This window comes from Maylandia zebra, linkage group LG12 (assembly GCF_041146795.1).
Source record: "Maylandia zebra isolate NMK-2024a linkage group LG12, Mzebra_GT3a, whole genome shotgun sequence".
Lineage (NCBI taxonomy): Eukaryota > Metazoa > Chordata > Actinopteri > Cichliformes > Cichlidae > Maylandia > Maylandia zebra.
The window spans coordinates 31,540,769-31,670,197 of record NC_135178.1 but is presented as its reverse complement, the minus strand read 5'-3'; the positions used below and the strand labels follow the sequence as shown (position 1 = coordinate 31,670,197).

Below are 129,429 nucleotides of genomic sequence, written 5' to 3'. Positions count from 1 at the left end.
AAGTAACAAACAGCCATTATGATCATTTAACTGTGGTCATAGTTCACCATTTCATCTTAACATGGTTATATAGTTAAGTAATAAATACTAAATACTATAGGCGGCAGGTAGTCCTCATGCAGCAGTCGCCCCCAGCTGATGTCAGAGTAGGAGATATTCACCCCTATGCTACAAACTGCAAATTAATCCCACATGAGTGAAGCCGCTGGCTGGCTGCTATGTCCATTTTGATTGATAATGGTTAAAAATGTTCTTCTTTTACTGTTACTTTTTGTGGATGACAAGGTTTAAAACTACTTAAAAAGACACACACAAAAAAAGTTACTCCGCCAGAGTGCCTATTTTGGGTCACTTTGCCGGTCCCAAGTCCGGATAAAGGAGGAGGGTTGGAATTACTGAAAACAATAATAAGAAAAGAGAAAGAAAATTTTAATTTGTAGTTCTAAAAATATTCTATATATTCTAAATGCTTTTAGTGTGTGTGTTTTTTTTTAATCACTTTGTCTCTTCCACGATGTTATGTCTCTCTCCTACAGCTACAGCTACTGATACAATTACATATGCAGGACAAATTATGCAAATTAGGTGAGGACGTCATTTAGCGACTTCTAGCGACTTTTAGGATAGCCAACAGTGATTTTCCTTACTGAGGAGTTGGCAACACTGAAAAAAGTTAGCATTCATTCTCCAGCTTCACTGTTTATGTTATGCTAACATAGCTGTGTTGCTAGCGATCACAAAGCACATCATTAAATACCAAGGTAGCCCAACTTCAGTAACCCTACAGACGTCACTGCTGTTTAGTTTCCTGTCTTCATTTATGTTGGAAGTGATAGCAAAGCTGTACATTTAAATTTTTTCACAAATCTCTCTTTCAGAACATGGTATATCATGTTTAGGTAGAAACTAGTGAGCTAACTTTTTGCTAACTTCTAACTCCGTTAAATTTAATACATTCTGTTTTCATGGATGCTTGGATGTTAAACTTCATTGTTACACCTGTTAAAGCAGCAACATTGATCATTTTATTAAAGATGAAAGAATTAGACAGTTTTTAACTCTCAGTGATGCTGCAGTGTTCGTTTGACTTTGGGACCTGAAGCGGAAAGAGTTTTGGACCCGGATTCCTCTGCGAGGCTCCTGACTATGGTAGCCATAATGCTCAAAACAATCCATCGAGCAGTGCGGCTTTGTAGCTTACCAAAGTTGCACTAAAACATTTTTTGACAGATTTTTGAGTGCCGTGTACCACATAAAATCAGTTCAAAGAGTGCATTTCTTAGTTTACACAGCTCGGTCAAAATTTTAAGCCACTTGAGTTTTCAGAAGGGAATCCAGAGCTCGGTTAGGCAACGAAACACAATACTGCCTATGGTATTCAGATGAGATGAGAAACTAACAGGCTAGATCTGAACCGAGGACAATGTGATTGCTGTAAGATAGGCAGCAGGAAGTGTCTGCAGTGTACGACAGGAGATAAGGTGAGGAGAGCGATCTCACCAGAGGCAAGTGTTTTGCTCTGCACTCAGCTGAAAGTGAATGGCTGATCTGTGCATCCACATGCATACACCTTGTTTAAAACCCCTGGTTCTTTTCCTTCAAAGGCTTTGCAAACTCAAAAGCCACAAAGGAGCCTTCTGAAGGAATATCTCCTGGTGTTTCAATGGGACAGCCGTGCGCCTAAAAATTTCTCTTAACTTGCAGATCCACATGCAGCCTCCTGCTTCACAGATGTTTAATTAAAAGCGGATCCCACTTTTTCCACTGAGATTTCTCATCTGAGTGGGAGAAATGTTGTAAACATAGCAGATATTTGATATTTGTTTTTATTGGCTTATTTGACGTAAATGCATTGTGTCTTCTTCTTCTGTTTTTGCATACCCACACGTTTAGGGGTAAGAAAATGCAGCTGTAACATATGGGATATGACGAATGTGCAGTTTGAAACAAGCTTCCTGTATAAGCACTTTACTAGAAAGATCACACCTTTCCATTTCAGCTAGGTTATGGTGACCCAATTGCTAAGTTTTCTACAGACCATGTTGACTGGTTCACAAATTCTGTAGCTAATTAACAAGACAAACCTAATATGCACCAGTGGGAGACTAGGCTAATCTAAGTTGTGTGAATCATTTAAAAAAGAAATTGCAATGAGAAGAAGCACGTGTATTTGACAGGTGCAATGCACCCCATCAAACCAAAAATCATTTGAAGGAATACGTGTGACAAGAGGTCCTTCACAGGGCAGTTGATAAGGGGATTACTTGACTGGTGCTTTTTGGCAAGCCAATACCCCATTCTTAGAAGTCAGAGGGATTTGAAGATACACATACAACCATGTGTGCACAAACACACAAAAACACTGTGTCTAAATGCTCGAGCTTTTCCCTCATATTGCTGAGGAGAGCACAGATCCCATCAGAAATCTCCCGGCAGGGCCTATATCAAAAGCTTAGTCTGCTGCAGCAAGGATCACACCTCTGGGAATTCTCCCCACAAACACGTAGCTGAGAACAAAGGCAGTTATTGTCAAAGTGTGTTCTGATTTAACTTATAATTACATTCAATGAGGAAAAGCAAGGCAATCTAGGCTGTGTGAGATATCACATCCAAAGATTCAATGAACCGATTTGCCATAAAAGCTGAAGATAAAATGAAACAAGGAGCAGAAAACTGAGACAATCAATGAGGAAGGTGATGCAAGCTTCCCACATATTTAAAAAGCAGAGGGAAAAAATATTATTACAGTATTCGTATCGTGCTACAAACTTCTGTTGCTCATGTTTAATATAAAATGCTGGTGCAAGTTCAGATAAAACAGAACATTACTGCTGTGCTTCATAATTCGTGGGTACTTTTGTGTAAAATACTGACTTCAGGAATTTCATTTCTTGAGCTGTTGTGTTTCAACTTTTTACATTGCCTCAGAAAAATTCTACAGCTCTTTGTCCATTCATACATCCTTGTAACTACTTATTCAGTTCAGGGTCGCAGACGGGCTCTGACATGCAAAATGCACCGATAACAACAAAAAAAGAAAATTTTAGAAAGAAAATAACAAAACCAAAAACACAACAATTATACAGAAAACTTCAATGCAATCAGTGGAACCTAAGTCGGTGGTGACAGGCACAAATCTTTTCTCAGTCTTTGCATGTCTTTGCATGAATTTTAAACAGAGTTTGAAAGGATGAAAGATGAGATTGGAATCATAAAGTACCTTTTTAACAAAGGACATTTGAAATTAGAATTTCATACACCACAGAGTGTGAAAACTTATTATCAGTGTTTAACCCACCAACAGGGTCTCTGCAATTGGTATTACAAGTCTCTCACTTGACCCAAGCTTGAATACAGAAACTAGCCATTTTATACTATGTACAATAAAAAAAACTCTCATGTTATTAACAGTGTGTTTAAAAAATAGACCATCTTAGCCTCACAATTAGCATTATACCTGACTGATGTATACACATCACATTATATGACATAATAAGTGCAGCATATCCACCTTCCTTTGTTAGTTTAAAGCCAGGAGAGTTAACAGTTTTGCTGATATACTCTATGACAAAGAGTATTAGTATTGTTTTTATTTTAGCTATGTGTGGTCTCTTGATGGAGACAAACATTGGCAAACATACAGAGCATTGGATAACACTGGCAGGCAGAACAGGTATCATCAGTGCTGATTCACTGCAGTGTGCTTTTGGCGTTTGAACGGACTTTTTCATGATATATGTTGAAAGGTGATTTACATTGTATGAATGCCCTTATGATTCTGATCTCATTGATTTCCTCCTCCCTCCCATTTAGCAGTACATAGGGAAAGGACTTACTGTGTACTACAGAAAAAAGAAATTATATCTACTTGTCACCAATGACGGTTTCCATCCACTCAAAATAAATAACATTCTTCGTACATTTAAATGAGTATTCTGAAAGGGTAATGTGTGTGTGCAAGTAAGCAATATGAAAGTTATAACATAATGATTATATAATTAATTTACACTTGACACCTACTTTATTGCATACACCTTGCTTGTTTGGGTTAGACCCATTTTTGGCACAGGCTCAATACGTTTCTGGAAATATTTCCGCATAGATTTGGATCCATATTGACATGATAGCATCGATGATGTGAATCTCCCTTTTCACCACATCCCAAAGGTGCTCTGGTAGATTGAGATCTGCTGCCTGTGGGGCCATTTGACTACAGAGAACTTAATGTCAGATTCACCAGCTTGAAACCAGTTTGAGATGATTTTGAGCTTTGTGACGTGGCGTGTTACCCTGCTGAAAGCAGCCATTACAAGACGGATACCCCGTGGTCACAAATGGATAGACATGGGCAACAACAATACAGTTGGCTATGGCTTTTAAATGATGCTCAATTGCTACTAAGTGGCCCAAAATGTTCAAAGTGGCCATTCTCTCACACTATTACATCACTAGTAGTAGCCTGAACTACTGATACTAGGCAGGATGGATCCATGTTTTCATGTTGTTTATGCCAAATTCTGACCCTTCCACCAAATGTCGCAGTGGACTAATCAGATTAGGCAACATTTTTCCAATCTGCACTTGTCCAGCTTTGGTGAGCTCATGCAAACTGTATCCTCGGTTTCCTGTTCTTAACTGACATAACAAATCTGCTTGAAGGTTCAATAGGCGAAGTATTCAGAGACATCTGTATATCTTCTTCCATCGCTGATTAGATATTTGCATGAACAAGCAGTTGTGCAGATGTACCTAATGAAGTGGCCAGTAAGTGTGGACAGTCCCGATCCAAATATTCAAAGAGAACATTTTATAGAGCAGCATGTTTTAAGTAAGCTATAGCTTAGAGACTCTCTTTTATGACACAGAGACTCCAGTTATTAAAAGAATGAGGCAAACAACAGAAAACACACTAAATTGAGAGTGGGAAGAAAGCCTAATGGTGGTAGATTATAATGGTATTACTACTTTGTGAGACACAAGTAGGATACACGCAGCAGGCTTGAGGTGTCTGCGGGATGATGGGACTGACACTCAGCGGATGAGTCACACACAAGCTAAGCAGAGGGGTGAGGATCATAAAGACTTCTGCTCAGCTGTGAGCAGAAAAGAGCGTTGCTCCATTGAGTCATCCTCTACTGGTTTTGACCTTTGTCACTCAGACCTTTATCTGCTGACTGTTTACATCCATAGCTGAAGGTCTATATTGAATCCTTGGGTGTTTATACTCCTTCGTTGCAAGCCAAAGATGATGTAATGAGGGATTTTTCCAGTAGGTTTTAGTCAAAAGTGCTGCAATGGCTCACTACCTTTGCAGTTTAATGGGATTATGACAACATTGTGATATATTAATCTTGTTGTGATATTTATGCTAAGCTAATACGGAGATGAATTACGCTCTGACTACAACCAGTATTAGTCACAATTTTAGAGGCTTTTGATATTCTTTTTTTTTTTTTTTTTTTTTTTATTAATATTTTTGGATGGACAGAAACATTAATAAATAAATATACAACTGCAATAATCATACTGTCAGTTCTCTGTCCGTTTCTAAACAAACAAACAAACTAAGACAAGCAAACAAACAACACACTAACAAAAAAAAAAAAAAAAAAAAAAAAAAAAAAAAAAAAAAAAAAAAATTACATAAATAAATAAATAAATAAAATAAATAAAACCCAGGAGAAACAAAATAATACACCGCCTCCTGGAAAACATCAGCAAAAACAAAAACGAATAAGGGTAAAACCCCCTGGTGCAAAAAAAAAAAAAAAAAAAAAAAAAAAAAAAGACAACAACCAAAATACCAATGACACATGAAATATCCCTCTAAGAGACCATTTATCATAATGTCTAAGAGACATTGTCAATGTACCGCAAAAAGGGACCCCAGACCTGCTCAAAGATATCTTCTCTTCCCTTCATTCTATACATAACCCGTTCATATGATGCCATCCTAGACATTTGTTCGGTCCATTCCTTGAAAGAACAGGGGCTGGATGACTTCCAATGCCTAAGAATTACCCTGCAACCAGTTATAAAAGCCAGACGCATCCACAATCTCTGTTTTTTTGAGAGAATGTTATCGTCAGGTAGTAGGCCCAGGACGCATATAGCTGAAGATTTAGAAAGATTAAGTTTAAAAATATCATTCACCAAGTTGATGATCCCATCCCACAAATAATCATTTTTCCGACATGTATACAACATATGAACTAGAGTCCCGACTTCCTGCTGACATTTCCAACAAATGTCCTTATCTGCGAGCTTCAACCTTCCTTATCTGCGAGCTTCAACCTGAGGCTTTTGATATTCTAAAATCAAGTGAAACACTTGCCTGGAGTACAAAATAAGCATCGTCTATCATTTGACTTTAGATCAGCAAAAGTATTACTTTTTAGTACGCATCTCATTATTACTGCAACAGAATTTAAAGAATATTTTGAAATTTTGGGACGTACACATCTGCTTTCTTGCTAAGAGTTTGACAAGAAGATTTATATCACTCTTATGTGGATCCTTTAAGTATTAAACTATAGCCAGGAGCTAGTTAACTTTGCTTGCATAAATTTGGGGGAGAAAAGAGACACATTGCCTTCGGTTGCTTTGGAATCGAATCAAAGTAACAGTCTATGTGCTGTCACTGTGCAAGTACATATCCAGAACATATCATCTAGTTAAACTGTACACTGGTATTTCTGACGATTAAAACACTGAGAGACAAAGTAAAAGGCGATGGCGAGCTAATTTTATTTCTTTGGGACAAAACCAGGATAGCTATTCTTCTTTTACCCCTATATGCAAATCCAGAGATATGAAAAAAGAGACATGGGTCTTAAAATTTTGAATGTGAGAGAATTTCACAAAAACAAAAAAGGTAGAATTCACAAGTCTGAATTTAAAAAAATATATATAAAAAACTGTGTCCGATGTGACTGGTGATTCTAGATTAGATAACTGAACAATGCTTAAAAAATTGCTTTAAAAAATTGAGCAGACAAATAACTGGGAGATGCCAAGTTTGCACTACTTTTTTCTTGAAAACCTTTAGTTAAGCTGACCAGCTACAGGCTGGAACTTCATATTTAGTGACCACACATAACAGCGGTATCTTCCCATGTCATCGAAATCTTGAAATCAAAAAAGCTTATTTTGCCAGATGTACAACCATTACAGTAACTAAGGGGAATTCTATGTCCTGGGTCATGTAGACCTCAATATAACTGTTGGATTAAACCAGTGCAGCATAACTAGTAAACACTCCATCAGCAGCAGCACATTATGTAGTGCGCCTGAAGCTGACCTAACTCATTCCAGAAGCTGCACAGTGGTCACATGTACCTAGGTCCTTTGCCAAGCCATCCCATCCAAGTCAATTTCACAGCTCGCCTGTAGTGAGTTTTTTCCCTTCTTTCTTCTCTTTCAAACTCAATTTCAGCAACTTCTGGGAGACAGCAGTGGCCTCACTGTTAGTCGATCACATTTTCTCATTAATTTAAAGGCACCGTAGTTGCTGTTTAATTCATTGTCTATCCATGTGCATTAAGGAAACTGCTTCGCCATAGTTTAAAAAACCCAAACAGCCTCAGACGTATGACACTGTTGTTCCAGACTTGATAAACCACCAGTCAGGATGTGTTACAGTAGGATGTTCCGGAGGACTGTCACACACAGAAAAAAAAAAAAAAAAAAAGAGTAAAACTATTCATACACATACAGTTTAGTGTGTGATCCTAGTATATACAAATGATATTTTTTACAGGATATGTGAGCTAATGGCTCTCTCAGATGAAGTGCCTCACCACATATGTCAGAGTAGTTACACCTCTATCAGTATCTTTCTACATGTGATTTGAACTCCAATTTGTAATTACAAAATTATGAGGATTTTTCTCTATTACATTAAAAAAAAATGAAAAATGAAAGCATGTGTATGTGAAGGTGCATGAATTTGCATTCTGATGCATGCACCAGTACGCTGCTGGCACAGGTGTGCAGGGGCTATTTACATTCATTTTATGAGCTATAAATGACAGAGCAGGAATCTTAGATTCATCAAATAATCGTCATTCAGTGGGGGTCATCCTGATTATCATAGCATTAAAGCGACATATGAAACAACCATTAATAATTCATAAGGTTGTCCGCCTCAATTAAGGGCTTCCTTCTGGTCTTATATCTGGCTTGTACACCAAGTATTGGTTTTCTTTATGATTGTTAAGGTGTTATGTCTCCACCTAAAGGTACTCCGAGGAACTGTGTGGGGATCGTTCATCTATGTGTGAGCCCCACATGACAAAAAGCTGAACTGATAGGCAGGATAATCATATAAACACTCAGAGCAGCATTTTAATCAGAGCCAATTATAGATCTCTGTCATATTTAATGACACATTAGGTACAAGTTGATACAATTAGCCTTGTGAAATTAGTGGAATTCAAGGGAGATATTGTACTCATCCAATTACAGATATACATCTATAGTTTTTCATTGGGAAAAAAAGCAATTATTACCATTAATGCAACTGTAGATAATGCATTACAAGTAAAGTTTTATTATTCAGCTTTAAAAATACCATTACATGCTCCCAAGATAAATGTACAATAGATTAAAATGTTCTGTATAGAATTGCACAAAGTGTCAAAAATGTTTCATAAAGTGGTTTAAATAGTGAGAAAACTACAGGAATTCTGAAAGTTTTTCCTTTACTTTCTCTTCAATGTTTGCATAGTATTTCATTTGGACAAGTATTGCTTTTGCGGCCTGTAGCTCTCCTGAAAAAGAAAGAAAGAGGGTGAAAAAGGAGGTTTAATCAATGACTCACTCAGTGACTTAAAGGGAAGCTTCAACTAGATTACAAAACACACAAAGAAGAATGAGTGGGAGGAATAGACACTGTTTCAAAGCAGCATCTGAATATTATTACCTTTACGAAGAGCAGCATCTATATGCGCTGTCAAGTCTGCCAGTTTTCCTGCAGGTAAGGAAAAGGCAAGTTCTATATCTGCACGTGTTTACAACATACCCCACACGTGGTGCTGTTTATTCACAGTGAAGAGATCTACTTAGAAACTGTACAGATTCTATACACATAGGCAAGTCTGTCACGTACTGACTTTACTGGGAGGCAATTATGACTGTTTCTGTAATGTAATGGGTCATTTGTTATGTAAAATTGGGGGCAAATTAAAAACTACTGTAGTCAGTGAAACTGTTCCCATTGGACAAGCACATTTCCTAATATCCTATGATTTGTCCTCTTCAGAGACAAGGTTAAATTTTAATCATCCTTAAGCTCAATAAAAACTCATCAAAATCTGCAAGTTCTGCCACATGCAGCATGATGTGAGCTATACTGAATTGAATCTGAAGGCACACAATTGTATCTGCTCCATCAACCAGCAACTGGCTCTGTTTGAAAAATCCAAAACAATTGTATAGGGACATTGTCTTTAAGGACTAATAGATAGCGGCGTGTGGAGACTGCTGTCTGCCATGTATAAAGCCCCTTGCAGTAGCAAACAGACATACATTATGCTGAGCGTTTTGCACTACAATTGACATTTAAAAATGTTTTTCTTGTGACACCTTCAGCGTGAGCAGTTTTGAATCACAATGAGAAATTCAAAGCTGCTCACACTGCATTTCCTGGGACACGAGTACATTCTTCCATAATCCAGTTTTTTTTTTTTTATCCTGTTCATTTTTAGTATTTATTCTGCATTAATGATTCTGAGTAATTACTGTGTATTCAGTGTTTAATGACCTTTTCATTTACTATATTTCATTGTTCATGTCATTCTCACCTTGGATTCAATCTGCCTACATATGCACTCCACCAGTGCTGGTCTGTTTGGTTGCTGTGAAAATGGGTAAATCCCTTGCTTCTCTGTTGTATTTCTGACAAGAGTAGCTCCTTGAGGAGTGTTAGATGTAGTGCTACACTGCACTTGAGGTTACTATGGTAACCACAGGTGTTTCCAGATAGACCAGAGCTGAAATCTAAGGGATTGCAACCTTGACCCTTAAAATCAAGCATGTGTGCAGTTCAGCCATTAAGTGATTCTCATCTCACACTTTAATAACTGACGATTTAGACTGAGGTAGATACATCTGACATGCAGAAAAATGTACATTACACATCCACTTTTGCTACATTAGGCAAACGACTTGCTAGAAATCTACTTAAGTAAAGTTAAAATAACAACTTGTTTACCTTTTATATCTCGGCCAATCATAATGGCCTCTTCTGGAGCCTGTGCTTCATCGAGGGCCTCATTAATCTCCATCAGCTTCATTAGAAAATTTGAATCAGCTCCAGAGTCTGTGCCCTCTTCTATATTCATTCCCTCTAGTTCCAGCTGAAACATATGATGGGAATCTGTCAAAGGTTGCTCCTTTAGATGTAAGACACCAGTCTTGACTGCCAAATGGTGACGAACGTGATCACACAGACAGACCTTGTAATTACGAATTTTGCTACAAGTTAAATCAGAGATTTGAAACTCACCATATAAAGACCACGACTCAAAGGCTTAAGCAGAGTGCCGTATGCTTTGTTAACGAGAGCAGACTGGCTTTCTGAATACTCCTGTTCTTTCTGCAAAAGAGGGATGTGTTGTGTTAGGATTATTTCTAAGCATAGCAAGTTCAATCCAAAATCATTTATTAAAAAGGAAAAGCAAGGCTGTATTATAATGTTTTGTTTTTATTTGTATTGCTATGGATTTGAAAGAATGAACCTTTACAATATTCACAGAAAATGTGAGTGATTTTACACTTTGCAATCGCAATCTATAGCATTGTCAAAAACCTTTATGATACTGATAATTATCTGTATGACATGCATCAACTCTTGCAGTCAAGCAGTTTGGGACCCTTCAGGAGATGCAGGTGTGAGTTTGACATGACAAATGTGCGGAAACAAGATGTGAGGTTTGGGTGGGAGCGGGGGTGAGAGCTCCGAAATGGTTGGCAGATCTGAGAACATTTTGCAGCTATCAGGTCTGTCGGCTCTGGTGAAAATCAATAGTCGGAAGCTCTGACCCATGGGCCCATCGTGTGAGGCTGTTTCTCTAATAACAACCAATGCAGTAGGTGGCTGCCTCATATAAGTAATGACTTTTCTATATATGATGCAAACCCCTGAGGGTGGAAGATGTCTAATTAAGAAAAAAATGGCCAGAGGTGGTGATAAATAAAACAGATTCAGTACAATATTGGACAGGTTGTGTATAAAGAAACAATTTAGGCTACCTCTCCCCTCTCACATTCTGCTGAATATGAGTTTAGCTTTCATATCATATCATGACAACATTCTGCCTTTCGCTTTTCCACCTGAGTGTACAGAATAAATTACACCCAAAGCAATACATCTCCTCTCCATCTTGCATTCATAATGTTTATTCTCGTAAACTGCCATGCATTTTTCTTAATGATCTACAAGGGGGGAAATGGAAAATGGGGAGTTTTAACACTATTTACCACATTGTAAAATAACATCTAACACATTAAAACTGATGCACTGGGACAAGCCTTATTTCCTTATGTGAAATTGTTAGGCAAGTGATCACCCTTACAGTCTCACCGTAAATGAGCTGTGGGCTCAATAAGATTTGGCAGGAACCTCAAACCTGACACAAAATTCTTTTTTGAACTAAAGGAAGTGACAATTTACAAATGCAAAGATTAAGAAAACATCAGACTTCTTTCCTAAATTAAACTTCTTTCCTTTTATTGTCTATTTCATGGAAAAAAGATCTCTAGTGGTTTAGTATTTACCTCACAAAGTTATGGAACTCTTAAATGTCCATTGTACAGGATTTATTGTAAGAAAAGAACATTCAGTATTAAATTAGTGTTTGCACACTGGTGTATGCTCAGCTAAAAATATGATGCAACCCCCCCCCCAATAAAAAAAAACAAACAAACAGTAAGGTGAGGGGTAGTCATATTGTTGCAAACTACACCCTCTGTGCTCGATGACACTAATATGGGTGTTCTACCTTCTGCAGTTACATAACCTACCATTTATTTTGCCTGTGGAACTTCTCTGCCCAGCCACTATGCGATTTTACCTGTACATTTGTCATTGTCAGACTCAATTTGGCTGAGTTTGTCAAAACATCAAGCATGAGAAGGCACTGGTTTGTATATTTGCTGAGTCTGGGATATTTACATAACTTAATTACATCAGAAATTTGCTACCTGTTAAATATCCTTTAAATATATGCAACTTAATTACTTAATTACAGCTAAATATTCTGAAATTTAGAAAACAAAAATATAGAAACTAAATGAAAGCTAATTGGATTTTAAAGCAAAAAATGTAAACAAATGAACAACCAAAGCTATATAATTATATAACCTTAAAGTTAGCTGCATTCTGTGTGCTCGTCTAAAGGGAACAGAATCCCAGCCTTAGTCCTACATACTGCTCCTTATTAATTTTTGATGAACAAAAAAAAAAAAAAAGTATGTCACAGAGTGACATAATGCAAAATAATGCAAGTGATAGGTTTTTCCAAGATATCCTCTCCCCTTGGTACATATCTTTATCTTTCAAACTCTAAATTTGCCATCTCTCAGCACAAGCTGAAATACCCCTGATGACATCACAGCAAAATTGTGTCATTTTTCTTCAACTTGTCAAAACTCTTCCAGAGCAATAGACAATATCATCCTATTTGTAGCTGGGGGGGAAACCAAACAAAACAAAAATACTGCCGTGCTACTGTACACCACTGCAGTGGATTTTAGATTAAACAAAGGCACAAAAAAATTTGGAAAACTGATGATATAACTTTAAATATGAGAATGATTTTTAATACGTGGACAAAAATTCTCTTCTGATGACTGCCTGAAGTCCAGAAAACATGGACATCACCAAATGCCGTTTCTCCCATTGAGACCCTCTGCTAGTCTTAACTACTCACTTCCTGCTTGTTTGTATGTCTCTCCTTTCCGTTTTATCTTCATTTACTGAAAAGCATGCTCTTCTATGTTGAGATCAGGTGACTCACTTGGCCATTGAAGATTATCCCATTCTTTTGCCTTGAGAAGTTCTTGGGTTGCGTTTGCAGTATGCTTATCTGTAATGTGCTGTCTGATTTGCTGTATTTGGGTGAACGTGAGAAGAAACTGCACTTGAGAATAGATCCTGCTACTTCTGGTAGCGGTCGCTTGATCAGTAAACACTTGTGGGGCATATTATGTCCCTCCCATAACACTGCATCTACCATGATTGGCAGATGATGAGCCATCTCTCTTCCTATTATGACTTCCTTGTTCTTGAGTGTAACCAGTGTTTTGTTGGTGTTGTCTTGTTGTAAACCATCTACTAGAGTTGCCTTATAATGGTCCATCAAGGCTTTTGGTGTTATTCAGCTGGCCAGTGCTTTCCTAATTTTTCCTTTTCTTTTTTCAGTATTATGGTGACCCTATTTACTCGCAGCAATCTGACATCATATTAAGAACTTCAGTGAAAATCCACTAGATATTAGTTCAAAACTTTGAATGAATGTCAGATATTATATCTACATAAAGTTTCATAAAATACACAAGGAATCAACCTCAGCCTCACCACGACTGTGATTGTCAATCAACTGTCCAATTAGGAGGATCTGAAAATGCCAAAGCAGGTAATACAATACTTTGTATTAAACCCATTGAATCAAAGTTAAAAGTTTGCATTTCAGTGTAATTTTGACAGTTTTAAACATCTTAAATCTACCTTGGTGGTGTACAGAGGCCAAATTAAAAAGACGGTGACATGGACCTTCCTTAGTGTAATTAGAGTTTACATAATGGGTCAATATACACAAACACAATCAGGACTGTCTTGACAATGAAGTAATTGTTTCAGTGATCTTATTAAGCCAAACCGTCCAAATTTGACTAATAAAGAAAATAATCCGCATATAAAACATCTTAATAGTCACAACATCTTACCCCCTATTTTCACTCTATTATTTTCAGGGGAACAATCTCAGCTACTTACTTTCCCTAATCTATCCAAATAGACTCCTGAGTCACAATTTAGCAGCTTGTGATGAAACCTCTTATCCTGGTAGGAGTTACAAAGTGTCCATTCATAAGGCAAGATGAGTAATTGAATGAAAACTTTCTAAACCAAAGTTAACTTTTGCTTTCTTAACCTGTATAAATATTTAATATACCTCTGTTTTTCTCATTTTGGATTTTGCAGTTATAATATAAAATGTTTTGGAACGCAGGTCCTAGTAGGCACTTTTACATTTCACAGCAGGAAAAGCACTAGTTTAATTATCAGCATAAATAACATAAAGTCATGTTGGCTTACTGGAGTTGCCTCCTGGTTTTCATAGCTGAAATAAGCAGCCAAGAATCCCTTCAGCTACACTGATGCAATTCAACATGTAAAGCTGTTTATATTACTAGATTTGTCCATTTTTCCCAATTTTATACCCCTTTTTTCTTTTCCCTGAGAAACAAATGCTTGTTCGTCTACACATCTACAATTCCTTAAACTTGCTTCCTATGAATTGAGCTTGCTTGGTAGCTTAAAACAGACCAAGTTCCCTAACCAGGCCCTACATTTGTCAGTGTCTTTTAACAAGCCCATCTTTCTTACTTTGCCCAGAGTTACTCCCATGGCCAAGTCACAATGAATTATCACGACAAAACAAAAATGCACACACAAGTGGACAAATGGGGAGAAGGGGTCAGACCCAATTTCCTGTGTCACAGGGCGACTAATAGAAAGGAAAGTGTTCTCTGACTCACAGACCATCTCACTCAGCAGATCTCTTTCCCCCTTACATTGCCCCTGCCTACCACAGATTTCTGGCTGAAGTTGTCTGGATGAAGAGACCGCTGGAGCTGCAAGTATGTTTTCTGCAGCTTTTGTGTGTCCAGTGTGAATGTGTAGTCACTGAAAAAGGTAACACGTGATAAAATGAATGGACTGGATTCATTTGGAAAACTTTTAAAGATGGTGGCATATGTTAAGGTAAACAAGAAACTCACCAATCCATGATCTTGAAGTAGGATGTCCCTTCTACTGGGGGCTGCACTGCTTTGCATGACACGCAGAAAAATGCAGGTCTTTTGTCAAGAAGATGCTTACAATTCCAACAGTTCAATTTAATTTGACTTGTGCAGCAATTCCTGGGTGAAGCGGATTGATTAGTGAAGTAAAACAGCTCTCTCCCCTTTCTGAGTGCTCTGAAGTTCATGTTGCTGTGCCATGTGCCCTTCCTGTGGAGGCTGGTAGACATACAGTAAGCTGTACATGTAACAGCTTTAGAAACAAGCACTCGGTTGGTGGTTAGCCAGCTTGAGTGCAGTACAGCCCGGGATGAGCCAACAATCCTCAAAGAGTTGACAGACAACATTTCTGGAATTAAAATGCACTACTCGCTGTCGTGCACTCAATAAATACACGAAATGTTCGCTGCCAAAACACATCTCTTCCCGGAAAAACAAAGGAAGAAGAGCGTTCTTCTTCTACGTTTTGTAATGCTGCCACACTGCCGCCGCTCGGTGGGTTTCGAGTTCTCGATGGAAAACCAACAGCTAGCTGGCAACAGCAAACGCAATTTGTAAGGAACTATTGATAAAGTATCCTTAGTTTTGGACACAGCACACCAATTGAAGTAAGCTGAGCACCTCACAAAATTTGCAGTGTTTGTAAGTAGTGTACTAGTGTCGTTTTAGGTGCGGCTTTTGCCGAGGATGTAACGATAACAAGAACCCCTGGTCTGCATGTAGCTAGCTTAGCTCACTAGCTGAACAGTATAGCTTAGTTTGCGAACATGTCTTAACAACAAAATGCCTTTATTCGTGGTCGGTATTGACAAATAAGCTGGTTGTTGTCAGATTCTAGTTCACGCCCTTAAAAACAGCCTTTCATGTTATTTAAGGGCACATGTAAAGAAAAAAAGCACCCGGGTTTAACTTTATGTTGAGTAGCTTGCTCAGCTAGCTAGATGACAAAGGCATCCCATGTTATGGTTATGAGCGGTGACAAAAACAAATTCAAACTAGCTTATTTTTATTATTATTATAATAAATAATCACTCGTTTAAGAAGCATCAGCTTAAAACATCACTTAATGCACGCTTGCGTAACTTTAATTGCCTTTTTCAGAAAGTCTAGAAGACTGCATTTTCATACCAAGTGGGTTGTTGTTTTTTTCTCTTTCAGATTCAACTGCGTTCTGATAAAACAGGCAATGCTTCATGAAGAGTTCTGGATACTCAGTGAGTGGCTAGTCCGCCAGGGACATCATCAGGCACTGGAGCACAGATAACACCTCCAAACTTGTGAGTTTATTGACTAAGAGTACTTTTTGCTGCTTCATCATCCATCCATACAGGCGGTCGCAATACAACAGCTGCTAGCTGTGTGACGAAAAAAAAATTCTCTGAACACTGGCCAGTCTAAATATGCTTATTTGGCCAAGAATCAGACTAGGCGTCTCGACTGTTTGTCATTACAGTTTCCTACCAAAGTACAAGCTCTGTGATGAATGCCAGGTCTTGATTCTTGTGTGTGTGTGTGTGTGTGTGTGTGTGTGTGTGTGTGTGTGTTTATGTTTATGGGAGGTTGCAAAAGCTGACGGTAGAGTATTCCAGAGAGACACTTGTTGGAGACAGCAGCTTCTATAAGGTAAACAGGATCTCTTCCTGAAGGTCGAGGGAGGTACTTCTCAAGGCCCCCACAGACAATACTCTGGGTATTATTAACGGAAACCACTAAGAATAGAGAGCAGGGGAGCAAGGTGGCTCCTCTGGCGGTCACGTTGTTTGGGTTAAACAAGCCAAAACGGAACATCTTCTTAAGAAGAGTGACTTCTCGAGCTTTCATGCTGGGTGTGGCAATTTAGAGGGCTTTATCTGGCTCTGATGTACAGCAGAGGAAAGGGAGATTAGTTGTGGATTGCTCTTGGCTGTTTATGTATGGAGGACTTGTGCTTTACAATTAGAATCTGTAAGTAAAACACATTTTCATACCTAATAGGACATTGTTAACCTATCATTTTATATAAGCTATGTATTATGTGCCTTTTTTTTATTTTGGATTTTTTAAGGCAGTGCATGACTTTGGCTGGTCCAGCAATATCCCCCAGATAATGCATTACCTACCTACTAAAGGAAAGAGTCTCTGTATGTTTGTGTCTGTTCTTCACTTTTCTTAAACATTCATCATAAGGAAGGTGATATATCCTAGTATTGGGACAAAAATTTCCTGCAATGCATTTTTGTTCTAATTGCAAATACATACATAGATACATACATACATACATACATACATACATACATGTATTTACTCAGACATACATGTCTGAGTAATCATGTCTGGTATGTCATTACTTGTGTTTCATAAGTTTGTCAGTTATATTTGGATGATGAATTGATTTTGTGTTAATCAGCTGACTTCACTTTGTGTGATCTAAAATTTTTGAGGAGATATTACTTTTTATTGGAGTTTGACTAATTTATTCATGTTTCTTCTTTCTGAAGGACAAATTGTATCAGACAGCATATTGGAATCGGATCAGATTTTTTTGAATCACCAAATATTGGTATTAGTATTAGTACAACCAATACAAAACTAATAGCAAAGAAATTAGATTAGATTAGATTAGATAGAACTTTATTAATCCCTCGGGTGGGTTCCTCTGGGAAATTCGATTTCCAAAAAAGCACAGCACCGACAGAAGTTACAGAATATTATATATATATATATATATATATATATAAATACAGAGACAATATAAATAAAATATACGAAGGGGATAAATAGAATAAATAGGAATAAAAAATAAAAAATACAAGTGAATTGCACATTTCAAGTATTGAGGTCTATTGCACTGTTGACTATTTACAAAAGTATTGCACAAAAGGTATTGCACAGTGAGGTGAAGAGGCACTACAGCTTAGTTGTTCCCCCCTCCTTTGTCCTCCTGTTTCCCCTCCCTCTCCCCTCCAGAGAGGAGTTAAACAGTCTGATGGCGTGTGGGACAAAGATGGGACAAAATCAGAACGATGTTAAACGATGATTCAAAGGGTTTAATAAAAAAAGTGTTGGATTACCTGTTTTGGCATTTTCATATGCTCACAAGTTACTAGTAATTAGCAGTCGGGTTTATAACGCTATAGCCTCCAAAGTAGCATTGCTTTGGCTACAGCATTTTTCTCTTTGGATCCTCCTTGGGCTGGTTTAATTATCTTTACTGTCACCTTTGTGTTAATACCTACATGCTAAAAGAAACATCTTGAGTGTGCCCTTGATAGAGTATGGGTTTGTGTCATTTTGTGGGACTGTAGCATAAGGTTTATGTTGTTAACTCATGGTAATGTGACAGCGTACATTATGTCATACCACCTTGTTAATAATGCAAAAGTTATATAATGAGCAGTGTAAGGAATTCCTTTCTTCAGTGAGTAAATATGTAACAAAATGAATTCATTTTTAATTTTGATGACTGTGTCCTCAGCAGCTTAGTAAGGCTGTCTGCGTGTATCTTCCATCCAGTGTGAAATTGTCTCACATGCTGGATTATAGAGCTGGGCTATAGAACGATAACGATATGTATTGCGAAATAACCTTTTCTCGATAGAAAAGGTTAGTTTACTAAACAATAGTTTACTATTGCGATAGGCCTCATCTCTCTTGTCCTCTTAAAAAGAACAGCCAATTCAAATTAAGTAGCGCAGAGCCAAACCAATCACAGCCGCAGCGTCACGTCACGTGACTTGTTACGTACAGCACAAGTGCCAAGCCGCACATGTGTATTGGTTTGGGAAGCAGCCAGCCACCGTGCCGCCCGAGTGTGCCAACTACAGAAAAATCAACCGAGAGCGTGACCGAAGGTTACCGAAGAGAAAACAGATGATGGTTCCAATGCTGGAGAGATTGTCGAACGGAAGTGCCATAGAAGTTCCGTAGTGTGGAGGTATTTCGGCTATTTCAAATCTGACAAAAAACAGAGTAGCGCGCACTGTAAATTGTGCCAAAAGCAAGTCTGGAAATACAATAAACCGGTGCATGCTCAATCTCTGACTGGAAGCGCTAATTCGTCATTCGGCTTTTGTCAGACTAAAGTAACTGTTAAAACTGTTTGAAAAGTGAAGCTATACAACAAGGAGAGATTGAGAATTTCCTTTTAGTTCTCAGTTTATTTGATATTGACAAAAGTTAGTCAATTTTGTCTGATCTTCTGTAAAACAAACTAGGATTTATTTTTAGAATTAATATTTTGTTTCTAAGTGGAATTGACAATTTAGTAGTCTGTTTTGTTTGTTCTATTTTGAAACGCTTTAGTGGCTGCCTTTTGTGTAGTTTGCAATATTTGCCTTTATTTATCTGAAAGTCTCATGTTCCTTAAGTACATCTACCCTGTTGAACTTATTATGGGAAATAAATATTTAAATCAAAACAAGCTGCTGATTATTTCACATTTTACTTGTGAGCAACGGCACATTTAAATCTTACAAATATAGTTATTTGGCTTATATCGTGATATATATCGTTATCGCCTGAAATGAAAAAAACATATCGTGATTTGAAAAAATCTTATATTGCCCAGCTCTACTGGATTATGAGCAACTCCACTATCTGCTATATCACCACAGTTGTGATGTAAATGAATGAGTAATGAAAGTCGAGTTTCTGTTTAATTATTTAGCAATGGTTATTACATGTGTATGTGCTTTGTTCAGTGAATGTATTCATGGCCACCCCACCATAAGAACAATTTAAATCTGTGGGTAACTGTTCAAAATTCACTTTTTGAGGTTGTCTACACATTTGAATGATAAATGAACTGGTACTTATATAGTGCTTTTCTACTCAATTTGAACACTCAGATTCAAATGTTTCTGAACTTGAGTGCCAAAATCTTTTAATATGCATTGAAAACCCTGCCTCATTAATTGGCTCCATTACTTGTATAGGCCGAAAACCCCATGTTAAACAGATGGATGAATCTCATGTTGTCTCATCACTGTATTATTGTAGGGTCTTTATCTTACAATGTAAAGTGCCTTGAGGTGGCTGTTGTTGTGCCTGTTTTAGTTTTGGTATTCAGATTTTGTGTTATTATCAGCATCAGAATAGAGAAGTGGAATTTATGTGTTATTACTGCTGATGAACAGTAATAATACAACCTCTAACGATTAACAAGTGTGAAATTACTGCCTACCTAACTTAGTCATTTATCACGTTTACACCCTGCATACATATTGAAGGCAGCTGTTTCTTTGCCTGTATGGGGTTTTTTTTTCTTAACATAGGCAGCCCATTAACACTTCACCTTAATCTTGTAGGAGTAATTTAAAACACAGATAAATTTACTTTATATTTTATTGATTGACATTTAACCCTAACATTTGAAATGACTTGTGTGGTATGAAAGTCCTTTCAAAGCAAGATTAATTGAGCCTGCTTAACAATAGGAAAATCAATAACATAAAGTTAAGTAAAGTTAAACACCAAAGTCTTTGTCACAATCGCTATTCATTACTCCTGACAGCCTTCAAATTAACCATGGTCAGTGTTCTGATGTGTGCCCTTGTTAGTTAGAATTATAGCATTGATTTCTCTGCTAGGTTTTGTGTCGTCGTTTAGGCAAAGGTTGCTTAAGCATTACAGGGAAGGAGCGTTTAATTTGTAAACAGACATTTCTGTATTGTTCTGATGTTTGACAGGGGTCTTTAATTCAATACATCACTGTCTACATTCTCTATGTTCCCACAGATAAACCATGATCCCCATCACCGAGCTGCGGTACTTTGTGGACACACAGCCAGCATACCGCATCCTGAAACCTTGGTGGGATGTCTTCACCGACTATATCTCCATTGTCATGCTCATGATTTCTGTTTTTGGGGGAACACTGCAGGTCACCCAGGACAAGATGATCTGCTTGCCCTGCAAATGGGTGGTCAATGAAACCTGCAAGAGGAACTTCAATTCAAGCATCACATCATCAGTGCCCAAAGGGATCCAGTATGATTTGGACCGCCACCAGTACAATTATGTTGACGCTGTCTGCTATGAAAATACATTGCACTGGTTTGCCAAGTATTTCCCCTACCTAGTATTACTCCACACCCTTATTTTTCTAGCTTGCAGCAACTTTTGGTTCAAGTTTCCACGGACTAGCTCCAAACTAGAACACTTTGTATCTATCTTGCTAAAATGCTTCGATTCTCCATGGACAACAAGGGCACTATCAGAGACAGTGGTTGAAGAAAGTGACCCAAAACCAATGAAAATGAATGGCTCGATGGACCACAAAGAATCTGTAATAAGTGAGGATGTTGAAGCAAGTGTTCCTATGCTTCAAAGGACAAAATCACGCTTTGAGCAGGGCATTGTAGATAGAACGGAAACAGGAGTTTTGGACAAGAAGGAGGGTGAACAGGCAAAAGCTCTGTTTGAAAAAGTGAAGAAGTTCCGCATACACGTGGAAGAAGGAGACATTGTGTACAGACTGTACATACGCCAGACTATTATCAAAGTCATCAAGTTTATTTTGATAATCTGCTACACAGGGTATTATGTGCATGATATTCAATTTAGTGTTGACTGTTCTGTAAATATAGAGAGCCTGACTGGTTACAGCGTGTACCGTTGTGCTCACCCACTCGCTACACTTTTTAAAATCTTAGCATGTTTCTACATTAGTTTAGTGGTGGTGTATGGTTTGATCTGCATGTACACGCTTTGCTGGATGCTTCGGCGCTCCCTAAAGAAGTACTCCTTTGAGTCAATCCGGGAAGAGAGCAGCTACAGTGACATACCTGATGTGAAGAATGACTTTGCATTCATGTTGCACATGATCGATCAGTATGATCCTCTGTACTCAAAACGCTTTGCCGTGTTCCTCTCAGAAGTAAGCGAAAATAAGCTGAGGCAACTCAACCTCAACAACGAGTGGACACTGGACAAACTCAGGCAGAGGATAACTAAGAATTCTCAGGAGAAGTTGGAGTTGCACCTTTTCATGCTTAGTGGCATTCCAGATACAGTGTTCGATCTGATGGAGTTGGAGGTTCTTAAACTGGAGCTAATCCCAGATGTGACCATTCCCCCAATCATTGCTCAGCTGGTTAACCTGCGAGAGATGTGGCTTTATCACACCCCAGCCAAAATAGAAGCTCCAGCTTTGGCTTTTTTGCGTGAAAATTTAAAGTCTCTGCATATCAAGTTCACCGACATCAAAGAAATCCCCTTATGGATCTACAGTTTGAAGAATCTCAGTGAGCTTCATCTGACAGGGAATCTCAGTGCTGAGAACAACCCTTACATCGTCATTGATGGGCTCCGTGAGCTCAAGAGACTCAAAGTGCTTCGGCTGAAGAGCAATCTCACCAAGCTACCTCAAGTGGTCACTGATGTGGGCATGCACCTCCAGAAGTTGTCCATCAATAATGAAGGAACCAAGCTCATGGTGCTCAATAGTCTAAAAAAGATGGTAAATCTGACAGAACTAGAGCTTATTCGCTGTGATCTTGAACGCATACCACACTCAATCTTCAGTTTACACAACTTGCAAGAGATTGACCTGAAGGATAACAACCTGAAAACCATTGAGGAGATCATCAGCTTCCAGCATCTTCATCGGTTGGTCTGCCTTAAGCTCTGGTACAACCAGATTGCCTACATTCCTATTCAGATTGGCACCCTGAACAACCTGGAGAAGCTGTACCTGAACAGAAACAAGATTGAGAAGATCCCCAGTCAGCTGTTCTATTGCCGCAAGCTGCGCATCTTGGATTTGAGCCATAACAACCTAACCTATATCCCAACAGATATTGGCTTCCTCCAAAATCTTCAATACCTGGCAGTGACAGCCAATAGGGTAAGTGATGTAATAAGCATAGTTTCCAACCATTTTAATATTATCCTAATTATAGATTGGAGTTTATCCATAATGCTTTATTTGTATTGTTTATTTGCTGATAAAACAATAAATGAACTTACAAGTCATAATTTCTTTCCTTTTTTTTCCCAATGCAAAATTCCTTGTTCTTTAAAATACAGATTGAGAACCTGCCTAATGAACTGTTCCAGTGCAAGAAGCTTCGCACTTTGAACTTGGGAAACAATTGCCTGCAGTCTCTACCATCACGATTTGGAGAGTTGACTGCATTGACACAACTAGAGCTTAGAGGAAATCGCCTAGAGTGTCTGCCGGTGGAACTTGGAGAGTGCCGACAGCTGAAGAGAACTGGTCTTGTGGTGGAAGAGGACTTGTTCAACACACTGCCCACAGAGGTCAAGGAGCAGTTGTGGAAAGCGGACAAAGAACAAGTTTAAAAAACAGGTTTGCTTCTGCAAGTACAGATACTGATCTACTGGCTCTGGACCTACAAGTTGGTCCCAGAGGCTTGCCATAACAGGCAGTATTCCTGCTGCATTGTGCCGTTTCTAAGTTTGGGCATCAAGAACCAGTGCCAGGTAGAACCAAAATCCTGGCAGTTTCTGGCTGTCTTCTTAGTCTATTTGATTTATTAATTCCTTCACAAAAAACTTCTCAGGCCTTTACATTATAATTCAGTAATGATGCTTTTTTTTTTAGCAATAATATAGTTTGAATCTTGTGTTTACATTTTTATGCCTCTCGATTATGGTATAGAAGACAGTGTATGCCACTGATCAATACTAAAAAAATAAGGTTTAATACATTAAAATATTTTGTCAGGTGTTCCGGTTTGAAGGCACAATGAGATGGCAAAATTACTTCCAAGACATCTTTATTTCTGTATATAGACGATAATCACTTGTTTTGAGTTACAAAGACACTATTAAGAGTGATATGATAGTATGACTTAACAAAACAGTAATAACTATAGATGAGTGGAATATGATTATACTGAGAGCCTTGTACCTAAAGGTGGTTTACAAAGTGGGAAGAAGAAGGCCATTGAGGACACTGTTAGTATTGTAGCGCTAAAGGGCTTTTTGTTGGTTGGTTGGCTGATCATCTTTTGATACTAGAATGGACAATTTGGCAGAATGTAGGGTTCGGTTCCCTCTTTCTATGGAAAGATGTGTGTTTGACCTAGTGCTAAAGGAAAAGCAATTATTCTGCTGCATATCACTTATTGCACTAGCATTAAAATGGCATTAGTGAAGCTTATCAGAATACCCTAACCTTACTGCTAGTATATCTTTAATGGAAAATAACATTTTCGCAAAAAAAGTATATGATATGTTTGCAATAACTTGCACATAACAAAATAAAATGCGGGGGAATGCTTAAAGATTTTGAATGAGATGAGTCGTGTCTGCCTCACAGGAATTCAGATTAAGTTTATACAGAATGACAGTGGTGAAATTCAAATGGAGCCTGAAAGTATTTGTAATATGTCTGTCAAACGTAGAGGCTTAAATGAGATTGGGGCTTCGTTTTTTTGTAACAGATGTAAAAAGAATCACTGGTGATAAGCAATGATAGCTCAATAGCTACAAATAAGAAAGACCAGACATGTCATCATGTCTTTAAATGTATTTTTTAAGCACCTAGCCTCATGTTCATTTTAGTTTGTTACTATACTCAAATTCTGTTACTTTATTATTACTGGACTGCATTAGTGTGCAATGTTCAGTGAAGAAGCTGCTCACCTATGTGTGAGAAAACACACATCCTAAATGTTAAATGTTGGAAATGTTACATATTACTCACTGAGGTGAGGATAAAAGTCTCTTTTACTGTTTTCTGCTGATATTAAAAAGCTAGTAGTAAAGAAATTTGAAATTTTACTGCTACAGAATCAACCTGCATTCCAATTAAATGAAAAGAAAATGAAGTAAATCTTACAAGTTGATCAGATTAGTTGCCTTATTTTCTCCTCTCGTTGTCATGCATTGATTGTTATATTTCTGTTGTCTGGTCAGATGAAAATTGTTAGTTTTTCAAAGTGCACCATAATAATAAGCCCCAGATAGTGATGGAGCTTTTGTTGTTATAGTTTCCTTAATTTAAGCTGTCCGGTAAAACTTCTACAAGGCTGTACCTAGCTGTTGAGTTTAGATTTTGGTTACTGAAGATGCACAAAGTGTAGTTTATTATTAATGTTTTATTATTATTTATTTATTTGATTTGATTTTTTTTTTTTTTTTTTTTTTTAAAAGCTCATCTGTCCAAAAGACCATTGAGCTTATGCCAGGCATCCATAGTGCATTGTTCATTCAAAAGACAGTATTAGTCACAATATAATCAAGCTTGCACACACAATAACCCAATGAATCATCATCTAAATTATGCTCAAGATCAAGGTCATTTGTTGTTTTATGGGCAATAACCTCTGAGTTGTGATGGATCGGGTGTCAGATAAGCTACTTTGTCATTGACGTTCTGGGTTTTGGGGAAGGGTTTTATTTGTTTGTTTTTATACCCGTCTTTGTTTTAGTACCAGATGTAAGAAAAAGAAAAGATATGTTTTTTTGTTTTGTTTTTTAAATCAATAATCAGACTTAATTGGAAGTAACCAGTGCATTCTTTTTCTCAAAATATGAACTTTATTTCTCACAGTTAAAAGCATATTTAACCTTCACTAGTTTTTAATTAAGAAAGAGAGATTTTTTAGGTAAAGGTTTACTTGTTTTTGCTCAATTGAGAGTGACTATTCTGTATTTTTGTTTTGACACAGTGACCAAGACAAAGCTAAAAATTTGGAATTTGTTATTGATCCACAGTTCTGATGCAGCACAACACACAACAGGAATTCTCGTATTTACCCCAAGAAAAATACAATTCCTGTTCTAATAAAGATTGACTGAAGCAATATACATAATAGAAAACATTTCAGCTATGCGCATCTATAACCGTGACATGTTTGACTATGCTATGTTGTGCAGTATTACATTTATTTAAGCTGTATTGTTAGTAACGATATACCGTAGATTTCTAATGTGCATTTGTATTCATTTTGTCACATTGGTTTTACTAAAGACATGGTGAGATTTTCACATTAAGTAGATTAGAGATCGTTGTGCTTAAAGGATGCTTTTGCACTATAGCACTTCTCTCAGAACTTACTTTTAGGTGTTGCAAACAATAGTGTACAAGTTATTGTATGCACATAGAAAAACCTGTTTTGGGCATTTTCCAGTGTGGGAAGGTTTACCTGAATGACTGCCAGCCACGAGATTAAATTTAAGTTTACGCTTTTACATAGAAATATTAAAAAGGAAAAAAAGAGATGAATTTTGGTCTTTAGTGGAGCATTTTGAATGACACCCACAAACACATTAGCAATACACCTATTTAGTAAGACAATCGACTATTCCATTTAAAAGAGACATCATGTCATCACCTCTGAGTGATTTGTTGCAATCAGTACTGTAAATAAGTGGTCAGTGCATAGTGTAGTAACATTATATAAACATGTTTTTGTCTTAGTCACTGTTAATCTTTCTTTTTTCATTTTTATTATTAGACTAATTTTATTATTTTAATTTTGATATCTGTTAGGATTATTGTAGAACTAAATTTCTCAGGAAAGCAGCCAGTACTCACTTTTTTTTTTTAGTTGATTGCCTATTATTATTATTATTATTATTATTACGGTATTATTTTTTTATTATTATTTCTTTTAATAATTTAAACGGTTGTGATAACATTTTTATATCAAATTTCTATACATTATTTTTTAGTTTTGTGTATTTAATATTAACTGCTGAATTGAAACTAAGTGTATCTGTATTTTCAAGGAGAAACCACTTTATTTGACCTTTCTTGTGTTTTTGTCAAACATCTCATGTCTGAATTGTCTTTATTGTGAGCAATAGATAAAGCCCAAGTAGTTTGTCTGATTAATGGGACTTCTTTACCCTTTGGTTTCTGTTTTCTATTTTTAATTTGTCTTTTTTCCTCTTAAAATGTTTAATTTGGGTACAAAATAATTTTGCATCTTTCTCTGTTTCTCTCAGACGTGTTATCTTGACACACTTGGTTTTGTGCAGTTTTGTTTTGTTTTTTGCCAAAGGAACATCATCAATGCATCAGTACTGACGTTGAGTGTGTTTGAACATGTTTCTCTTCATTTCTTGTACACCACTGACTCCAGTAAAATAAAAAAATGAAGTAAGCCACATTTGTCTTGGTGTGTGTTGGGCTTTTTGCACAAGAAGGGTTAAACAATTACATAAAGGTTTAGCTTGATGTGCAAGTGTGCAGATACAGATACTGACCAGTGTGCAAATGTGTAAACCACCACACTATGGAACCCCTGGCACTGGTTGATATATACCAGTATAACATCTCTCATACTGTAGGTGTTCAACTGGCTGCAAAGACCCATATCATGCTACAGTCACACATGTTCAAACAGAGGTTGGAGATAGTGGCATGACCAAACCTACAAATTGAAATTTCCTTGTCACAATGACTAGGCTATCCTATTTGTACTCTAGTGTGACTGAGCCATTAGTGACTGACCCATTATGCCCTCATGGGCAAAGCTATTGTCATGCAGGAAGATACCACTCCCACCTTTACAAAAATCCTTCATCATAGGATAAAAGAGATCACTCATTAACAATTTTTTACAAGGGCCATTTCCAGAAACTGGACAACCACGCCCAAACCATGTCAGCAAAATGTCCCTCCTCTCACTGTTAGTGCCAGTGACTCTTTTTTTTTTTTTTTTTCTTTAATTTTTCAATTGTCTGCGCCTCTCGTTTTGTTTGTGAAAATTCCTTGCGGAACCATTCACCGCTGGATACCCATCCCCACACGGACATGTTTCTTCGACACACTTAATCACAGACGCAACATTTGAAATGGTGAGTTTCATTGTCGCATTTACAGTCGCTATTTGTCAAATTGAGGTTGTTTCCTAATATTACGTTATAACGGTTCTAAACAGGCTACGAGTCACTTAAAGCATTGTGTAATAATGTAGTTCTTTGCGATAGCAGGCTAAGCTAGTCAAGTAGTGGAAGTTGAAGTTCGGGAGAATTTCCTTGTCTTCGTGATGTTTTTGATGTTCTTGTCTATTTTGCAGGCTGTTACACTTCACACAGATCTAGGAGACATTAAAATTGAATTGTTCTGTGAGCGCACACCGAGGGCATGTGAGGTAAATGTATTTCTCACCCTAACTCTCCCTAGCAATCAAGCCTTTTATTTTAAAACTCTTACATTTTATGGACCTTTACGTGAAAAAGTAAGACGATCCAGCACTCGATTTATTTTCTTCCACTAATTCAGGGTCGTAGGTGGGATGGCGTTTATCCTAACCCACTTGGATCTTGTGTTGTTGTAGTACGAAAGTACGCTAAAATGCAATTTGGGGGCTTTCTGTATGAAGTTTGCATGTTGGTCCTGTGTGTGTGCATGGGTCTATCGGATTCCTCCCACAGTCCAAAGGCGTGCCAGTTCTGAATTGAATGCAGGTGTAAATGATGATGATGATTATTGATAAATCAAATCAAATGAATGATTGGACTGATGTAGGACATTTCTAAGAGGTTACTGACCCGATTTCAGACTTTATTCAGATTTGTGTGCACCTGATGTGTCGGAATTACTTTCCAGCATGGCACAAGACTACAAAGAGCATTAAAAACTCAATTTAAAAACTCAGTTCTAAGATATACTGTCTGTAATGAAGATGGAAGAGGGGTGATGTGGTCACCTCTGGCAGATAAAGTTCTTTACAATCTAGACTCAGAAATGATCGTATTCTGTCAGGTAAATAAAGATAGTCAATTCTTAAGGGCGATGAAGGTGTTTAAGATTGCATTTTTTTTTTTTTAATGTAATAATAACATTTGTAAGTGTAATTTAAAAACATGACAAATACAAGAATTTGCATTTAATTTTGCTGGTGTTTTTTTGCAGAACTTTCTTGCTTTGTGTGCCAGCGGCTTCTACAATGGTTGCGTCTTCCACCGAAATATAAAGGGCTTCATGGTTCAGACTGGAGATCCTACAGGTACAGATGTTATTGTTGTTTTTGAAGTGGCAAAAAAATATATAAAATGAACTTCCTGTTCATTGCATCTTTGTTTTCTTATTAAAACCTCCAGGTACAGGTAAAGGAGGAACAAGCATGTGGGGGCGTAAATTTGAGGATGAGTTCAGTGAACACTTAAAAGTGAGTAAATCCTATAGCTAGTTGGTTTAAGCTGGTTTTACCCAAGTGTCATTCTGTGGGAATGTTTTTCGTTCTTCTGATTTCAGCATAATGTAAGAGGAGTGGTCTCCATGGCAAACAATGGTCCCAACACGAATGGCTCCCAGTTTTTCTTCACTTATGCCAAACAGCCTCACCTGGACATGAAGTACACAGTGTTTGGAAAGTAAGCATCTTATGCAAGCCAACAAAACAGGTTTATGATTGTGTGACCACCTACTGGCTTTGTTACCTCAGGTAAAATTGAAACATTTGCTGACTGCTTACCCTCTAAAATTTAGGATCATAGACGGCTTGGAAACACTGGATGAGCTGGAGAAGCTGCCTGTGAATGAAAAGACGTTCCGGCCACTGACTGAAACTCGGATAAAGGATGTCACCATTCATGCTAATCCTTTTGCTGGATAGCAGATTTTCACTTTCATATGATACAATGCTTGTTGCCTTGCTAAAGTCGAAATACTTTTCAAATGGTAGAACTGGAGAGTGCACTCACATGCCCAGACAGTGGGCAGAGTGCTGACTTCAAAGCTACAAAGTGTTAAATTGTCTTAACTTTTATATGGTGTAGTTCCTCATTTTGCAACTTCATGTAAAAAGTATATATAAATCAGGGGGATGTCTTGTTTCCTTTAGACAATAAAGTTTGTAAACAAAAAATAAAATATGGATGTAACCACCATGATGTCACCCATTGGTTAGTGAAGTCTCATTCTGAAGTGTTTCAAAGTTGTTTTTTGAAGCTGACTGTCACAAGATGGAGGTGGATCTAAACAGGAGACCAGAGGAGGCCACACACTTCTTACTGACACATGAATGATATGTTGTTAACCAGTGAAAATAGCGTGGAAATTTCTTAGTTTCTGGTTGTAAAAATTACTATATTTTACAAACTGATTATGATTTACTTAGTTAACCTGAAACTAGCAGTTGAACCCAAAGTTATCAGGAAAGTGTTTGCCATAACAAAGGAGCTGAGGATTGTTTCCCCATAGACTTCTTTGTAAACGCAAGTCTTTTTGGAACTTTACGAGTCGCCTCCTGCTGGTCGTTAAAAAGATATACAGGTTGAAGTTCGTTTCACCTTTCAGACGAAGATGTATCCGTATTTTACACTGTCTGTGCTTTAAATCAGTTTTGAAATTATTTTTGTCCTTAACAGGTTCCTTTCCATTTATTCAAGTACTCTAAAGGGGAATGTAATAAATTGCCAATGTTGCGTGTTTAAAAAAAAAAAACAAAAAAACTTTTATAATAAAAACATTTTTGATTTTAGCATGTTTTCACAATATGTTTTACATGCAGCATCTTTTCCGTGAGAGTCCGCTTAACATCTTGTAGTCCTAAGAACTAGTTTGAACTACAAATGACTTATTGCGTCACATTGCGTCATCAGTAGTGGACAACTGTCACGCGGACCCTGGTAGAAATCATGGCTACAGGTGATGCGTTTAAAGTAAGTTTATTGCCTTGCGTGGGTTTACAGTCCTTCATGGTTGCTCATTTATGAGTTTGGTCATGTATTTATTATTATTCATTTATTTTATCCAGGCGAAAACTCATTGAGAGTTACATTTAACTTCCAAGAGGGACCTGGCTAATAAGGGCAACAAAAATGAACGAAATCCGGGCTTATTTCTGCAAGTTAAGATACCTTGGAGAAAGACTTGGAAGTGTTTTTGCTGTGCATTGTAGGTGTCATCTCTGAAGGGGAAAGTGGCCCTGATAACAGGCGCCAGCTCGGGAATTGGAGCCGGTACGAGCGTCCTGTTCGCTAAACTCGGAGCTCTGCTGGCTCTGAACGGCCGCGATGTGGAAAACCTCAACAAAGTAGCCAAAGAATGCACAGACTGTGGAGCCGACGAGGTACATAACGTAGTATGCTTCATATATATATGCACACACTTCCATAATGTAGTTGAATAAACACAAGTTGGATGCTGTAATAAAAATATTATACTTTTATACATTTTCTAGCGGTTGGTACAACCTCCTGTGACCTCCTGGTGGTCAATTTAATGACCAACAGCAGGTCAATTTAATGAGCAGAACTAAGTTATTAAACAATTTTAGTGTTTGTAACTACATCAGAATTACAAAAACAAGCATAGAGATGCATATACCTACTTACTGTATACTTTGTAAGTTACACCTTACTAGTAGCTTTTTTGCCTTCACAACTGCCTTAAATCTTCACGGCATAGATGCAAGAACATACAGGAAACATTTTGGAGATTTTGGTCCATATTGACTTGATAGTGTCAGACAGCTGCTGCAGGTTGGTCTCCTGCATGTCTATTTTACAAATCTCCCATTTCACCACAATGCCAGAGCTCATCTGTTGGACTCTGGTCATTTTGGAGGGCATTTGAACAAAGTGCAAAGTCATTTTCATGTTCAAAGTGTGTCAAGAAAACACTATTACACCTTCAGCAGCAGCCTGAACCTTTGATGCTATGCAGGATGGATCTGTGCTTTCATGTTGTTTACGCCAAATTCTGAGCCTACCATCCAAAGCAGCAGGAATGGCACCTGCTGTGGTACCCTGTGTGGTCTTCTGCTGTGGTAGTCCATCTATTTCAAGGTTTAATGTGTTGCATTTAGTAATACTCTAAATACTCAGAGACTGACTAATTAGATATTTGCATTGTAACTAACAAAGTGACTGGTGAGTGTAAAGAAGCAGTTTTTAAGGCTGGTGCCACTATTGTTATTACTTGACCATTATTTGTGCCATTAACAAAACAGTTTGTTCTGTATTTACTGTTACTTTAGTGTTGAAGGCATACATTTTTGTCAACTTTATAACTAATTTAAAAACCAGTTCTTAATGAAAGGTTGTGTGTGCATGCAGCCTCTACTCGTTCCTGGAGACCTGACTGATGAGGAGATTGTAAAAAGCACGGTGGAGAAAACTATCGCTCACTTCGGCCGGCTGGATGTGCTGGTCAACAGTGCTGGCATACTGGCAATGGGCAGCATCGAGACAACAGACCTGGCTCAGTATGACAAGGTCATGAACGTTAATGTGAGGTAGGAGACCTGGCTTTATGTAGGAGATGTATTGGTGTCAGTTTCACAAAGCCATATAGTTGTTGATTATCAGAATCAGAATCAGAATACTTTATTGATCCCTGGGGGAAATTATTTTTTGTTACAGTGCTCCATTTTAAACCAACATTAAGACAAGACAGACAATACACTAACTAAGAATAGTACAATATATACATATATATACATACATACATACATAAGTCACTCATAAATAATAGTTGGAAAAGAAACATGTGTAGCTGTAGCAGCAAACAGTGTGTTAAGTGGATGCGTTGTACAGGGAGATGGCCACAGGCAGGAATGATTTCCTGTGTCGCTCAGTGGTGCTTTTCGGTAATCTCAGTCTCTCACTGAACGTGCTCCTGTGACTGACCAGCATGTCATGGAGTGGGTGGGATTAAAGAAGAGGTTAAATATAAAACTGGGAAAGAGAAATCATTTATTACATGGCACTCTTCATATATTAAGAATATCTTTATAATAATGATACTTGTCAACCTGTGAGGGTATTTTTTAAGATGCTGCATTTGAATACAACTGAATATGATATTTATTTTATTTAAATATTCTAAACTGTACGTGACGTTTAACAGTTAATATTTTATTATTTTGTGAGCAGTTTAGCAGTGCTTTCTCTTTAACGTGTGCATGCGTGCTTGAAAAGTAGAATTAAGCATGTTTAACCATTTTTCCACACCATGGACACAATGAAGCTGCATGTATGAAAATGTGAGGCTGCTAAAATATAAAATGTTAAACAATTGATAAGAACACGGTATCCTTTTGAAGTCGATTTTTTTACATACTTAGGATGGCCAATCCTTCTAATGTAGGATCCATTTAGTCCTACATTAATTCTATTGTGCTGTAAAAACAGGTTGGAATTCACAAGCAGAAAGTGAATTCTGTGCAAATACAGATTTAACACTGCCATTATCGACAGGAACATTATCTCAGTAGAACCATTCATCAGCTGTCTAGACTGGATGTAGCCTGATTAATGTAGGCCTTGGTGAGATACTGCTTTTACTACAATGGTGAAGCCAATCACAGATGTCAGGATGTTAACTGACCAAGCACTGGTTATTATACTGAGTCATAACTGCATATTTAATGTTCAAAGACTTTTAAAAGTAATTTTAGTTCATATATTACAGATCTATATACCACCTGACCCAACTTTGTGTACCGCACCTGATCAAGACCAAAGGCTCCATCGTCAATGTATCCAGTGTGAACGGACAGAGATCAGTGGGTACTCTGCATGTAGACGCAATATTTAAACAGCACCATCCATATGAAATATCTTTATGAACTTATGTGTTATAAAGCATCTTCAAAGAAGTGTAATTTTTCTCTCTGTAGTTCCCTGGTGTGTTGGCCTATTGCATGTCCAAGGCTGCTATTGATCAGTTTACACGTTGCATAGCACTTGGTGAGCTCTTTATTACCTTCATGTGGACAGCAATATAAAAGTTTGCATTGGCATATAAGAATGGCCCATCATATAACTACTTTTTTAAATTTCAGAGCTGGCATCAAAGCAGGTTAGAGTGAACTCTGTCTGGTAAGTGCAATAAACGTGTTATCGTTGCACAGGTTCAGATTTATGATCACATTCATTTCTCATTCTTCTTTTAATAAGAAGTTTTTCAAACGTGCAGTGCGGCCCTTCACATTTTCAGATTTTCAGCGGATAGTGCTGATAAAAGTGAAAATAGTGAAAATAGCACAAGCAAAGTGGGCATCATATGCCTCCTGCCTGCTCTAACGATGCAGCACCCTGGTTTAAACCAAACAAAGAATTTGACATCTCAAGCAACTCCCGTGGGCGGCTGTGGCTCAGGTGGCACAGCAAGTCATTTCCCAATTGCAACGGTCAGTGGATCAATCTCTGACTCATCCAGCCTCGTGCCGAAGTGTTCTTAGGCACCCCTGATGCATCCATCGGAGTGCGAGTGTGCGCGCCACTGTTACAAAGTGCTTAGAAAGCACTGTGTGATTTTGTGTGTGATTGGGTGGATGGAACTTGCAGTAGAAAGTGCTTTGAGTGCTCAACTGAATAGAAAGGTGTTGTATAAGTATCAGTCCATTTACCTGCTGCTGTGTGCTACAAAGAAGGGGCAACTTCAAACTCCTGAACTGGTTCTCCAAACTTTTTCAAGAGTCCATGTGTGAAAACTGCTTTCAATTCTGTGCTGTTTGACTGTCCAAAACTCTGATGGGGAGAAAAAATTCATTTCTGATTTTATTTGTTCAGTCCTGGTGTGATCATCACCGATGTCCACAAGAGAGCGGGACTAAATGACGAACAGTATACCCAGGTAATATTTACTGTATTCAGCTGAATAAATATGTATAGAATCTCAGTCATGCAACTCAAGTCATCTCAAATGTGAGGATCTATTTCTTTAACTTTTTTTAGCAACAGAACCAAAAGTGTAGCATTATTTTCTTATTGTTTTATGTTTTTACCACCAGTTTCTTGATAAGTGTAAGCAGACCCATGCCCTCGGTCGACCAGGCGAGGTGGAAGAAGTGGCCCACAGCATTGCTTTCCTGGCATCTGATGCTGCCAGCTTCATTACTGGAGTCAACCTGCCAATTGATGGCGGCCGTCATGCCATGTGCCCGAGATAAGACCGTGTATGTACAGCATCCTGTACAAACATGGTCTTAACTGGTCTTATCAACACCCATACAGCACTCTGCTAATATAACACTTTTAAACCTGGAGTCTGTCTGTGTTTTTGAATTGCGTAAGACTGCAGTATCATTGCCCCTAATGGCATTAAAATTTAAATGATGATGAAAGCTGCTAGAGAAAAAAGACATCACAGACACCATTTACCTTCATCTGTACAATGGTAGTAGTGGCTGGCACGACATCAAATTTCCAGGTGTGAAATGAACAAAAGGAAAGTAAAGTGTCACAAACAGGCAGTTTAAATGCATTTATTTTGTTGCGTTTGAAAATTTTCCTTTGAAGAAAAACTCGGAAAGCTACTTATCAACAAAGCTTTCAGACTTTTTATCGAATTACCTATCGAGGCGTTAGACTTAAACGTCTGTGCAGACCAAAACAATGTTAGCTTGTGTACCATGGTAGTTAAGAGTTGTATAGTGTAAAAACAAAAAAAATATCCTCTGAGTCGTTATCATTATTGCATATTTCAGTAAGAACCTTTAAACCTCCGAATGACAAAAAAATAAAATACAATCCTAAAACGGTGCCTAGTTTGAAGATTTTAAATAATCTTTAAATAGAATCCACTGATAATAAATGTTGCATAGCTATACATTTACATTTTGACAAACTTAAATTATTTTGTCAGAATCATACAAAGAATATTGAAAACGGTAATACCTTGAAAATATAATTTAAGAAATTTGGCCTGTATGTATACGTAACAGTCTTCCCTTTAAAAGCACAGACCTAGCTTTGCTGACAAGAGTTTATCATACGCGTGTCGACTGCGGCAGCACCAGGTGTCACCTCTGTGTCATCCCAGATCATATCAGGCAACGACTTGTTTTGCTGCGGGATGGGAGGAACAGAACGAGGTAGCATCTTGACACTTTTTTTTTCAGTTCACACGAGAAATCTTTGCTCCACCTTGACATTTAAGGCACCCCACAGCAGTTATTTGTGTGAAGATATCCGCATAAATGTGGTGTCTCGTAGCACTGGACAGTTAATAGAGGCTCAAAAAGACTTACCTGGAGACTGTGTGTGTGTGCTTGAAGCACACTATACCTGAATGAGTGATATGACATTGATACGGTGTATCCTTAAAGGCTGTGTAACAATAACTATTGCACTTTATCTTACAATATACAGTACATATACATGTTTAAATAATACTTAAACGTTGAAAGAAGGAGTAACTGAATTTGAACTGTTCTGTATTTCCATACAAGTCAGACCGTGAAGAAACTATGATACACCGTGGTCTGAGAGATGACAGAAATGAGACGTTCATAATACTTCCTTCCAAAAGGGGCATCCAGGTCTTGTGTCACACAAACAAGTCTCTAACAAAAGGAGCTTATTGTGTTGCATATGCTGATTAGTGCCAGAAGTCTTATCTCTGCGATTCCAACGGGCCTTCTTTATCTGGCGCCCCTCCTGTTTCTGCAGTCCAAGCATATTTTGGGGAGAAAAAAAATGGGAGGTTGGTTTTTTTGTGTTTTTTTTTTTTTTGCAAATCACTGAAGTGCTGTTCTCCCTAATCCAAAATCTTCCATGAAGTCACTGCTTTTAGGAGCGTGCCACAGTCATTTATAAGAAGCACACAGGTCCAACCTCTAGGTGATAGTGTGCCCCGGGCTCTGCAGTTGGGAGGTTGTGCACATCCACTATGGGGAGTAAGTTTGGATCCTGGCTCTGGAAGATAAAATCCGTCTGATGCCAGCGCCCATCCTTGATCTGAAAGCCAGATTTGCATAGTGTTATGGGATATAATCACAAAATTGCATGAAAGAATCAGTTCTCCGTCGCCTGGCGTCATTTCTATATTGACACAATTTTATCAGCTCATTTTCAGATATCCATCACTGTCTTCAAAACCAGTGCAAAAAGAGGTAAATGGAATTTAACTGGGCCCCTCACTGAAAAAGCAGTCTATTCTCGATAATCCTCAGACGTCACTGGGAATAATTTTAATTGGAATGACTTTCTACCAAAGAAATGCTCCTTCCAGAAACTACTGACAAAGAGTTTTGTGGATTATCCAAAGTAACCGGGACAGGATTTATGGAAAGAAGGCTAATGCTGCATTCCTTTTTTTGAGCACATCAAACCAAACTGCATTAACCCACAAAATATTAGGTTGAATATTGAAGAATGGAGCTGGGGTGAGAAGGTGATTAGCTTTGTGAAGCATGAAGGCTTAAAGAAAAAAACTAAACAAAAAACTTGGTTAACCAGTATCTCTGTATAACTGATGAAACAGCCAACTGGCTGTTAAAACATTAAGTTATGTTTTTAGAGGAACTTGTCATAAAGTCTTTAAAGCACGTGATGCTCTATAACAGCGGTCCCCAACCTCCGGCCCACGGACCGGTACCGGTCTGTGAGTCATTTGGAACCGGACCGCAAGAGTTGAGGCTCGGGTGTGAAATTTATGGTTTTCAACGTTATTTTTTTTAGTATTTTTATCATTAACTCGGTTTCCCTGGGTCTTTTCCTGTCTTATGAATGAATCTTCTTTTTTTGGTACCGGTGCTGGTTTTATTTTGTTGTATTTATCCGCGACACCTTAAAGGCCGGTCCGTGACAATATTGTCGGACATAAACCGGTCCGTGGTGCAAAAAAGGTTGGGGACCGCTGCCCTAAAAGGAAAAAAAAAACATTTTTTGCTTTGTACAACAAACCCCAACATACATTAATAATACAATTAAGACCAAAGTACTGAGTATTGCATTGACTTCAGTGCCATAACGGTAACGACGCATACCCAGCAGTCATCTCTGGGTATGAGCGGCTGCAGGAGGTCTCCTGCTCCAATCCTCTCCCCTGTCCAGGCCTTGAAGCTTACAGCTGTGGATGAACGTTGCAGCGAAGGCCCTGCTGCCCACACAGACATGTTGAGGCAGTGAATGATGATGTGCTGCACAGCCTCAGTGCTCAAAAGGTGGATGAAGTTCATCTGGATGCGACCGACCCCGGTGTCCAACTATAAAGTAAGTAGATTTTTCTCAATGCATTTAAATGTGAAAAGGTCAAGTTCAGAATCTGGACGACGTGGTGTTATGACAAACTAATTTGCTGTATACTGAGTGTATTGGCTTCATCTTACATCATTTACTCTTTTTGACCATGATTTTTGAAGTAAATGTACTATAGTACGTTCAGAAAAGCAGTTAAACTAAGATAAATGATAGCAACCCCTAACAATTGTTAATTTACAATTAAAAATAACCAGTTGTTAGTCTTTCTAATGGACAGACTTGAGCACAATCTGTTTGGATGTTGATAACAGACTGCAGCTCTGCTATGAATCTGAATGAGGTACATCTGGATCACAGATTGTACCTTAATTATGACTATCTAACCCTGTTATTATATTCACAGTTTACCAAGGAAATAGATCAGTCCATATTTGTGTTATTGTGTGCCATTCGGTGTTTTGTTGCAATATCTTCAAGCTGAAATGACAAAAGAATCAGTGGATAAAGGGTATTTTCAGAGTCTGAGGATTTACTTGCCAACTCAGTGTGTGTTTGATGATGACTTGGCCAAGTCTGAAGACCAAATGTGATGCCTTAAGATTCACTACGACTGTGATCTTTCCAAATAGTCCTAGAGTTTATTGTGCAGAGCCAGAAATTGAACAGCTGTGCTCCTTTATTTATTGCACGAGTGTCATTATGCACACACATGGCCCATCTTAAACCCCAAGCCTCTCTACTTTTTCAGAAATCTTTCTGAAGCCAACACGAGGAAAACATTTTCCACAAGGACACAAGTGGATTTGATATTTACCCACCGTCTGCATAGTATTCAAAGCAATCTTGTCTGTATCTAAGTGACATGTATTTACATTTTACAGGATATTGTATCTAGCTGAGGCAAATGGATACAAATAGATAACCTAACCTTGGAAACTGTGAGAGGCTTCAGGCAAGTTTGTCCTCCACCAGTGAAGTTGCAAGTCACCTCAATCATGTCAGCTACGCATCCGAGGTTTGGATCAATCCAGTAAGTGCCTTTCAACATGAAGGAAGGATGGGAGAACAACCCTTAACTACATAAACAGAGACCATATGTGCGCAGAAATGATGGTCCTGTTTAAATATTTCCTCACCGTCATACATCTTCTGCTCACAGTTGTAGAGATCTCTGCAGATTCGGGCAGGATTGTCGCGGGTTCCCAGCGGGTTCTTAAGACTCTGGATCAGAGTGCTGAGATGCTGCAGCATCTTAAATATCTCATTGCCCTGGTCTAACATGGGCAGGTCCATGCTCGGATAATTCTAATTTGCACATAAATAAATCACTTGAGGTTTTGAAATTTGTCTTTAAGTACATGAAACTTCATTTCATTGTTAACTGTTGGTTTATTTGTAGCTATTCTTGAAAACTGTGATAGTCATGACTATATTCTGTACTGCTGCAGTGACCCAATTAACTTTAGCTGCATAGTTTCCATCAATACAAACCTCTTGTCTCAGTGCAGCATGAGAATCAATAATGACTTGAAAAGCAGCACCGAGGGCTTCATTTCTCTGCCAGAAAAAAAAAAGTAGCAAGGCATGAAGGTAACTTGCATTATGTGATTAATCCCAGAAAAATCCAGTTTAACAAAACAGGTGAAACACACTTACAAGTGAAAGGGCAGAACTGGGACGCCCCTAGAAAACAACAGAAAAAAACCTGTTATATTACAACTTATTTTGTCTTATCTGCATTTATGTAACAACAGCCGTTTAGTGCATTTGTGTTCATGAAACAGTTCTGTAAATCCTGATCTACCCTGTCGGTGGTGGTGTTTAATTTTCTCCCAACGTGCAGATAAGACACAATCATGAATGCAGAGGAAATGAGGCATGAAAAAGCAGGAAATAAAGCGTATCAAATGCAGAAAAGAAAAGCTGCTAGCCAAAAGCTATTTGTATTAGATCACAGTGGGGGGAAAAGCAGGTGTAACTAGTTAGATTATCCTGTAAATAGCACCGTATGTTTATAGTTTAAAGTGTACATGTACAAATGACTTTTTACTCTTCAAATTATTTTCCAGCAGACTTAAAGGGAATCCCACGTTTTCCTACTTTTTACTCTCAGCGTGTCTCAGTCTGTTCTCCCACTAAATCATCCTGTCTTTGCCAGAGATCAATTAATTTATTTATATTTTCTGGAAAATACAAGTCATCCATTTCAACTAAACATAATTTTCCCTGGCATTTCCCCCCACACGCATGAAACATCAAAATCAACCCCAGATTGTCTGAAACAGAAATCTGCCTTAGAAAAAGAAGAACTCACGGTTGGTCCAGGTGGTCCACGAGGACCAGGAGATCCCTAAAAAGTTCCATTCACACATTAGGCTTCAAAATATTTATAACTTGGCTTTTATAAAAAGTGATTAAGGTCATTTATTTCTTTTCATGCTTTAAAAAAGTAATGTAAAAGCTACAGATATGATTAATTACTCACTCTAGGTCCCTGCGTCCCCTGTTAGAGAGATGAAAGCAATACAATCAATATAAGTGCAGAGACGACTTTATATTATCTTGTACAGTGTAATGGCATCTTAGTGCTACCAATTCAACAGACAGTCTTTATCTACTGTATTTTGAATTGCCCTCTTGCTTCTTTGCAAGCCTACACTCAGAAATCTTATTTCCACACAGCAAATCCTATTTCCACACAGCAAACCCATACATGAATGTTGTTGGCGTTTTAAGAGTGAGGTTGCGAATTATCCCTGTGTATGAGCACTCAACAAACCTCTTAAAAAGCTTGAGAGGAGCAAGCAGCCAACATTTATCACCCTGACAGGATTTCCACAGCAGCTAAGTGTCACTGTGAGTGTAACAACAAACAGTGGAACACAATAGGAAATGAAAAGTCCTGAGGGCAAAGGAGGCTGAGCGGTGTGCTGTCTCCATACTAAGTATCCTATTCTGTGCTCACAGTAAAGACAGAAAAGGATTCATCAAAACAGCGCCACGCACCGTCTCCCCTCGACTTCCTTTGTCACCCTGGGGTCCCTGATGGAGAGAAACAAGACAAAGGATCACTCCATCATTGCCAAAAAACCAGGGAGAAGTCACATAAAGCTTGGCACATGGGATGACATACGAGGTACATACAGGATGACCGCTGGGGCCAATGATGCCAACGGGGCCCAAAGCACCCTCCATACCCTGGAAAGCAGAATCATGTAAGTGACTGAGGACGGATGATGTAGCATCTGATGAAGCGGTACTTAATTTTCATGCCAAGTGTGCAGTTTGTGAGAGTTCAGTGCACAGAAATTGGCTGAAATACTGCACCAAGTTGCCAAACTACCGTTAATCTTCATCTTACCATCAAACCACGTGGTCCTTTTGGTCCCTGTATTCCTGCTGGGCCAGTGTCTCCTGGAGGTCCCTAGAAACAAGCCCAAGAAAAAAAAGACAATAGTATTTGTATTTCTTTGTCTAAACCAAACATGTTATTTAAAGTAGTGAGAACACATCCAAAGCTGTGTGCTACATGTGGGAAACTGGATGATGGGAAACCCTGATTCTCATGATATTGTCTGATGTTGATATGTTTAAACAGCTATATGCCAGTTTTAAACTGTCCTCCATCACCATTAAAGCTGCTGAAGAAATGTCTCTAGCTGCAATTCATTAAGAAGCAGGTCTAAGATTGTGTCTGTGTCAAAGCCCCATGTGCATTAAATTTATACATCTACTATTATAATAGTCATTTTATAATATTAATACAGTAAAATAATGTTTTACCGCACTATACAGATCAGCAGATTATTTTCTCAAACAAACAAAACGATGTTTTTAATATCAGGTTTAAAAAGTTGCTTTAGAAATTTTGTGTGGATTTACCTTAGATTGTGTAAAAAGCAACTTAGCTTCAAGGTGTTAGCATCTCTTTTTTTGCAGAGGTAAGAGTACAAACAAACACTACATCAATTAGGCAGCTTTTTAAATTAATAAACAGTTATTCTTCAAGTATGTAAGTTGTTAAAAATTACTTTTTTAAACGAGCAGTCTGGAATCTAAAGCTAAGCGGTTTACAAGCACAGAACACAGCAGCGCAGAATATTCTTATAAATCTAAAGTTTGGTTTCACAAACATGGAGGTGCTTTTACAGATGTGCTATTTCAAACATTTATCCAACAGGTGAACAGCACATGCGCTGACAGTTTTCCTTTTAAATATGTATATAAAAAAGGAGTAAATGGTTTGAAGCACAGTGTTTTACAGAAGCCCTGACCATAAAAAGTGCCATTACAAAAACACTACATTTTACACTTATTACAGTTATCAATATTGTTGACATTACAAACGTAACATCACTCCAGAACTTGTCATGCTTTAACTATTCTTGCCCATTTCTTCTGAGTAAGAACGACCATTATAAACTCTACCGAGCACCGGCACAAAGCTCATGCGCTCGACACTCCTGTTCAACTCCCCACTGCAGGAAAATATCCAACATCACTCTCAGGGTTTTAAATTAAAGACTCAGACTCCAATAAAGCCTATTCTGTTTCTTCAGCTTGTAATGATATATACTTCAGCAGTGCTGTAAGTAAAACTTATGGTGTAGCAGATGTCATCCTGAGGCATGTTACAGTAATACCAAACAGCTTTCATGTCTAATATTTCCAAAAATCATATAATATTATGCAGCTCTCGACAACTTAAGACTAAAAAAGTTTTTCAGCCTTAAGGTGACTTAAACCCACAAATTACTTTAATAAGCCTATTCTAAAGGTTAAAAACTTTATTCAGTCTAAAAATGTTGGCCTGAGGTCATCACTTCTAAATGGAGAATGCGTAGAAGCTTACCTTTGGTCCAAAGAGACCAAACACCCCCGGAAATCCTTGTTCACCAGTATTCCCCTAATAAAAAAGAAGGAAGGGAAAGTATGGATATATTGCCTAGCAAAAGAATGCTGTCCTATAAAGGAATTTGAGTTGTCAGCCCTCACCAGTTGCCCTTTAACTCCCTGATCTCCTTGTTTTCCTGGTAATCCCATCCCGCCAATGGATCCTCTCTTCCCTGCTGGACCAATTTGTCCTGGGAGCCCCTTCTCGCCCTATAGAAGAAATGCAATCACACGAGAATCGTTTTTACATCCATGCCATAACCTCTATATAGATACTTTAACAAAAATACAGAAGTCACTATAGTTCAGCGAGCACCTACTTCATGTTTTCTGTGATAAGGCACTGCTAATTGCATTTAGTGTGGTCCCTAATCATGTAGCAAGTATCAGTAGCAAAACTTAACTTAAAATACAGTTGTGCTGGCCTGTTGCTTTCTCATTTGGGTGCCCCTTAAATCGGTTTAGATTTAGATGCAGAAGAACCAAGCTACAGTTCATCAAAACTTGGCATGTTTATGTTTAGATCATCACATATAACAAAATTAGAATGCAACTTGATGCCCTGAGTGGGGCAGCGAGGTGAAAACTGTCCAATGCTTCAGATCTCATAAATACAGCCTCTCTGTTTGTCTTGCATATTTGCATCTTATATAATATTTGCAAGGACATGCAAACAAAAACTGTGGCAATTCATTGATACTTTCCAACACAAACTTCCCGACATTATTGCAATGGATAGTAGGTCTTCTGAGAAACAGTATAAAGACTTTATGCAGCATTCAGCCTTTGAAATTACATAAGGCTCCACATATAAAGGCAGCATTATGTTGCTGAGGGAGGCATTTATAGCAGATTAAAAGCTTTCTGGCAATTACGAGTAATATCAGCAACAATTTTGCCTGCACTGCAGTCTATAAAGATTCTTATGCTGTTAACATGTTCCTTATGAATATGATCAAAGCCAGGCAAGCTGTCAAGCATCATTTCATCATCATCACCTTTGGACCAAAGGATCCTTGATTTCCAGGAAGCCCTGTTACACCCTTTTCACCCTGCTGCCCAGGTTTTCCAGGAAAGCCCACGTTTCCATCTTCTCCTTGCTCCCCCTAAATACAGGAGGCAATCAATGAGCAATATTTTCTTTTCATTCAATGAAACAGGCACCACTGACAGTGTCTTCACCTTAACGCCTTTACTTCCATCTATGCCAGGCTGGCCATCCATACCAGGTGGACCCTCAAGTCCCTCCCTCCCAACAACCCCACGTGGACCAGTGGAGCCCTCGGGACCCTTGGACGATCAGAAAACTTTATGTTAATGTTTAAGTTAAGGTTTCATTATATAAGCAGACAAGGAGTTTGTCCAACTCACTGGTGGCCCTTTGGTACCAGATGCACCTCTTGCCCCTGATTTTCCTTTCTGACCCTGAAACACAAAGAATTCATGTCAAGGTTCAGACATGGGTACATAAAAGAAAATACAGTAATAATAATATCCCAGTAATATTGGAAGAGGTGATTAAGTTACTCATAAATGTAAAATCTTGCAACTATTTATGTCCTTACTTGGTCACCTTTGGATCCTTTCAGTCCTGGTTGTCCCTTTGGTCCAGGTTTCCCCTGAAATGATTATTAGTGTTTGATTTAAAGATTGCAGTTTTTTTTATGGACAATTTTACACAATATTCATACAACTGAGTTTTACAGTTTACAAGAAAAAGTATACTTACAGGAAGGCCAGGGGCACCAGGATCCCCTCTTGCTCCATCAAAACCTATTTGACCCTGAAAATGTTTATTTTCTTCATTTCAATGCTGATTTTAACCCCGTTTGCACCAAAAATAATGTAAAAAGAGGAGCATATCACTTTTTTTTTAAACTTTACTTACAGTCTGCCCTGGGTCACCTGGTTCTCCTCTCTCTCCTCTGTCTCCAGGACGGCCCTGGATTAAGATTGGAAAACATAATAAACAATCAGGAAGAGCACACAGAGAACCAGCACTTGAAAAACTGCTAAATCTCGGAAACTCACTCTGTCACCTTCAGGACCTGGGAGACCTTCTAATTTGCTGTCATCCCCCTGTTCACCCTAATTGAGCAACATAGAAAAAAAAACAACTGCAATCAGTAGATTTTCCCTTAAATCCAGCAGTCTTTGCAAAATCAATGCATGCTTTGTTTGAAACACATGGCTTGCTCTCTTTATATGGATGGCAAATCATTACATGCACTATTACCCACAATGATTCCATTTTACATAAATGGAGCCAATATTTGTTCCAGGGTCTTTATGAGATTCATTAAACAATAGCCACAGATATGTGTATAATTTTAATAGGTATGTGCTGTGCATGTATCAAATGAAATAAATAATTGAAGAGCCCAGAAAGGAAAATAAAAAGCTGAAGTATAATTAGGGCTGAGCAGGGGCCAAGTAAATGAACGAAAATGTACTGTAGCAAAAATGATAAAAACAGAACTGTGACAGATCTGTATTTATCTGCACTATTTTTTATTGACAGTCATAAATTTTGCAATCATCCATGTGATTGGATGATATTGATTTAATTAGAGCGCAAGCATAGCCATCATATCTAGGATATTGGCAAAGGGAAAATGACAAATATCCACATCCAGATGGCTTCTGCCAAGGGACTAAAAAAATTGCAAATTAGCATCTCACTAAAACTGTGGTGCAGTGAGTTACATTCTATGCTGCTCCTGTCAAATAAACACAAATTATGTGGCTAATCTCGCCAAAATCATGTGCAGAAGAGTCCAGGTGCTTGGCTAATTATATACACTTGATACACTGAGTTAATTGGGTGTGTCCTAGTTCATATCACTGATCAAATTAGAGATGACTTTGGGGATATTGCAAGGACAACAAGATAGACACAGGAAGCACTAATTAGAGACACAACTGAAGTTCAAGTGTATCCCCAAAAAACACTCCTAACCATGCACTCAAAGACAATGTGCTACATACATTGTTAGGAAGAGCTCATTAGACACAAAGAGCAACTGCCTATTAGAGGCAGTAAATAAGACTGGGAATGTACCTTTTCACCTTTTGGCCCAGGTGGTCCCAGTGGGCCTGGTGGTCCAGCGTGACCCTATGACAAGAAAATACGATTATGACCCAACCTCATTTCAGAACAGCAAGCTCTGAGCTTAAGCTTCACAGTGTGACGTGTTTGTAAGACAGAAGAAGAGCAGAAAAAACATCCGACTGCATCCAATAGTGTCACTGGCCTTTACTTCAATAGCGTGCATACAGTCATAAAATAATTAACTTGAATGAAAATGTTTATTTTACTACTTGATAAGATGAATCCCCAGGTTAATGATATTATTCCGTCTTATATGCAGTAATAGTGTTGCATTTTACTGTTATATTTTTTATAGATCGTCGTCTCATATATTCTCTGACTGGAGTAGGTGCCACTCATAGGGATCGTTTTGTACGCAAGAATCATCGCAATGACCCGTGAAAAAACATCCCTTTTTATGTGAGTCTGTACAGAGCCTGAAGATGAAAACCTGGCTGTTTGAATATTCCCCTCGGGTCTCTCATTTTTCATAACACCCCACAATTAGATGCTTGTATTAAACAAAGGCTTACCTGGTAACCTGATATGCCCGGGTCTCCTTGTTGGCCCATTCTCCCTGGAGCACCCTAGGGAAATATATATATTTAGCCCATATATACAAACACACTAATGAAGTCTTTTAGTCCTACTGTAAAGAATTTACCACTGGTCCGATGGTTCCTCTTGCTCCCTTCTGCCCAAAAAATCCTAGCTCTCCCGGCACACCGGCTGGCCCAGTCTCACCCAGATGACCTTGTTGACCTTTGCTCCCCTGGAGAAAGGCCATCAATGAGCAGCTATTCACTGAGCATACAAATAGCCCTAAGTAGTTGTGCAGTTAGTTTGTCAAAATCAAACATCTAATGCTAAAACTCTACTTGACAAGCACCTTCAGTGTTGTGCTTATTGAGGTTACAGACCTTTCTGTTTGTTTACTACTACAGCAGAGAACGTTTTAACTCCCAGTGCAAGAGAGTAAATTGACAGACATCCAAGATTGAAAGATGTATTTAGCTTCAAGCAAGTGAACTGACAAACCTTTTCTCCTGGCCTTCCTCTTTCCCCAATTTTGCCAGGTTTACCCTCCTGACCCTGATAACAGAAAATCAAACAGGGTTCTAGTGGACCAAAAGAGCTGTCTTTTTATTGGAACTGAATGAAATTTGGAGCTGGCTACCAAAACACTCACCCTCACGCCCACAAGCCCAGGAGGCCCAGGGGGTCCTTCCTTTCCTTTCAGGCCAAATTCACCCCTGTCTCCTGTGGTGCCCTCAGGACCAGCATCCCCCTTTTCACCCTGGGAAGAGTGGAACGAGTCAAATAAAAAGAAGAAAACCATGATCTAACAGTTGAGTGAGAATAAACTGGATTACTGTAACAATAATTACAAACATTCATAGCTTCATATATTTGAACAAAGTATCATTATTTATATCCAATAAAGTATTTTACAAGCCCAAAATAAATATGTTACAGTGTTTTATAAGCCATTAATGATACTGCCCACTGAGAGGCCTGCACAACAGCGGATGGAGATGCCTGCTGGTAGTGTAAGGAGTTAATATCTACCAGCCGGAGGAGTTTGATTCCGAGGAGAGCTTCAGGTTATATATAAAATCTTTAATGGTATTCAGCATTTCTGTACAGTAACAGACGTCTAAGCGCAGAAAAGGCAAGCGGTACAGCTAACTGTATCTAAAAGTCTTACTCCAGCACTCTGAGCTAGCTGCAGTTTCCAAGCTTGTAAATAGAGCTACAGCCGTTAAGCCAGGATGACACAAAAGCATGACTAATTTATTAGACCAAACAGGCACCGTACTGGAAATATTTCAGAGATAAAAAATAAATAAATAAATAAAAGTGTCATTTTGACTTGACATATTCTTTAAGGTGTTTGTGCTCCCAGAGTATCAAGTATCATAAGAAAGTAGGGCAAAGTTTGGCTGTAAATATGATGTTACATCATCAGAAATTATCATGAGGACAGATTTGTTTCACTGACAATTTCTTGGCCGTCTAACTTTTTACAGCCGAAATGTCGTCTTCTAAGAAAGTCTACCCGTCTTGCTGTCTGACAGTACTTTTTAGGAAAAGGCATAGTGGACCTTCTTCATGTAAAGTAACGAGAAATAAAACAGACTATCCCAAATGAGTATCTCATTAGAATGCAGGACTGAACTGAGGTGTCCCAAGAAACGCACTTAGACTTTAGAGAACACGGCATATTATTATTATGCCATTATTAACAGAGGAAAATGAGAACAACTTCAGTTTTTTTTCCAGCACTGTAGTCAGGCTGACAGTTCTGTCAGGTTTCATGGTCCTTTGTGGTTCAGTCACAGAGCAAAAATAAAATGCAACCTCCTTGTGACTAGGAAAAAGAGACTGAGAGAAATTGGTAAAGGTTTGCATTAATTGTTGTCTATAAATGTAGACACAGTTTCAATTTTGCAATCAATCTGAGGCAGCCTGGAACAATTACTGCAACTCAGTGCATGCATGTCATGTTGTTTGCATGACTTAACTGGTTCTATTCTGGTTCTATTTCTATATAAAATCAAGGATGCAGAGCATCTATGTCATTGTTTTGCACCAACTGTGTTGCACTCGCTGTATTCTTGGAGACATTTTTCAATTACTGTTTCAAATCTACGAGGTTCTGGCTGTGCTATGAATGTAATTAAGTTAACTGTGTGTAGTCACAGATCTGGTCCCTGCCTTCAAAGCAACCATTTCAAAGGCAACACGATCATAGTCACTATAATCTTAGCCGTGCCACGATCTTCAACCCCTGTTGATCCAGAGTGGCTGCATTAGTGCTAACTAGCACTGACATCATGAAGTTCTTTAAAAATAAAATTAGAACAATTCAAAAAATGTTCTTCATCTAAAACATCAACACATGTTTAAATCTCCAACCCCACTACCCCTTACCCTTAATTAACACTTTGTTATTAAGTCATCAGTCAACATTTATTAGCAGGGAATGAAGAGTGACCTTCATTACTCCTGATCTAGCCCTTTTACATTAGGTTCCAGGACATTTTAGAATCAATTTTAAGATTATTTAAATTACTTACAGAGTATGGTCTGACTCCCCAATATATTGCTCCTCGTTTATCACAGGACAACCATGTTCATATTCTAAGATGTAATTGTGAACTAATGCTGACTAATGGTGAAACAACAATCAAATGCTGTGATCCTTATTTTTAATCTAAATGCAGGCTGTTTAGTATTTCCGTTATCTGTTACAGGATTTTTATGTGTAAGTCATCGGCCCATGATCCATCACAATTCACAGGTTACTGCCTGTACAGCGTGACCAGAACCTTGAGAACGATTTTGGGTGAAGACACATTCAGCAATCATCGTCCGTAAGTTTGATTAGTTTCTGACTGGTAGTTTGTTACTTTAGCCAAATGAGCTAATAACACTTTAATACAGGAGAAGCATTTATTTGGCAAAGTCAGGGACATTTTGCCACCTTCTCAAATAGAATACTGGCTGGTAGCTCTGACGAGACAAGACTGCAAGACATTTCAGTGAAAACAAATATAATGGGGTTCATACCATGTCAAAGTATCGTAATTACATAGTTTGGTAAACATTGTTTCTAAAAGTTTAATCTTGTGATTTTCTGCTGATGGTTTACATAATATTTGTGCAATAAACCACTACAATGCACCGATTTTCACTCCCCTTTCATTCCTCAAACAACAGCAAAAGCTGCTAATCTCTTCTGGTAGCTGCACTGTGGCCAGAAACCTCTCAAAGTAGTTTACTCCGCTGAACAGAAGAAAAAGTCCTGTACAGCATGAAGCTGAAAAGAATCTCAGGTTGCTTCTTCTAATCCTCAGTGTTCTCAGCTCACATTTTAGCACGTTGACGGAGCAAAAAGCGCTTTGTGGGTCCATCAGCCGTACTTCCAACATTTTGGCTTTGCTGAATAGGCACACTTTTTATGCTTTTCCTCTTTTTTCTGTCACACTATCTGCCAGACAGCAGAGCTCCTAAAATAGCTTGCTATCTGTTTTCACTGCGCATCAACACAATGTACTCCAATTGTACAAAGGCCAATATCTCACAAACAATACTTGACTTGTTCTAATTACAGTAAGCTGCTACCGTAAACAGGAAAGTTTGCAAAGTTCACCGACAGCTTCAGGATAAAATTAATCAGCGTCGAAGTTAATAACAATTATTTAACTACTAGCTGAATAATTGATAAATGTTTTTATAATCACTCCGGGACTGTACAATTAAAAACAGTTAATACACATCTCTTTTTTTATATTTTTAAAGTATTTTAAAACTTGCCTTGGCACCATCAGGTCCACTTGGCCCAGCCTCCGCATCAATGCCTGGCTCACCCTGACAGACAAATCACAAAAACATTATAGTTGTATTTCTTCCTGATGACAAAGACGGTAATGAAATGGAAGCAAAAACAGATGTAATTGCACACTCAAACATTTAGCACTTTGTGTCGATTTTGGTGCAGACTAAATAAATCAAGTACATCATAATCATTAAGACATCACAGAAAGAAAACTTGGGAAACTCACTCTCTCGCCAATCAAGCCTTGTTCGCCGATGCTACCAGGTAGACCAATGTCACCCTGTCAAACAGTGAAGCGTGACCGTTAAGCTACCATCAATGTGTTAAATGTCTAACATGCAATCTTTGATATCAACAGGATAAATTTAATCAGTGCCACCTGTTATGAAGGGTACTACGATGTAAATCATGGGAGTAAAAACTGACTTTTTACAAAAGCTTAACTAACTAATAGCTTAACTTAATCTGCCAGCACAAAACTACTACCGGTACTTTTTGTGCTGAAAAGTAATGAAATTATTAACAATGGCAGCAAAGACAAAGACAGCAACCTGAGTGGATAAAAAGCATACAGGAACACAACAGTCACATATATACAAAAAGCAGTTCATACAGCTTTGGAATTAATGTTACTTTTTTAAAACTTGAACTTTGAGCAGTTACACTGTATTCACAGGTCGATACCTATCTTAGTAGATAAGTCCAAATCCAGTAGGTTATTCCTGTGCATCAATATTAAACCCACTGACGGGTCAAGGGAGTAACACCTATCCCATTACAGTGCAATATTGTAATGAAAAACCTTGAGTCTAGGATTTCATGTGGAGTTTAGTCTGACAGATACCTCTCAAATAAAAATTGTTGTAGACCTTCTGAACTCATATGATGTATGGAAAAACATTTGTCATAGAAGCACTACAGGGTCAAATAATCTCAGCTATATATATCCATAGCATCACAGAATGACCTGTAGCAGAAGTCTAAACAGACAGACACAGCCTTACCCATCATAGTTGGGTATGCCCTCAACTATGATGATGCCCTCTTAACTTCAGCATTGCACCTCGACTATATGACATATAATTTCACATGACATTTCCTTTCTAAAGTATCTACAGTGTTTTCTGGCTGTGTACAAAACTATTTTCAAGAAAAATGAGACCCTGTGGAAACTGGAGAACTATTTTTTGTTATACAAGTTTTATCTTTACTACAAGTTTGAGATCTGTTTTGCGTGTTTAAGAAATTGGCGTGTATAGAACAAACACACTAAACTTGATTTAGTGTGTTTGTTGATTTCACTAAACCATCTGATTGTGGAGATTTTCTCTCCAATATTGTTGGAATACAATATAAAGCAACTGTTGTTGTGAATTGGCACCGTATAACTAAAACTGAATTGATCTATTATATATAGTATCATTAAAATATTCAAAGAATGAATGGAAATCTATGCATGCAAGGGACAAGCCAGAATTGAAAGGCCTCCGAAATGAAAGGCCTCAGACTCTCAGGCGGCACAGCAATAAAAGCAGGCATGATTTTGTAGCGCAGAGCCCTGCATGGGCTCAGGAACACTTTTGAAACCCGCTGCCATTGAGCCCTGTTCATCTCTACATGTACAAATGCAAATTAAAAGTATTAGGCAAAAGAATAACCATATAAACGAGATCCAGAAACACTGCTGCTGCCTCCTGGGCTTGAGCTCACTATGCATGGAAAAAAGACAGGAAAATCCTGTGGCCTGATTTGAAATTCTTTTTGGAAATCCTGGAAACCGCATCCTCTGGTTTAAAGAGGAGCGGAATCGTCTGACATCCCTGATTGTATTGGGCTGCTTTAGCGCAAGTAATATGGACACATAGGTGCCATTAATGCTGATCGATACATACAGGCTTTAAAATAATAATAATAAATAGTCTTGTACCATTGCTGTACTGTATTCTGATTTTCTTTACATTTTATGCTACCGATAATTTGGGGAAAATGAGTCTGAATGTATTCAGTACTATATATTTCTGTAAAGCATAAAGCAAATAAATCACAATTTCTCAATGATCCCAGAGTAGACCTAAAACAATGTGACCTTTCTGGAGACACAAATGACATGATTAAATCATCAAAGGCAGTTTTGATATTATAATTCAATAAAAAAAAAGTGCAATTCTGACAACATATCATCCTCGTCACCTTCTCTCCAAGATCACCAGGCGGTCCTCTCTCTCCGGTCTTCCCTGGTAGCCCCTGTTAGGAACAGTCACAGCTTTATTATTCTATCCAAATGTAAAAGTCAGTTGGAGGCTTTACACAGACTGTGTGATCAACTTACACTCGGCCCAATCTCCCCAAGTGGCCCAGTTGTTCCTGGTGGCCCTGCTGGTCCCTGTGGCAATAAAACAGGAGCCTCAATAAAAAGGTTAAGAGCATTTTCTAATCTTGGACAAACCTCTGAAAGTGACATTAAAAGAGTAAAAAGAACAGGTGAAAAGAAACAAGTAATAGGCAGAAAGTTTCGATTTGTGAATATAAGTTAATCTGCAGCCATCACAACACAGAGCCAAAACTCCTAAAAGATGTAAAAACTGGGCTGCTGTCATAGAGACACAGTGAGGCTACAATAAGGCTGCCAGGGAAGGAGGAAGGAGATGGTGTAAATCAACTTGTCTCCAACTCACTACTTTTCTGCTTGTGTTTGTGAGATTTGGGAAGCATGAGAGAAAGAGGATTAGGCTGTCTAAGGCTTTTTCAAACAGGATAGAAGTTCCTAAGTAGGGTCAAAAATGAAGAAAATCAGTCTAAATATGCAGGGGCACGTAGGGTGCATAGTAGCTGCTACAGAGCTCTGAGTTATAGTAGACAATGAGATACTGATTTATGACGTATCTTCTAAGAAATTCTGCAACAGCTAGATTTTGCATAACTAAACCACATGGAGTGAACACCAGAGAAAAAATGTGACCAACAAAAGCAGCTATTGTTAAAGCTTCAAAAAAGTACATAAACTCACTGGCTCTCCTGCAAGTCCTTTGGCTCCTGGAGGTCCAGAGTGGCCTTGGATACCCTGAAAATAATAGCCATTTGTTACACCCACACTCCAGGTACTCATAAATATTTTGAAATGCTATAACCCCCACGAGATAAACATAAACAACGCACACCTATGTCTTATCCACTACTATTGCTTACAACAAATTCAACACTGACCTAAAAGAAAGCTTTGTTAGCCCCAATAACTTACTTGAAATCCTTTAGGCCCAGATTCACCTGGCTCACCAAGTCTTCCCTGCAGACAATGACACACACAGAAAAATAGGTTTTGAAATGTGAGTAGCCAGTTAGATATAATTGTGTTGTTTCCATGTGTTAAAATTAGGATAGGGCTTGGTTCACTTTCTCTCTATCCTCGATTAGGTTTAACGTTACAGCTACGTTTTGCATTGAAATCTCTGATAGCCACTAGAACCACAACCATTTCCTGACAAACAGGAAATTATCTTGGTAAAGTTTCTATCCATCAAAGTCAAGTTTGGTAAATGGAATCTGGACCCAAATTTGTGTGAGTGCATTTTGCTTTCATTATTTTCTTATGCCTAATAACTGCTGATGTATTTGCCAAATAACCAGGAGGTGCCAAGAGTAAGAACTGCCAAGCGTTCATGTCAAATAATTGAAGTGACAGTCATTTTGAAATGTATCAATAAGTTTAAAAAAATTAACCTAATTCAGACCTGATTGTGTTCAAACCCAGAACAAAAATGATCTAATGGAGCTTTAAGACTGTTACAGCCAACTGATATTAAACAGAACCTGAGATCATATCTCACCAACTGTTGTATATATTCACACCAAACTTGGCCCCTTTCTCATTTTCCAAACCGCACATCCTCAATTCCTTTTCCTCTTATCTTAGTCTCTACCACCAGAGTGGGGGTGCCTCAGTAAGAAAAAAATGCATTTCTCCCATCACAGTGCCAATGCTTTTAACACGATAAGATCAAATTGTGATTTTGCACCGCTGAACTGCTGGACCTACCTGTTGTTGCATGTACTAAAATAAATTGCTGCAAGTGTAAACGATCTTTGCTGTCAGTTACTTTAGATTTATATTTGAAGAAATGTGTTTACCTTTAATTGACCACTTTTACATTACTGTATTTTTACTTTTATCCCTCCAGTTTTGTGCACACCCACCCTCTTACTTTAGCGTTTCTGGTCAAAATTGACTAGTCAGTTTTAGCAGCTCTTAAATTAGCATAACAGACATTTTTCACCACCAAATTCAGTTCAATGAGTCGTTCAGTGGGCCATTCAGGGGGTCAGGGGCCAGGGTCATCACTTTTATATTTTCAAGTGCATAGTGTGGAGGATGCCATAAGGCCTTGAGGCAATCAGATGTAAAACACAATATTTCTGAGTGTTTTAAGTTGTAAATTGAGGCGATTTGACCCGAAAATGACAGGAAGGTTATTTATGTAACTTTTGCAACGCTCACTGCTCAACTAATAATGGTTAATACATTACAAAAGTGTAATAAAATGAATTATTTGTTCATTTAAGAATCTGCAGAACACTGTGAACCAGCTGAGGACATTACAGCTGGAGTAATGCTTCCATCACAGTGGAACCAAACCTGATGATCATCATATACATGCAACATTAAATACTGAACTTCTACAGTATCAACAGTGCCCGTTTATCTGAAATGCTATTTCTGAGAAAGCTGGAAGGCTAAATGATCAAATGCAACCAGGATTTGTGCTAATGCAAAAAATTACTGTTAGAAGAAATTTCGTCACCATGTCTCCAGGGAGGCCCAATTTTCCTCGTGGACCATCAGGGCCCTGCAAAGAAAAGAAAAAAACCATCGGTTAACTGAGCTTTTTCAAATCCCCCAGAGTTTAAGTGTTTCTCACTGACAAGCACTACCAGCACCATCAATATTTTAATGCTCTTTGATTTAAGACTCAGTTGTTAAATTTGTTTTTAACAAGAGTGCCCTCTAAAGATTCTTCAGATGCTAAAAACAGCTAATAACCACAGTCTTCAGAACAAAGTCTCTCGTAAAGATTCTCATGATTTGTCGTTTTCTCTGCAGAAATTTGAGCCATTTGTTTTTCATGGAGCATATTTGATGTGCGTAATCAGGAAACCTAATGACAAACATTCCTCAAAGGCAGCTGCAGAATAATATGACCAGCAATGAATCCCTGCGCGTTAACTGAACATCACACTCTGCGTATCTTGTAACTAGCATCACCTTTGATTTTTTTGACCATGTGCTCACCTTTATTCCTGTAGATCCTTTCTCCCCCACTGGGCCATCTGGACCTCTTGGACCCTATGCAAAGAAATAAAAGCTGAGGAATAGTTTGAGAAACACTGGCCTTTAACAGACCTAAAGGGGATGTTGTTTAACAAATAAAGTTAATGATTTTGGGCAATTAATCTCCATTTTTGTCATTCCCATTTAGCAGAGCCTGGGAGGCAGTGCTTCTGGTTTGATTGCATACTATGGTTTAGCCCACACTGGAGAGACATCATCAAAGATTGTGGCTATTTAGCAAATAGTTTGCATCTGGATATTAGCTCCACACAGTGCCCACACTGGGAACACTTTGTCCTCATTTTTCCAAGACTACGCACAGCAGTGCTGCCTTCACACTAAAGTAATTTTGAAGAAGCCTTGGGAAAGGCTAAAAATCCTTTAGCTGATTCATACTTGCTTTTAAAATGAACAAAACTGTTTAGTCAATACTTAAGAACTGATTCTGTGTGATTCTAGTTCTTTTTCCTTTTCTAAGTATCCTAAATAATGCAAACAGACAGAGTAGAATATATACAGAGCGCTAATTTAATGCTATTTCCATTAAGCTGTCAGAATAAAATTATGCTTTCTGTTGTTCAGAAACTCAGCAGTGTTAGGAGTGAGAAACCTTTTGAGGTAGTAACTGTGTTCAGCTTGTGTTCAAAACTTGTGTTAAACAGGTTGTAAAATATACATTTAATTTAATAAGAAACTGAAATTGAGATTAATAGATTCACTCAAAAAGTCTGTTTCCTTAAATATAATGTTTTGTCTGATAATGAGAAATATTTACACGTCAGTAGGATCATTTTAACTGTTTCCTGTTTAAATAATTTTTTAAATCACGTCTCACTTTCTTGATGCATAATAGGAGAGTAAGTGATCATAATTCAAGATACTCTGACTTGTTTCCAACAAATCTTTAAACAGATTCATACAATTTCATTAGATTTCTAATCTAACTTCACCTACAATCATTTTTTTCACTTATTTAGCACAAAAGACAAGGTTGACTATGTTATTTATTCAGACTGAACATCTAAAGTGCAAACATTTAGCATCCATCCATCCTTCCACTGATAATCATTTTTCACATCCTTTTAACTGGGACAGGAACATTAGTTTGAAGTTCACTCGCACTCAGTCTTTCTTTATTTCTTAAAAAAAAGAAAAAAGAAATGAATGGTGCAGTCAAATCACTAGAAAGAAAATTATTTTAATGAATAACCTGCAAATACCTAAAATGCCTAATGTGATGACTGAAAATTTAGTTCTATTTATAGTAATTAGGCAGGATAAAAGCATTGAGCTCTGTGACCCTGTAGAAGTACAACATAACAAGGGCAAACAAAAACATATAAAAGTCCTGTTTATTACAGTCATGTAAAAAAGGAAGTTTTCACTGCACTCTTTCAGAGCCCTATGAAACACTAAGTACACCTTTACTGCTTCCATAGGAATTAAGAAGGAAAGTATCCACCAGGTGCTGCAAATTACCCTTCACTAAATGATCAGCAAGTGACCACATGTTGACATAATGCCACAATATTCCCAGGAGTGGACATTTCAGCAAACTCATATCTGATTCAGACTGTCTAATTCTTATAGAAATTGCAAAAAAACCCCAAAAAAACCCTACATGTCAAACTGAACAGGCCTCAGTCAGCACAACAAAAGTTAAAGTTCACGACAGTACCAATACATAAAGACAGAATTTTGGCTTATTTGGAAGAGCTGCCAAGAGAAAGCCTCTTCTCTGTAAAAAGAACATGGCAGCACAGCTTAGGTCTACAAAGTTGCATCTGAACAATCCACAAGACCTTTGGAACAATATACTTTGGTCAGACAAGACCTTGTGGGAGATGTTTGGTCGTAATGCCAGCGTCACTTCTGGTGAAAGTCAAATACAACGTGTCAACATCTCATTCGAATTATCGAGAATGGTGGTGGAAGGATGATGGCTTGGACTTATTTTATAGTCACAGGACGAGGAAACTTTTCAGACCATAAACGCTTCCGTAACAAAAGTCCCTCAAAAACTGACAGTCTGATAAAATAATATAGAAAAAGACTACTTCAGTTTACTGATGCTAAAAGCTTTTCTACAAGCTACTGAATCATGATATATGATATGATATATATGCAGGTTTTCACAGGATGCTGCAGGCTTGTGAAAACGTTAATGTTTGTATGTGTGTAGGTACTTATAAAAATTATTTCTATAACAGACACAAATGTATAGCAGTCACATATGGATATATTTTGCATGTGAGATGAATCATTAGGGACAAATTAAGTCTTTCCACCAAGTGGGTGAGTACCTGGAAAAAACAAAACAAAAATACTGGCAGCGACCCGTGGTAGCCCTCAGCCTCCTATGTATGCACCTGAGGTATCGGTTTCAAAGTTATTTCAAAGTTAGCCAAGTTATTCGCATATACAGGATTTTCAGAAAATTTGACCCCTTGACCTCAACCAAGAGGTCAAGGTCACAGATTCAAACTATGATACACCTATGGTATCCATTTAAAACTCCTACACCGCTTCATTCACGAGTTATCATAGTCAAAGGTTTTTCAGCAAGCTTGACCTCTGACCCTTGATCTTGAGGTTGAGGTCACTGAGATTCAAACTCAACTGAGATTTTTAGTAGCTACGCCTTTGGTATCAAATTCAAAATCTTACATTACCTTATTCTCAAGTTACTGCATTCACAAACTTGGGTGTCCACATCACGCGCCCACCATGCCCACCTGGGTGACAACTATACCCCATTAGCCTTTAACGGCTGAGGGGTAAAAATGTGGCTAAAATGACATATTAGATCAATTATTTATTTTGTCCAAAATTTTGCACTCTTCCATTAAAGTCTATAACTCCTTAATTATATTATGCAAAGCTGGAAAACAATGAAGCACCAGTGACAGATTTAAACCTGCAGATGCAGCAAGATTCTGAGATAAGCTGCTACATCTTCTATATAGAAAGATATACAGATGGAGGCTCACTGAGGTTATCTTCTAAAATGATCTGTGGTTTTGCATTATAGAAAAGTACTTTAAGAGACGTCATTATGTCTGGATCTTTTGGAGACAATTAGAGCTGAGGTAATGTTACACAGTTCATCTTCTCATTATTGTGGAAAAAAAAGAAAAAACAACTATTGTTACTGCAACTGGGGATGTAAAATTACAATTACAATAAATCAGGGCTTTAAGCAGTCACAGTAATGGCAGAGGCTGAGTAAGACTGTAGAAGTGTAAGCTAGCATTTCAACAGAAATAGTGACACTAGTGTTTAGCAGCCATGGTGCCATTTAGCAGGTTACTGGACATGGATCATGATGCTAATTTCATTTGCTGGGTGCAAACATAATTATGGTGTATTATTTATTAACAGACAGTAATTAAGAGTCACATAATGGAGATATCATCGTTTACTATAGCTTCCATTTGCTTACCCTCCTGCCTTTGGGTCCTCTGATACCAACAGATCCCCGGGAACCTGGAGGCCCCTGCATGTGTATGAAAAAATATTCTTTGAGTTTGAAAATGGAGACTTAGATGCAACTACCTCACTTTTTTTGATATGTTGTCAACCATCAAAGGCTGCTAAAAAAACACAACACCATATAATCATATTGAACTATTACTGTGTGACTTTTTTTCTGCTCCCTTTCTATCACATTGATGTCAAGCTAAACCGAAAAGCACATTCTCACACTTAACCACACACATCTCTTCTAATCTCTGTATCAACTCTGTGTTGTCTTGTTTTGTAGTTTGTCCCAAAGTGTCCATCAGCATTTTGTCTTTTTGAAAATCAATCTATAAAAAAAAATAACGCAAAAAAAAGAATAAGAGGCAGAAACTTTAGCTGCCCTTTGGGGTTGTGTCGGGAAGGGCATCCGGTGTAAAACTGCCAAATCAAACATGTGGAAATACCTTCTGTGGCAACCCTTTGTGACATGGCAGCAGCCGAAAGTAGCCACTACAGGAGGCAGAGTCTTCAGCTATTGGGCCTCTTTCCTGTGGAACCAGCTCCGAGTTTGGAATCTACATTTAAAATTCTGCTTAAGAACTTTATTTTCAATAAAGCTTAGAATTAGTGCTAGATCAGGTCACTCTAAACCATCTTGTGAAGATGCTATCAGATCAGGCTGTTGGGGGACTTTCCATAATGCACTGAGCATTTCTTTCTCCACTCCCCTCTTTTTACTCTTGATGCATTTGCATGCCACTGCTGCATGAAACTAGCTTTTGTCTGCTCTCTCCTGTAATTTGTGTTTAGGCCTAAACTCTCTATTTTGATCTTCACTTTCTCCTTACCCCCCAAACGGTTGCAGTACAGTACTGTACCTCCCTGAGCCTGGTTCTACCAGAGATGTCTTCCTGTTGTACGGGAGTTTTTCCTTCCCACTGTTGCCAGGCGCTTATTCGTATAAGATCGTCTGATCGTTGGAGTTCTCTCTCTCTAATATTGTAAGGTTTGTTTTTTCATCTTCTAGGAAATCTCAGTTTATAAATAAAACTAAATTGAAAGTATCTCTACAGAAGCAAGAGAAATGCAACATAGCACCAGTGTAGTTGGGTGCGGTGAGAAGTGCAATCTGAGACTGCATACAGGCACCGTTTTCATGGATTAGATAAGGTCTGTTAGTGTAGATGGCACAATAGGTTAGTATAGCCACACCATACACATGCACACACACCAAGACAGTTTACCTTCTCTACAGCTATGATACAGATAGTAATAATGGTAAACTTACTGGAATCCCTTGCAGTCCAGGTGGCCCCATCTCACCAGGTATTCCAGGGTGACCCTGATGAAACAACGTTACTTGAATGATATCTATACAATCTTTCAAAGAAAGCATAAATAAGTCCTCAGATGTGACATGATAAATCAAATCTGTTATCACACCCCAACCCTTTACAACAGAATGCCCCCTGGTATGAGAGATGGGGTCCAGACTTACTCCTTACCATCGGCCCCTGTTCACCTGGTGGCCCGGGGACGCCTGTGTTCCCTCGATCACCCTGAAGTACCAAAAGCCACGATTAGGGAAACGGAAGTAGGATTGCAACCGATCCAACAGTCAAATATATGTCAAAACATTTAATTATACCCAGTAACAACATAATAAAGTAATGCTCTCAAATTGTTGCTTTTGTTTTATCAGAAATGTACAATTACATTATATGGAGAAAGTTAGCAAATATGCAAATTTTAATGTCTCCATGTGGGCAACGGTCATTGCAGGTGGGATCACTTTTTTAGGTTGTACATCCAGTTCTTATGAGTGCAATATTTCTGGAACATCTTTAAAACTATCATTCAGTTGAGCAGATTAAATTTTGGTCAAGCTTACTGTGATCTAGAATTTCATTACTATTTATTCCAAGTTCAGTTGGACTCAGTGAGAACTGATTAGATGTGGCTAGTCAAAGGTCAATGTATGATTGGATCATTTCCATCAAAAAATAAATTGATAATAATTAAATTGTATATGTTTATCTCAGTTGAATTCATCTACTTTTGGGACTTGTGTTAATATCTGATGATGAATTAGGTCATATTTATACAGAAACATGAAAAATATTACAAATCTTACTCAAACTATAACTGGTGATCGGCTGGTGCACGCGTACAACCACAAGACAGCAATTTTACTTGCATGAGAACTTATTTGAAAAATTGTGTTCAATATATTTTTGTGCATTTGCTGACCCACTCCATACAGCACTACAGAAAAGATTTCAAAAGGTCAAAACGAGACTACAAATTGTGACAGTAGCAAAGAATGACACATTTAGACCGCGCTAACCTTTTCTCCCGCGATACCCATCTCTCCGACAGGCCCAATAAAACCAGGCAGTCCCTGAGGGAGAGAAAAAATGCTGTCTTAACTGTGTCTTATTTCTCTTAGTCTTATGAACTTGTAATTCTCATAATAGGCTGCACAGCTCTGGGGCACTGACAAAACAGACACACACTGTGAGCATCAAACAGAAACGAGCAAAAAAGAGGGAGAAAAGTCTTTACCCTCTCGCCAAGCTTTCCGACCTCGCCAGTTATCCCGGTCTCACCCTACAGCAAAGCAGCCAATTAGCATATCACAAACTTATTCATGCCTTTCGTTTTTAGTGCAATTCAGTTGAAATGTGCTTAGAGGCCAGTTCCCCTGTGGTAGCAGGGAATTAACATCTAATTTATACATATTCAGATGATACATTATCATAAAAGAAAACCAGGGAGAGAGTGTTCAGTTACGATGACAACGGTTCGTCTGTGAACGTATGACAATTAAGTCTGACCTTGAGTCCATCTGTGCCCGTCAGTCCAGGGAATCCCTGCCTCCCCGGCCTGCCCTGAACAGAAAGCAGAAATGACAGAGAGAAGTGTACTGAAGCTCCACACAACAAACAATAAACTCTGTATCTCCAGTAAAAAGGTGTTGCTTCCCTCAAGAGGCTGCGACACAAAACAAACCAACATTTGATGCCAAAACAAAGGCACCCCTTTAAGACAGCTAATGATTCAAAAAATAAAGAGGTATTTCTAGCATCAAAGGCTTATTATTACTCACAAAACTCTTTGGGTCATTTGTGTTTGTATTTTCATATTCACTTGTGGGTTTTACTTTTGGGAGATGGCAGACTGAAGTCTACCACTGCAAAAATAGATTGTTTTATTGGAAAAGGCTTCTCTATTGTTTAGCCTGGGATGACTCCAAACAAACACATTTTTGGACAGAGACGGTCACTGTGGACTTTTTTATACTGTGGAGCAGTTCAAAGTCATCCTATTCGTCTTTTATAAAGTCACATTTGGCTTGAATAGCATCTTTATCAACAATGGTCACAATTCAGATATAAAAAATCTACATCTGTTGAAGTCAATTGATAAACAAACAATAACGGGAACTTGTTTGACTCCACTCTTAAATAGATTTAATAAATTATCTAATTATCTTTATAATTATCTTTCTTGTGCACTTATCTTAAAAAATAACTCAATCATTAGATACTTTTTAAAGAATTTCTTTTGTTTACAACACTCTTGTTTGCTTTCACGTTCTTTTTATGATAGACAGGAGGCAGCAATTTGCTGACCAATCTGGTAATATGAGTACAGAGTGTCCAATAGGAAGTCTTTGAAAACATCTGGAAAACAATAGGAGATCAGTCAGCCAAAGGACTTACTATCCATAATTGGTCAAAGTTACTCCTCCAATGCTAATTTAGGCAGAGACACATGAGCGTAGTAAGTGCTGAGGTTTTAAATGACAACTTTGTTATTGTTGTGTCTGGTCTTAGGTTGTACTCACCTCGGGTCCAGCGGGTCCAGCTGGCCCAACTGGCCCCTCATCACCCTGACCAAAAAAAACAAATAAAAAAAAGTCAACATTACATAAAGAAACATTTATTTCAGCTTAAATGAACTTTTAAATGTAACCACACCTGAAGTCCTGAAGTTCCACTTGGACCTGGCAAACCTCTTGCTCCTTGTTTTCCCTATTAATGAGACATTGAGGTTCAGGGTTCAGTTAATTTCTGTGGTTCTAATTGAGCTGATGTGGTTCTACTAACCTTGGGACCTTCAGGGCCATTTTGTCCTGGTGGGCCAATGTCACCTGGAAAGCCCTGCAGAAATAACAAGAAATGAACCCCAGTTATATCACCATATGGTAGAATGGTTTATGCTACTCTAAACTGTTAAAATGATAAACAGCACTGAGCAAAAGTCTTGAGCAACTCCTCATTTCTTCAGATTTTGTTTCCAGGAAGCATTGTGCAATTCCTGAGTTGTCATGAGAAAGCTAAAACTTGGGAGGTAGAGCAGGTCATCTACTAATTGGAAGGTTAGTGATTTGACCCCTGGTTGCTCTTGTCTGCAGGCTAAAATATCCTCGGGCAAGATCCTGAACCCCAAGTTTCTCTCCAAGTGTGAATGTTAGATTGAAAGCACTTATACATAGAAAGAAAAAGCTTATATCAATGTGTGTGAATGAAGCATATTGTGTAAAGCACTTTGAGTGCTTGTGTGGAAAAACACTCCACAAGAACCAGTCCATTTATCAATAGTTAGCCAGGCTTTCTGAAGACTTTTTAGAGTTTTCTGTGGACATTGGCTACTTTTTTGCTCATTTTCAGTCCAATTCTTATACCTGACCATTTTCAGAGGAATGTTTTTATTTGTTAAGTGACTTAACACTGACCTATGAAACACCTAACTCAAGAGATGAACCATTGTTGTGTTTAGCAACTTAGCAAGAATCAATTCTAAATTTTATCTTCAGGCACTTTGTTGCCAGCAGTCTGTTGCAAAAATACATAATTCACACCCGTTTCTGTAGTTGAATCTACAAGAAAAAGCCAAAAAGTTGATTCCCAAAGAGCTACTAGATGAAAACTTGAGAATGGAACAAAAGGCAGCCAACATTCAAAGAAGAGCTTTGAATGTCCTTCAAGAAGCCTGAAGAACTATCCCCGAAGGCTACTTAAAGGATTTAGAAGAAAGCTTGCCCAAGAGAGTTCAGGCTGTGTTAAAGAGTAGGTGGTCATACAAAACATTGACTTTCAACACCATTTTTGAGTGTATTTCTATGTTTGCAGGTTTCGGTAAATCACTGCACCCCTTTTCCTAGCAAATATAAAGAAATGAGGTTTGGCTCAGGACCATTTCAAATTCCTGTATTTAGATAAAATGTTTGTATGTGACTATAATCTATATGTATCTATAATTCCTACCTCTAGGCCAGGAGGACCAGGTAAACCAACAGGACCCTTCTCACCAGGTTTGCCCTTAAAAATGTCACACAATTATCACCAAGATTAGAATTAAAAATGTAAAAACAACAACAACAAAGCTAAAATTTGCACATTTACTAGATTGTGGAACCAACATAATGTGGCATTTTAATGAAACAATCCAATACATCTTCATTTTTTTCAGTTATAATAAACCTGCCCTTTAGCACCTGTAAACATGTTATGCAATTCAAGGTTACGTCAATGCAGAATAAAGGAAATTTAATTTTCATTGCACCAGACAACAAATCCCTCAAACAAGGGAAAATCAGATAAGATCCTGATATGAAGAATGAGTTTAGCTCCTTGGAATGGCTGTTATCATTGCTGAAAGATGCATAAATCACATAGCAGATCAAGCAAGCATGAGGCTTAGTTTTCTATGCAAGAACCTCAAATCAGATCAGAGAGCACTGAAAACATTAAGGAAACTTTTAGATTGCATAAGTGCCAAAGCTCGGAGAGCGTTCACACTGGGAATTTGCCTGTGCCCTACTCTTTGAAGAGTTGAGCTATATGTGCCTGATTAGACCAAAATTCTCACACACACATAAGGGCATAAAGTTTGCTTTTGTATACGTTTGAAGATTTCTGCTCATCTTTCTTCAAGAAGACCAGCCTTTTTTTCTTGAGAGCATCTTAAGACTCACTGGATCCTTTGAGTGCACCACTATGCTTTCAGAACAAAATTCTCATCCGGAGTTTAAAAAGGAGAAACTGCCTTCACATCATAATTTAATTGCAAAGCAGGCAAAGCAAATGTTTTCTTGCTTGAGAAAAGAAATATCTGTTATTTCTAAATAAGGTTATAATGTTCAGTCTAGAGATCACTGCAACATCACTAATTAAATAATTTTAATCAAATAAATTCCAATTCACTGCACTGGCTCTGGGGGAGCCATTACTGCAATCCAGTTAGATGTTAACTAAATGAGGTTTCAACTATACTGAATGGAGTTTTCCTGCATGAAACTATCCACAATGGATAATTGTAAATCAGTAAGCATGTGGAAGGTAAAATACCTGTTGTCCAGGTTTTCCACAAGGACCGGGCAACCCACGTGAGCCACGGCTGCCCTGTAACATAAATGCCAGTTAACAAGACAAAAAGGGGCATCAAATGCATCAAAACAAAAAGTACTGTGCAAAGCCTATTTGATACATTGGAGGCATTTGTGAAAGACTGTTTACCTTTTAGTGCCTAAACCTGGTACACGGCTATAGTAAATGGTTTGTACTTCCCTTTAAGAGAGCAGTACAAGAGACTTTACAACAAGTCCCATTAATCCATGCACACACAGATGGTTGCAAAGATGACACACTCTGTGCTGGTCTAATTGGTAGCAATCTGGAGTGAATCATCTTGCTGAGGGGAATCTGACACGGACCCAAACAGATGCATTTACGAGAAGCCAGCCATTAAATCCATAATCTTATTAATGGATGATCTGCGCCATCACCTGAGCACATACAAAAATACACCTACCTTGTCCCCTTGGAATCCACATTCTCCCGGCTCTCCTGGCAGGCCAACATCCCCCTGGAAACAGAAATAAACATAGAAAATAGTGTGAATGCTAATAAGAGAAAAATTCTATCAACAAGGAGCTATGATTAGCACATGCTTTATAGCTTTGCCTTAAATGTTAGCTTTCTCAGGAGAGAGATACAATTTTGTGATTTGTCACATTAACCATTCTTTTGTAGAGAAAGGTAGTAGTTTGAGAAAGACATATGCAGATCACCTTATCACCTTTCAGTCCTTGTTCCCCTGTATTTCCAGGTACTCCCTTAGAAGCAAAGAAAAAAAGCGCTGTCATGTTTCCCTGTTCACAAGGGTGTATTAAAGATGGACACAGCCAGACCTGAAAGATAAGTCATGATCTCTGTGCTCTGAAGCCTCAACAACAGTCACCAAGTGATTTTTTTGGTGCTAAACGTTACTGCATTTGCTAAGAGTGCAAAATGCTAAGTAAGTAAAAGCAAGCAAACGTAGTTAGCAAGCTGTATTCATAAACGGCACAAGTGCAACAAACAGACACATACACAGCTACACAGGGAAAACTGTTTTGGTTTGAGGCTGTATGCTTTCCAATGCAGTTTAGTTTGCCTTTCTAATATGGTAGTGTATCGGGATTGACCACCAGTTCCTTTAATGGTCACTCGAGGCTTCCCCCAACACTAAGTCTGCTATTTTATTAGTCTGTATTAATGGGCGTCTGTGTCTTGAACTGGTAGAGCTTATGCATGCAACTTGCTAACCTAGATTGCTAGTGTCAGCTAACTTAAAACAACCTGATACCCTTGACTAAACAGGGTTGTTTCTGCCTCCACAAAGATAAAACAGTAATGACCAAAACACTAACACTGAGGATTCAAAATACAATCCAAAACCAACTGGCGTTATGGTGGCTCAGTCCATCATTTACATACATCTTTACATGACTCCCTTTTGGCTGTTAGTAGAAATGGAGATTTTTGGCACTTCCACTTGGCATCATTTTCAGCCCAGCGATTGCCGCTTGAGGAACATCTATTCTGTAGCATAATTAATCCCAAGACTAACCATGTCTGACCAATGCAAGCTTAGCCTCTATTGGAGGAAGTTTTGAAGGCCAATCACTAAAATACCAAAACGCATACAACTTACAGTTAAAAATCCTCAAAAACAGACAGAGGCAAAACAGTGAAACTGGAACATTTACCTTGAGTCCTGGTGGTCCAGGTAATCCCATAATGCCAACAGGGCCCATGTCTCCCTGCAAACAATCACACCAACAGCCTTAAAACAATGTCCTTTGCAGGAATTTTGTTCAATAGCAAAACAAGTGTTGTTTTAAATTCATAGCAGATGCTCATAAAGAAAGAAAATAAATAATACTCCACAAAAAAGTTGTTTCGAACTAATTTTAGAAGGAAGAAAAATGAAAAAGCAGAGAGCAACAGACAACGAATCAAAGTGCATAAACCACAAATATAACTTTATGAAATCAGTTACAAGGACTGCGCAACACTCACAATAAGACCAGGGACTCCACATGGGCCAGGAGCTCCCAGCTCACCCTAGGAGGAATGGGAAAGAAGAAGAAAGAAGAGAAAGAAGAGATACATGTGCACACTCAGGAGCATAGAGCTGTCAGTACGAGATGCGATTGAATGCGGCATGTTTCTATATTTGTTTTGTTGATTAGTATTTTCCTTATCCTGAGAAAATGTTTTCCTCTACTCTATCTCAGTTTAGCACTGAGTAAGCGACTTGGCACTTAACACACAGAGCAGATTGTTGCCCAAATGATCTACCCCACAGCCACATGCTATGCCTACATCCTCTCCAAGCCACGCATCCAATACAGAGATGGATGACACACAGCCCAGTGTGGCCTTCCTGTCGCTTCCTTTCTTTCTCTATGAATGAAAGGAGGTGGATTTAGCCAAATGGAGCATCCCCTCTTCTTTCTGGAGAGAGAGGAAATGAAGCCAGGGGGATGCAAGTGGTGAGTGTCAAGCTAAAGAAAGATGAGTGGCGAATGAAACTGCTGATGGTGCCCTCATATCAGTATGGATAATGATGAGTGAGGGAGAATGCCAAGAGCTGACTCGTGGTTAGTCCTGAGTAAGTATAAAATGTTCCTGCTTTAAGTTTTGACTGTGTTAAAAACTTTTTCAGAATTATCCCTCTAGGTTACTTGATGTAGACTAAATAAATTTAAGTGCTACATTAAAATTTGTATGAAGTGCACCTGTTTGTTGCACTACAGCATTTTGTATGTAATCTTCTAAATGACACTGCAGTGTGATCGTTATGTGAAATCAGATTAAATCTGTGTCAGGTGTAACATTGTGGACTTCAGGGACAAATGGGAGGAAATGGATTCCACCAATCATGAGTAAATCGTGCAGGAATCCACATCTTTTCACTTACTGGGTTCCCATCAGGGCCAGGTGGTCCCCTCTCTCCAACGTCACCAAGAAAGCCCTGAGCACACAAACAGACAGCATCGTCATGTAACCATAGAGAGAGAGTCTTTATTATATTCATTCTCTCAAAATGCCCATTTTGATGTTGAATGCATTTAGATATCACACGGGATGTCAGTTAAGTTATTACAGCAAACACAGGGGATAAACAAAGTGTTTTTCCAAAACGGAAGTTTCCAGAGTAAGGCCAAGTTATCAGATGTGCTCCCAGCATTTTCATTCCCCAGAGACCGGCAGGAAATTCCATGGCTGATTGTTTCCAAGCGACGAGTGTCTGTGTGTGCACGCACTGGCAGGGATTGCTCAGCAGCCCGCGAACCAAACCCCCAGGACGCGCCTAAATGGCTGAATAAAGCTGCTTGGCCCAGGAATTGCTGACTGTGCTCTTTTTTTTGCTTGGAGCTCGTAATTCCATTATAGAGGCAGAACAAGAGGAGTGATGCAGCCAAGAGGCCACACGCTCATCGTGTGCTTGTCAGTATGCCAAGGTCAACATGCAACCCACTGCACATTACACCTCAGTACTTGCCTATAGAAGGTAAGTGTTAGGGTTAGGGGAATGATAAATGGCAGAACTGCGGTGAGGTCTCTTTTATCGTGTCTACAGAGGGAAAGATCAAAAAGGGCTTGAGTCTTAAACAGATGGCAAAGATAGGGGCTGCTTGTGTGGCAAACAATCATTCCTTTTTTAGAAAATTAGGCAAAAGTGGATCAAGAAATAAACAGTAATTGGTGCAAAAACAAGAAACACGGAAAAATTTGCTGCTCCCAAACTGTCAATAACTCTCTCAGTTTTGATCAGAAACACATGCAACTCTTTTTTTCTCGTGCCGACAGTAAATCTCAGTGAGGATTTAATTATAGGATCTGTCCAATGAAAGTCTCTTCTCAAAGCTATGTGCAAATTCTAGCCAGTCATTCTATCTGTATGGGTGACACAAGAAAATGGGAGCAGTTTGATGTCATTCAAAATCTGAATTCAAAAAGACAATTTTCATCACACATATTCCCATTTGATAGAATGTGCCAGCTCTTTTGCTTGTCTGGTTCTCTTGCACTGCTGCTGAGTCAGGATGGAAAACAAAAAAAAACCAACTTCTTACACAAACTGATCTCACTTTTCACCACAGAGGAAGAGAAATGGCTTGCTCATGACTTGGCAATGAAGGGCTTACTCTTAGGCCTTGGCATGTGTCACTGACCATTGCAGCATAATAAGACTGAAAAATCGTGTTCAACCGGACTAAGCCTGGGAAAAATATGTGATTCATACAAGTGGTTATGTGCAGTATTAGTATTTTCCATGTAAGCTTGGAAGGACGGGAAATTTGCTTCCAGGCGCCAATGACAATAGACCTCTCTCGTCTGTGGGTAGAGCTTCCAGAGGGCCAAACCCACAACTGACACATTATATTAGCCTATCAGTCTAACGCAACACAAGAACAGTAATAAGCACACTGTTTAACACATAAAGTTTCCAAATCAACTTCAGTCAGAGAAAATTAATTGCACTGATCATGAGATTTATAGACAGATAGCATTTTTTAACATTAAACTAGCAATAAGCTTAGTGGGAATATGATTATAATCTTCTGATATGTACTAAAGGAATCTATGCTTCCTCTTAGACTGTAGTAGGCTGAGCTTTTTGTGCCTCATATATGTATTTACGAGTAAGGCCAGGAGGGGTTTCACACTGAACTGAAGTCTCTGTCAGAGTAATGGTCATTTAATGGGCTTTATAGTAGCTCTGCACTGCAGTAAGGTCCCATAGATCACAAACACTGTCATTGCCATAAGGCTACATTAATAACTGAGAAGTATGTTGAGAGAAAACTTTACCGGCCTACCCATCTTGCCCTTCTTCCCATGAACACCAGAAATTCCCTACGAACAGGAAAGAAATGGATAAGAAGAAGAGTACATCATTTCAAAACCTGGACAACATTCAGCAATAAGACTCAATCTATTGGGCGGTGTGTAGTTTTGATGCTCCTCACAAGAACAAAATTATTGACTGAAAGCAGAGAACACCATTTCTTGAAACTTTACCAACTGTGGGGGGGTAGGGGATAAAATATTCAAATTCCATCCTTCAGCTTGGTATCAGCAGATGACAAAACAATCTCAAAGGGTCCATTTAACAGCTGATCTGTAGTTTGCTATATTATTACATCATGATCCTCAGAAGTGTTCAGGAGAAAGTTGAAATCTGAACTTCTGATAAACAGAAGAGCTATAAAATGGATCATGAGGTGAGGTTATTTCATCAGATAAGACATTTGAAGCTCAACTTATTGGATACAAAATTGTGCATTCATTGTTTTTACTCAAGAGTAATGGATAGGTTTGCCTAGTGTGGTCTTAGTGTTTTGATCTAATGCCCTTGTTTTATTCAAGTAAATCTAATCTGGGTCTCATTTCCATTTCATAATTTTTGGGACATAATGCAGCCCAGTGGGTATTCTCTCTCAAAGCCACTAATACTCACTCTCTCGCCATCAGGACCAGGAAAGCCAAAAAGCCCAGGGATGCCAATGTGACCCTGGAGAGATAAATAAAAGATGGAGTAAAGGAACAGATAAGGCGAAGATAGATGGAAAAGCAAAAGGTGGATAAGGGGACATAATGAGACTGAGCAAAGATGCTGGGCATTGTGTAGGACTGTCAATAACACTAACACGTGTCTAAAAATCTTTATAAAGCCTTCAGCTGTGATGGGTCCATCTGCAACAGTGCTCTGCAAGGTTTATGTTACAGTTGAGTGGTCTCGAAGAGCCAAACCTTGAAGCAAGTGTATATGCCCATGGACTGCATGGTGCTGGCTTCCACGATGTAGTCCAAGGGCACATACCCTCACATCAGGGATCTCTGGAGATCTTCGTGCCAAACCTGCTCAGTGGAAAAGTAGAAATAACAATGACATGAAATGAGAAGCTTACATCTGGATGCATTATGCAGCACAGCTATAAAGTTTTATGATCTCTGGCTAGCATTACTAAAAACTGTATTGACTCTAACATACTTTAACTATATGAAGAAAACCATCTGTTACCATTATCGTCGCGTTAACGGGGAAAGATGAGCGGTGTTTATGACACTGGGTGTTTTATACAACCACACTGGTTAGGTAATTAAATTAGCATGATTTTCACAGCTCATTTAAGGAAAGCGAAGGTCCAACAGAGAAGAAACATGCTGCTCTCCCCTGTGGCCATCAGTAGCTGCTACATGAGAGAGCATGACAAAAACATGAAACATTAAGAAATGGCAAAAGACTTGCAAAGTACCATAGAGAGTCTTATAAAAACACACATCCCAACACCACCACCAAGAAGAACTGCAACATCTACTTACCCTCACCCCTTTTATCCCCATTTTTCCTGCAGGCCCAGGAAAGCCCTAATTGTAATAGATAAAAAAAAACATATTTCAGTAGTTACAAACAGCTGCATTCATCTGAGATGCCATACAAGTAAATTTATATATTTAAATCGGCTGACTAGTCTACTTAACAATTAGCATCCACCTTTTGGATATTAAATTTTGTATCCTCTTTAAAATTCTGTTTAGCATAAACCCTGACATTTGCAACATTAATGCTTCAGCAGCATTCACATCTGTTTCCCAGAAAAACTGTCGTTTAATGCACCGGCATAAAACATGACTCTGCAACTATAAAGATCAACTTTCTGCTCAGGAGAGCTCCCAACAGCAAATTGTAAAGTCTTGACATAAACATATAGCCCTCCTGATTCCCAGCCTACAGATGGTAGGGGGTGCTAAAACCTAATCCACCACACATCTCTAAGTTCATATAGGGGATCAGGGAGTTTTGGCATAGTCAGTGCAGTAAAGCACAGAGGCAAACACAGAGACCTGTGCCTGAACACTAAGTTATCTTAAACATTCAAGGGTTGTAAATGAGGGAATAGCCAACCAGTTGTTTTTGGAGTTTAAAGCTGAGATAAAATAGATTTCTAATGTGGAGAAACTCTAATACTTCCCAGCTTTGACTTCTTCAGTTAGACTACTCCTAGAAGTGAAGCAAGGGATAATGCTCAGAGTTTTAAAGGACAGAAGAAGCTTTTATTGTGTGTGTGTGTGTGTGTGTGTGTGTGTGTGTGTGTGTGTGTGTGTGTGTGTGTGTGTGTGTGTGTGTGTGTGTGTGTGTGTGTGTGTGTGTGCGTGCGTGTACCTGGGGACATGTGGCATTAGTCACACTTTTATTACCTTTTCTTTCTTCAGGGTATCGCTTACGATAGAAACCCTTTTGACATTTTATTTTCTCACAAGACCAGGGGCATCCATCGCTGAAATTCCACCACAGGTAATTTTTCTTTTCAATCAGCAGCTACACACTTTTCATTCTGAGTTATCAAATTAGGTTTTTTTGTTGAGGCGCCGGTTTCGGAGATTTTTTATAGTTTTGCTACCATCCAGGATTATTACATGTAATTATTTCCTTGCTTAAGAAAACATAAGAATTCAATGCTCCGCTGTAGTTCTCAGTATGTTCATCATTCTGACAGCAAGTAAAAATTACAAGATGGAATCTGATTTGTTCAAAAGTCCCAAATCAGCCCTAATTTTTCAAAAAGTTGAAGTCACAATAGAAAAAATGTGCCGGCCTCCATTTATTGTTTTATTTCCACACGTGTGTCTGTGTGTCTATGTGTGTGTGTGTGTGTGTGTGTGTGTGTGTGTGTGTGTGTGTGTGTGTGTATCCCTGCTCAACCAGTGCCACAACTCTAGATTTACTGCACCTGCCTGCCAGGATAGCCTTTTGCCCCAGGGCTTCCATCATCTCCCCGCTCACCCTGTGGAGACAGAGACAGTAGAGAAATACGTGCTAGAAGAATGCGAGAGACTAAAAGGCAGGAAAAGGAAAGAAAAGAGGGTGAGGAAAGGAAATATTCCTAGAATAAGGGCCTCTTTTGTGCACAAATGATTTCTGCTGCAGCCTCGCTGATTGCCGTCCTAGAAACTTAGGAAACAGAGTAATTAAAACTGTAAGCAGACATATTTATGCCGTAATAAACAACAGTCAGTTGGTCCTATAGAGGAATTCAAAACCTCCAAGCTTTTCAATAGAGTCCTATTGTTTAGTCGAGTTGCCTAAGGAAAGAGGCGCCACTACAGACATTGCCACTCTAACCACTCAATTAATCCAACAGTAAGTGCTTTTATAATGTGGTCAAGCTTGCATGCTGTTAAGACTACTGTGAGCACAGCTCTGCATTGGTATGTTTATCCTTATCGACACACTGTATAATGCATGCGTCATCCCTTCATTGTGGTGAGACCAAATGAAATGCATCAATCGGAGAGTAACATTTAATTCTGTAAATATGGGAAAAGAAAATTACTAAATTACTTAATGAAGGAATGCAAATTACAGGCCCTTCATACACTATATTCATTTAAAACTGAGGTTTCTGCATTTTCAGATTCCTGGGAAAACTGGATTAACATGTTAAGACAGGCTAGAAGGATAATGTCATTAAAAACCATAATCAGAGAAACAGCAGTCATTGTTGCAGCCCCCCTTAATATTACACACACTCTAGAATATACTGCAGTCCAGTAAAATGCCACCACTAACCAGAACATCAGAGCTAAAGCTATAATTAACCCTTTAAGACCTACCATAGAACCAAGTCCGCCAGAGCTTATATTATATTTCTACATGCTGTGGAGCCATTTTTGGGAGCATTTCAAGTTGCTATACATCAATACAACCATTATAGCCCAGATTTTAATAATATGTATTCATTAAGTGCATAGTAATTACATAAATTGCAAAAAAGTGCAATAAACTACAAAAAAATTGAAAATCGTTTTTGATTTTTTAACATATATTTGTAGTTAGAGAAATTTAAGAGGCTTATCCCTCAAAACTGTAAATACAAAAAAGTTGCACAAAATAGTTTCCCACCACAGGAAATTTATTTTGAGTGTCTTCATAGTTTTATTTTTGAAATACACCAATTTTTATACACTGCAGGAAAAACGAAAATAAATATTATACTGCAAATTTGCAAAAAAGCAGCATATGCATCAAAATAAACTATTTCCAGCAGTGCAATATGAGTCCTAAGCATCCCAGAAACGACACAGAAAGTCATAAAGTCAAAGATAACTTTTAAAAAGAGCAGTATAGGCCCTGAGGCCCTGATCGCAAAAAAGACTACATTTCCGCGAAAATGACGTCACTTCCGGTTCCGGCCAGGTAATGGCGGAAATGCAAAAGTTCGCGCTGACGTCTATTCCAACGTAGGAAGTGTTTTGAACAGCTGATCGGACCGGCAAAGCGTGTTTCTGGAATATTATGTTTTTGTTCCTGCAAGCGCTTTTTATGCAGTTTTTGCAAAGCTTTATGTGGAAGGAAACCGTGACCTAGGACAAGCTGATGGCACAATATGTAAGTACAACTCCTCCGGTTTCATATGCAAAAAAATTTTTTGCGCTAGCTTACGTGGTTGCAGTGCTACCGGGATTTAAAAATAGTTACGCATAACAGAGCGTTCCCGCTCCGATCGGCTCTAAAGGGTTAACTCCTCGATGGCAGAAACTGCAAAAAGTGCATTACAGAGATTCAAAAGGTGCCCTTTAAAGCTTAACCGTTAATTGGTTTGCATTAGACTGTGCAGGTGCAAAATAAAGCAGACACCATTGGTAAGTAAGAAATATTGCACAACAGAGGGTTAAGATAAAATAATAAGTGTTGAGCTAAGGAAGAGCAAGACATTTTTCCAGAATTACTAAGCTTTATCAAATGGCATATTTAATTACAATTTATTTACAAATATTGCACCAGCACACACACACACAGCACATGTACACAGCCATAGAAGTGATGTTACACACATTCTTAACTCCAGAGGGCAATACATAAAAAAATATTTCGTTCTTACAATCCTCACTCTTCCCATTGTCCACACTTAGTTAACCTCCAGGTGGAAGTAATAAGTCAATAAGCAGTTTCTAGCTAATAAAAATATGCATGTAAACACATTCACGTGTTGCATTTATGAAAACATATCATTTATAAGTGTTTTAAGAAAAATATATAGTTAACTATTTCACTATCAGCTTAACGTTTGACACAGTTTACATTATCCGAAAAAAGTGCTCGAAAAAAAATGAACTTTAAACCTTTTTCTCCTTTATTGTGACACGATGCAATCTTCTAAGAGATATTTCACAGGTTTTAGATTCATGAAGATGGGAAAGGACTAGGGAGGGGAATGATCTAGAGTCTTCAAACTATTTAGCCTACTTGCACCTCTGCCAAAAAACTCCCACTATTTTCCCGCCAAGATTCCCAAATGACTAATATCTAACATCTCTAGTCACCATGTGTAAAGACATAATCACTGCTATTTTTTTTTTTAATGAACCCGGGTGTGCCTCTTTTACTAGTATTTTTCCTCTGTCACTCTCCCTTTCTCCTGTTTTGTTACTATAAATGGAAAGAAATGCTTAAGCGTTATGGGAACTGTCTCTGTAGACTCTTGGCTCTTTTACTTGGTAAGTAAACATACTGTGACAAACAGCTAACACACGCTGCAGCCATCAGACAGAAACATTTTTTATATTATACATGACAAAAAATATATTATAGAAATGCTATGATAAATGTCACAAGTATAAAAGTAAACGGACTAGGCTCTGAAAAATATTTATATATCAGTTTAACTAAAATCAATATTTGAAAAAATGGACTTTGAATTTAAACCAGTACTAAGTTAATAGGTTAAGCCTCTGTGTCTCCCTTTAACAGGCTCTATGGACCTCTATAAAAAAATAAGTACAGTACATTCCTACTAGAAAATTATATATTTTAATAAAAGCATATTTTTTATAAAAGTGATATAAATGATCACAAAAATGCAATGTCAAATCTAAATCAAGACGTCTAGAACAAAGACTTTTAGGCAGATGAAACCAAAGTGGAGATGTGTCAATGCAGAGCGTCATATATGGTGAAAATCAAACACAGTAAAAGCACAAATGCCTCACCCCAGCTGTCAAACATAGTGGAGGAGGAGTAATGGTTTGGTTCTGTTTTACAGCCACAGGACCTGGGCGCTTTGCAGTGTTTAAGTCAACTATGAACTCCTCTGTATACCAAAACATTCATGAGTCAAAACTGAGACAGCTATCTGACAGCCAAGCTTGGCCAAAATTCCTCCACAAGAAAATAAGTGACTGATTAAGTGATATAGAAGATCATTGCTTCAAAATATTGCAGCTAAAGGTGCTTCTACAGGCTACTGGGTCATGGTTTGTATTTAGTTTTTCACAAAATCTTTCTTTTTTCACATCACAATAACAGACACAATCTCCTTTATTTGGATATTGACGCTATGATCAAACGAGGCGCCTGTTTCATTCTGAAGGATCAAACGGGCTCCTCCATGTAAACACTGTGTGAAGGCTAAGAAAACCGAACCTTTTCTCAGTACATGACATTAAACTGTTACCATGCTCCTGTAAAAAATACTCACAGGTTCACCCGGGAGACCAGCAGGACCAGGATATCCTTTTTGTCCCTGTTGACAAAAAAACACAAAAAAAGCAACAAGTTAAAAATTAATACTAATAATTAATACTAAGTAAAATGATTGTGCCATATAATATTCCAGTCACAATTCCACAAGGAAGTTCAGTGTTAAGTGCCTTGGAGCAAAAAGACGGTTTATCTTGGAAGGGAAAAAAGTTAAATGGTCACTCGTCAAATTCAATTAATTTTTTCTTTTCTTTTTATCACCTTGCGTTCAAGAGTGCCTCAGTTAAGATTGCAGGGGTTTAAATTATGCTAGTAGTTTCCAGCTGCCTTAGAGAAAATTTGACTTTGTTTTCCTATAAAAAAGTTCAATAAAATGACTTCATAAAAACCTGGAAGGCTTAGCTTAAAAGGCTCCACAGCACAAGCAAACGTAATAAATGTGAAACTAATAAACCACTTACTGCCTGGTGAACCCTGAATAAGGCATTTCTTTACCATTTCTACACAAGAACAATGACATTTTATTTATTGTTGTGGCACAGCTACTTGGCTTTGGGTTAGTCTAATCATTGCCACCGCCGCACCCTGACAAAACAATTCAGTATCATCTTGCATTAATTAAGCCAATAAACTAATTAGGCAGTAATGCGTAAAACCCAAAAGGGTAATTAATGGTCACCTTCATGCCCTGTGATCTCAAATGAGCTTGCCAGCTGGCTACAAAATGTATTAATCTTTTCACAGTCAAGATCTGCGGCAATAAATAAAGACATGAAGTCATCTCTGGGGGGAGAAAAAGTTGATTATCTGAAGTGTAAAGTCATTAGCCACAAGCTGTTTTGGCCTGACAGCAGCAGCACAAATAAACCACAGTCAGACAGAGGCTGAAAAAATTAGTAACTGTGTGTACAGTAAATAAAGTCGACATCAAGAGATCAATGCAAAGCACTCCCGAACCAAACACCAGAGTGTAAAAAGGGACATCAAAATTCTCCTTACACAAACATCCTCTGAGGTATATGGTAGTATCGATGTAAAGGGTCAACTTTAAAGGTTTCTTTACTTAGTTCATGCTGGCTCGGTGAAGGAAAATGCCACTCGATAAAAAAATAATGCAGCTGGGCACATTTTAAAGTTGTAATTTGACTTTTTTGAGCTGACATTCTGTTTTCTGCTGTCTTCTGTGTTTTTGGAGAAAGAGTCTTCATTAGAATTTAAAGTAAAGTGTGTGTTTTTTTTTTAAATTATTTGTTTGGTTGGCTGTTTTTTTTTCCCGTAATGATTGGCTGTCCAAAGATAGTAAGTATTAATGGACAGCATGAGTCTGGGTTGAAAGTCTGAGAAAGATTGACACTGACAGCCACAGAGCCGATAAGTAAAATCTGGCTGGCAGGTTGACATCTTGAACTGATAAAAAAAGAAAAAAAAAAAAGAAAAGCCTTGTGCAACATCTTAGAAATGTGAGCTATCCCACAAACCAATTAAACAAAACTAAAGTTTATTATGTCATCGTGGCGTAAGAACTCATCCTTTAAACAAGCAGACAAAGTAATGCATTCATTGAAGTTTGCTTCATGAACATTCATGAGCTGACTTTTACCAACACTCTGTGATTGTGTCTTAGTTCAAAAGGTCCTCACAAAGAAATAAGCACGCTTTCAAGGACAACTGTCTTTCTGAGATTCATATTTTCTGCACAGATCAAAGCCAGATGTCAGCCGATCGGCCACAGTAATTCTCTCAGACACTGTTATATTCACGTTTTGTGAAACTCCTGATTATTTGTCTATTTATCTGCAGACAAGCCACACAGTGCTGAGAGATGGAAATAATTGATAGGATTTTCGAGGGTAGATGAGTCTCCTGCTGGAGCCAAAGCAATGCAGCCACAAAAGAACAAAAGAATGCGTCTGGGCTTTCCAGCACAGCCAATACAGCCGAGTACAGGAAAAAATAGGGAAAAGAAATCTGTGTATGTGGGCTAAACAAAAATTGAACCACTTTCACGGCTCTGTAAATCCATTGTGTGACACAAAATGGCAGAATCCATTGTGCGAGAAAAAAAGATGGCAAGGTATCATTATCTTCATTAGTTCTTCTTGTTCATGAAGAGCAAACAGTTTTAATTAGTGTAACTCACACCAGATCAACCCTACAGCCAACAGGCGAAGCGAAGCAGCAGCACCGTCTCCGCTGCGTGAAGAATAAGTAACAGATTGTACTTGGCAGACAAAAAATACATTGTTCTTTCCATAGATTTTTAATTTTATTATAACAAAAACCTAATCCCACCTGGCAAGCCTTGGGCTTCTTTCTTGGACAAATCAGCAAATAAAGGTAAGAGAATATTTTTATACGGAGCTGCAGAGCAGGAAGTAAAAAATGTGGAGGAGTGCACACCTAATAAAAAGTTTGAGTGTTGTTGCAGTGTGCCATCATCAGAGCTGGCTGTGTAAATGGAACACAGGTTCAGAACCGGTAGTACTCTTTGCAGAGTTTTGGTTTGACACACACATGCATGAGTCTCTTCTTATTTTACAGCGCAAACCACTGATTGACTCCCAGGCAACCTTCCCATTACATCTTTACACATTTCCCACAGCGAGAAAGGCTGTTTCTGGCAGAAAGCCAAGGGACTGAGAAGAAAACTCAGCGAAAACCGTCCATGAAGCGGTGACAGGTCATAGCTTTGCAGGCTGGTTAGACAGACAAAGGAACAACCCTCGAGGTTCATCAGAGGCAGGTGATGGAATTTCAGCGTAATTGTAATACAAAAGTGCACTATAGGGAGTTTTGCCTTACTTAGTACAATCAAAAAAAAAGTCTAAGTCAAGAACAGCTGCAAGCAATGAGGTGTCTCGTGGCTTTCAGGGGAGCCAAGCTGATTGCTTTGTTTTTATTAGCTGGATACAAACTGCATTTTAATACTTTTTAGGGCTGTCAGCAGTTTCTTGCACAGACACGGGCCTTTTAAGTTTAACGTGAACTTGTGTTACCGGAATCTCACCTGACCTTATAACCAGAACAAGAACAGAGGATCTGTTACAGCTATTTAACCTCCGCAAGGATGCTGCTTTCAGCCTACCAAAGATCCACAATTACCATAACTCAGCTGAAAGAATATCAGCTTTTCCCATGACTCCATGTTCCATGACTCAGAAGACGAGGAGAGGCCTTCCTTTTTTTTTCCAGTTGGAGCCTTCCCCACTACTAAACTGAATTGAGGGAAACTGAGCACACCAGATGGTTTTTCACAGTCAGCCCTGTCTGATTGCATAACAAACTGCTGGCGCTCCCGCCAAAGCATTATTGCACTCATATTATTGGGTCCCAAGTGAGAACACGGCTGTGTGTATGTGCATGCGTCTCAATGAGAACAAAAGTTGCTTATAAGGGGTTTCTCAGATTGTGTAACAGCCATTTTTAATTAGCATTCTTCAGGCATCCGATTCCTGACCTTTCTCTGACCTTTTACTGTACCGATGTAGCTTTTACTTCTTTCTATCTTCACCAGAGTATAAATTTGAGAGCTGCCCACAAGGGGAGCAGTGTGATCATATACTGTCAAGTGCAATTTAAAAGAAGCTTTGTCTGTGGATTTTCTTCCATAAGCTTTTATGACTTTGTTTACTGCTGCAGCAGCCCATCGGGTAACTCATCTCTAACGCTCTCTGCCAAGTTTCCTTTCTTCTGTCTCATTTTATCCAGACTGAAAGCTGTGTGTAACCTGTAAACACTTCAAACTATTTCAACACCATATTAATTCAATTCTTTATTTAGATTCACTGCTGCTAAGTAGGCAGTGCAGGTCGCCTCATTGAAAAATTCCATATGAATATAATACATCTGGATTTCAGTCTGTGGGTCCTACAGTGTTTCTGAGATTTATTCTTACTGAATCTGGAGGAAGCTTTGGAAATTAGAGGGAAGAAGTGTCCGTGAGGTCTGCTGGTTACTGGAATGAGCCATAGCTGGAGAAGGCAAGTAAACATTTTTCTAACATTAGCTGCTGTTGTTAGGAATGAAGAATTAGGTGAAACCCTGGCAAGGACAACCTCCAAACCTAATCAACATTTCTCATTGACACATTTCCAAAGATTTCAGGCTCTTTAATCATTAAAGAGCGAGGCTAGTGACATTCTACGTTTTTCTTAATATTAAGAAACTCAATGAAAAGACTTAGCTAGAAGTCGCGTAGACAGGCTTCATTCCTACAGTGCTGCAGTTATGTAAAACTATTATTGTAAAACAAATTCTATGCAAAAGTACGATCAGATTTACCATTTTATTTGTACACTGTGCATAGTAAGAAATCCAGACAAGTGCCAGACCACTTGAGATGTGCAATTACTGTGAGGGGCTTGGGAAAAGGCCAAAGATAAAATGAACAAGGCCACTGAGAAAACACTCTGCTAACCGTCACTCTCTGTCAGGATAACCCAGCGCAGTGGTATCCAAAGAACGTTAAATAATGCTGATTGCGAACAAGACCAGATCACAGCGCTAACCCACATTCATAAGTTGTCCTACTTTTTTAGAAGTACTGCTCTCCAGAGTGAATGACATAACAACCGAGGAAACCATGTAAAACTTTTCACCCGGCAATCTTTATTTTCCCCTCAGATGCCTTCATTATATTTTAGGCCTGCGACACAGATGATGTAACAGGCCTGGTATTCAAATATTTCATTTTCCAAACCAGTGGGGAGCTAGAACACAGGTGTGCTCCTTGACTTCTGCATTATGTTAGGCTGTTTTCCAAACAAGAACTCAAACATTCATGTTTGGCTGAAAGCCCCACACAGACCGACAGATTCCACCTTCAAAGGCAAGAGAGCTAAAGAGCGTTCATTTGATTTACGGATCCTCGTTATACAGGACTGAGTCAGTCCTTCATTCTTGATGTGTCTGATTTATGTGTGAAAACACTGTCAGAAAGGAGAAAGAATGGACAGAAACCAAGAATTTGAACTTTCATGGAAGAGAATCAGCAAACTGTGATGGCAATTAATTACTTCCTGGCAGATTTACAAACAAATACATACACAGTTTCAGTTTGTGAGCCAAAGCAGCCGTTTTACCTTTCGTCCGTCTTGGCCAGGCAGCCCAGGGGGGCCCGTGACACCAGGTTCTCCCTAAAATGGCAAATGAGGACACATTCAGTTTATCGACATATTTACATGCCTATGTCTGCGGATAATCCAACAGATTTAAGGAAGGAAATGTGATAATGTGTATACTTTTTGTCCTTTTGGGGATTGACCAGGGGACAGTCCAGGATCTCCTTTTTGTCCCTAGAACATAAAAAAGAGAAAGCATTAATTTTTCATGACGAGTACAACATGTTCTAGTCTGCCAGAGCTTTTTATTGCACAAATTTCAACACTGATCCTCACAAGGTGCAGAGAACTTTGAATTTTATTTTTTGGTTTATATAATCAAAGAGTAACAAGTTCATTAAATTATTGGTGGTTGTATTTACGCAACTGTGCAGTCCATTTATGCCCTCCTGTGACTCAGTTTACATCAAGCTAGGGAGAAGCAATGGGGAGTGACTGTGTACATTCTTCTCCCTTTTCGGGCAGTGGGAATCCTGTCAGTGCGGCCTGGGTCAGCATTCAGTGTTCAATTTTAATAGTGAAAGAACTGCCATGTAATTTGTGCAACCATGTCCAAGTGGAAGCACAGTATAGCATTTCCTGTGTTAGTGGTTATCATAGTGGTAATCAGGTGATGTGATAAAGCACCCAAACGGTACAGCTATAATCAACGAGGTGATTGAAAATGCTGTAACACATTACATTTGACTCCAAGTGTGGAAAGTGTGGAAATAAATCATCCTCTTTTATGACGCACATTGCAGCTTGCAACCAAAGCCTGTTTTCAAAGAAAGTAAACTTCTTATAGCAAATAGCAACAGCACATTAGCATATGAGCATAGATGGAAAGTCATGCATAGTTTTAAAAGAACACTTTTAAATGAAATGTTTTATGCCACATAAAAAGTTTTGCCATTCATTTCATTTCAGTTATATTATACTATCCTGCCTGACTGCAAGTACTTGTATCCCTGAGGGGTTCTCGTTTCATTTTTGTACTGGATAATTCCCCCCTTCACAGCATATCGGCCCATTTAAACTTGCATGTTTGTGTCAGTTACCACTTGGCACTGAATAACCTCTTGCAGTTTCTCCAGACTGATTTCTTTATAGTGCAGGGAGCAACACGCATATACAAACACTGTCTTTTCACTCTCCTTGAACTAGATTATCTGAAGGGTTTAAGGGTTGGAAAAAGATGTGGAATTAGTTAATAACTTCTGCAAGCTCAAGACCTTAATAAGCACTTTTACCTTCTGCTGATTTATCCATTTTCTATTCCTTCCTTTTCATTTTTTAAGCCTAATGGTCAGGTACTTACAGTAGCGAGTAAGTGAAAATATTTTTGATTCAATTTATCATAATTACATCTAAATATACAAACAAACAAAAAAACAGCATAGCGTGCTTTCATTTGACTGGCTCGGTTTTTCTAAGTGCAGCGAACGGGGCCAAATCAGACAGTCTGCAGTTTGACGGTTAAGTGCAAATGAGTCAAAATGAACCAGCTCAGGTTTTCTGTTCCAGATAACGCATATTTACTAAATAAGACCTAACAAAAATATAATAGGACTTTTTTTTCTCACAGTTATAGCAGGCCAAACCAAGATATGAGTTTTGGAAAACGCTGTAATTGGATGCATTCAAATGGATTAGGTACGGACGTGAAGTATGGGCAATTTCCGTTTTATTCCAACAAAGTTAAACAAGGAGATCCTTTTATGATAGCAGCCTGACAATTGAAATCAGCTGAAGAGCAGGCTGGTGTCAAGTACATGCAAATGATTGAGACAGAGAAACTTAAAACTGCTGTTCTCTTTTGAAGGGAAACAAATGGCTTTTCAAAGTGGTAGAAGGAGCCAAAAGGATCTGACCTCCGACATGCAAACTAAGTAAAATCCCAAACAAGCATTGGATGACTAGGAAAAAAAAGAAAGAAATGTCCTCAGTTAGAATATGGAGAATGAAGGAAATGTTTTATGCCACATAAAAAGTTTTGCCATTCATTTCATTTCAGTTATATTATACTATCCTGCCTGACTGCAAGTACTTGTATCCCTGAGGGGTTCTCGTTACAGTTTTGCCGAAGGATAATTATACTTTATTCAGTGCTAGCAAGGCCAACTGATGGTCACACCAAATACTCAAAAACACTCAAGTTTCTCATCCGACTAATATAGCACGGTACACTTCAATAGTTGTAAATATCATTTTTTTGTAAAACCTTCTATTTCATTCCAGTATTGTTTATTAGCTATTAACAATGTAATTGTTGGTGCCAAAAGTGTAGCTTGTATAAAAATGAAACAACAGTGCCAATGTTCAATGTGGTGGATGGAATCATGACACCCAGAGCAGAGGAATTAAATAAAAAAGTCTTACTCTTTTAATGTTGTTTTATTAGATAGACTAACATGAATAATCTTCTAGCATAAGTCATGACAGTCACTACTATTTAAAATGTAGATGTACCTTCATTCCAGGCAGTCCAGGACGACCCGGATTTCCATGGGGGCCTGGAGGACCCTAAAAATCAGAGATTCGTGTGATGAAAGAGGACACAGAGGAAATGTAGTCATTAAAGAAGCAGCAAAAGAAAGAAGTCCTACATGTGTGCTATTCACAGATGTGCAGTTCACAATTTCAATGTGTTGTGAGACATGAGGTCCTCTCTGCTTGAGTATGGGTGCCCTGTGCCTGCTTGTCCAGATATGATTGTGATTTTCCTCACCTTTACACTTTTCCGCTGTTTTCTGCAGTCCCACATCATATTGCGTGGTAACTTTGTGCCACAAACTGTAGGAGTATTAAGACCTATCTCTGCCAAATATTTTATCAAATGCGCCATCTCCTACAAAGCAGGGGATGGTAAAGGAAAAAAGAACGAGGATACAAGTTTTATTTTTCAAGTTGAACTTATTAAAAATTCAAGCAGTCTGCAAAAAGAGAATGTTTGGAAAATTAAAGCCACGACTTCCTGAGGCTTTCAAGTGAAGAGTCTTCAGTTCATCTGCACCACACCTTGTGCGGTGGGGATGAAATGCTGAGCATTGGAAAATCTTCTCCAGCAAAGTTGAAAGCAATGAAACATGTTGAAAAGGCCCTGAACGGGAAGCTACTGTAACTTCAACCAGTTCTTTGAGTTGCAAAGAGTTTCCATGAGTTGTGAAGAGACACATTCCCCCCCAAGCTGGAGGTGAAAGTGAGGGATTGAATTACTCTGAGTAAAATAGACAGGGGCCAAAAGGTGTAAGTGTACGGTTGGGTGATCCAGCCAGTTTCTGTCTCTGTTATTTATCGTGCTGTATTATCACACTGTGGAGAGTCCACAGCCTGGACAGTTCCCCTCAAACTGGCCAGACCTCTCCCCAAGCAGACGCTTGCTGCTGGACATATGGAGACACTTAACAGAAGCTCATCTACAGATTTCCTCCTCTTCTAGTCAGACCATTCTGCCTTTCAGCTCAATATGAAAACGTATGGAAGTCATTAGCTTCAGATAGGAAGCAAGGACGAAAGAGAAACTGAGAAAAAGAGAGGTCAGGATAGTGTATTACAAATTACATTCTCACAGTACATAAGGTAAGGAGGCCTAATAATGATGACAAGCTGTTTGGGTGATATCCCAGCAGGGAAAAGAATAATAAGTAGAATGCATACATTTGTCAAAGTGCCTTCACATTATTAATTATTAAAATGAGCCCTGACAAGTGGTCATTTAGAGACCACCAGCACATAACCGCAAGATAATGAATACTAATAAGATATAGAAGCACACAAACACACCTGAGGTCTGCAGATGAAGGGTACCTATGTGCCAGCACTGTGACCAGGTTTATGATGTGGGGCAAGGTTTTTACAGGAGTGGCGCGTGGAGTGCTGCAGTTTTATAGGCCATTAACCCAGAACAGACCTGCTAACGCCTTCTCTGGAGCACAGGGACGGAATTACTAGCTTTTATATGATGCTTATGCAATATAATGTACATTAAAAGATCTTAGCTTATTAATTTTATTGAGTTATGAGCTCGGGTCCTAACTGAGCACTAATTGTTTCCCCAAGATCAGTGGCACGGTCATCAGTACAGCTGGTGTTGTGCAATGACTAATCTGGCCCCAACAACTTAATTTGCAATCATCAAACAGGGTTCTTGTTTCACATTGAAAACAATGGTGACCGACTGAGCCTGTCTGTGTGGAGTTGGCATTTTCTTGACATGTCTGTGGTTAGGACTGAATTCTCTTGATGTGACACTGGCATATGGTCAGTGTTTCTGTTGATGTTCAGGATCATTTCATTGGTGATCAACAAACTGTTCAGAATGTCAGTGTCTCTTAACTTGAATGTGTGAAAAATAGCAAATGTAATCTAGCTCTTAGTCATGGCTACATACGGAGCATGTACCCTGCATAATCATAGTCGATTTTGTTGTGATTTGGCGCTATATAAATAAAATTGAATTGAATTGAATTAATCAGTTCCATTGCTGACCCTGCAATTTGTGTCAGAATGTATCAAGCATTCTTCAGGCAATTGTGCAAATATTCTCAGTTTCACAATAACCCAGCATTGCATACTGATTATACGCTGGCAGGTCAGTTTGTTTGCACAAAGCCCTCTTTGATCTTCTCTCAAGCCTCACATTCAGTGCCAGGTGATCTTCGGCACCCTGCCAGGTTTACGGCTGTGTCAAGGAACATGGATGTTTTCACGTGTCAAGAGGTGCTTTAAGGTGGTAGCAGCGGTGAGACTGTCTGCTCGGTCAGACATGGCACCTCGATGTCAGAGAGGTAAAGCCTTAATAGTGCAGGGATATTCCAAACGTTGTAAAGTTTATGATGGGAAAAAGAACTACACTTTCCCGGAAATGCTACACTGTTCACATATTTTCTGCAATAGCAGAGCAGCTTCTTTAATATTGTGTCTCCCTGGAACATTTGGTTTATATCTGACCAGAAAGAAGGTGAAATTTGATCTGCAAAAGATTGGATTGCTCTTTTAACTTGAGAAAATACTTTTACACATTCTCTATTTCCCCATGCCTTTTAATTTCCCATAGGTGACCAGCATCTTATACAGCCAACTGAATCTGCAGTTGCTTACATCCTGCCTTTTCCAAATATCTCTTGCATGAAAGATATAACTCTTGAATTAGTGATGAAAATGTTTCAGACAGAAAATTCTTGAAAAATGGACTAACTGTGGCAACTGTATGATAATTCTGTAAATTTAGCCGTACACAGTGTAGAGACTCATTCGTTTAAATTGGATTCTGCTCTGGTGAGTTTGAATTCAACCAAAACAAAGTCACTAGGCTTCCCAGTCACACTTGGCCTTGTTTCCACACTGAGTCATTCGTTTTTCTACTAAACATTGTTGTTTTAAGTTTAAACTTTTTTGACAAATGGGCACAAAATGGGGCCAAAAAAAGCAACTACGTTTTGAATTACATGGAAATGAACACCAAATAAAAAATACAGCAAACGTCAGTTTTAATCCAAATGTTTATAACGGATTTACTAGATCAGAGTCCACTTGTTAGCTTTCTGCAGGTCATGCGTGTAGCCGTTTGGTATTCCCTCTCTAATCGTGTAAACCAGGACGGTTCATGGAAACGTTGAAAAACCTGAACTGCACCCTCGCAATCTGAGTCAGCGTGGCCTATAGTTGGGTCTCGAGAGCTTGATGATGAATGAGCTCTATAGAGGGTATGGAGTACAACTGGAGAGAGCTACTGAGCTCCAGACAGGGTCTTAAATGCCTTTAATAAGATGGGGACAAAGCCCTCTTTCTTCCTTGTTTAAAGAGATTGGGTTCCACAACCCACCCCTGAGGCCCAACTGCAGGGTGCAGTCTCATAGGCTCCAGTAGGTAGCTGATATGCAAAGTCTTTAGATGCACAAGTGCTCTGCAGGTACACTTTAGTGGCAGGTCAACAAAAAGACCAGTATCACACCACTGAAAATGTTTCCTCTTTCATTCTATCCATGGGTGGTGAAGAAGTAGTTCACAGGTCAGAAACTACACAAACACCCATCAATGACAATGTCTTTGAGAGAAATTATAACAATAAACCTTCCCTTAGGACAAATTATGCCCCGGTGTTCTTTCACTTCTTAAATTTCTTCTGAAAACATGAGCTTAAAATAACATCTCCACCTTCTCTATTTGATTCCATCAGTTCTCGAGCTACACTGAGTCTAGAAATTAAAGACATGGCACCAGAAGACTTATACTCATTGGAATACAATAGAACTATTCACTGACATTAACTTAGGACCCATGCCTAATTTAAGTACTGTTAATGTGCTGCAACCTTCATTTTTCTCAGCGTCTATTAAATATCTACATAATGTGATCCATTATATTTTAACCCACATATGTGTAGGTTGTGTTTGCTTGCTCTAAAGCTTTGCAAACGGACCTTGAAAACATAAGGTCAGCTAGATCAAACCCAGAGCCAAAGTGAACTAACAAGTGACTGAAAAATCTTCTGTGATCCACTGAGCGCTTGATCAAAACACTCAAAAGGTCATGCACATCGGTGAACAGCTAGTGGTGTTATCACCCTATCATTAGAGCATTATAGAGATTTGAGCATGAAAGGAACTGTAGAAGAGCCCAGAAGGGGAAGAAAGAAGAATTGTGGGTATTTGTGGTTAAACTTGTCACTGGTTGGATTGACTGGGAAACGCTCACCCGTGGGCCCCTCTTGCCCGGCTTTCCTGGCAACCCTGGAAGTCCTGGAAGACCCTAAAAGCAAAATATAGAAGTTGTCAGTGTCCGAGTGAAATACAGAGGAGGAAATAGAAGCTGCTGCCTTTTTTGTGTTATTTTAAGAGAGTCTTGAATACTCTTGAATAATAAAAGACAGCAAGTTTGGAGTTTTCAAAGTAAAGAAAAACCTTTAAAAGCCACTCAAGCTCAAGAGTCAATTAGTAAAAACATGTTGAGTTTTTTTGTCCCTTGGTGAAGTTAGCTATAAGTTGCAAAGCACTCGGGCACTGAGACGCTGGCAGGCATGAGGATATCTTGTTAGAAACTAATGTCGCACTCTCCCTCAGCAGCCAATGTTATTTCAGCCCAAAACCACTAAAGTGCATACACTGTAACTCTGAGTCATTGCACTGGTTGGGAGGTCGGCGCTGGTTCCAGTCACAGCCGATCACATTAATTATAAGCATCAGCTAGCTTTGAAACAATTTCATACATGGATTAGCAAAGTCCTGAAAGGTCAAACTTAATGAGGGGTCAATCTGAGGAACCTGAGTTTGCTTGAAATGTTAGGATTGTTACTTATTTTCCCATTGTTCAAGCAGTTTAAAGTGGAAAAGAAAAAATAGACCTAAAACAGCCCGAGGCAGTCCTGCTGAAATTGGGCTACTGTAATAATGTCAGATGTATGGAGCACTTTGGTCTGTCTCAGCCAAGACCACAAGCTATAATTATACTATTTCAGCCTCCGTACACTCTGGAAATCCAAATGTCTTTCAACAACTTTTAGATTCTTTAGATTGCAACCATCAGGCTGTCCACACATGATAAGTAGACTCAGCTGTAGTCGCTGCTAGGGTCAGTGCCAAGGCAGTACTGGAGCTCATGTTTTCAGAGAAGTCATTAGATTGAAACATGACTAAAATTTTAGTTGTACAGCTCCACCAACCAGTCAAACTGCAGTTTGCAGAAAGGGGGGAATTTGATAAAGTATCACATTAATTCAATCTGTCAAAAAGCTGATTGGTGTAGAAAGGTAAGCAGCAAATATGACAGTAAGCAGTGCTTCAAGTATAATATCACCGCAAAGAAGCAAAAAATCCTAAAACATGGCAGCACAGAAGGGCCAAACAGTCACCACCAATTTGACCTTCTGAGAACAAAATTACATCATGTAACATTTGTCACCATTAGTGTATGTATCTTAAAAGTGGTGTCAGCATTCTCCAAAAACCACATAATAATTTGTTTAAAAACCCCCAAAACAAAACAAACAATACCAAACAATAATAAACTATCCAAATGTCTCCAACTTCCTCCTAAACATCCAGCTTAGCTCATGGCTAGCAACTGAATCGTTAATTACAACATCAGACAAATATTATGACCCATTCACTCACGTTCCCTAATCGCTATCATATGTTCCTCGATTAAGCGAAATTATTTATCTCTTACACTTGGAGCAGCGCATGTCATTAACTCCCCCGGCCACCCTCGCATTCTGTGCCACTCGAGAGAGAGACTGCTGCTGGCGCTGTAGAATTTTTTTCCCCCTCACAATCAATTAATCATTTGACAATTGAATATCCAATCTAATTTATATTCCGTTATATAATTAGAATATTAATTGATAGCCATTCTTAATGTGCTCCCAGGGTGACAGATACTGCCATTCCATCAGATAGCGCTGTCATACCAGAGTGAAACCCTTGCCATCAGTGCGCTGATGAGGCAATAGCAGACTTCAAGAGTTATACTACTGTTATATTTTAGAGAGACAAAGTCTACATATTTAGGTCGGAGGAGTGTAGATGACAAGTTTTCCAGCCAGGAGATCCGACTCTGTTATCAATCCAGGGCTTTGTTTTCATTAGCCGATTAATTTCGTTTGCACTTAATTTTTTTATTTTGCTTACAACCACTGGTTTGGTTAGGCATCAAGAACTTTTCGTTAGATCGATGGATGGATGTCTTTACCTGAGAATATTACACGATGAAATAAATTATGATATTATTGTATACATCGGTGTTGAAATAATTTCATACAGGGTAACATGAAAAAAAGATCACTTATCTAACTGAAACACTGAACTTTACAATGACATCGGTATTCTCTGTATTGTCTATTTTTTTCTGAAATATATGTATATTTATCTGATTCATGTGAACAAACAATATGTATCTCAATGCTCCAAAAGCTTCAAGATCCAAATAGACTCTGGTTCTTCAAAATTAAAACCTTCTTTTATCATCTAATCATCACTTCAGATTAGATTTATACTTTATATTTGAGCCTATCATAACCACATTTTCAAAACAAAGTTCGTGAAACTCTTGTGAGCAGCCCACTTACGTCAGCTGTATCCCAGCAGAGTGGCATCAGAATTTAAAAATAATAATAAATGGCACATAAGATAAGTTAAATTGGACTATAAGCCAAACTCAGCAACTTGTTCAGACAACATAACTAGTAAGAAACACAACAATACAATTGTATTTATTATTGCCCTGTATGCAAGTGTAACATTTATATTATATTATAAGGCCTTCAAATATTTAGTCCCAATAGGTAACTGGGCACAAGTGCTTTATCCCTTTTTACCTTTGACCCTGCTTTAAAAGTATTCGTTCTCTGAGCAGTCCCACTCCCTCCCAAAGGAATCTAACACCTCACTGCCGGCCCTTCCACCAAGACAAACACTGACTGGCAAATGTCGACTGTGAACCTGACTGTTTTCACCATAGCTTTGAAAATAAAAATGAGGTTTGAAAATTATTAGCACTGCTTGCAAGTACTTTATCAAAGTCATGAAATAAAACGATTTAGTGGATTTTTAAAAACTCCCCATCATTAACACAACCAGCACTTCTACAATCAGAACAGTACACGCTGGGTCACTGCCTGATTCACAAAACCACACAATAAAGAGCAGCATCAGTTTTTACATCAGAGCAGGTCTGGAGATCACAGAGTGAACCAGCAAATACGCCATTATTGAAGCAACAACCTGTTGAACTTATGTGTCACTGTGGTTCAACAAAGGGTTAATAGACTAAGCTAAAATATAACAATACAAAGATAAAAAATAATGCTTGAATTCAAACACAGCAACACCAGAAATGTACTCATCTAATCGTTTTACAGTTATTTCAACACAGACATTCACGGATTTCAGCAAAATGTTTGTGTTGTGTTTGTTTAGAGCTGACACACTTACCGGCGGTCCTGGTTCGCCCTTTAGTCCAGGTGATCCAGCGAGTGCAGAGAATTGGGTCGGTTCCAGGTCAAATGTTTGAAAGCCATCTGTTGCAGCTGGAGTGACTGGAGTGAGCGAGGTGGGCTTGACATCCAGCACGCTGGTCACCTTTGGCTCGGGTTTCTTTGGAGCTACTGTGGTTAGCTGCTTTTTATTATAAAAGTAGGCGTTTGAAGGAGACCCCTGCGTGGAAGCAGCTGTACTTTGGAGAGCCGGCTTCATCTCTGATGATCTGGTAAAAACAGGTAAGTGTATACTTTTTCCAGAAGGTTGCGGTGAGTTGGTATCTGCCTGCTTTGTGTTTTTTATGGCGTGTGAGGTTGGTTTGGGGTTCGGTGGAGTCATGTTGATCCCAGGAGATGTTGTAACAGACTGAGTTGGAAATCTAGATGGGCTTTCAAGCCCTGGGTGAACTGTTGGAGAAACGGACACAGCACCAGGTTTTGGAGTACTCATTGCCATATACACAGACATCACGGAGTTGGTTGAAGGAAGAACTGTAGTCCTCATATTTTCCTCAGTGAAGGCCAAATTAGGTGTCCGAGCCTTTTTGGATATCTCCGTCAAAGAGAGAGGAGTTATGTGAGTGACAGTAACGTTTGGGTCTGTGGAAAATAGAGGTAGCAGTGGTGGAAATACAGGCCGATAAGTGTCAGCTTCTCTGCATTGTTTCTTAATGTAATCACAATAGTTATGAGCTGCCTCGGCTGAGGGATAAATGTCAAACTGACAGATGGCACCTTCAAATGGCACCGAGCTGTGGTCCATTCTGCCCAGCAGGAAGGAGCCCTCTGGATCCAGAGTCTCCTGTTTTCTAGAATGCAAATCTGCATGTATGCTTTTCTTACCACAAGATGTGTGTAAGAACACTTGTTGGCCTCGAATATCCAAAGCCAGACTGTGCCACTGGCCATTGTAGACATCGTAGTCAAAACTTACAGAGCTCTGCTGTCCTACGTGTACAAGGATCTTCCCTGGTACAAACTGCACTCCGAGCTGAACTTTTCTTTTCTTTGACAGAGCTGAGAAAAGGAAAGCGTTGTTGATGCGATGAACAGATAGGCTAAGGATAAGGGAGAGATTGGAGGGGTTGTAAGAAGAGGGTATAACAGTGTGCAGAGGTGCCTGGATGCGTGCCCTCTCAGTGAGGATAACGCCTGACTTGAAGGGGATGATGCCATGATGGATGGATCGAGAGCTTGAAGATGGGGAGCTGCCAGGCCTTCGCCCAGTAAGTCCAAGCTGCTGCAAGACATCTACATCTTTAAGGAAACAAGAAAGAAACATTAGCGGACAGCTAATTCTGTGTGCAATTAATAAGCTAATTAAATTTACACAAGAATCTGATTATTAGCATCCTACTCAAATGCAATCTGTATTCAAGTAAAAACAAAAGTGCAATAATATAAATGATCATCTATTAAGATGTGAATTCCCGTCGTGGCATCGTAAGTTTAAAGTCCAACTAATGGAAAAACCTGAGGCAAAGACAATTTTAAAAGACTGCATAAAATTTCCAATATATGGTCACACTTCCATATTTGCTTTTGGGGATTGCTGGAAATTGTGTGATCGTTACATCAGGCTTAATTGGAACAATTTCAGGGTAAGGAGGCTGAACGAGTCCCTGGAAAGGAAAGTGGTGGGTTTTTAAGAGGTGCATTAGAAACGGAAATGCTATCTCGCTTTATCTGGAAATGTCTGCTGATTAAAGATGATCGCTCTGACAGGGGCCCAAGCTCATGAAAACACACTGCTGTATTTTCTGCGGGTTTTAATTGCTACTTGCTTCTCAAGGGAGGAAAATGTGGGTAACAGTGATCCATTACAGCACTGTGTATTCTGTATATTGCACCTAATTGGATCCACACCTTTGTGCTAAAGTTTAATTAAATCCACATTTCATTGTAGCAAGAGAAGGGTGCTTTTTTTCTAAAGAACTCTTTGCGATAAACGTACACTCTTGGGAAAGTGTCCCATTTCTCTTGTGACCAGGAGGCAGAGCTACCAACCTTCCGATTACTAGATGACCTCATCTACTGATCGGAAGGTTGGTGGTTCAATCGATGGCTGCTCCTGTCTGCATCCCAAATATCCCTGGGCAAGAAACTAACGCCAATGTATTGGAGTGTTAGAAGACTGTGTTAGATGTGTGAATGATGCAACCAGTACAAAGCACTTTGAGTGCTCAAGTAGAAAAGCGCTACATAAAAACCAGTCCATTTACCACCTATTAGAATAGAATATCGAGTCAGAAACATTCTTTCAATGAACCAATACCATTATAACCTATATTTAACCAAAATTTAAATAGAGAAAAAGCTGAAATATTATACATTTAGTAACACTGCTTGTCCCAAACCACAAACCGAGACCCATTAAAGTAACAGCATCAAGGTTGTCTCAGTTATTTATTCTTTTAACTTCGATGTTGCATTTGAAAAAATAACATTTACTCATCTTTAGAAGTCAAACATCAAGCACATCGTTACTTCGGGCAGTCAGGTCAAGACATTAAAGTCAGCTCACAATCTCAGCACATCAACGGGTCTCTTATCATTAGTTCTTCCTCCCCATTATCATCAAGTGCTTGTTTATATGATCAGACCATAATACTGCAGGATCTTTATGATATAAACCAGCGTGTGATGAACAAAACTGAGTAGATTTGGATCTCAATACCCACATTATAGCTCAGCTCACACCATTCTACACATTAAACTGGCAAATCTCAGCTACACTATTTAAACTATGTCAATCCCAACTTACCTGTTTCATGCCAGGCCTGACTTCATGGATTAGCCTTTTCTTTTGACTATAAATATAATGGACTGAACTCTTCAAATCAAAACAGACTCACTTCACATTATTATATTATTTTCTATTATTAGCCATAAATTTAGGTAATCAGTGATTCTAAATATAGGGGTTTTTTTTCTGTTTAAATTAGTAGGGCTGAAAAATCTCAAACCAATCAGCGCATGCTAAATATATATTATGTATTAATCTTCTCTGTACGTTTCCCCATCTTCTTAGACTAAAAGCTCACATAGAAATTGTAAATACCCATTCTTTTTCACTTAGCAAATATAAATCGCTAAGTGATCAATTCTGGCTCAGCAGAAGAAAAACAAGTATAGACACGAGTCCCGCTAGGAGGTGGGAAATCCAGCTCAGTATGTGCAGGCAGCGGGAGGTCAGCTCGACTGAAAAATTCACACATGGAAAAGACACATCAAACAGTAAGTGAAACAAGAACAAAAGCCTTCTTCAGTCAAATTTCTTATATAGAACTGATTTGAATTGTTAATATGGTATGAGGAAAGCAAAATTGTTCTTTCATTGTGTGATGTACTTTCAGGGCTTACACTGCATATTTAAATCTAAGCGGGTAGGCGGGCTGCCTCTGGCTTTTTGTGGCCTCCTGATGAGCTGAAAAAATAATAACTGAGAACTGAGTCTGACACATCCTGGAGACACGCATAGTTAAAGTACAAGTGTATCAGACAACAAAAACTTTTCACAGAAAGCAGGGGAAGATTAATACGTTTCCACTATTAGTATGCTGCTAATGTAGATTCTGTATTTTCTGCAACAGCTTGACAGCAAAAATATTCTAGCAGAGACAAAAAATGTCTATTTTATAGATACCATCAAGAAAAGCAACAACACTGAATAACAAATCATGTCTCTTTACATTTTTGTGATGTGATCAAAAAGTTCTGAGAACAGGTACGTAAAAATCCTTACATTATTTCAATTTAGACAATCTCCAGCTCAAGGTCATCTTCTCTGCCATCACCAGATGGTTTTCACCACGACTGCTATTTTTAGATCATTCTCAGGAAGTGGTGCTCTGACCACTTATGCTGTGTGCTGTACATTTTCACCAAAGACCTAAAGCCTGCATTGAGAGGCAACATCAACTTCTGTTTAAACCTTACCTAAATTTCACATGACTATTGTTTGTGATGAGATCTGGGTCTGCAGCTACGAGCAGTTTTCCATTGAAGAGTCCACAGTTTCCAAGCCCAGAGGTAGCGTGTCATGTGTGAAATGTTCTGCATTTCTCTCAACATTTTTCAGTTTACGCACAGAAAATTAATTCCTCGGGGTGAGAGTGTCAACAGGGAGTGCTACAGTAACATCCTGAGGCATCCGAGGGAGCGTTTATAGGAAACCGTCCTAATTGTGACACATGCCAGTGTAGCATCTGGCGCCTGCTCAGAGCACTTTGAAAACGGAGGAGTTTTTTCGTGACATAAACAATCTTTGCTCAAGTCCTCAACCACTCACCAGATTTCCCTTCATGGATCTTTGTCCATTTTCTAAAAATAACAGTCAGGCTAGTGGTTTGCCATTTCGACACACTGGAGGAGATCCATTGGGGGTTGGAGCCTATCCCAGCTGTCATCGCGTGACAGACAGGGTACACTGCACAGGCTGTACAGAAACAGACAACCATTCATATTCATACTTATAGCCAGTTTAGAATTTCTAATTACCTAACCCACACATGTCTTTGGACAGTGGGAAGAGGCCGGAATACCTGGAGAACCCATGCAAGCTTTGAAAACTCCTCACAGAAAGGCTCTTTCTGGCTGGTGGCTAAACACAGCAGTCACTAAAAACTGTCCATGTGTGCAAGAGAAGATGTCTTTTGATGTGAGAATTACCAAACACAAATATGGTAAGACAGTTCTCAGAACCTTTTGGTCAAAACTTGTAGGATGACTACAAAAAAACCAAAAACCATAGCCTGTTTTTGAAGAACCAGAACGTCAGTGACGTAGTAGCTCAACATGCTTACAATCCATCACAGTTCACAGGTCATTGTTCAGAAATTGACGCATGTGACCAAGACCACAACCTTGGGTACAGTTTTGGTGAATACGTGCAAGACGATTTGTGGAAGTCTCACTAAAATCTGATGCTTAGTAAGAGAAAAAGTGATCCTTGCAAAAATGGTAAAGTATCCTTAAAGACAAATATGTCTATTGCCATGCAGTACTGTAAGAGGACTAATTTGTGCGTGAATGGTCAGATGGGCATGGATGCCTCGTTAACGCATGAGGCCAACAATCCTTTTGGTCATATGAGCTAAAAATTAATGTGTTTTAAGAACTTCAAGTACAAGAAGGGTTTTGTTTTCACTAAATTTCTCATCTGAGAGAAGCTTGTTGGCCTTTGATGAGGCACAATAATCCATCTACTGGGCAGTGTATATTACCAGTGGTTTAGCTGGCCATGGCTAAACTTTTACTATTCCATATTAAAAACTGTGGGAGGTTCTGCACCCAGAATGTATGCTTTTTTATTTACTATCATGATTATTATTGAAAACAGTCTTAGGCTTCTTTCCTAACTGACTTCATAACAGAAGTACATGTAGTTGCTCAGTCAGTTTCACTAAGGTTTGCTGGTTCAGTGTCTGGCACTGACAGATTGGCTGTCATCTAGAAGATGGTTGGTATTACATCAACACATACATAACGAACTCCCATATCTACTCTGGGATTACTGCACTCTGGCTGACCTCAATCGGGAACACTTCTGAAAAAAACACACAGGCTGCTGATATATGTGTAACTGTAGGAACTAAACTTCAAGGCCTGTGCACACTGACAGTGAAGATTTCTTCTGGTGTTTGATGTCAAAATGTAGAAAACAATGCAGACTAAAAGCTGTAGAATAACAAAATCTGGACTGTGAAGTACAGGCAACAACATCCAAACATGCATAGACATTTCATATCTGCAGGACTGCTCCATGTGATCTATTTGCAAATGATCCAAACAATCTGCCGGGTTGTGTAACAGCAAAACTATTTTTCTATTTTAGCCTTTTGCAAGCACAAAATTGTGCTTTGTTAGGATCTGACAGTGTGCAAATTAACACATATAAAATACTAGGTCTCTAGACACTCAGTCATCACAGGAGGGAAATATCATCTGATGCATGCAGAGTTTCAGATAAAACTGCCAGAAACTGCTATCAGGGAACACAGTGGCTTACGTTATCAAATGACATCGAGAAACTGGGAAGAGTGCCGATTGAATAAAAATCTGGCGGATTTTTGATTGACAGCAGACTCAGACAACAAGCTGATAATGGCCTCTCAGATGTGTAACAGCAAGCTAACTGCAGCAGACATCGATGCACAGCTGAGTGTGAGTCACAATATGAAAGTGCGAAAGTACTTCAAGCAGACAAGACTCTGCAAAGTGTGGCTGATAGGTCAGGTAACACTTTAATTAAGTTATCAAAGAGGGGGTATGAGGTTTGCTGAGCTTTAGAGGCTTAGAAACAAAAAAATGAACTCCTGCAGAATGAAAGAGGTCCACAGGTTCATCTTTTTTCCAACAAAATAAATGTCTGAACCACATCTGATTGCACATTATTAGAATACCTGTTTTTGTGTGCGACATTTGAGTTACCAGTTCAGTTTTCGCTGTAACAGAGACGTTAGCAATGAAACCAAACCACTTTAAAATTGGTTTAGTAAATTCAGCAAGTTATAAGTATTTAAACCTCCTGCTTCTATGAACATATATTAGAAGATGTGGCTGTCCCACATTCGACCACAACTTAATATGGTTTCCAGCGAAGAGTAAACACAATGAATCAGTCTGTGTAGTTGGCAGACTGCACTGCTCATAAAGGTAAAGCTGAGCAGGATTTATGCTATTCACAAATAAACAGTGGTAAACTGACAAATGTTTGCACAATAACAAGTCCATGTTAGGGCCACATACTTACCCAGCCTTCTACAGCTCATTAGTTTATTTCAATTTTCTTTTTCTCAGTGGTTTTAAGGCATATTTGTGACACCACATGCTCAGAAATACATTGAATGAAAATGTATAACAGACATTTACCCACCTTTGCTTTAAAGTTTCTTACCTTGTGCTTGTGTTAGCCTTAGAGAGCAGGTACAACAGAGTAAAGTCCAAAGAATCAGAACTCTCCTAAATACAAAGACAAAAGGAAACATGTCAGATGTTAGAGGTTTGTGTAATTTTTGTGCTTTACAATTAACTCAGCTTTCAGGTGCACTTCAATCACATTTCATAAAAAAAACTTATAAATTCCTTAAAAATGTCATCTGAGCCCTTAATGTATCTCTTTCACATTCTTGCTTAGTCCAATTTAATGCAAAATGTTATGTGAAATAATTTGCAGGATACATTACCAGTTTAAGTAAGCAAAGTGACATACTAAGTTAGCTGGAGAGCCATCTGGCACAGTCATGTTAGGTGCTGCTGCAGCATCAGCAGCAGCAGCCCTTGCTTTTTCAAACAGTCTAACATCTGCTTCAAGAGAGCAAGCTCTGGCTTATCTTGCTGCCTGACCAGATAAGCTACTGCCCAGCAGAGGCAGGTAAGTGCTCCCATAAGGCCACCTCTGACAATCTTTAAAAAAGATGCACCACATCACCTTAAAACCCACAATGCCAAGCGAAAGATAGACAAATGCTTTGGGGAAAAAAAGTGTTTCATATGTCAGTGTTTTATCGCTAACATCTGACTTTTATCTGAGGCAAACTGCAGCCTAGCCGAGCACTTTTGGACTGTGGGTTTTAAAAGGGGTTTCATCTAAACCCAGCAGTGAGAAAAAGCTGCTTTTCTCAGCCTACACAGGGACGTGTAATCATTCAACTAGATTTAGATCAATTCTGTTTTCACAGGCCAACAGTGCCACTTAATATCCAACATCAAGCAGCACACGGCAAATTTTACACCATTGATTTTTCTGTGACATTTATATGTCAAGACAAGTGATAAAAGAGATGCTGATTACTCATATGGAGCTGCTCTAAAGGTGCTGAATTATTTCAAATGGGTGTGAATTTCAGCTGTCTCTATGATAATATCAGGTTTTCACGCATCACATCATTTGGGCTTTAAATGCAGCAGACGAATCTGGGTGAATGTGGTACAAGTGCTGCTTGAAGTGGCACACACTTAGTGACAAGTGCTATAATTAAAGCATTTTCAGGAATTCTTACATTTGCGGTTCTTCTCCAAAGAGCCACAAAACCACTGGTCAGCCACTGGCACAATGAATGCTGGTTTGAGCTTCAGAAAGTTTTAGTCCTTCCACCTTCACTGTAATCTCGCTAAACTGACAGCAGCAGCAGAAACTGTATGTGCCACTTGTGACCAAGCCTCCTGTATGTCCTGCAGATTTTATGTGATGCAACATCTGGACTTTTATAGGACATCTCCTCCCATTGTGTCAGCCAGGCCAACCAGCTGAGTAAGATGCACAGCAGGGAGGAGAGAAAAGGAGGAGGAGGAAGAGGAGGAGTGTCTCCTCCTCTCATACATTTCCCTTAAATCAGTCCCAGATCGTTTGGCAGCTCATTCAGATACAAGCTGCAAAGGCAGAACTTGTAGAACAGCACAGCAGACTACACTGGCTTTCACTGAACTGATGTTAAGAGCAGAGAAAATAGTTTCCACATGCTTATCTCTGCAAGCCATTAATTACACCACCTGTTCTGCACGATTTCTCAAACAAATACCTCTAAAAGCTCAAGTCATTTGTCTTAGTAACCCAAGAAATGCTGTCACAAGTTTTTTCAAACAACTACTGTAAAACATACTGCTTGTATCAGTGCTGCTAGACATCAACATCTTTCTCGAAAGGACATGGATTCGGGGGAACCCGAAAAAAAAAAAAGAAATCCCTCTTTAATTCAGAAAAGTGAGAAAGAAAAGTGCTCATTTATGCACTTCTGAATATGTCGACTCACCCCCCGACTCCAGTGGTTTTCAGTTTGGAGTACGGGGCATTATCCGGCTCCATAGCGGTTACTTCATTCTTTCTTGGGAGTTTTTTCTACAGTCCAGAGGAGGCAGATAAAGTTTTTCCATCCCAGGTGTTCCTTGAAGAGTCGCGCGTAGAGTAAAAAAGTGCAAGACAGCAAAAATAAAACAGTGAAACGATGCGGGATTAACCAGCAGTGAAAAAGCTTCTTTTTGCCATTGTCTTGCCTCTAATTCTTTGAGTCTCCTTCCAGAAGATAACAGCAATGTGATTTTTTTAAGGAAAAGAAAAGACGCTCCACAGAGCTTCACCTGTGCGCTTCCGATATTTCTTTCCGTCTTTCCGTTAGAGTCTCGTCCAGCTTTCCCGGGGAATCAATGCAGGACAAGATGTAGAAGCCCAGCGGTGTGTGTATGTGTGTGTCGACTTCCCAAAATGAAAGTTTATTGTGGACTGAGGGAAATCTTGAGAAGCGGGAGAGGGGGGACAACACCTCCCTCTGTCGCCCTCAGCTGAAATCCAAGAGAAGCAAATCTGGAGCTACACGCGGTTTTCAGGCGCTCCTTCAGCAAAAGGTGTGTCATTTCAGAAAGCAGCAGCCTGTCAGTGTGCACGTGTGTCTGTGTACTGCCGATCAAATCACTGAAAATCGTGTAGTTTTCGGGATGTGCTAGAAACAATCACATCTGCAGCATCTGCTGGGCCATAGCAACCATTTTAGAAACAGATGGTCAGCCCTCTGTAGAAATATGGTGACCAGACATAAAAACAAAGCTCTAAAACAGATCCTGCTTGTTACTTTTGGCTTTGATCAGTTAAGGATAATTGATGATTGAGATGTTTCCACTTATGACGTGGATAATGGTGCTCACTGTCATATCTTGCTGGAGTTAAAGGAGCGTTGTAAATGTTAATAATAAAGGTTAATTCATTCTGATCTAAGCACTGTTTTACTTAGCGAAAAGATTCTGTGGGTTTATTATCAGAAAGATTTGATTAGTAAAGGGTTTTTTTTTAGCACCTGGAAGCTCCAGTTATACTCACCATGCTCCTACAACATCAGTTTGCCACAAATCTGCTAAGAGTACAGGGATATAAAGCAACTAACAACCTGGAGTATTTTTGTTTAGAAATCTAACTAATCACATAGCATCCACAACAAGTCAGCTGCATGCTAAAGGTGGTGGATGTGCATTCACCCCTCCAGAACTTGATCTACTTCTAAACTGTTTTTGCAGTTTTGGCATAGCGACCTCACCGCTTTACTACTTCATGGCAACTGTGGGGCTGAGAAATGAAGAACAAGCAGAAGTTCAACTACTGCACTTCCTCTTGTGGTTAAGGTTGGCTCAGCAATCTCCACAGATTCTCATGTTAAAATGTCCAACTTTATAGCAGAATTGTCTCTGTAGGTAGTTTCTACCAGATGTGCAGGGTGTGGCCATGTTATAAGTGTGCCAACACAGGCACACAGGTTTTGATCTCACAAATGACAATGCTTGCTATCAGTGAATTTCAGTTTTTTATTAGTCTGTTACTGTTAGCCTACTAAATAGCAAACATCTGTGCAACTTACTAGTCGTGCTTTCAAGCATTTAGTGATAACCCAGAACTCTACCATGTTGGCTAAATAGGGTCAGTCTTTGCTTCAAAAATGCCAACATGACAACAGGTCCTCCAGCTACTTTCTAGTTATTAATTTGCCAAATTCCAGCAAAAGCAACACTGATGAACTGCAAAAACTACTAAAACTGCTCTGCACCTTTCTGTGTGTGCGTTCTCAGTTGTTCTGCACTTCTGCTGATATTGAAAGTATACCTCTGTTCATTTATGTCAGCAAATAATATTATTGGCCAAACCTGCATGTCACAAAAACCTGAAACTGTTGCAATTTACACATTTTTAGAGTCAGAAACCCCCAGGAATTTGAATTAGGGTTTTTTCCATCTACATAATCAGTTGAGGTGAAGCAAAACCACATGAAAGTACTTTTGTGGACTCACCCCCAATCCACTTGCGCTCTATGAAAATATTTAACTTCTTGTGAAACGTGTGACTGAACTTTTTCAGAGTAATCTGTCTGACATTTGAAAATTTGCAGTGTAAACACTCCTGCTGTTTGTGCTTCGCAACTACTCTGTCTGTGTCAAGTTCCATCAAACTCCAACCGAACCCCAGCAAAAGCAAGGAACACATTTCCGCTTTGACAAATGAACAATTAATTTAATCAAGTGAAATTTAAACCATTAAACCAGCTTTTTGTGACAGCCCCCTTTAACCCCCTGCCTCTTCACTGTTTACTTCCGTTCTCACCATTATAACAGGGTTGCAGGGCTGCACTGATTCCAATTTGTGCATGTATGTGTGTATGTGCATGCGTACTGTCGTGTGCTGCGAAATTCCTCTGCCAAATAAAGTCCTCATTGACCCGCCTTCAACAAACACGCTATGACAGTGTCCAGGGGAGACCCAACAGAGCACCAATTCAGCCGTCTGCAACTGGATCTCTTCTCCTCGCACAGAGTCCCCACACAGTTCGTCCTCTCATGACCAGGAAGGAAGGGAGCTCACCACCTTGAAAGAGCACTTCCCATGTACCTGTCTCAGCATCGCCGGATGTGAGCTTTTGTTACCACACGTTTTAGTTTACAGACAAGGAGAGCTATGTCCTGTGGAAGAGCCTAGGGGAAGATCTTCAATCTGGAGTGTAAAGTTTCATGGGGTTTGTAATGATTATTGCAGCAGCCTATGCAAGTGATTCTCAAATTGTTGCCCAGGAACTGCCAAGGGGTTCTTAGATGCATGCCTGTTCATCTTCTTGCCAAGAGTTAAATGAGAAGAAGAAGAAGCAGATGGTTACTTTTTAGCTCAGCTTAGCATTAAAATATAAACCAGGTAACATGTCTATTTAAGTGCAACAGATCTGCCAGTTTGCTGTTTTTGCAATTCAGCTTTTGTGTAAGAGAATAAAGCGTTTTACAGAACGAGCTTCAGAGCTTTATTTTGTCTTTAGACAAACTGTATATGAAAGATGGACGTAATTTATAGGTCTTTTTTCTCACTTCGACTGTCTCAGTGCTTTTTATACAGGCATCATTTAGAGCTCGCTTCACAGCCCTGCTGCCCGGATTTTAACTGGCACCAAGAAGTATGAGCACATTACTGCAGTACTGGCAAACTGACACTGGCTGCCTGTTAAGTTCCATATTGATTTCAAAATTTTGGTAATCACTGTTAAAACATTAAATGACTTTGCTCAAGAGTCCATGAAGGACTTATTAACACCCCTGCGTGCCTGGGTGTTTACTGTCATCAGTGACTTTTTATTCCGAGTTCTCGGCTAATAACAAACAAAGGTTAGCAGGCTTTTGCGATGTTGTGGTCTTAAGATATGTGGTATTTTTTATCCATCTTTATTTTTTTTTTTTTTTTGATTTTGTTCAGTTTTTACATTTTCGCCTACCTTTTGTGAATTTTCCTTTTCTTTTTTTTCAGAGATCCTGCCTATTGATAGGCCTAAAATTGTTTTTCAGTATCTAAGTTAAGATAATTGCCAGCGATAGTTTCATATTGCTGTCAGGGCACGAGCCTCTCCACACATCTAAAAGAAAGCTAATTATTTTAATTAGTAATTCCCTAAATTAATTGTCCTAAATTTTAAGGTAATTCCTAGCAAAACCTTTTATTTTACTTTCATATTATCAACAATCAAAACTAATGGCGTATGTATTTTCCATCCTCGCTGCACTCAGACCCAAACCTATTTATGCTTCCTGAAAAAAATAATTATATATTTAAATCATTTACACTCTAAATGATTTTCTAGATCAGCTGGGCCCTTTAGGTTTTAGCCAGGGCCCATTTGTCCAATAAAATACACATTTTTTGTGTAAGGGAGTGTTCTTCAGTAATAGCTTTCCTATGTAACACAGGCAGTAAAATGTTATGTGTCGTAGATATTTGAAGTCTTTCCAGATATGGTTCCTTTGGGCACATAAAGGTTTGTGGTCTGATGCATGTTGGTGGTCCTTGACATGAAGAAGTTTGAGAGCTCTTTTCAGTTTGGCCTCTGGGATTTAAATTTCTGCTTTTCTACCTGACAGCAGTTTCAGAAGAGTCGTCTTCCAATCCAAGCAAATACTTTCCTGCATACTCGCAGTTCAGGCCAAAAGCTTGTTTTAGTGGAAAGCATGAATTAGCTTTGATGGAAAAGCTGCAGGATTTTCTATGAGTATTTTAATAGCATATTCTCTTCTTCACAGGACCCAAGTGAGAAGTTCTGTGTGTGTGTGGAAAATTGGTGGATTTTCCTGCAGACAGTGTCGTTGTAACTAGCATTGCAATTAGCATAGAAGGCAAATTTGTTCAACTGAGTGCTAATTAGTTATAAGCAACAGTTCAGTTTGCACAGTTTAAGATTTATGGTGATATATTCAATTAAATTTGGATTCAATTTGAGTAAAAACATAAACGGGATATTTTTGGATATTCTGTTCTATTTTTATAACAAACCTTAAAATATGAGCTTAACACATGGCACATCTTTTCATGTCATGCTCTAGAGATGGAAACGCTTGTCTGATAAACACAGACTCTTTTGTTTTACTCTCATGTCTTGGGGAAATGGGGCCAGCTGAATGCAGCAGACTCTGCTCAGGCACAGCTGGATCCAATAAGAGGATGCCCTGGTGTTCTGTTTACCCATTCCATATATTACAACAGGAAATTTGGGGAGGAAAAGAGTGATATAATAGTATCAAATACTACTATATTCATTTCATTTCCCTACTAACAATTCTGCTTTTTCCCCTCAACTACAAAAAGAATGATAACATCTGAAAGCACACTGTTTTGATGTTCAGCCCAGAAATACTTTGTGCTTTGTTCTACTATAACAATAGTATATTATGTTAGTTCTAGGCTATAGTCTGTTGTCTGTGCGCATGTAAAGACTACTGCACACCAAATCTACCTAGCTGTACCTGAACTTAAACTTTACAGTTTAGTCTCACGGCTCTTGCCTTAAATATTCCTACAGAAGGCAGCTGTGGGAATATTAACTTTACAGACTGGTAAAGTTAAGAACTAGCTTTCAACAGTGTGGATCATTTTGTAGTGACTTTTTTTTCTCAGGCATTTGTGGAAACAAAGTGAGACAGAATATTGGACTGAAATTTGTCAATGGTGACAGAAAAGGGAAAATAAAGTTAATAATATTGCTCCACTGAGTTGTTTCAGTTTGTTAATATTTAACATTTTCAAGTATATTGGCAGTTTTCTCAGTTTTCCTTTTAATGTTATTGTGCTACGTCACACAAACAGTTATTGAATGCAGGTTTAAAAAAAAATACACATTATTTGCGGCATGCATACATATAACCTTTTTTCCCCTCTACACTCCGGCATAATACAATGCACCAGTCATCTGGTTCATCCTCATATGCTGCACCAGTTCATGTATCGGCCATCTTTGCTACTTTTTTAGAATATATTATAAGTGAGTGCACTGAACGCAATAATGCAGTGATAGGGTAACTCAAGATTTTAACCCTCTTTAACAGTGTAATAATAATAATTTGAAGTTGTGCTAGAACACAAAGACTGAATCTGTCTGAAGGCCACATTAGATGTGGTAATTATTGCCAATTCCTTACCCCGTGGAGCTGCAGAAAGACAGACGCTGCTGCCAAGTCAGAGGCATTGTTGTGGTGACATTTGAGTGGGGGATCAAACCGCTGATGAATAATCCATATTGAAAAGCTGCTCTTTCTGCCAAATGTCAAACAGCAGCAGGAGCAATTGTTCAAGGAGCGGACTCTAAAACTCTTCATTCAGCATCCTCATAATACTGTGTCACACAGTGTACTAGTAAAGGTGGCGATGCAGCGTGTGCAAAACAAACAGTGGTTTAATAACTGAGGTTTCAAAGGATTTCCTCACTCACTAGATTGCTCATTTTCTAAACCAGTCCTGTCATAATATGCCACACACTACGTTTGACTGTCAGTAGAAGTACTAACAGTTTACTTTCCTGCAGCTTTGTATTCATCGTCATCACAGCTTCACAGCTCGTCTGTGAATTGCTCTTCCGTCATGGATTGCACCCTGTGATGATCTCTGATCTCTGCAGCTCTACAGAACATGTCACAAGTCCAGAAACCCTCATTTTTATCTTGTGCTTTGAATGTGCAGCAAGAATGAGCCAACATCAGCTTCCTGCTCCCCTTCTGTTTACTGCAACAGATGAAAAGAGAGCAGAGTATTCTGTAAAGACAAGGGCTTAGCTGATTTGTTTTGCATTGTCATGAATTGGCAAACTGACTCTTTATAATTAGCCTGCCGCAAAGCCAAGCAATGTTTCAGGGCTTGCAGCCTGTCTCCAGTCCCCATAAAGAAATATTTGAAATTAACAAAAAGCAGCTTCCATCTGGTAGAGATTCACAACTTGGACTGTGTAGCTGAAACAAATTGTTGTATCCCTGTGGTCAGCATAGATCTGGCACATAGAACAGATGCTCAACCACCCCCAGGCTTCCATAAAAACACACAACACCAACATACACCTCTGCGCATCCATTCCCTCATGTCATACAGTGACTCACACTGTTATGGTGGAATAGATGCAGGTGGATTCAGTCTCCCCCAGCATGCTTTAGTGCTGGAAATAATACAATATGGTATTTTAGCTTTTTAAAAGATTAAAAAAATACATGAAGAATCACATCGAAATGGGGCAGGTGCAGGACCTAACACAAACAGGCAACAAAAGAAGAACATCAGTGTCTTGCACAGTGCTGGGTTCTGGTTTTCCATATATACTGCATGACAAAGAATGTAAAGATCTGAGCTGCCCTATTCTTCACAGTAATTCACACTGCAGATATGGAATAGTTTGGAATGTGATTTTTGCCTTCTCCTTGCATAAGCTGCTTTCTCTGCCAACTGCTAACAAGTACACAAGCTCAGCCTGTTGATTAAAGATTAGGAGGTTTCACTCTTCTTTTCATATCCTGGATTTTCATTCATTCAAATCTTAACACTTTTCTGTGACCAGTGCAAGAATTAACTTGAAGTTTGAATCCACCTGTGCGTATCCGTGGGGCAAAATTACAAAGACATCAAAAGTTAATGGCTCTGGAAACAGACACTGACCATTTATACACTGTAAGTGGAAATAAATTGCATCACCCTGCCCTAAAGAATGTCTGAATCACTGAACTTCCCATGAGGATAGGTAACTATTGTTCACTTCATTTGTTTTGTTTTTGCCCTAAGTCAGAGACAAGAAACTCGATTCTGAAGACTTTCCATTATCCAATTCCCCACAGCACAGTCTCGCTTATTTGAAACCTTACTCCTGTGTAACAGTGTATCAGCAGCACCTACGTATGCTACTTTCAGCTGTGTAAGAGCGATTCTTTGTTTTTCAAGGATTTAGGTAGTTCATCCATTAGCAGTATCTGCAAATGTGACGAATGATGTGTTTGATTTGATTATACCTTGACTTTAAAACAACAGTGGACATCACAGCACTTCCAAGACCTTATGTGACTGTACAGCAGCAAGTGATACTGCTCAGTAATCTACAAAGGCCTGAAAGGGGGAACTGTTTCTTTAGCCAACCTGTAAATTCCTAACAGATTGAGCTTCTGGTTGAAGGCCTTGTTTTTGGAAAAGCAGCTGAAAGAAGCTTGTAACACTGCAGGATTTCTTTCAGGCTAAATACATTAGCAGATGGACAATGGGGTCAGTGATCCGAGGTTTACTTGTAACAGAGAAGCACAAAGTCCTTATCGAAGGAGTCTGTGAATTACAGTGTGACTCGTGTTTGCCAGCTTATGCTTAGCCAAGCGTTATGGTGTACCACTTTGTTCTGTATTGAATCTACTGCAAACGTGGCTGTTAATATCTTAGAATATCAGCAGTCAAAACTAAAAAGAAACACGGGCTTATTTTAGCTGTGATAACATCCCTCTGCAGGACTAAGAATTGACCTGACAAATCATGACACCCCAATTTAGACATCTTTATTCTAAATGTACAAACACCACAAACAGAAGCTTATTCAGTGTGGTACGGCAACGCCGGATAACGTCTGCAGATGTAATCTTCAGGAACACCAGTCTCATTTATCTGTCATCCGCTTGGGGATTCGAGGAGCGCCTTTATCGGGGTTCCGCAGAAAGGAATTCGCAGAGACTGCAGATGAAATATGGACGGGTTATTTTCAACAGAATCACTACTGGCAGCCTTGAGAGGAGGAGATAATTACCACTTTGACAAGCTTTGATCACAGGTACAGTTATGCTCAGAATGTCTATGTGGATAGAACAATGAGATGACGGCCCTGAAATCCAGATGAGTGTGGCCTAGTTTTGCTTCTTAGATTATGAATAGAAGTACTGTCTAGCGCATGAAGATGCAAGAACTAACAAAATAGGGGTAGTTGATGTGGCATAGTTGACTGTCCATAACTCTTTTGATTTGTAGAAGTGGAGAAGAGCTACTGCAATGCTCTGGGGGAAAATGTTGTGGGTAAGTCATCCACTTGTAAATACTGTGGGTGGAATGAATCACTGTGGTTTCTTTTTTGTCCGAAGGCAGCAAATTATTCAATAGAATGACAGATGGATCAACGAGCCTGGAGTCTTGCTGGAGTCGATTTTAGCGAAGTAGGTGTGGAGTCACGAGGGGTAACACTGGTGGGAAGTAGGGAAAAAAATCAAGATGAAGATGTAACCTTGGCATACAGAAATAAGGTTCAGTTCATTGATATCTCTTTGAAAATGCATCCAGACCAAAGTAAACATGCCTCCCACACTACCTGCCAGAACTAAACTGAGATGCAGTGTTTCTTAGCAGGGCCACCCAGGTATAGGAAGGAAGAGCTCTTTTTGTTTGTGTGTGTTTGATGGTCAAACAAGTCAAATGAGTCAGGTTTTGCCTCTCTGACCTCCGGAATGTAAACAACAAACCTTATGAGTTTTCAAGTCAGTGTTTTGTTTATGTTACATAGTTTTTCAGGGTTTGCGAATGTATTCTTCCACCCCTGCAGGACTCATTTATATTTTACCTCCTCCTGTATCCTGCTCATTAGTCCTGCACTGATGTTGTTCTCCTGGAGGCTCAGATGCCTCAGTGGAAACTGTGTCCTGCAAAGCAAAGCCCCCATGATGTCATTTCCTCCCACATCGCTGATGCAGTTCTTGTCTAAATCCACCTGCTGCAAACTCATGTTCTCTTTCAGCATGTCAGCCAGCAGCCTGACCCCGGGGTCACCCAAGTTATTTTCGTCTAGGATGATCTGAGTCAGTGAGCTGTTTCCTTTTAAGCTGTCAAAAAGTTCCTTCCAAGCTGCCAGATCGGCACCGCTGGTCTGTGCTAGCCCTAAATACTGAAGATAGGAATGGGATCTCATATATGATGCTAACACTTTCACCCCATCACTGCTCAAACCATTTCCTCCAATATCCAGCTCTAAAAGTGTAAAAAGCCTGAAAGAGCTCCATCCAGAGGGCAGCTGAGGTAGCATATTGTGTTCTGATGGGAAAAGCATAGCCTGTTGGATAGCAGCAGCTGCTCTTGCTGTTTGTTCCTGCAGCTCAGCTATTCCGTTCAACAGGGTCAGCACTCCATGGTCACGCAGTTTGTTCCCAAACAAGCTGTAGAGAGAGAAAATAGAGGTTACTGTGGAGATTTATTTTTGAGCCTCCATGAACCACTCACTTGAAAATGTAGCTGTGTGCACCCTGATATTAAGTTTTCTCTCATGTGACATCTAAGTTCAGGCAGAAAGCCTTTTTTTTTTTTTTTTTTTTTTTACACCGGATGACACTGGATGACACAAATGGTGGATTTTGTGTGTGTGTGTGTGTGTGTGTGTGTGTGTGTGTGTGTGTGTGTGTGTGTGTGTGTGTGTGTGTGTGTGTGTGTGTGTGTGTATTTTTGTTTTGCAGTAAAATGGAATCTGCAGAAAACTAATTTGTTACATCTTTTCCTGTTGAGGGGTTGATGTATTTGGTATGTTAAATGCAGATTTAAGGCTTTTGAATAACTGAAGAACTGAACTGGTGCATTTGGGAATAATGCTGAAATATATTCATGTGTTTTCACAGGTAAATTATTTTTAAGCCCTTACAGGAATATCTTTGCCTCTATTCCCCTTTAAGAGATGAAGATACACTTTTCATTGGCTGTATTAGAAATAGTCTGCCAGCTGAAAATCTCATCTCATTTGTTTAATCTGTAAAAAGTGAAGTCTCAGAATAATTACGCAGAGTCACAAGCTTGACTGTCGCCAACAAAGGCCTTCTAGAAATAGAGGGGCCGGTCTTTCTCACCACTCTGCCGCTGTCTCGATAATTTGCCTTCACTTACCGCTTGTTTGTGGGTCTCTATGCTTTAAGTTTTGGCTTCAGTAAATAAAAACAATCAAAAATCAGTTGACTGACTTGATGATTAAAAAATATCCAATATTTCTTTGCCTTTAAAAACTCTTGGGTCACCTTTGCTGTTTGTTTTATTGTTTGCACTGTGAAGCATCAGTCCTTCAGCTGTGCAGCAACTGTGTTCTTTACTTGGTTTTAAGCAGTGAAGTTGTTTTTCTAACCAAGGGAAGAATGCTTCCATCATTCCCTTTGGTTGTCTTCTGTGGTTTAAAACATATTTTGGTCTTGCTGTTATCGACAGTGTTTTCCTGTAAGAATGGGCGAGATTTCTAAATTGTTTTTGCTATCATAGCCTAAAGATGGGCTCTCTCACTTGCAAGGACATCTCTTTAGACCTCGTGTGGAGAATTCCACTGGAAAGTACCAAATACAACTTCATCATCTCCAGACTTTTATCTGCCTAATGCATCACAATAATAATAAGGAAACCAATTCAATATAAGCTGCTGAAAATGGGGGACTGTGTATAAAAATGGCTGAAATTCCCACACAGTTAATGTGATACTTATATATCCATTACTTTGGTTGCTGTGTTTCTTGGATTTGCTGCATTTTTATACTATCTCTTCAGTTCCGTTCATATTCCTGTCTCTCTCTTTTTAAAAAAAGTGATATTCAAATGCTTTTAGATGGGGGCATGTTTTCTGAATTCTAATGTTATTCTTTGTCAGATTTTGATAAGACACAACTCAGTGGAGCGTAGGACTTACTGCAGGCCTTTGACCTGGGGCTTCACTCTCAGAACGTCCAGCAGAATGTGAGCACCGTAGGGGCCAATGAGGTTGAGGTTGAGATTGAGTAGTGTGACTTCAGACAGACTGCTTTTTAGTGACCCCGCCAGGCTCAGCAGAAGGTCATCTGTGAGGTCCGTGTTCCTCAGAACCAGCTGCTCCACCTCATCAGACATGCTCAGCACTGTCATCATGGCATGAAGCTACATTTACAAACCAGGAGAAAGTCACAGAAAACTGTAAGTCCCTCTAAAACGACAGTGCGGGAAATGAAACTGTTATAATGCAGTGTCGCTATACTGTTATCCATAAGAACAGTTTCTTACTGTGAAACTAGAGCACTGTGCTGTGTGGAATATATATTTTATATCTGTGAATTCTTCTTTTCTGTAATCTTGTTGTAGAGTGGTGCAGAATGCGCGAGCACAGAATTGCAAAGATATGATACAGACAAAAACATATTACATTTAACTTCTAAGTTACCTCAATTACAAGAGAAGCAGCTGTTATAAAAATACAGAAATCACATTTGCACAAGTGCAGATTATTATTTTGTCCTTCATACAGAAATGCATTTTGCATCTGAGCCCTGAGAGGAATATTAACATTAAGCATTTACTGTTTGTAAATGTGCGCAACAGCACACAATGTGAGATGTGTTGTCGGGTGGGAAAGAGATGTGGGGGAGACAGGTGCTGGAGGTTTTCTAAACACAGACAAGATGAGAGTCCGGAGACATATGGTCTGGCTGTCCGGCCACGTCTACTTTGCCATTTTGCTAGTCCTTGAGGAATTTTTCAGGAACTGTTGGAAGCTTTTTCATCATGATCGGTATGACCGAGTGAAATGCCTGCCTGCCCCAGATAAAACTCAGCGACCATTTGAACAACTCGTCTTTGTATTCAAAGCCCAAATAATAGAATAAATCCTCTGAATTCATCCAAATGAAATAAAATCAACATTTTATCTGCCAAATCAGTGTTACATGCCTAAGACATATTGCCACCTTTCTGTTATCAGGGTAGATTTTACATGTTGGACAAGTTCCTCAGGGGGGACGTTTGTGCTTAAAAGCTAAAAATATGAAGCAGTAATTAAAAGAGAAAATGGTGGCACTCAATAAAAGCCTGTGTTTCTCTCTGTGTAAACACTACATTATTTAGTGAATAGCTGGAACATGGTAATATAGTCAGAGTGTGGAAAAACATGAACAACCTTAAAGCTAGTTGAGAAGTGGGACAATGGAACGTGCATTACTTTAATGGGCAAATTGTTTTTTAATGTTGACATTTCATTATATTATTTGGCAGATACAATTCCTGCTCTGACAAAAACACAGAATGGAAGAATCTGCTTGAATCGAGGCTTTTGGCAGTGATTTAATGCCAGGAAAGCTTCTGGCAAAAACACAGTTTCACCACAGTAATTTGTGTTATACACACACCTGTGCCTGCAGGTCTTGCTCTCTAACGGACTCTTCCGTGCCAGCGCTCTGATTAACCATGTGCCCTTCTTCCTCTGGCTTTCCATCATGCTGCAGAATGGTGTCACTTTCTGCACTGAGCTCCACATCTGAGCGTTGAGCTTTGGGGCCCGATGACAGCCTCTTCTGGAGCCGGCACCTCTCCAGGACTTGGCATACAGAAAGAAAATTAAACAACTCAGGTGCAATAAAACCAACTGTCCTGAAGCCAAGTGCATGCAGTGATATTGATATCCGCGGTTAATTTGAAAATGTAAATAATAAAATCTAAAATTCAGTTTGTGCCTCTGTTTGAGCAATAGAGAAAGTAGATCAGCTAAAATTTATGCACACAGGCATGTGTGTATCTGCATAACCTCTCCCACACGTCATCCGTCTTCCTTTAAGCAGACATTTCTCAATGCATCACTTTCTTGCAAATTCAACCTTTTTCTGCTTAAGTGTATTATGTAAATCAGCTACAGCTCTCCAGGGGGATTCCACTTTGGTCCTACTGTGCTGCGGTTTCTTTACTCACTGTTTGCCTTGAACCAGTGATGTTTGCTTGGGCCTTGCTTCAACGCAGCACTCATTTCCACACATTCTTCATAGAAGTCCTTCAGCTTTTCCCCATCTCTGTTTTTCCCATTTGATCCAAGGCCCTTCTGTTTCTCTCTGTTCTGCTTCGTCAGTGCTTCCTCATCCTGCAATGAATCTTTAAAAAGAAACACTCTTTTTCTTTTCTGTTTTCTTTCTCTGCAAAGAATATTAAATGGAGATACCACAGGCAGAAGGCTTGAAGGTCATCTGTATCTCCCCTTGAAAGGCCAGAAGATTCTATTTTCCACTATTTTTCCATCTTGTCTTACAGGAATCAAACCAGATAAAAATTAAAATTTGCATACCGGGAAATTTGCTTATCATGTTCGATGGCGGCTGCCCCGTATGCAGGATTGTGACAGGGCTGGTTGTTCTGTCCTGCTCTTGTCTGGCAGACAATGCCTTGTCTTCAAATTTTTCCATCACTGTTGACCTCGTTGAGCTCTTGCCGTCTTGTCTCTCTTCTCCTCTGTCATTTCCAGTTGTCTTGCCTTTGCTCTCCTTCTGATTAGTTTGACCCTTGCGTCGTTTCTTTTTGGAGGTCTCTTTAATTCCAGCTACAGGAAGGTCTTCGCTGTCTGTTGATCCTCTGCTGCCCTCCTTGGTGTGTTTTCTTGTCCTCCTCACTGATTTCTTCACAGGTTTGGCTGGGATAAATAGAGGGGATGATGGACATGACTCGATGACGCCTGCTTTGGAAACATTAGAGACAAAATGAGAAGGAAAAAATGCTTTGTGAGACATCTTGTCTTTAAAGTAGTTGATCAAAAGCAAGGACCGGGCCTGATATCAAAAAATGTTGATGAAAAGCTTTAGGAAGTAATGGAAAATTGAGACCCTCATTTCCAGGCTTAGTACCATTGCCAGTGCTCTGCTCGAGAGAAAGATTTAAGTTCTCCTTTGCGCCGTTGTTCAGCTGCTGGCTAGAGCTGTATTTGGTTCGGAGACTTGTGCATCTGAAAGGGATGGAAATGTGCTTTCATTATATTCTACCTACTGTACCAACATCACCCCCTGATCTTGTAAAATATGCTTCCTTTTCCCTCAGTGTCCACCCACAACACATTATATCTGCAAAACAATGGATTTACCCAACATGTTTTGACATTTGGTATTAAATTCTCATTTTTCTGCCAGTGCCATGCTGTCTGTCTCTCAGAGGATGTAATCTTACCTGTAGCAGGGTATCCCACCAGCCAGCCAAGTCAATCTGAAGCAGCTCTTCCTGCCCTGCTGGAAGCCAGGAGTGTAGCGGTACTCACAGCAGGAACTGATCCTGGTCACCATGATGCCATTGACATAAAAGGAAGCACTGAATGGGTAACCTCTATGTCTCTGAGACAAAAACTGGAACTGCTCTGAAAGATACAAGCAGCACAAATATTAAGATTGTAGATATTGTTTGATCTTTTTAGAAGGTAGTCTTGTTTGGCTTTTCTTGCTGCAGGTCATCACATTTGGTAATGGTTTCTTATGCATTTGTCTTGTGTTACAAACGGCTTGTGGTCCACAAAAACAGTGGCCAGGTGTTCTGCACTTCCTGCAGTCTCATGTGTCACACAAAACCCTCCTGCAACACACAGCTCACATATTCTCTCTCTTTCTCTCTCTCTCTCTCTCTCTCTCTCTCTCTCTCTCTCTCTCTCTTGCACACACACACACACACACACACACACACACACACACACACACACACACACACACACACACACACAGAGCAAAACCCACAAAAAGACTTGGGGCCAAAACACTAGTCATAATTGATAGCATCACTGGTTGCATTTGGAGATTGAAATCACTTTTATGATTTTAATCAAATTTTACTTTATCTTTGCTTATTGTCATCATGTGGTGATGTTTGGCAGTGCTTCTATCTTTAGTTAAACACTGTGTTCAATCTTTTGCTGCCTCAACTGGTTTAGTTTAAAAGTAGGCCTAAAAAGCACAGAGTTACAGCGCTAGTCTACCTCAAAATCACTCTGCAGATTCTTCTTCCTCTGGCCTGTAGCGTTATTTATTCATCTAAATTGCTTTGGATTGAGTTGCCCAGTTTTTGGTGACATTGGCTGTAGAGATACAGTATCAGACTTCTGTTAAAAATCTTGGATCCAGACAGAACTCACCTTGTGGTGCTCAAAGTGCCAAAAAATACATTTGAGATGTTTACCAGCAATGTGTTGTTTCAGAAATTATGATTCAATAAAAACAAACAAACACAAAAAACATTAACTTTGGTGTGAGCAGTTTCATTCAGGAACTCTTTTCTCTTTTTTTTCAACTATGTCCTCTAACCAAACCAAAGGAAGTAATGTGGCTAGCTAATGTTACAACGCAGACAAGAAGACACCAGAGTCAACAGAAGTTCTTAGAAGACACCATCAATGTTAATGTTGTTTGCTTTGTTGTGCACAAGCTTTTTGTTGGGGCTAGACCATAGGCTTCCCTCAGCTCAGTGGGATTGGCAGGTGTAGTTCAGTGGAAGGAAAATAGTTCTCTGCATGCTATATCTCCAAAACTGAGTGACTCACACTGAAACTATCTAGATGGATAAATGGAACCAAGGTCAGAAAGACAACATGTTTATTTGATTTTAGAATGAACCTCCACTTTGACAGCACTGGAAACATACCACATCCTGGTTGGCTTTTGCAACTCCCATTTGGGAATAGTAACATTAACTTAGAAAGAGACCCTTTTTAGGTGCAATCAAGAGATGCAATACTCAAAACAGGACGCAGATCCAAGTGCAATTTATGTTGCAGTTCCAGCCATTGATTGGTGTCTCAAAATATCTTTAAAAAAACAGATATGTCAGACAGTACAAAAAAGGCTATTTTTTCATTTTATACTATCTATTTCATTTTATTCTGCTTAGTCAATTCAAAGACAGTGGGAGGTGGAGTCTATCCCACCAACAATAGAACGAGAGGCAGGGTAAACCTTGAACAAGTTGCCATAATCACTATTTAAAATGAACTTAACTGGAAACAAAACATTATGTCAAAATGTTAGATATAACTAAATCTGTATGTAATGTCACTGCACTCTTGCCATCAAAATCACATATCACTGTATATAAAGTGTAAAACCAATGCAATAATAGTCACGACATATCTCATTGACTTTGTGGGATCGACTGTTTGGATTGTGCTTCTGTGTATTGTCTGCTCCTTTGTTTTATTCCTACCAAGGATTTTGTAAACACATCACACATGCAGTCTGAAGCAGAAATCCATAACCTCTTTCTTGCCTGACTTTGAGATTCCTTCCCTGGAGTGATGCTTGTACAGTGTATATCAACATGTACCGACTGCAAAGATGAAATAACTTGTCTTGTCTATTGACGTTTTTTATGCGATGACAGTGCATCAGGTCACACATCAGCTTTTTATTGGTGTTCGGCTGAAATTCTGCCTCAGGGCAGTGTTCTCATCATTCTCATTAAAATGTTGCTTTGATGAGGAATTAAGCTTGTGGCAGTGGACACTTTAATGCCACTGATTTCTTTCTCTTACTTTGACCCCCTTAATGGCAGAAAACACCTTAAAATCTGCAAAAGGGAGTCAAATATAAAGAAATATAAAAAACGAATTTCTGAATCATTGTTGGCCATTCAAACGATACGGTTTCAGCTTTAGCAGTTCCTACCGCCTGGAGTTACGAGGCCTTTGAAGACACAAATATTCTCTCCTCCATTGACTTGCTGGAGTACTTTCAGTTCATCCTGAGTTGACCCAAGCCCCAGATTCCGATGTCTTTGTCCAAGGTAGGTCATTGTCACAGTGACATTGGATTTCTTTGCCTCTTTTTGTGCCTTAAGGCTGCTCTGATAAGAAGAGGGCAGAACGTGCACAGTGTAAGAAGAAGGGTTTAAAACATGTTTGAATTTGTTTTTGTTGCAAGCAAAATATCAGCCTACCTGTTTTGCTGTGCGACCTCCTGTTTTCTGAGAAGCCACTGAGGAGAAGGATCCTCTTCGTTTGTCATATAGGTAAGGGCACGACTGACTCAGACTGCCTCTGATTGAGTTCAGGCTTGAAGCCTTAGCTGTGATGGCTGGGAGATAAACATCACCTTTTCCAGGTCTGCTAGAATGGGCTCCAGGCTCAGTCAGCTACATGAGACGATCAGAATCAGAATACTTTATTAATCCCTAATGAAATGATTTGGTTACAGTTGCTCCAAGACAATAAGAACAGTAACAGACTGAACTAAATTAAATAATGCAATATATTACAAAGTTACAAATTATAAGAATGCAAGATACATGCAACATTTCAAAGAACAGTTTAAAAAGAATACTTTATTTTTTCATAGCTCATCAATGTTATCGAAAGAAATTATTTACAGTTACACTACATTCTGCTTCTCTACATATATTGGTAGCCACAGATATCTATGGCAGCAAAACATAAATAAACAAAAAAATAAATAAATAAAAATAAATAAAATACAAGGTGTTGTAAATTTTCTGTGTCTCCCTCTCCCAGTCTGTTTGTATTACTGTCATTCCCACCTATGATAGTGTAGCTGGCATTGTTTTTACTCTGTGGCTCTGGGTCTGTATCAGTTAAAATATGGTCCTGGAGACACCTACTGGAACTACCTCAAGGTCTGTTTTGAACACTTTCACATGTCTGTCTGCCTGTCGTTGCCATGCAACTGCATCACAACTGTGTTTGATAAGACATCAAACTTTAACTGAGGTTAAAAATAAATAAATAAGTTTGACGACAGGTATTGCCTGACCAATGAGTATTACTTACTCATGTAATAATAATGACATGTTAATAGGCATTGCACACAGGCATAGTAGTCAGTGCTGCTGTCAAGGAACATAAAAACATGTTAAGGTGCTTCTTCTGCATCATGGTTCTTGTTAAACAGCTGGAGTTGCTTCGTGGGAGCCCAGGGCTGCTGTCTGCTGCTGCAGCTGATAGTTAAGTTTGGCAGAGAACACATTTCACTGCGGGGATCAAACAAAGTAATGCTTTACTTATTCTTTTTTTTTTCTTTTTAAATTCTGAATGACTTTTGAATAGACAAAAGGAACAAACTATTTAGTAGTTATAGTGTAGGAAATGACCTATTTGGTAAAATTTCAGTCCTGATGATTGCCTCTTTGATCATTTTTCACCTTTAAATCTTAAAATTTGAATTAACTCAAGACTGAAATGCTGCTACATCCACTGTAATAAGCAGGTCTGTTATATGATGGGTATCATACCAACACTCTTCTTATATATTTTTTGTGTGATTTCGTATGCAATCCATGTATATATTTACTCACCAGACACTTTATCGGGTATAGTTTTTCAGTTGCTTGTTAATGTGAATATCTAATACCAACAACATGACAGCAGCTCGCTGCATTTTGGCTTATAGATATGGTCAAGATCAGCGGTTCCCAACCTTTTTTGCGCCACGGACCGGTTTATGACCGACAATATTTTCACAGACCGGCCTTTAAGGTGTCGCGGATAAATACAACAAAATAAAACTAGTACCAGTACCGAAAAAAAGAAGATTTATTCATAACACACGTGAAAAGAGCCAGGAAAACCGAGTTAACGATAAAAACGATAACAAAATAACGCTGAAAACCGATAAAAACCCTGAAAACCATACATTTCACACCTGAGCCTCAATTCTCGCGGCCCGGTACCAAACGACTCACGGACCGGTACTGGTCCGAGGCCCGGGGATTGCGGACCGCAGGTCAAGATGACCTGCTGGAATTCAAACTGAGCATCAAAATGAGTGAAAAAAAGTTATTTAAGTGACTTTAAACATTGTGTGATTGTTGGAGAATGGCCCTATTAAGGTAAATATATGAAGGGAGCAGCAGTTTGCTAGGTAAAGGTGCCTTCTTGACAGAGGTGAGAGCAGAATAACCAGGCTGCTTTGAGCTGATAGGAAGCCAATAATAGCTCAAATAACTCTTGTTAAAATCATGGTTTGTAGAAGAGCATCTCTGAATGTACAACACGTCAAACCTTGAAGCAGCAGCAGAAAATCACCCTGGGTGACACACCTGTCAACTAAGAACCAGAGATTAAGGCTATAATTTGAACAGGTTGACCCAAATTGAGCAATAGAAGATTGGAAAACTTTTGCCTGGTCTGATGAATCTGCAGCAACTGTTTGATGTGTCATGTCAGCACGGACCAAAAGCTGTGAGGAAAGTTTCCAGCACCATTTTAGTCCGACAAAAATTAAGGCAGTTCTGAAGACAAAAGTGAGTCCATCCTAATACTACAGTGATCCACCTATAAATAAAAAGGCTGGTGAGTATATTCTTTTTTTTGTCTTATTTTTGAGTTTTGTAATTTTTTAAATTCTCATTTAAATTCACACTCAGTAAATAAACTTTGCAAGTAGAGATCTCAGAGTTTACCTGGTCATAATTCTTAAGCAAAATAATAAAATTATATGTTAGGTTCCTGAAGTTTGCATGCGTCATGTGTTGGGAAAAAGGGACTTGTTAATAATTTCATCAAATTAGCATGCTGTTCAAGATTTTTCCGACCTTGTAGATCTCCACAGTGTCTGGATTCTCAAGGAGGAGAAGCTTGCTTTTTGCTCTAATCAGACTGGCAATGGAATGGATCATTTTAGCATCTCTAGGCTGAGCTGGGATCTGTTTAAAAAATATTCAGAAAAGGAGAACGTTCAGATGCAATGTCAGCCATGGATCAGAAACATGCCCATAGAATGACTCACAGGAGTGTCTCTGTCTCCTCCGTGAACTCCTCTGTAAAAGAGATCCTGAAGAAGAGTCTTGCTGTTCCGTCTGATTCTTCTCATCGACTCCATTCTTCCAGCAACACGTGTTTTTGAATATATACCGTCAAAGGTTTTCTTCCACCTTTTATAGTTCGTAAGAGGAAAAAGTGTGACTATCACAAGTTAAAGTAGACACCTGGAACACTGTAAACACTTTGTGGTAAAATAATAATGAGGTAAAGGTACTGCTAATCATTCTTCAGCCAGGCTGTTGACAATGGTGCTTTTATTTCTATAATCACTAATTTTACAATATTACCTTCAGGGTATAAATCAAAGATGTGGGTAGAGATTCAAAGGTCTGTGATCATGGTAATGTATTCCTATTATTACCTTCCTGAGCTGTACTGTTATGGCTCCCTAAAGGTGGTATTATAAAGTTTTTTGTGTGAGACAATTAAATGAAAACCTGGGTGGAAGCAACAGAAAAGCTCTATAATTTTCACAGTGAGTAGGATGTATATTATAGTTTAGTCAGGAAAAGATTATATAAGGTCCTCGGGTGAGAGTCTGCAGAAACAACTGTACGGGGACCTTCTCTTTTCATTTAAGTTGTAAGGTCACTGTGATCCTGCAGCTCAGTGAATAAATCGAGGCAGTCTTTGCTGGAAGTCCATTCCCCATCTCAGCACCTAATGTGTTTTAAAAAATAATACAAATATGATAAATCTAAAACTAAGAAGGCACATCTTAATTCACTAATAAGCTTTCTTTTTTCTTTTACAGCCTACCGATGAATTTCAGTATCTGTAATCTAATCGCGTCATCCGCAGCCATGTCATCTGCTGTGCTGAGTGCTTCTGGGAGAGGAGGTAGCAGGCACGCAGCCATCCCCCTGAGATTAGTAGCCTGCGTATGCATGAATGCGCCCCAGCCTCCAAGACTAAAGAAATTGGTCTAAAGAAGTGTTTCTTTTTGGCAGTCTGGTTTATTGTCTAAATGGCTATTCTTAATGGCCCATATGTTTTGTTTTAAGCCTTTAATATAGCTAGAACTGAGAAATACATATACAAACAAGAAGCTTGTTTACTTCTTGTTTGCATATGTAAATAGATAGATGACAGTGTGATGTAGCATCTGCAGATGTTTAACCTATGTGCTGTCTAATCTGATCAGATATTGTAGTTTTGAGGGCCATTTAAAAAAAATATAAAACTGAAAGAAACAACATCTTACTGAAAAATGCTCCACTATAAATAAAACATCTTTATTTAGGGTTTTACTAGTACTATATGTATGCAGTACTAACAAGATATTAAATCATGTTTAGCATTTTTACTTGTATTGTAGTAATAATAAATTCATTATACATTACTAAATATATTAGTTTAGAAGTATTCATAGCTAATTCCTAACACTATATTTACATTTATTTTTAATTCTTTTTTTTAGGTTTACCTCTTAATAATTATTTTAAATGTCATTATTAACCTAACTACATTAGTACAAATTAAATAAATAAATAAATGCCCTCCATACAAAATAAAAATAAAATAAAATGGATTCTTTCTTATTCTCCATTCTTTCTTATTGTGTTTTAAAGCTACAAATCACAGGAAGCACAGCAAGTACTCAAAACATTATTACATTATGATGTGTTTAAAATCTTTCTTCTTTCCTCACTCACCAATTTTTCTCATAAACCCAGAGAGGATAGAGAATCTTACCTGTTGTCTTGTCCACGTATGAAGCTGAATATGTGTTTGCACCTGGTGATGTGATATGTCCACAGCTGCTGATCTCCTGTTCTCTGCTCTCTTCACAAAGCCAGTGACACCTGAGCAGCCGACGCCTTTGGCACATAGTCCCCGTCACCTGACATTGGTACCTCATATATCATTAATCGCCTCTGACCTTTGCTTTTCGCATTGACTGCCTGTGCTATTGTTTAAGTCTTTTCTTTTCTTTTCTTTTTTTACCAACCAATTAGAAAATGTAAATTGAGGAGACTGAACACAGATTCATAACCGTGAATCACTGTCACGGACCCAGTTCCAGGGATTCGGGGTCCGTGAGCAGTGTGGACTACTATTGTAGTTATTATTATTATTATTATTATTATTATTATTATTATTATTATTATTATTATTATTATTATTATTGTGGTTGTTGTTATTATGGTTGTGTCTGCTGTCCTGTTTTTCCGTGTTGGTGTACTGTCAGGTGTTTAGGGGTGTGTGCTTGTGTATGTGAGGGTGCGGTCGTGGCAGGCACTTTTAGGCCTGGTGGGTGTGGCCCTGCCAGCTGACCGGTCCCACCCAGGAATCCACACACACCTGGCGCCGATCAAGCCTCGTCAGAGGAGCTTCAAAACAGTGTGGCTGAGAGCTCCTCGACGCTGGATCGTTGAGTGACTTCCCGTCAGTCTTAAGTGTATTGTGCAAGGTTAGTGCAAGTCTACTGTTAGGTTTTGTACTCACGGCTGCCTTTGGTATGCGTGTTTCCTCAGGAGGAATTGTGGCGACCAGGAGGCAGCACACGGAGAGTACACAGGGAACGGAGACAGAGCACGGAGCACGGGATAAAGGAGAAGACACGGAACGGGAGTTGGGATCGCACGGGGGGATTTATTGTTGTTCGGATTGTCACCACTGTAAATAAACACTGTTGCACTGTAGAGTCCTGCATTTTGGGTCCTCCTTTCCCCACATCCCCACGGTCTGCCAGCGAGACCGTGACAATCACTGCCACTGATTTCAAAAAAACATTTCCACAATTTGTCATGAGCAATTTTTAACAAATTTGCTGCAAACAAAAATGAAGTATGTTACCACAAATGCTCCATCCCGCATCAACTAGTGAAACTAGGTGATCTCTTCATTACACGTTCTGCACTTGGCATTCTTTGAAAAAGGGCTGCACTTGTGTTTTTTAGCAAATGCAGTCTGGTTCTTGCACAGAGACCTCCGGGGTGGAAGGGGATAGAATGATTGTTACAGCAACTTTTACTGGAATAGGATTTTAATCAAACTTCTCGGCAACTTTTTTTTAAAAACTGATGCCACAATTTTCTGTACTTGTACTTAAAAAAACAGTTAGCAAAGAAAAAGGAAGTGATGATAAACCGCAAACATGATAGAGCTCAAAACATAACCAACACACATATCAGCTTATTCTGGAGCTTGTAACCAAATTACATGGTTCATTAGCAGCGGCACCAGCTGTCATAAAGAGCAATGTGAACTCAGTAAGCATCACTCATTCGCAACAATTTTAACAAAAATGGACAAAATTTCAAAAGAAAATAATAAATTGCTTCAGAACGAAATTGTGATTATTCAAATGTCACATCACCTATTATTAAATCTGTCTTAAACGATTGTGAAGGTGCCCAAATGAGCAGTGAATAGTCATCCTTGCCATGAAGTCTTTTCAGTAGAAGTGTTCATTACATACTTTTTATTACACATTAATTCCCAAAGTATTCATTACAATTCACTTTAAGCTTATATAAGGCTTTGTGAGGCAGTCTGATAATCAGTGAAAGTGATCTTTCAGACTTCCACCGTTTCACTGGAATAGGATATCAGTCCTTTTTGCCCGTTTGTACTATAGATAAGGTTTTTGGAGCAACAAGGAATATGGTGATAAAAGACCCAGCTTTGCAAGATGCTCACTTAATTTTTAAACTCAGTCTGCATTAGCCTCAAATTACCTTCAGATAAACTTTTTTGTGTGTATTTTTTCACTGGATCAAAGGCTACAGACTTTATCCACTTACAGTTAAGACACATCAGACTCATTAGAAACAGATCTTTAAGACACTGGTGTTGCCAAGAGGAATAATTTCAGCAAGTAAAAATAATATTTCAATGTTTGTTGTTGTTTCAAAGCACATTAAAAAAAGAAAAAAAAAGAAAAATTATTATTTAAATCAACACATTCTGGTTTATTAGTGCCATTTAAGTTATAAATGTTAGCAGTGGTATAAGAAACATACTAATGAAATATGAAGGGTTGTGTGAGACAGTCACACATGTGAACATCATCTATCCAGATGTAAAGCACAATTAAAAATTAACTGAAATTTAAAAGTTTTGTCAGAGACCTTCTACATGTATGTCTCCTTTCATCAGTTCACCAGAGACTGTAGGCATTCCCATCATGCACTGTTATTGTTATATAACAGTCATTTTCCTGATGTTTGCCCATAAAGACCTGCTCATTCTCTCGTCATCTCTGCTCTGTGAGATGTCTGAATGGTTGCACTGTGCGCACGCCTCAGCTCTCTCAAAAAGCCCGATCTGCCAAGCGAACACTGGCTCCACGCAGTTTCTTATGTGCCGTGGCACATTCAAAGGGCCCCCGGAGGCCACCAGGCTCCGTCTGCCTGCTGGATCCATTACATTCATAAACTGATAGGAGGTCTGACCGTATTTGGCTTGGCAGTCCAGCATTTGCTTCCTACCATGTTCACTGAAGCAATGTGTCAGTTTATTGTGGGTTCGCCGCACATCTCCGCCCTCCAGCATCCACGATGTGATGCATTATGTGAGTGGTGCTCTGCAGAGGGAGTAATTTGTCACTTTTTTTCTGCTCAGCACCTTTTGAGAGTCAAGATTTGTAAAAGTCATCAGTGGTCAGTGTGGAAATATAAGTTGCCGCTGTGAATACGTTGAAGTGAGGCCAAATTGATTGCTGATGTTGGCGTTCATAAGCTGTGTTAGAGCCATACATCACTGCATTTTATATACAGCTTATGTAATATCCTGCTGTCAGGGGACAGGTTGCATTACTCAATATTTATTCTGCTTCTCTTCGTGAGAACCAAAGAGCTAGAATATATTTAATTTCCCTCTTGTATACTTCCTCTTGTATATTTTGTGACTATATAAAGATGCAGAGGCATAAAACAGAGGATGTTGTTGACCTAAGTGCCCCTACGTTTTGCACTTTGCATGCATGGAATGACCTCCATAAGTATCAACAAAAAAACAAACAAGCATATAATGCACTGTCTTTTTGCACTTTTTCTGAATTTAGAGTTTAGAGCTCCACTGATGATTCCCCTCATTTCTCATTTGCAGATTAGTGATTTTGACAGTCAGTATTTTAAAGAAATCAGTTTCAAAGCAAGCATTTTGCTTATAATTCCTGACAAATATTCTTTATCAAACAATAATTGTTACTTTTTGTAGTTCGTTGGCCTTTCACACAATATTTCCAGGTACATGTGGAAGTTATAGAAGTACCCCTGTTGGGAAATGACTGTTCTACAGATTAAGAAGGAAAGACTATGACCAGAAAGTTGTGGTTCATTCTCTAGAACAGCAGGACATATTGGGTTGGTAAGTGAAGGACCAGTATTTCCCTGCCTCATTACCACTACTGAGGTGCCTTTCAGCTTTAGGTCCCAGTGGAGTGACTGGGTCTGCTCAGTGGCCAATAGTTTCACTGGACAGATTCCAAGTCGCAATGGTGTGTATCTGTGCATGAACTGATCTTTCCCCAAAATGGAAAGAACGGCACTCAGTAATACTGTAAAAGATTTTTGTTTAAAGTAGGTATCTTCATTTGGTTCCAGAAGTCAAACTAACCCAGTGCCCCCCTTTCAAAACAACAGGGTGTTTGTATCATGTGAATTTGGCAAATATGGGTTAGAGAGTTGCAAAAGCCTTATCTTGAATAAATTGACTAGTGTGGCTGTGTGTATTACCAAAAAAAGGTAAGGTAAATCAAGAAATGCTGCATTAAGCATTTCTGCACTTTCTGAGTGTTTTTACAGACAGAAAGTGCATTGTCCCCGGTTTATTTCCATAAATAAACTGCCAAATTACTTTCAATTGAATTGAATAAAAGCATAAACATAAAACAAAGATATATCTAAGGAACGATATCTAACAAAATCTAATGATAAACTTCATCTAGCCATCAAACATCTCGGTCATTGAAGTTTCCAGATGGAAAGTTGGTCTGGAGAGAAATTGAGCTAGGTTGGGAAGTCAAGGCCTAGTATTTGTTTTTTGTTTTAATGAGTTTTGAAATTCAGAAGTTAGCTATATTTTCTTTTTTTTATTGAACATAAATCATTTTTAATTAATTCGATCAACAAAACCTGAAATATTCTGGTGTGTAGCTGCAGGCTAGTTAATTTGGAAATGTTTAAGTTTGACAGTTTAATCTCAAAAGCCTGGGGCATGTAGTGTTTATGCGCAGAGTTTATTTTGTGATTTACTCATTTATCTTGTGATACTCTTTAAAATGCTTGCACAGCTCTTTAAATCAGACTTATATAAGGCTGTGGTGTCTTGTAACTCAGTGCTGAATGGGTCAAACGTTATGCATGAAAAAATAACAAAGCTTCCTTTGTTCATTTGTCTTAATTTTCTCTTGATACACATTCTTTTGTTTTTTTAATGAAGGACACATTGCGACAGGAGACTTCCAACAATCTTTGTTATTAATCATAATTTACACAATTCTCAATAATTGTTTATGAAGAAACGTTGGTTCGTTCATCTTAATGTTTCAAATTTGCAGTCGTGGCTCTCAGAGCGTCTTCCTTTGACATATGTGTTAGTTGTGCAATTTGTTTTGGGACAGTAGACTTTGATTTTATATGTTAGAAAACACATTTACGTATTGAGCCGAGTAAGAAACAAACATCAGCTTCCATAATGTCATGTCAGTGTTTTACCACTTGAGGGCGCAAGAAGACCACATCACCCCCTACGCTGCCATTATTGTTTATGGGAAAAAGAGGGCTGGCAGCTCTGTTTGAGGCTCCCTCAGTGGTCTGTTGTTCCTTTGTGGCTAATTACCTCCTTCTTTCTGAACTGCTGCGTCATCTGTTCCTGCTGACAGAAAAAAAAAACGAAGTTATGGCTGATTACTGTGTCCCCTATTCTTACAGTTTCCACAAAACACTGGAGCTGAAGCTCGCTCTGCTGTTGTCGCCAGGCAGTCTGAAATGAAACAGTTTGCTGTCTGTTTGTAATCCTGCATCAAATTTCACTTGATGGTTAAACGAATTTACTACCATTAAACAGCAGTAGTGTACAGTAGATCACACAGAGGGATGATCGGAAAGAAAATTACCAGAGTGGAGAAGCAGCACTTATTGCACACTATGCTTATCGCACACTCACTGATTTCAGGCTGCAGGAATTAACCCCGCCATGCCAGAGCAGAGACATATACATACAAATATATCCACATTGCTTTTTCCAGTGTTGCAGGGGTCGTTTGCTGACAGGTGACCTCTATCCCGTAAACTCTTGGTATGGCATGAGTGTGTTATAACACACATATGTACAGACAATTATTAAGGACTCAGCAAAGTGATGATTTTATAATGGATTAATTGTGTTGCAACTATCAGTATAGTTGATTTCTGACAAGTAAAACCTGCTACATTTGACAAGCGCTGCACTGGATTTAGCAACACATCTATAACCATTAACCATCAGAGTTTCAACAGCATTCTGAGGTAGGCTTGGACACTGAGTCCACATGGACTAGTTCCACACCTCCACTGCTGAGGCGGTTGCACAGAGCAGCAGCTGCATAGTGTTCGGTGGCAATCCCCAAACCAATAAAAACACTTCAACTAGTTTTTATCATTGATACACAGATTTTTCGCTTTTTACATGGTCACCTTCATCAATCACCTATAGGATGAGCGTCTCAGGAATTTCTGTCTACAACAATAATGATTGAGCCTCTATTACAGAGTTTCAAAATGGGACCTTATGTGATACCACCCATCCGGGATCCTAACTTAACACAACATCTATGTACTGTGTCAGTGAATGGCACGAGTGGCCTGTCCCATCTGTGCAGAGCAGCAGGGGTGCCAGAGCTGGTCCCAGCTGGAAACTAGCATAGCCATGTGGCAAGCTGGCATCTTCTTGACAGGGACATGGAGCAGACCACACGTAAGAGCCCTGCTAGAAAAAAATTGAAATAATGTAACCTTAATGTTGCCAAATAAAATCAATGTTATGCTCCATTATTCAATCAACATTATAAACACCTTGAAAGGAAGGAACGATTTCAATTTTCTGTCTGCTCTGTGGGAAGTTGTTGTATGAAAGCTCTAATGGCATTGTGGTCACTAGAGTTCTCTTACATTTTGATTCAAATTTTGACAGTTTCGAACAGTTGAAAACTCACTGATAACAATAAAATAAAATAATAATTGATTCATGAGGTTTGAGTATGTTTTATAATAGATTTGTATTTTTAAAGTCTACAGTTAGACTTTCTGGCTCTACAACAATGTCATTTCCTTTTTCTCACTTGTTACTTAGCAAATTCGAAGCTTCTCAGAAAAATGCAGCCTGCAGATTGTAATCAGCTACTTGAACAAACAACCTTTGGGGACAATTTTTATGGATAGATAATCACCTTTTAAAGGATGAGGATTCTGGGTGTGAACCTGGGTGCACCGTGCATCTGTGTCTTTTTCTTTGTGAATGTGTTTGTGCCTGTCAGTAAACTAAATGTGTTAGTTTTAGGAAACTGGTCATGTCCGTGGTATTGCTGAGATAGAATCTCCCCAAACAACAATGTGTGGATATGGAGAAAAGGCTTTATATTATTTGTCCTTTGTAATAGTTTGTCTTGTATGTATGCTGTCCTTATCTCTTCAGAAACCTTATCATTGAGTTTTACCATTTGTGACATGCGCAAAACCTTTACTGATCAATCCACATGTGGATTTGAGGTCATTATATGCTTAATTGTCTCTGTTATTCAATTTTACTACTGTTTTTGCCTCCTTACATCAGCAATATGCATGTGTCTGGGATAATGTGC

At 38.8% G+C, this 129,429-nt stretch overlaps 6 protein-coding genes and 1 long non-coding RNA gene across 14 annotated transcripts; 4 read left to right on the top strand and 3 right to left on the bottom strand.

The window, feature by feature from the left end:
- Positions 1–8,318: 8,318 nt before the first annotated feature.
- hscb (HscB mitochondrial iron-sulfur cluster cochaperone) lies at positions 8,319–15,479 on the bottom strand. Its single transcript, XM_004566722.4, has 6 exons — positions 15,004–15,479; positions 14,812–14,908; positions 10,508–10,597; positions 10,214–10,358; positions 8,924–8,971; positions 8,319–8,771 (listed from the first exon to the last, which is right to left on the bottom strand). Exons 1-6 carry the CDS (start codon positions 15,369–15,371, stop codon positions 8,677–8,679), a joined length of 843 nt encoding a protein of 280 aa, XP_004566779.1. The 5' UTR covers positions 15,372–15,479; the 3' UTR covers positions 8,319–8,676.
- Positions 15,480–15,502: 23 nt separating this feature from the next.
- On the top strand, positions 15,503–27,087 carry lrrc8ab (leucine rich repeat containing 8 VRAC subunit Ab). 3 transcript variants are annotated; one of them, XM_004566718.5, is made up of 4 exons: positions 15,503–15,632; positions 16,183–16,301; positions 20,740–22,849; positions 23,032–27,087. In XM_004566718.5, exons 3-4 carry the CDS (start codon positions 20,747–20,749, stop codon positions 23,305–23,307), a joined length of 2,379 nt encoding a protein of 792 aa, XP_004566775.1. In that variant the 5' UTR covers positions 15,503–15,632; positions 16,183–16,301; positions 20,740–20,746; the 3' UTR covers positions 23,308–27,087. The 3 variants fall into 3 exon arrangements, with proteins under 3 accessions (XP_004566775.1, XP_004566777.1, XP_004566776.1); XM_004566720.4 differs by having other exon boundaries at positions 15,512–15,578; XM_004566719.5 differs by having other exon boundaries at positions 15,538–15,666.
- A 552-nt stretch (positions 27,088–27,639) lies between these two features.
- On the top strand, positions 27,640–30,156 carry ppil3 (peptidylprolyl isomerase (cyclophilin)-like 3). 2 transcript variants are annotated; one of them, XM_004566723.5, is made up of 6 exons: positions 27,640–27,780; positions 28,002–28,076; positions 28,841–28,934; positions 29,029–29,096; positions 29,183–29,301; positions 29,417–30,156. In XM_004566723.5, exons 1-6 carry the CDS (start codon positions 27,778–27,780, stop codon positions 29,541–29,543), a joined length of 486 nt encoding a protein of 161 aa, XP_004566780.1. In that variant the 5' UTR covers positions 27,640–27,777; the 3' UTR covers positions 29,544–30,156. The 2 variants fall into 2 exon arrangements, with proteins under 2 accessions (XP_004566780.1, XP_004566781.1); XM_004566724.2 differs by lacking the exons at positions 27,640–27,780; positions 28,002–28,076 and adding an exon at positions 28,456–28,690.
- Positions 30,157–30,479: 323 nt separating this feature from the next.
- Positions 30,480–34,925, top strand: zgc:101858 (3-oxoacyl-[acyl-carrier-protein] reductase FabG). Its single transcript, XM_004566725.2, has 8 exons — positions 30,480–30,591; positions 30,831–31,001; positions 31,990–32,168; positions 33,347–33,440; positions 33,555–33,624; positions 33,720–33,756; positions 34,450–34,513; positions 34,671–34,925. The coding sequence occupies exons 1-8, from the start codon at positions 30,568–30,570 to the stop codon at positions 34,827–34,829; spliced, it is 798 nt and encodes a 265-aa protein (XP_004566782.1). The 5' UTR covers positions 30,480–30,567; the 3' UTR covers positions 34,830–34,925.
- Positions 34,926–35,130: 205 nt separating this feature from the next.
- Positions 35,131–101,154, bottom strand: col27a1b (collagen, type XXVII, alpha 1b). 5 transcript variants are annotated; one of them, XM_076891108.1, is made up of 62 exons: positions 100,954–101,154; positions 100,629–100,760; positions 98,774–98,838; positions 91,832–93,132; positions 88,599–88,652; positions 84,372–84,425; positions 82,041–82,094; positions 81,882–81,935; positions 76,799–76,843; positions 73,052–73,105; positions 71,643–71,687; positions 70,777–70,830; positions 70,128–70,172; positions 68,230–68,283; positions 67,326–67,370; positions 67,013–67,066; positions 66,053–66,097; positions 65,794–65,847; positions 65,331–65,384; positions 64,248–64,301; positions 63,087–63,140; positions 62,958–63,011; positions 62,825–62,869; positions 61,812–61,865; positions 61,540–61,584; positions 61,322–61,375; positions 60,480–60,533; positions 60,263–60,316; positions 58,955–59,008; positions 55,474–55,527; positions 54,986–55,030; positions 53,428–53,472; positions 53,197–53,250; positions 52,519–52,572; positions 52,380–52,433; positions 50,416–50,469; positions 50,168–50,221; positions 47,037–47,144; positions 46,886–46,939; positions 46,512–46,619; positions 46,381–46,434; positions 45,818–45,871; positions 44,788–44,844; positions 44,645–44,698; positions 44,486–44,539; positions 44,322–44,375; positions 44,128–44,181; positions 43,939–44,046; positions 43,755–43,862; positions 42,859–42,966; positions 42,716–42,769; positions 41,225–41,287; positions 41,008–41,061; positions 40,870–40,905; positions 40,349–40,366; positions 40,178–40,213; positions 39,520–39,546; positions 39,355–39,420; positions 39,000–39,168; positions 38,792–38,901; positions 37,650–37,868; positions 35,131–36,618 (listed from the first exon to the last, which is right to left on the bottom strand). In XM_076891108.1, exons 2-62 carry the CDS (start codon positions 100,679–100,681, stop codon positions 36,472–36,474), a joined length of 5,094 nt encoding a protein of 1,697 aa, XP_076747223.1. In that variant the 5' UTR covers positions 100,682–100,760; positions 100,954–101,154; the 3' UTR covers positions 35,131–36,471. The 5 variants fall into 5 exon arrangements, with proteins under 5 accessions (XP_076747223.1, XP_004566783.2, XP_076747225.1 ...); XM_004566726.3 differs by having other exon boundaries at positions 100,629–101,154; XM_076891110.1 differs by lacking the exons at positions 81,882–81,935; positions 82,041–82,094; positions 84,372–84,425; ... (3 more) ...; positions 100,629–100,760; positions 100,954–101,154 and having other exon boundaries at positions 73,056–73,105.
- A 7,519-nt stretch (positions 101,155–108,673) lies between these two features.
- LOC143421365 (uncharacterized) lies at positions 108,674–122,548 on the bottom strand. Its single transcript, XM_076890473.1, has 12 exons — positions 122,337–122,548; positions 120,607–120,751; positions 120,413–120,523; positions 117,803–117,997; positions 117,532–117,709; positions 115,058–115,241; positions 114,742–114,839; positions 114,189–114,572; positions 113,822–113,998; positions 113,266–113,453; positions 111,801–112,024; positions 108,674–110,304 (listed from the first exon to the last, which is right to left on the bottom strand). The coding sequence occupies exons 2-12, from the start codon at positions 120,697–120,699 to the stop codon at positions 109,701–109,703; spliced, it is 2,436 nt and encodes an 811-aa protein (XP_076746588.1). The 5' UTR covers positions 120,700–120,751; positions 122,337–122,548; the 3' UTR covers positions 108,674–109,700.
- Positions 122,549–122,776: 228 nt separating this feature from the next.
- LOC143421364 (uncharacterized) lies at positions 122,777–123,286 on the top strand. The gene is made up of 2 exons (XR_013101005.1): positions 122,777–123,029; positions 123,119–123,286. It is a non-coding gene; the product is annotated as an uncharacterized LOC143421364 (long non-coding RNA).
- Positions 123,287–129,429: the final 6,143 nt, after the last annotated feature.

Excerpts from the sequence above, each read along its gene's own strand:
- col27a1b (XM_004566726.3), bottom strand. The coding sequence starts at position 100,681 with ATGGAGCCGGATAATGCCCCGTACTCCAAACTGAAAACCACTGGAGTC. Across the intron at positions 93,133-98,773 it reads AAGGCTAACACAAGCACAAG|ATGTAGATGTCTTGCAGCAG; the intron begins GTAAGAAACTTT and ends GTTTCCTTAAAG. Across the intron at positions 68,284-70,127 it reads AGGGCAAGATGGGTAGGCCG|GGCTTTCTTGGTGACGTTGG; the intron begins GTAAAGTTTTCT and ends TTGTGTGCTCAG.
- lrrc8ab (XM_004566718.5), top strand. The coding sequence starts at position 20,747 with ATGATCCCCATCACCGAGCTGCGGTACTTTGTGGACACACAGCCAGCA. Across the intron at positions 22,850-23,031 it reads TGGCAGTGACAGCCAATAGG|ATTGAGAACCTGCCTAATGA; the intron begins GTAAGTGATGTA and ends TTTAAAATACAG.
- ppil3 (XM_004566723.5), top strand. Across the intron at positions 28,077-28,840 it reads GCACACCGAGGGCATGTGAG|AACTTTCTTGCTTTGTGTGC; the intron begins GTAAATGTATTT and ends GTTTTTTTGCAG. Across the intron at positions 28,935-29,028 it reads TCAGACTGGAGATCCTACAG|GTACAGGTAAAGGAGGAACA; the intron begins GTACAGATGTTA and ends TAAAACCTCCAG.
- LOC143421365 (XM_076890473.1), bottom strand. The coding sequence starts at position 120,699 with ATGGAGTCGATGAGAAGAATCAGACGGAACAGCAAGACTCTTCTTCAG. Across the intron at positions 115,242-117,531 it reads AGGCCTCGTAACTCCAGGCG|AGCAGTTCCAGTTTTTGTCT; the intron begins GTAGGAACTGCT and ends TGTATCTTTCAG. Across the intron at positions 113,454-113,821 it reads TCACTGGTTCAAGGCAAACA|TCCTGGAGAGGTGCCGGCTC; the intron begins GTGAGTAAAGAA and ends CTGTATGCCAAG.
- hscb (XM_004566722.4), bottom strand. The coding sequence starts at position 15,371 with ATGTTGTCTGTCAACTCTTTGAGGATTGTTGGCTCATCCCGGGCTGTA. Across the intron at positions 14,909-15,003 it reads TACTTCAAGATCATGGATTG|TGACTACACATTCACACTGG; the intron begins GTGAGTTTCTTG and ends TACCTTTTTCAG. Across the intron at positions 10,359-10,507 it reads TGAGTCGTGGTCTTTATATG|CTGGAACTAGAGGGAATGAA; the intron begins GTGAGTTTCAAA and ends CATATGTTTCAG.
- zgc:101858 (XM_004566725.2), top strand. The coding sequence starts at position 30,568 with ATGGCTACAGGTGATGCGTTTAAA. Across the intron at positions 33,625-33,719 it reads TACACGTTGCATAGCACTTG|AGCTGGCATCAAAGCAGGTT; the intron begins GTGAGCTCTTTA and ends TTTAAATTTCAG. Across the intron at positions 34,514-34,670 it reads ATGACGAACAGTATACCCAG|TTTCTTGATAAGTGTAAGCA; the intron begins GTAATATTTACT and ends TTTTACCACCAG.